Genomic DNA, 132,783 nt, shown 5'->3' with positions numbered 1-132,783 from the left:
TCGACTTTCCTTAGCCTCAGTCCCCTCATGCGTCAAATGAGATGGTAATAGTCTGCTGCACCTGGAGCGGTCCCGAGGAGGAAATGGGCTAAGCACTGCCGACTGGCTCATGGTAAGCCCTGAGTAAATGTTATTATTGTTATTATTTTTTAACCAGGACTCAGCACAAATAAGGGAAGAGGAGAGAATTCAGCATTAATTCTTGCTCAATACTCCCTTTGACCCATGTTTTCCCACAGGCGTTCTAGGGAACATTACCAGTTCCAAGGACATGGGATGTTAACAGGGACATTGAGGGACAAAAAATTAAAAGGAGGTTGGGTTTCCTTGTTATAATAAGTTACATTGAGCAGCTTCTCCTTTAGTACCTCTCAAAGCCTCTTGGATGAACTTTGCTTCTAAGACAGGTCCCTGCTAATGACTATTTCCCCAAATCCACTGACAGACACACCTGCTCCTCTAGAGCCTGGCCCGCGGCCAGGGTCCCACAAATGCTCTCTGAGAAATACTCCAGAGACCACACAGACTGGGCCTCTGTCCTGCCTCCTTGGCTGCGGTTCATCCCTGGTGGCAGAGGGTGGCTCCCAAGGGTGCTCGGTTAGCAACTCCAGCCAGGAGCAGGGGTACAGCCATCACCTGCCCCACCTGGGTGGCTGTCTACTTGCCCGCTTAGCCAGACGCAGTGATGGAAGGGGCGCAGGTTGCCCACCCCAGTGGGCTGAGCCTGCACCCTTGATGTAGGAGGTTTCCCGGCACAGGCTGGCCTGATATCTGGTGCTGGTCCGGGCTTGTCATGCTGCGCATACACCGGATGAGGATGCAGCACCGGAGTCTGGAGCTTGCACCTTCTTGTCCACAAGTGACTTGAGCAGATTCATTTTCACTCCTGTATCTCCCCCTGCAAGTCAGGGGAAAGCCCGGGCATCCCCTGCCTCATGGTGGGGAATGAAATGCGTGCTAGAAGGGACCCCAATAATGCGCTCTTCCATTTGGAAGAAGCAAGAACAACGGCTACAATCGTTCCTTGAAGTCTGTGTCAGTTGGAATTTGCCTGGAATATGGTGGCGCTGGCTGAGAGGGGGTGGTGGCTCCTACTGGCATGCTGGTGGGAGTCATCTGGAACTGACCCTAGAGCTTTCTGAGCCTTGCAAAACAGCCACAGGTGAAGACATGAGGCTGAATTGTGAGGCCCTAGAAATGGGCAAGACCACTGCTGAGGTTGGACCCAGACCCAGATCCGAGAGTTGCTGAGAAGCCAAGGGTACCAGCGTCTCTGGACAAGACACTGAGCTGAGCTCCAGAAGGTGTTCAGCAGATGCTGGTGTGCAGCTCAGGAAGGAGGAACCCACACAGCCCCGGGCAGACCTTTGTCCTGGTGTGACTGACCCATCGGCTCAGGAGGAGAGCAGGCAGGGCCTCCTCCTCACAAAGGCTGATCCCTCTGTGTCAGGGACACTCACCACACCCTCTTCCTATGCTGCTCTCAGGTGCCAGCACTTTCCAGTGTGACCCTTAATCCTCAGAACAATGCTGCCACGTGGGCGGTGGCTTCCTGTGAAGAAACCATGGGCAGAGAGATGGGCGAAGTTGGCGTAGTCACACGTTACACAGGGAGATTCGTCTGACCTGGGGCCTGGTCGGCCAAGGTGCTCAGCACCTCCAGGCCACGCCGGCCTCTGCAGAGATAGGGGCAAGTCCTGCAGGCTCCACTGTGCCCCCACCAAATTCCTGTATTGAAGTCCTAACCCCCAGCACCTCAGAAAGTGACTGGATTTGGAGTAGGGTCTTTAGAGAGGTGATTAAGTCAGCATGAGGTCACTAGAGTGGAACCCAATCCAACAGGACTGGTATCCTTGTGAGAAGAGATTTGAACACAGACTCACACAGCGGGAAGGTGAGTGAAGACACAGGGGGAAGATGGCCATCCACAGGCCAAGGAGAGAGGCCTGGAACAGATCCCTTCCTCACGGCCCTCAGAAGCAGCCGCCCCTGCTGACGCCTTAATCTCGGACTTCAGCTTCCAGAACCATGAGGCAGTGACGTCTGCTGCTTAAACCACAGCCTGTGGAGCTGTGTTGTGGCAGCCGAGCGGACTAACACAGCCAGACCCCATGCCACACAAGGGGATGGGGCCATGGTGCTCCAGGACATGTGGGGAGACTCAGATCCTTAGAGAGACAGAGGTTTGAACAGAAACATCACCAAACCAAGACAGGATGAGGACAACAAGTTTCTGAAGGAACTAGCCTTGCTCTGAAACCAAGATTGGGAAATATTGTCACCGTTGGCTGTGGCAGCCCTGTCCGACTGGTTCTGAGCAGGTGCTTCCAGGAGTGGGGCAACAGCAGGGCCCACATTGCCTGGTAAATGACTTCCCACCTTTCCAGGTGGGCATGACCGGAAGCGAGTGGGAGGTAATATGGCCCCTCTCTCACCATCTGTCATAAGCTGTCACAGACAGCCACCCAATGTCCTCTGCTTAGCTTGGCAGTGTGAAAGGAGCACTGGATGAGGAGTCTGAGAGGCTGGATTCTAGCTCAGTGGCCCAAGTGTGGAGTCCAACACCATCTGAGCTCCAGCTTTGACACCCATAACTGAGGAAAATCCCTGTTTCTCTTGACTTCACAGTTTCTCTGTCAAATAACATCATTTACTATTACTATATCACCAGCCAAAAGGATTGTAGGGGCTTGTAATAAAAACATAATCAATAAAATCATTCAAGCAAGCATAAAATAATGGACATTAAGGAAAGAAGGGAAGAGATGATTGTTTGTTATCCTTAACAATACAGACTAAGCCCCAAATTTAGCTCTGAGCATCCTGGCAGCCAAGAGAAAAAGGGAAACACTTTCAAAAGTAGATTAAAAAAATGTTTGAAGTTTAGAAGATACAGTACTTTTTTAAAGTTACACACTGTACAGAATTTAAAATGATAATTTTCTTTCAACGTGCACATTTCAAACATGAAGAACAGAATCCATGGCCAGGCTCTACACTCCGATTTCCTACATTTCTAGATGTTGTAGACTTCCTAGATTTGTGTAGCTTAAAATAGAGGAATTTATCACTGTTATCTCCACCCAGTCACAATCTCATGTTCTAGGCAAATCCAGTAAACTTTCCCCCTCCTCTCTTTATAAAAATAGCCTCTGTACTTTTTTCTAATTATAAAAGCACTGCTTGCTCCTAGTAGAATGTGTATAAAATACCAAAAAATAGAAATGAGAATTTAAATATCCACAGTCCTCCAACCCTCATCCCTTCCAGATAGATAACTGCCATCGACACTTCACTGGCTCCATTCCAGCATTTTCTCTGTCTTCTGAGTTTCCTGTTGTTTCTTGACCCACATAGTTGAGGTTGCCTCAACTTTAGAAGTTTTGGTTCCTGGTAAATCCTGTGTAGGAGCACCTAGAGTTACCAGATTTTCAACGTGACTCAGAGCTCATTTTCCTTAAGATAAAAATTGAGCAACAGGTTTCTGCCATCTTTGCTCTGCCCACCCACGTGAGCCTTGGGTCCACAGCTGTCTCTGCAACAGGAGCTCTGCACAGCTGGTCCAGAGCACCCACTTCCTCCAATTCCCACCCCCAAATGGGCTCTACTTTGTAGATAGTAAGAGCCCCTGGTGGAGTGAGAACCGTAGTTTTGACCCACTGTAACTTCCTTCACCCATTATTCCTACTGTCTTGGTGAAGATTTACCTGGAGACAGGGTGGGCTTTGAGAAAGGATGTCTCATTACCATGCCAAAAAAGCCTCCTGCACCTCTCAGAATTTCCTTGTCCTTTTCTATTTCACCCCGTGAAATTCCAGCAAAGGAGGTTCACACACATTAACGCGTGTCATTGAAAAATTCCATCCTAAGATAAATCTGCTCCATGGATCTTGTGTGGATTGTGTCACTGTTATTTTTCTACTCACACATATTAGCTGTGTCATGGGAAGGGTCGCCTTACTGAAGGGTGCAAGAGACGTTGTTTTAGAACTGAGTAGAGGAAAGAAATCCTCTGTGTGGCTCTGCAAGGAAAGTCCGTGTAGCCCTTTCGGGCTGCTGGGTCCCCAGGACACAATGATGTGGCCGGAGGTGCCTGAGGCTCTGCCTGCTTCACCAGTGCCAGTGTAGACCCCCTGCCTGTGGAGTCCAGGTTCTCAACCCCCTTCCCCCGACCTCCATTACTTGAGCGGGTCACCTTCCTTGAGTGTATGTGGGACAGAAGGGATTTGCTCTCCATTCCTCCTGAGTTGTCCACATGGCAGTTGCTCTTCCTGGGCCACCATACACCTCCTTGGGACTCCTGGAGTCAGAGGAAGCTTCTACTTTAGTGTGGCAGGCAGTGGGTGATAAGGTGCAGGTCGTGGGTCCCTTCTTTCCCCAGAGCCCCAACAGCAGCCTGCACCTGTGCCTCCCATGCACCTCTAGGGAGAGGCCGTGGCCATGATGGGTGGGAGGTCCTCAATCCCAACAAGGCACCCAGAAAGCTAGCCTGTCTGGTCCTGGGGGCCCGCTCTGAGGTACCCACGTTCCGACTATGTTCCTATGACTTCAACTCTCCTGTCCTCTGACAGAAAGTGAGTCCTTGCCAAAGCTCCATGCCCCTCACCATCACAGTGTCCAGCCAGGTCACAGCCGTCACGGCTATGCATGGAGCACGGATTCTCCCATCAACCCATGATGCTCTTGCCAAGTTTTCCAGGGCCTTGTCCTCAGTGCTTGCCTCACTTGACCAGCAGCAGTGTGGGAGCCAAAGCTTGCTCTGCCCTGAGCACCGTCCTCACTTGGCTGCCAGGAAGCGCACACCCCTCCTTCCTCCCTCACACCACAGCGGTTCCTCCTGTGCTGCTACCCAGCGTCTTATTTCCCGGGTCCCCTGGGTGCAACGTTCACTTCTTGTGGCTTGAATGATCTCATTCATATGCTGACCATACGACGATGCCCTTCATCTGTGTGATGACTATGATGACATCCATCATCTATGTGATGACTGTGATGACGTCCATTATCTATGTAATGTCCATGATGATGTCCATTGTCTATGTAATGACCATGATGATGTCCATTGTCTATGTAATGACCACGATGATGTCCATTGTCTATGTGTTGACTACATGATGATGATCATCATCAAGGTGATGACAGCATTGACGTCCTGAGTGACAGAGTGATGTCCATCATCTATGTGATGACATAGATCATCTATGTGACAACATCCATCATCTATATGCCAACTATATGACTACATTCACCATCTATGTGATGACCCCCCTCCATGTCTATGCTAACTGTATGTTGACATCCATCATCTAGGTGATGAATTTGAAATGTACATCTCTGGCACAGACCTCTTCAAACTCCGGACTGTTACGTCTCCCTGTCTACTTAATAACTCCACTTGGAAATGGATTCACATCTGAAATTCCACATGCACGAAAGCAAAGCACTCAACAAATGAAGTCCTTCTTGGCCCAGCTGATGTCACCATCATATAAAGATGAGGTATGTGGAAGAAAATTGGCTATACAATTGTATACAGTGGGACCAAGGTCACACAGCTAGGAGCTGGGGTTTGAAACTATGAGCTTGGCTTCAGAGTCTGCATGTGTAACCATCATGCTATTCTTCCAAATTCAAGCCATCCTAAATGCTCTTTGTTGCTTCCGTTCCTGGTTATAAATCACGAAACTGGTACATAGTGAGCGAGCCAGAAAGGAAATTCAAAACAAAGCCCAAGACACCACTTCTTCTGGAGCTTAGGATTCTCATATGTGCTTGACTCTGATCTATGCATTTCCTCTATTTTTTTATTATACAGAATTTCAAACATATAAAAAAGAAAGGCTGGGCATGGTGGCTCATGCTTGTAATCCCAGCACTTTGGGAGGCCGAGGCAGGCAGATCACTTGAGGTCAGGAGTTCGAGATCAGTCTGGGCAACATAACAAAACCTCATCTCTAAAAACACAAAAATTACCCAGGCATGGTGGTGTGCACCTGTAATCCCAGCTACTCAGGAGGCTGAGGCAGGAGAATCACTTGAACCCAAGAGGCGGAGGTTGCAGTGAGCCAAGATCGCACCACTGCACTCCAGCCTGGGAAACAGAGTGAGACTCCATCTCAAAAAATATATATATATGTATATACGTATAATATATATATGTGTGTAACTATATTATATATGTATATATATATATACATACACACACACACACACACATACAATGAAATAAATAAATAAAAATAAAAAAGAGACAAAACTGCCCAATGCCTCCCCATGAACCATCCAGCTTCAGCCATGATCAATGCTTGGCTAGTTCCTCTGCTGTGTGACTTGAAGCACATCCTAGACACCACCTCATTCCATCCCCTCATATTTCAAGGCATTTCTCTAAGAGATAAGGATACTCACTTGAGTTTAAAAATTCACAGTTATCCCCTGATGTCATCAAACCTCCAGTCAGTGTTATCTCCAATTGTCTTTTGATGCCATAGTAATTTTTTTCACAGTTTTCTCATCAGTACTCATATTTTGAGTAGGTATTTCTTTTAAGCCTTTTCTAACCTATAAATTTCCCCTCCACCTTTGAGTTCCCTGAAATGTATTTGTTGAAGAAAATGGGGTGTTTTTCCTTTGGGGTTTCCTGCTGGGTTTCCCAGATGGCATCCCTGGAGTCTGTCTCTCTCTCTCTCTTTTTTTTTTCTCGTAGACAGTCTCGCACTGTCCCCAGGCTGGAGTGCAGTGGTGCGATCTCAGCTCACTGAAACCTCTGCCTCCCGGGTTCAAGCGATTCTCCTCCCTCAGCCTCCCAAGTACCTGGGATTACAGGTGTGCGCCACAACACCTGGCTAATTTTTTGTATTTTTAGTAGAGATGGGGTTTCGCCATGTTGCCCAGGCTGGTCTTGAACTCCTGACCTCAAGTGATCCACCTGCCTCAGCCTCCCAAAGTACTGGGATTACAGATGTGAGCCACCACGCCTGGCCAGAGTCTGTCTCTTAACACTTTCCTCTCTCCTTTGTATTTCCTATAAATGGATCATTGGATCTAGAGGCTTCACCAAATTTAGATTTGGATTTTTTTGGTGAGATTACTGATAATATTGATAGATGGTGCTGTAATCTTCCATCTAAAGGCAGATATGTCCTGTGGGGCTGTTATGATGTTCGATTTCATTGATTACAGGCTACAAAATCGTGATGTCTGCCTTCACCTATTAACTGGAATACTCCTGGTAAGGAAAAATTCCCCTTATCTATACCATTTGGTCAGCCACCAGTACAGCCACCACAGCATGAATACGTAAGTGTTTTCTTTTAATTTCCAGTTTGCAAAACAATGAGTCAGTTCCCTGCATCTCCCACAGTGACGAGTTTGTTTTTCCCTTTCGTGCCAGAATGAACTTAATTGATTTAAACATATCTGATGCGTTGCACTGACTTATTTTTATTGATGTTTAAATGGTCTCGTCTTGGCCAGTGTGTGCTTCTCCAGGTTGCTACTGGGCCCTGTCGTCTTGACCCTCACAGTCTTTGAGAACATCTTTGCTATTGGATATGATGTTGTGGCTCATCTTATACATTTCCTGGCCCAAACATGGAATCAGCTCATTCTCCAAGGATTCCAGGGTTTTTTTTAAGTTAGAAATTTGCAAGCCACCCTCTGGACATGGCTGAGGGTTGGTCATGGATTTTAAGCTTTTACAGTGGAAGAGCTAGGAAATACACATCTATAAAGTACTTCTGCTGGGCACAGTGGCTCATGCCTGTAATGCCAGCACTTCGGGAGGCTGAGGTGGGCGGATCACCTGAGGTCAGGAGTTCAATCAAGACTAGCCTGGCCAACATGGTGAAACCCCATATCTACTAAAAATACAAAAATTAGCTGGGCATGGTGACAGGCACCTGTAATCCCAGCTACAAGGGAGGCTGAGGCAGGAGAATCGCTTGAACCCAGGAGGCGGAGGTTGCAGTGAGCCAAGATCACGCTACCGCACTCCAGCCTGGGTGAGTACAGAGTGAGACTCTGTCTCATAAACAAACAAACAAACAAACAAATAAATAAATAAAGTACTTCCGAGCCCAGGAGCTCCTAACCACACTTCTAACTCATATCCAAGATGGCAGCGGTTCCTCTTCCACCTTCTGTCTGTATCCCCTTTCTCTCATGCTGATATTCATGGCTTTCGGGACATCAGGAATGATAGAATATCACTAATGACCTATTGCTTCATTCCACGTTAGATATCTGACAACCTCAGAATAACAATACCAGCACCATCTCAGCAGGGTTTTAGGGCAACTAGTCCGTATGATACTATAATGGTGGATATGTGTCATTATACATTTGTTAAACTCAAGGGCTAGTCTGCATGTAAATGACGGACTCCTGCTGACAATGATGTGTTTATCGTGGTTGATGGAGTCCGACAATGTACGGCCAGTGCAGGTCGTTGACAGTGGGGGAAGGTGTTTTGGGGGTTGAGGAGTGGGAGAATGTGAGAATTCTCTGTACTTTCCCCTCAATTTTGCTGTGAACCCAAAACTCCTCTAAAAAACAGTCTATTAGGGCCCGGCGCTGTGGCTCATGCCCGTAATCCCAGCACTTTGGGAGGCTAAGGCAGGTAGATCACCTGAGGTCAGGAGTTTGAGACCAGCCTGGCCAACATGGAGAAACCCCGTTTCTATTAAAAATACAAAATTAGCTGGGCGTAGTGGCACATGCCTGTAATCCCAGCTACTCAGGAGGCTGAGGCAGGAGAATCGCTTGAACCTGGGGGGTGGAGGTTGTGGTGAGCCGAGATCGTGCCACTGCACTCTAGCCTGGGTAACAAAGAGCGAAACTCCATCTCAAAAAAACAAAAACAAGTTCTATTAATTTTTTATAAATTCATGACTCCAAAGCCAATTATGCAAGAAAACAGATGTAAAAATGTCTAGGCTGGGTGTGGTGGCTCACAGCTGTAATCTCAGCGCTTTGAGAGGCTCAGGCAGGAGGATTGCTTGAGCCCAGGAGTTTGAGACCAGCCTGGGCAACATGGCAAAACCCCCATCTCTCCAAAAACTACAAAAATTAGCCAAGTGAGGTGATGTGTGCCTGTAGTCCCAGTTACTCAGGAGGCTGAGGTGGGAGCATCAATTGAGCTGGGAGGCGGAGGCTACGGTAATCTGTGATTGTGCCACTGCACTCCAGCCTGGGCTACAGAGCAAGAGCCTGTCTCAAAAAAGAAAAAAAAAGTCTAACTTTTGTGCTTGTTTTCATTATTCTTCTCTACTCCTTATATAAAACAAATTTGAAAGATTTTGAATACTCCTTCCATTTATTTTCCATATCACACACACATTCATCTCCTCCATTCTTGGCTCAGTGGTGGCACACTGTCCCCACTTAGCACTCCGTCTGATGGACATTTCTCCACAGTAGTTGTACATGTCACTTTGCATCTGAAAACCTGTCTTTGTTACTGGAAGCACAGTAATTTACCCAACTGTTGAAACAATCTCGCTTTTCTTTCAGAGCAATGAAAACTAATGTCACATTTTCTTTTTTTTTTTTTTTTTTGAGACGGAGTCTCACTCTGTTGCCAGGCTGGAGTGCAGTGGCACGGTCTCGGCTCCCTGCAACCTCCACCTCCTGAGTTCAAGCGATTCTCCTGCTTCAGCCTCCCAAGTAGCTGGGATTACAGGCATGCACCACCACGCCCCGCTAATTTTTGTATTTTTAGTAGAGATGGGGTTTCACCATGTTGGCCAGGCTGGTCTTGAACTTCTGACCTCGTGATCCACCCGCCTTGGCCTCCCAAAGTGCTGGGATTATAGGCGTGAGCCACCGTGCCCTGCCTGAAAATGTCACATTTTCAAGGAAGCACGTACCAGTGTACGCAGTGGCCTTGTGCAAATTTACCCCTCTGGGTGCTCTCTGCAGCTTCCCATCTCCCAGGCAGCTCTCCTTCCCGGGCGGGGCCCACATGCCTATCTCTGGAATCAGTGTTCGGCCGTCCTGTCTCTGACTCTGATGTGCACTGAGTCATCGTGTAAAACCTCCACACACTTCCCAGGTCTGTCAGATCATGGAGCAAAGTCCCCTTGTAAAGGAAGGGACGATTCTGCTGAGGCAGAAGATGAATTGACCTCTTGCCTTTCGAGGAAGGCTCCGGAGCTGAGCTGGGCGGAGGACATTTGTTCTACCTGGTGGGCTCCCATCACGCAACACCTGAGCCAGAGACCCGGCATCCCCTCCCCATCCACTCTCTCAGTCAGGCCGCACTCCAGGGTCCCTTAGAAGGTGCAAATGCCACTGTACCCAGCCTTTGTGGAGGGGCTGCTACATGCGGCCGTTGTGAAGACAGGTTGATCTGGGATTTTATATTTTTAAGAGGACATTTAGAGCTCAGCTGTGGAGTCATCTTTTTCAGCCTTAGAGTGATGCGTGTTTTCCAACTAAGAGGATTTGATGTGGACTTTTGATCACAAAAAAACTGGATTTGGGAGAGTCTTTGAAAGTCTCCTAATCGGTGGTTCTCAACACCCCGCCCCCATGCCCCAGTCCACCAGGGGATGCAAACGAAAACGTCTGCGGACATTTTTGGTTGTCATGGTTGCGGGGGGGGGGTGCTACTGTAATCCCGTGGGTGGAGGGCTGGGATGCTGCTGAACATGTCACAGTGCACGGGACAGCCCCCACGACAGACAGAGATCATCCAGGACGGCCGTACAGCCACGGCGGAGAAGCCTCCATCTAAGCTCTTGTTGGTCAAGGGGTGACCTGCAGCCCAGCAGCCGTGAACAGACAAGTACTTGGGAGCTTGCGGGCAGAGGGTCCTCGTCCACACCCAGAGCCACCGAGCGCAAGTCTGCATTCCAACAAGCCCCAGGGGATTCCTCTGCACATTAGGGTGTGAGAATCACTGCTCCCTGTGACCCCAATGCCAAGAGGGGCCTGACAGCAAAAGTCAAGTGTCCCACTCGAACACAGGGCTCCAGAGAAGCTCTAACTAGCCAGCTCATTGAACACCTTCAAGATATTTATTGCAAGGAATGATTTGCCCTGATGAAGACACAGAGTCACTAGAGAATGTGTAGAGACAGAGGCCAGCAGCATTTTCTTTTTTAATCTCAAGAAGATTCCACAAACCTTTCAGTAGCAGGTGCCAGCGTTTTGAAGCCCCCTTACGGCTCTTGGTGGCAACACTTGCTGGCCAGTTACAGAGGGCATGACGTTGAAGCCCTCCACCCACTGCCCTCTGTGGTGTCCTGAGTACCTGACTAACCCGCCCAGGAACAGAGCTTCACCAGGATGGAGAAGAGGTCTCGTCCTCGCTCCGGTTCTCCTGGGGCCCAGCCCCATGCCCGGCAACCAGTCGAAGCTTGGCATCCATTGGACAGATGGACGTAGGAGAAGCAGGGACAGAGAAGGTCCTGGCCCCCAACCCCAGATGCCCTGAATGAGGAGGGAAATATTCTCCTTCACATGGGAAAATGGCCACCTGGCTCCCAAGCCGGCTGTGTGGGGGGCAGGCACGTCTGAAGGGGTCTAGCCTCTGTGTGGTCCTTTCCCACCTGCAGAAAACCAAGCCTGAGTGCTTTGCCTTCTCCATGTTTTTATTTTTATTTATTTATTTTTTTCTTGAGACGGAGTTTTGCTCTTGTCACCCAGGCTAGAGTACAGTGGCATGATCTCGGCTCACTGCAACCTCCGCCTCTCGGGCTCAAGCGATTCTCCTGCCTCAGCCTCCTGAGTAGCTGGGATTACAGACGTGTGCCACCCAGCTAATTTTGTATTTTTAGTAGAGACGGGGTTTCACCATGTTGGCCAGGATGGTCTTCAACTCCTGACCTCAAGTGGTCTGCCCACCTCAGCCTCCCAAAGTGCTGGGATTACAGGCATGAGCCACCGGGCCCGGCCCTCCATCCATTTTTTCAATATGGGATGCACACACATTCAAGGCAGGCCAGCCCCGCCATGAGACTCTCAGGTCGCAGAATCTGGCGCCCCAGAGGACGAAGCCCCCTAAATTGCGACCCCACGGTGGTTGCTCCCACACTCAGCGGGTGGCCACTCCCCGTAGGCTGCCCTCAGGCCTCAGAGTTGCTTGGGCATTTTTTGTCTGGAAGTCACCAGCTGGGGCCTGGACATGCCCCTGCACCCACGGTGGCACACCCCTCCCAGGATGGCGAGCTCCAGGACAGGCCAGCACAAGCGTGGACCTGACCCTGACCGCCCACCCGCCCTGCTGTCCTTCCGGGAGACTCCTTGGCAGAAGTCCAGGGCTGGTGGCCACTTCCCCTGGGAGCTGCGGGGCAGCTCAGTGCTGGCTCCCATGTTGACCACACACCCAACCTGTGGCCTGTTCCTCCTCAGCCCTTCTCAGCCTGGGCAGCCCTTGCCTGTCATCTGGTTCTTTCTCAGCCCTTCTCAGCCTGGGCAGCCCTTGCCTGTCATCTGGTTCTTCCTCAGCCCTTTTCAGCCTGGTCAGCCCTTGCCTGTCATCTGGTTCTTCCTCAGCCCTTCTCAGCCTGGGCAGCCGTTGCCTGTCATCTGGTTCTTCCTCAGCCCTTCTCAGTCTGGGCAGCCCTTGCCTGTCATCTGGTTCTTCCTCAGCCCCTCTCATCACCCTCACGGGAGGGGCAGGCTCAAGGGGCGAGGTCCTGGAAGGGTCAGGGCACTCTCAGTCCTCCAGACCAGTGCTCCCTGGTTCAGGACCAACAGCAGAAGCCCCATGGGATGTGAAAGAAATGACAAAGAAAGAAAGGAGAGACCTTTCCTAATGAACATGAGGCCTCCCATTTTTAAACTCACTGATTTTTGAACTCATTTCACATTGCTCCATAAATAATACCAGGCCAGCTCTCAGGGGGAAAGTGGATGGAGGGAAGAAATAAAACCATCCAGGAACAGAAAACAGAGACAAGAGCGGGGCTAAGCCAGAGACTCCTGTGATTCCAGACCTAGACGTCTGTTGCAGGAAAGGGACGTGGTGGGCTGTCAGTTGCCAGTGGAAAAAGAAATGCAGTTTTCAATAGATGAGGAAAACCTAAGTGGCCCTGAAACTAGGACAGGACGTGAGCATCTCCTTAGGGCCCTGGGAGAAGGGTGACCTCAACAGGCTTCCAGTAGACGTTATGGTCAAAGACAACCAAGGAGTGGCACCTCCAAGGGCAATTCCATCAAACAAGCCCACCAGGGGCGCTGCACCCCCGCCCGGCACTCACCCCTACAGGTCTGGTTCCTTCCAGGATGGACCCCAGTCCCCAGCCAAAGGGCCCAGCAGAACATGCCTGTCGCCTGCCTGCTCTCCAGCCTGGAGTCCCAGGCTCTGAATCTCTCAACTAAGGAGGACAGCTGCTCCTTAAACTCCGCATCTTCCCAAGGGTTGAGGCAGCCCTGCTTCACCTCATCCCTGTCAGACACAAAAGTATGGGCAAAACGTCCCTGAGCAGCTGGACAGCCAGGGAGGACACACACAGCCTCCGCAGCTGAGGGGCTGGCCTGGAGTTCTGGCTCTGCATATGTGGAGTGTAATGCCTTGGAGCCGTGAGCTTATCTCCCCCTAGGAAATGGAGGCTAGAAAGAGCATCTACTTATGAGTTTACTTTCCTGTGAAGAGTGAGATGATTTAGCCATTCAACAAGTATTTCTTGAGCTCCTGTGAAGAGCCCAGGAGCTCAAGCCCGCAGTGAGCCATGATCGTGCCACTGCACTACAGTCTGGGTGACAGAGCAAGACCCTGAGAGGTGAAGATAACCATGTGGTCTCTTGATTATTTTGAAAAAAGCAGATTCCATATTAACAACCTTAAACAATGTGCAACAATTTCAGCTACATTCTTAGCTTCCTCACCTCTTGATGCCCATCCCTTCTGGCCCCAGCCTCCACCCCAACCTCTTCCCTGTAGCTCTAGGGTGACTTGGACAGCTCCGGGGCCCTATGCTCCCCCTCCCAGCTGGGTTCTTACCCACCTGACCTTTGTGCTTGGAGGCCTCCTTCCCCGCTGGACGCCCTGCACCTGGCTGCTTGACATCTGGGACTCTGTTGAACGGTTATTCCTACTGGGCAGAACCTCCTGGCTTTTGGGCTGCACCATCCCAGCATGTGGCCCTGCGTCCAACTTTCTGTTTACTTGGTCTTGAATGAATAATAGATAACCCAGTAAAAACTCTGGCAAGAGTCTGGGCCTTCCTAAACAATGAATTTGTGACTTTGAAAGTAAGCTCATTTCACATTAAATCATTCTATTTGAGTGGCACATGATTGCCCAGGCAGCTGTGAAACATGCCGTCTTGTTAATGAGCAGGAGCTGACCGTGTTTTCAGTAACTGTTTTTATTATTATCAGACATTTGGAAAAGTATAATGCTATGCTCAAGGCCAGAGTCACCACTCCTAAATCCAATTCATTCCACCTGGCAGTCCTCCCTTCCCACCACCCTCTCTCAAAGCAAACAGGGAAACCAGGAGAAGGAAACGGCCTGGGTCATAGTGAAATGGAACCACCCACACTAGCACGGCCACTAGCGCGATTGCCTCGGGAATCACCCCAAGTCCTCCTGCCTCTTACGGTCACATATGCTGGCCACCCACTATGGACCATGTCCTGTCCTGCACTGTGGGGACCCCTCATGACAATACTATGTCATCAGCGTCTGTACCAGAGCAATGTACACTGCACCAGGAAGAGTCAGGCCAACTTAACAAAGACAGACACTTCAAAATAGGGGAGAGTGTTTTTGGCAGATGTTGCAGCCTGTGCATAGTTCTGAGATATAAAAAAACCCTGGTTATTTGGAGGGGGCGTCATGCTCAGAGTCTGAGATGACAAGAACAGGTGTTGGAAACCAAGCTGGCATTGTCAAGTGAAGTGTGTTACGTGCAACCTTCAGAGTTTGGGATTTATACCTGTGGCCAGGGAGAATTTCCTGAAGGTGTTGTCATGGCGGTGGGATGGGAAGAGAGGGAGATATGACCAGCTCTGAGTTCTGCAAAATAACTGGAGTAGCCAGCAGAGGTGGGGATGTGAAGAGGCTGAGGGCTAGACTCACCATGTAGGTAAGTCATTTCAGCTGCACCATTTCAAGAAGTTTTTTGGTTATAATCAACAGCCCAAAAGACATTATGGCCAGTCAACAAGTGAAACTCCTAGAACAGGGGCTTTGTTATTTCCAGATGAACTGATCCTTCTGTGTGCCCATTAGGGTTCTAGAGATTTCTCACTATGCAAAGTGAATGTCAGGTGAAGAAAAAGTTCTGCATTGTGTTGAAATTGAAACCTGAGGCCTAAGTTTTCCAGTTAAAATATTTTACATTTCTCAAATATGTCACCAAAAGGTCTTGGATCAGGCTGCCAAAATGCTACGCACGAGAAATGTAGCAAACCTGTAAGTGTTGGAACAGAAGTCTTCAATGACAAGCAAAATGGAATTGGAGGCTGTGGAATGCAGGGGATTCACTGGGTTCCTGAACCACATGATTCTGTCTTAAAAGTGAGAGGGTCCTAGTTCAATTATCGTAATTAACGGTGCCTACATTTGGAGATGTCTGATGGCCTCGAGAAAACTTCACGTTTCCAGTATTTCATTTGGAGTCCCGACTATCCCAAGGTCAGTTACTTATTCAAGATGCAACTGCCAAGGTCCTCTCTGCCTAGAAATGGCTGAAATCGATGTTTAGTAGTGCACATGGTTTTGGGATGGTTATCCTGAAGGCCTAGGCTCAAATTCCCTAAAACTCATCATACTATACATGAATAATGGATGAATTTTATTGTGTGTAGATTTCCCCTTAATAGAGCTAGAAGTGTGTGTTTGAGTGTCCTCGTTTGAGGAATCTCAATGGGTTGTCCTAATAGTTGTCCTCTGTCCCCTCACCTATAGGATGGAGATGAGAACTCCTGCCTCAGGCAGATTGTGTGACAGTGTCCATGAAACCACTTGTCGTGGCACCAGGCACAGGTGGACTCTCAACCAACCATGACCCAATGTTGGTGCAGAGACATTAGAAAGACATCTTTTTTAGCTTTGCACTGGGCTGGGGGAGAAACAAAAGAAGAAAGAAGGAAGACATCTCCTTCCCAGGAAATTTTCAAAGACAGGATCAGAGCACATTGATAAAGGTTGTTCCTCTGCCTATGAATCTAGCCTACTGTTTTCATCCTGAGTTTGGTGGGACATTTTATTGCCTGTTCTCCATCTTATAGTCTGAGAAACATGGGACATGTGAGATTGGTAGATATCAGTGCACAGATGCTTGTTTAATCTCTGCCAGCTCTGCTGTCAGTGCTTGCCACTGGAGCCCCGGATGCAGACATCATCTGACGGCCTCCTGGATCACGCACAGTTCCTATCACGGGGCTGAAACCAAAATAAGAGCTGGACACCTGGGGACTAACTGAACACAGCAAGAGTATTTCACAGAAGATGAACTCTATCTGGCGACACAGTTAACACAAGAAAACTTCATGGCAGGAGAAGCAGCTGGAAGTCTGCCTTCACAATGAGACCATACATTGCAGAGGCCGCAAGGATGCAGGTGTGGGCCACATGGCCCCTGCAGCTGGCGCTCTCTGTCTGCTGTGGTTTGACTCTTTGTCCCCACCCAAATCTCATCTCGAACTGTAATCCCCACATCTCAAGGGAGGGAGCTGGTGGGAGGTGATTGGATCATGGGGATGGTTTCTCCCATGCTGTTCTTGTCATATGAGTTCTCACAAGATCTGATGGTTTTATAAGTGGCAGTTTCCCCTGCTCTCTCTCTCTCTCGCCACCATGTGAAGAAGGTACTTGCTCCCCCTTCGCCTTCAGCCATGATTGTAAGTTTCCTGAGGCTCCCCAGCCATGTGGAACTGTAAGTCAATTGAACCTCTTTCCTTTATAAATTACCCAGTCTTGGGTATTTCTTTACAGCAGTGTTGCAAACGGACTAATACACCGTCTGCATTTCTCCAGGTGATTATGTCTTCTCTCTTCCTTTATTTATTTTCATTTATAAAACGTATGGCCACAGTCCTGCCTTTCTTGACATAATGAGGACCACATATTTTTTACACTTTGGCTTTAAAGCATTCCCCTGGAACTCTGATATTTTGAAGTTGGGAGTATAAACTGGTATAGACACTTAGGAAAGCTATTTGGCATTGTACACTAAACCTGATTGTCCACATATCTTACAACCCAGCAATCTGCAGAATACATGCGAGAGGAATATTGTACATATGTATGTCAAAAGACATGCACAAAAATGTTTGTGACGCTAATGGCCAAAAGCTAGAAACCAACCAAAAAGTCCATCTGTAGTAGAATAAGCAAGTAAAGTGTGGCATGGAACAGAATGGAACTCAAAATGGAATTCTGTCCCCCAATGGGATAAGCATGCTCTACGCACACACAACCATATGCACGAATCTCATAGCACCATGTTGGATGAAAGAAGCCAGGCGTAAAGACAGTATGTTCCATGTGATTTCAAGAAGTTCAGAAACCACCCAAACTCATCTTTTGTTACCCTTTGGGTGAGAGTAGTAACTGGGAGGGGGTACCAGGGGTGCCTCTGGGGCTCTGGGAATGTTCTAGTTTTTATTGAGGTGATGGTTGTGTGATGTGCTCCCTTGGGTGAAAATCCCTCATGCTATCTGCTTATGATTTGCTGAGAACCTCCAGTGCAACCTTTCTAAATCATAGATTTTATACGAAAAAGTTGAAAATTCAACTTTTATAGTACACAATTCAGTCATCTTTAGTATAGCTGCAAAGTTGCGCAACTCTCACCACTACCTAATTGCAAAATATTTTCAGCTCTCGAAAGAAAACTGTACCTAATAAGAGTTATTCCCCCTTCCCCATCCGGTAGGCCCTGACAGTCATTAATCTCCTTTCTGTCTCTATGGATTTGCCTATCCTGGACATTGAGATAAATGGGCCCATACAATGTGCAGCCTTTTGTATCTGACTTCATACACTCAGCAGAATGTTTTGAGGTTCATCCGTGTTGTAGTATGTATCAGTATTTTTGTTCCTTTTATGCTAAATCATATTCCATTTTATGAATATACCACATTTTCTTTATCCATTTATCAGCTGATAGACATTTGGGGTGTTCATTGTTTGTCTATTATAAATAATCCTGCAATGAACATTCGTGTACCCGTTTTTGTGTTTTCATTTCCGTACATAAGGCTGGCCATCCTCTAGGTCACAGACTGAATAGGTGGTCTGATTGTAAGTACAAGTTCCTAGGTGGGTTCCAGTACACTCATAATAGGTCTGGTACAATAGAGTTCTAGTTATACTGTTCCTTGACCATGTAGTATGTGTACAGTGGGGACACCCTTCTATGGGTGCTTCTTTTAGCAAGGTTAAAGGGGGTAACAACAGCAAAGCAATGTACAGCTATCCATACCTAGCAAGGACAGAAGAGGTCCTTACCCGGGGGAAGAGGTTGAGTACAGCGACAGAACAATAGAAAAACAATATTACGAGGAAATCTACTAGTCTTAAGATTTCTAACTACATTTACTTGCTTGATGAGCCCTCAAGCTTCGGCCGTGCGTAGACTAGTCAGCTTCTGCTGTGGGACTAGAGCAGGGCTTGTTGTCTCCTCAAGCTGCAGCCATGTGTAGACTGGTCAGCTTCCAGAGTGACCAGAGCAGGGCTGTTGTCTTCAGCAGCAGCTTGGTCTCGTCTCAGGATCAGCCAGGCTGGATGATCTGGGTCCTGCTGGCTGGTCTACTTGTCCTGAGCTGCCGGTTTCAGCCGACTGTGGTGGATCCAAGGCACAACACCTGCGACTTTAACAGCAGTGGGAGTGGACAAGATTACAGTATAGGGCCCATCCTATATGGGTCCTAGAGAAGTTGGATTCCACTCCTTAACCCAGACAAAGTCTCCAGGTTTAAAGGGATGTACTGGGTCTGTCAGACTTGTAGGCATTCTTTCATGTACCCAACTATGGACATTTTGCATGGCTATTCCTAAAGCCTGCATTCGCTTTCTTAAAGTCAATTCCTCTAGTGATTAAAAGTGACCACTTTCAATTTGACTTATGATTGGGGGTGGCTGACTGAACAAAATCTCGTAGGGCAAATACCTAGTTTGTTTGGCGGGGGTGCACCTGACTCGGAGGAGGACCACAGGCAAGACCTGATCCCATCTCAGGTGAGTTTCCTGGCAACACTTCTTCAGTAGCTGCTTGAGTGTCTGGTTCATGCGTTCCACCTTTCCTGAACTTTGCGGTCGATAAGCTGTATGTAACTTCCATTTTATTTTTAACAGTCTTGTTAAATCTTGCACTATTTCAGCTACAAATGCCGGCCCACTGTTGGATCCTAAAGTTAAAAGCAGTCCAAACCTGGGGATAATGTCTTTTAACAATAGTCATTTCTCATGCTTTTCTGTCCTGGTGGGGAAAGCCTTAACCCATCCTGAAAAGGTGCAGATAAGCACTAGCCTATACCGATAGCCCCTGGCACGGGGCAGTTCAGTAAAGTCTATAAGCAAGTTTTCACAAGGCACGGCTCCTACTTCCTGAATTCTTGGGGGCCGAGTGGGCCCCTGTCGCGGGTTGTTCTGAGCATAGGTTAAGCATTGTTCACAAACGGCTCGAGTGATGGCAGAGCCACAGCACATAGAAATGGCATTTCAGTAGCGTTTCTAGTGCTGTTTTTCCTACATGAGTTCCTTGATGAATTTGCTTCACAAACTTAGGAGCTAACATCTCTGGAATAGCTAATCTCCTATCAGAGAATTTCTACCACTTTCCTTTAATATATTTTCCAGCTTGCTGGGCAAACCAGGCTCTTTCATTTGGAGTAGAACTTGGGATCTCTTGGAGAGGAGGTTCTGGGAGGAGAGGCATAGCTAAGACTTCCTCGGCTTTCTCTTTAAAATGCAGCGTAATCATTGCTGCCCGTTTTGCCTCTCTGTCCGCCTTTCTGTTTCCTTTGGCTTCTGGCATTCTTGCCTTTTGGTGCCTTCTGTAGTGCATTACAGCTACTTTTTCTGGAGCCTCTACAGCCTCTAAGAGCTGTAGAATTTCTTCTTCGTACTTTATTTCTTTGCCTCCAGCTGTTAAAAGTCCTCTCTCTTTGTTTATAGCTCCATGTATGTGCAATGTAGTAAAAGCATATTTAGAATCAGTGTAAATATTAACCTTCTTGTCTTTTGCTAGCAACGGTGCTCTTGTCAGGGCTATTAATTCTGCCTTTTGAGCAGGTGTTCTAGTAGGCAGAGGCTGAGCCTCTACTGCTGAGTCTAATGTTACTACTGTGTACCTGGCATGTTCGAACCTCTTCTAGCACAAAACTGCTTCCATCTGTGAAGTACTCGACAGCTGGGTCTTTGAGGGGTCAGTCTGCAAGATCTTTCCAACTGGAGAATACCTCATCTACTGTTTCGACACAGTCATGGAGGGGAGCTCCCGGTTGGACAGGGAGCAGAGTAGCCGTGTTGAAGGTGTTCACTGTTTCTAAAATAATGTAAGTGTTTTCACACAGAAGCCCTTGGTACTGAGTCATTTTTGGGTTTGATAACCAATGATGCCCTCTTTGATCTGTCAAGGTTATAACTGAGTGTGGCTCCCAGATGGTTAGCTGCTGTCCCAGAGTAAATCTGTTAGCTTCTTGTGTTAACAAGATGGTAGCGGCTAACGCCTTAAGGCAAGGAGGCCATCCTAGTGCCACGGAGTCTAGTTGTTTAGATAAATATGCCACTGGGCAATGCCATAATCTTATAACTTGAGTCAGAACCTCCAAAGCCATTCCTTTTCGTTCACGAACTTATAGAAAGAAAGGCTTAGTTATATCTGGTAGTCCTAAGGCTGGGGCCTGAGTTAAAGCTTCCTTGATCTATTTGAATGCTATTTCCTGATTAGTTTTCCAAAGGAGGGGCTCTTTTTCTCCTCCTTTTGTGGCTTCATATAATGGCTTAGGCATCAGTGAAAAATTTGGAATCCATATGTGGCAGAATCCTGCTGCCCCTAAAAATTCTCTTATTTGATGTCGGGTGGTTGGGGTTGGAAGTGCACAAATGGCTTGCTTTCGCTCATCGCCAAGCCGGCGTTCCTCATGGCTCACTATGAAACCTAGATATGTAACCTCTTCATGGCAAATTTGGGCTTTCTTTTTAGACACTTGAAGGGGTGGCCTGCCCCTCCACACCTGTGGGTATTTCTAGTCAGGTGGGACGAGAGACTGAGAAAAGAAATAAGACACAGAGACAAAGTATAGAGAAACAACAGTGGGCCCAGGGGACCGGCACTCAGCACACCAAGGACGTGCACCGGCACCGGCCTCTGAGTTCCCTCAGTTTTTATTGATTATTATTTTCATTATTTCAGCAAAAAGGAATGTAGTAGGAGAGCAGGGTGGTAATAAGGAGAAGGTCAGCAAAAAACATGTGAGCAAAAGAATCTATATCATAATTAAGTTCAAGGGAAGGTACTATGACTGGACGTGCACGGAAGCCAGATTTATGTTTCTCTCCACCCAAACATCTCAGTGGAGTAAAGAATAACAAAGCAGCATTACTACAAACATGTCTCGCCTCCCACCATAGGGCGGTTTTTCTCCTATCTCAGAATTTAACAAAGGTACAATCGGGTTTTATACCAAGACATTCAGTTCCCAGGGGCAGGCAGGAGACAGTGGCCTTCCTCTATCTCAACTGCAAGAGGCTTTCCTCTATTACTAATCCACCTCAGCACAGACCCTTTACGGGTGTCGGACTGGGGGACACTCAGGTCTTTCTCATACCACGAGGCCATATTTCAGACTATCACATGGGGAGAAACCTTGGACAATACCCCGCTTTCAAGGGCAGAGGTCCCTGTGGCTTTCCGCAGTGCATTGTGCCCCTGGTTTATTGAGACTGGAGAATGGCGATGACCTTTACCAAGTATACTGCCTGTAAACATTTTGTTAACAAGGCACATCCTGAACAGCCCTAGATCCCTTAAACCTTGATTTCATACAACACATGTTTTTGTGAGCTCCAGGTTGGGTCAAAGTGGCTGGGGCAAAGCTACAAATTAACAACATCTCAGCAAAGCAATTGTTTAAAGTACAGCTCTTTTTCAAAATGGAGTCTCTTATGTCTTCCCTTTCTACATAGACACAGTAACATTCTGATCTCTTTTTTTTCCCTACAATACTTTGTAACCTGCTTTCCATAGGAGATGGAGGAGGTCTCGTGTTCCTTGGTAACAGTCCTCTCAGGTTGGGGCCACCAAAAGAAGGTCATCCACGTACCACAATAAGGCACCGTTAGTTATCATTTGGTGGGGTATAGGCCTTGAGATCTGAGGCCAATGCTTCCTTAAAGATTGTGGGAGAGTTTTTAAACCTTTTTGGGACCCTAGTCCAGGTGAGCTGTGTTAGCTTCTTTGTCCTATTGAAATGCAAAGATAGGCTGACTAACTGGTGCCAAGCAGATACAAAAGAAAGTGTCCTTTAAGTCTAAGACTGTCAACCAGGTAGCACTTGCTAGAATGAGTCCTATTAAAGTATATGGGTTGGGTACCACTGGATGGATGGTTACCATGGCCCTGTTCACGGCACGCAAGTCCTGCACTGGTCTATACTCATCAGACCCTGGTCCTGGCAGTGGCTTTCGTATTGGCAAAAGTGGAGTATTCCAGGGTGACTGGCATTGGACTAAAATCCTATGTTTATAGAGCCTCTCTAAGTGTTTACAGATGCCTCGTACAGCCTTTTGGGGAACTGGGTACTGACGAACCTGAACAGGAGTTGCTCCTGGTTTTAATTCTACTACAACTGGTGCATGATTGACAGCTAGCCCGGGTGGATTGTCTTCAGCCCACACTCTAGGAATTTCTCTAACTAACTGAAATAATAATTTATCTTCATCCTGCATACGAGGCTGCACTGGTGCCTGTAGTTTCTTTCTATAAAGTCTCCACTCCTCAGCCTGTGGGATGGTAAGGATTAACACCATGGCCTTCAGGTGAGTTAGATTTAAAGTCATATCTCCCTGCAGGCCAAAAGTAATCTGTGCTTGCAGTTTTTGAAGTAGGTCTCTCTCTAACAAGGGAACTGGACGATTTGGGAGGTACAGGAACTCATGCTGAACTTTTCATCCTCCTATAACACACCTCCTTGACTGGAAGAATGGCCTCTTTTCTGAGACTCCAGTAGCCCCTACAATAGTCGTATAGTTCTTGGATAGAGGCCCTATGAGTCGAGTTACTACTGAGTGTTCAGCCCCAGTATCTACCATAAAGTCCATCAATTGGCCTCCAACTTCTAATGTGACCATAGGTTCCTGGAGGCCCAGTGAGAAGGAGCTCAGTCTGTCCTAGTCTTCATATCCTTCAGCCCTTGCCAGCCCGATTAGATCAGTATCTGGTTCTCCTAGGGCGCAGCAGCCCCTGGTTGGTGACCTCTTTGTTTTGCGGCCTTGGCCATTTCCCTCATTGCCTTCTGGACATTCATCTTTCCAGTGTCTCTTCTTTTTACATTGTGCACATTGATCCTTCTCTAATCTTGGTCAGCTCTCAAATCCCTGTCTAACTTGACCTCTTCCACATCCATGTCCGCGTCTATGTCCTCTCACATTGCTAGTTTCTCTTTGTATGAGGGCTGCCGCTAACAGATCAGCCTTCTTTTTAAGCCTCCATTCTGCTTCCTTCTTTGCCTCCTGGTCACGGTTAACATACACCTTGGTGGCTACTTCTATAAGCTGGGTGGTGTTCATGCCTGCGAAAGCTTCAAGTTTCTGAAGCTTTTGCTTAGTATCACCCTAGGCCTGTCCTACAAATGATGTATTTACCATACGCTGATTTTCAGCAGCCTCAGGGTCAAATGGGTGAAAAGCTGGTATGCCTCACAGAGTCTTTCATGAAACTGGCTAGGGCTCTCATCACTTCCCTGAAGCACCTCTGAGATCTTTCTTATATTGATTGCCTTTTCTCTACCATCACTTAGCCCTTGCAGAAGTGCCTCTCGGTACCTCTGCAAACGCTGAAGCTGGGTTGCATCTTCCAGGTCCTAGTTGGGATCTTGGTCTGGGCATATGCCTGAGCATTCACTGCGTCTGCCGGTGCACGGGCTTCTAGCCAGTGGAGAGCTGCCTGTGTTACTCTCTGATGCTCCTCAGTGTTAAACAATGTGAGAAGAAGCTGCCTGCAGTCTGGCCAGGTTGGATTGTGTGTCAGAAAGATGGAGTGCATCAGATCTATAAGAGCTTGAGGCTTCTCCATATAGGAGGGAGTATAGTGTTTCCAGTTTAAGAGATCAGTGGTTGTAAAGGGCTGATAGATGAAAGTCGGTTGCCCGCCCCCTGGACTTGGCCTTGGTCATCATAATAAATGAGTCCTCGTGCCTCCCTGAGAGGCATTTGCATAGCTCGAGCACAGCCAGATCTGAGACGGCCTCCTTGACTATCTTAATTTCCTTCCCTGGCCTCTTGAGGCTCCGATCCTTCCCTTTGGGTTGAGACTTGGGGCGTGCTAGCTCCTGAATTTAGTTCCTTGGGGGCTGTTGGCCTTGGTAAAGGGGGGTAGGCTGGGACATATGGAGGAGGAATCTCTGCTCCCTCTCGTGGCTCCTATAAGACTGGCCTTTCTTGCTCCCTCTGGGACTTTCCCTTTAACTCTGTGTCTGCCAGAGAAGCTGCTCTTACTTTCATTTTTGGCTCAGTTCGGGCCACAAGTGTTTTGCAATAAGCTGCTAAACAGGGCTGGATCCATGCCGGTCTTGTCTGTGCTATATTAACCATGAGTCAATATAACGAAATTGATCTGGATGCCCAGGCTGTCCTCTGACCCCTGTCACCACCTTAAATACATGGCCAATTATTTCCCTGTCTATAATTCCTTCGGTTGACCATCCAACACCAAAGAAGGCCATTCTAATTCACAGAGAGTTCTCAACTTCTGGGCGGTTAGCTTAACTCTATAATCCCCTGCATAACCTTTCTTAAAGTTCTGTAACATGCACTCTAACGGGGTAGGTTTTGGTGACTGTCCTCCCATTTTCCTCCTCTTATGGCGCAGCTCACTCACTCTTCCTTTTGTTTCGGACTGACCAGACCATCTCCTATTATGGGAGTTTTCAGACGCTGCTTAGCTTTGGAGAGGTCTTTATTCCCACCACATTTCTGAGCTGTGGGGCAGCTCCTATTAGCTGTATGCGGTTTGCCACTAGTCCAGGTCGGCCCCACACTTTGCTTGGAGCACACTGTCCGTGCTAAGAGATCTATGACTCCCCACATCACTCCCCACATTGGTTCTTCCCAGAACAATCTCTTTCACACACACACACACCTCCCCACTCCCAGTTCCTCTGTCCCTAACTGTGGTGGTGAGCCACTCTCGCCATCTCCAGTTTTCTTTTCCTAACTGACTTAGCAAGCCACTCTTGCATCCTATGTTGGTTGGGGTGTGAGTTTCATCCGAAATGGTGAGCCACTCTTGCTGCCCCCAACCTCTCTGGGTCAGACTACTAGTTACACCATGGGAGGTGATCAGGCTCCCCTTCTGTCCTTATGGGACGGGTCCCGCCTTGGGCCCCAAAACCTTACCGCGGTCCAGTAGCACGCTGTTCCTAGTAATCATCTGGTAGCCCCTCTCAGGTTCCATTGCACTGCTGGGTGGGGATGCCTGGTCACAGAAGAGCTGATTTCCCCTCCAGGCTGAAGTTCTCCTGGCAGTGCCTGGTTTGTCACAGGTTTCCCTTGACCCAGGGCTTCAGCCCCACTGGCAAAGGAGACAGCAAACCTGCCATCTCCACTCCTGGCTGGCTCACCAAAATGTTGTGATAAACTGAGGACTAGAGAGACCGATATGGGAAAACAGGAGGATGTTTATTTTAAGGTACACACTGGCTCAGTGGATTCACATCTAAAAAGCTGAGCATTGAACAAAGACAGAGTTTAGCTTGAATAGGCTAGCATACAAGAGCAAAACAAAGACAGTACATTTTACATTGACAGGTCACATAATCTATAGCATAACTGCTAACATGGCATAACTTATGGCCTTACATACCTACTGGCCTTGCAGCTGTGTCAAAAAACCAACCAAACAAACAAACAGGAACTTTGCAAATCTTACTAAATACAAGCATTGGCAAACATAGTCATAACTAATAGTTCAGTACAGGAGATAAAGTAAAGGAATTTGTTGTTGTTCTTTTTTTTTTTTTTTTTTTTTTTTGAGTTGGAGTCTCGCCCTGTCACCCAGGCTGGAGTGCAGTGGTGCAATCTCGGCTCACTGCAAGCTCTGCCTCCTGGGTTCACACCATTCTCCTGCCTCAGCCTCCCGAGTAGCTGGGACTACAGGTGCCCGCCACCACGCCCAGCTAATTTTTTTGTATTTTTAGTAGAGATGGGTTTTCACCGTGTTAGCCAGGATGGTCTCGATCTCCTGACCTTGTGATCCGCCCGCATCGGCCTCCCAAAGTGCTGGGATTATAGCCATGAGCCACCGCACCCGGCCTTGTTGTTCTTCTCTTAACCTTGCTTTGGGGGTTTGTGGAGCTCATTTCTGCAGGCCGGGTCACCATGACCTGTCTATAGCCTTGCCTGCAGTAGAGGAAAACTTGTGTTTTTCACTTAACCCTTACTTTCCTTGGAGTGAATAAATGCAGTATTTATTTTTCTTTAAATTTCTGCCTCATTGACAGGGAGGTAGGAAAGTCAGGATCAGAGAGGAAGATGCGATGGCGAAAGAAGCAGAGAGCAAGGAAGATGTTGGAAAATTCTACGCTGCTGGCTTTGAAGATGGAGGAGAAGGCTACACAATCAGGCATGCCGGCGGCCTCTAGACACTGGAGAAGACTAGGCGATAGTTCTACCCCAGGGCCTCCGGAAAGGACGCAGATTGCCAACACCATGAGTTTAGCCCTGTAAGACCCTTCTGGACTTCTGCCTTCCAGAACTGTCAGCAAGTTGTGTTGTCTTAGCCACTAAGTTTGTGATGATTTATTCCAGTACCAGTAGAAAACGAACACCTTTTCTCAAAAAAAAAAAAAAAAAAACTCATGATTTTTGCCAGTTATTTAATATACATATGAGTGGTAGAACATTTGAAAGATGGCCAGGTCTAGTGGCTCATGCCTGTAATTGCAGCACTTTGGGAGGCCAAGGCAGGCAGATTGCCTAAGGTCAGGAGTTTGAGACCAGCCTGGCCAACATGGTGAAACCCCATCTCTACTAAAAATGCAAAAATTAGCCAGGTGTGGTGGTGCACATCTGTAATCCCAGCTACTTGGGAGACTGAGGCTGGAGAATCACTTGAACCCAGAAGGCGGAGGTTGTGGTGAGCTGAGGTGTTGCAGTGAGCTGAGATTGTGCCACTGCACTCCAGCTTGGGCAACAGAGTGAGACTCTGTCTCAAAAAATAAATACATAAATAAAAGAAAAAAGAAAATTTGAAAGGCAAATTAAGCAGTGTGTTATAGAAATACCTGAATTTTCTAAAATCTTTTTCAGCTGTGGCATTTGGAGAGATCATGTCTTTTGTAATTCTAGACGATAAACATAGAGTAATTGTGCATGAGTAATAAGGTGTCAAGATGTATATTTATTCATAATAACTGCCAACTCCATCACCTATAGTATTTTAAATGTATAGGACTTGACTAAAGCAGGTTGTCAGATATGTTCTGGTATTGTATAATTAAACCTGAAGTGAATAAATAGGACATTTGTGTCTATATTTCTTTTTGTATTTTTTCTTTTAGAGATGAGGTCTCACTCTGTCACCCAGGCTGGAGTGCAATGGCACAGTCACGGCTCACGGCAGCCTTGACCTCCACCATGCCCAGTAACTTTTTGTGTGTACTTTATGTAGAGACAAGGTCTCCTAAGTTGCCCAGCTGGTCTCAAACTTCTGGGCTCAAGTGATCCTCCTTCCTTGGCTTCCCAATGCTAAGATTACAGGCATGAGCCACCACGCCCGGCCATATTCTCTTCTTCCTTTTCATGTATGTTTGAAACTTTTCATAATAAAAAATAAATAAATAAAAAATAATGCTCCCCGATAATAATACCCATAGCATTATAGTGAGGAAGGAATTCAATGAGATTGATCACAGGATCTACATACAGCAAGTGTGTAATCAATATTGATCATTACTACTGACACTACAGGCAATCAAGATTGAGAACTAGATTGGCAAGGAAAGTCTGTTTTAATTTAGATTAGTTTGGTGCTCATGGTAATGTACTTATTTACTATGGATCACCTTGTCTTCTAGATGCTGTAAATAGGACATCACGGCTTGGAAGCCCCCAATCCCATGTTCCTGGGGCTATTCCCTTAATATTCTGAGGCCTTGGGGGTTCATGTGCCACAACATGTGAATTTTGTCCACCAGCTCTTGGTTCCCAGGTGCCTTTGAATGAATTTGAGTTGCTTACTGGTCTTCCTCCTTCTCCTACTTTCCAGGTAAACTTCACATGTTTATTCCCCTCCTACCTCCTCCCCACCATCTCATTCCATTTCCCAGACTCTCTCTCTTCTCACATAATGGCTATGGGATTCACTCTTATTGTTTATTCCTCAAGTCCCTTCCTTAACCATCAGCATCTCCATAGCAACTCTAATTGCTGTACATTTGACATCTACTCAATTTCTCTCTGAGATGGAATGAAAAGGTCTTTACAGCCAAGCAATCTGAGGAACAGAACTGGAGGAAATGACACTCTGTTACTCCAAAAAGTTTGCAAGCCACCTTTTCAAGGCCACATTCTTCCTGGAATAGATTACTAGTATACCTTTGTATCATTTAAATGTGTCAGTAAGAAAACAAGGACAGGCCTAGTTTTGAACAACCCTGACTGCTACCACCGAGTGCTGATCTCATTATCACAACATTTGCCTAAGGACAATTCTCGGAAGCCAAGCAACACTTCTGTGTCTCCAGGACCAGCCTGCCAATTCTGTACACTCCAATTCCAGACTTGGGTCCCTTTGGGGAGTATAGTGGGCTCATGGTGCCTGCCTGGAACCTGGGGCCTCTTTTGGAAAAAGGGTCTTTGCATATGGAAGCAAATTAAGGATATGGAGATGAACTCATCCTGGACTAGGGTGGGCCCCAGCTCCAATGACAAGTTCCCTTACAAGGGAGGAGAATGAGACAGGACACAGGGCAGAAGCCATGTAGAGACAGGGGCTGAGATGGAAGTGATGCTGCCACAAACCCCAGGTCATGTGGAGCCACCAGAAGCTGGAAGAGACAAGAAAGGGTCCCCCCAGAGCCTTTGGAGGGAGCATGCTGCTGATACCTTGATTTTGGATTTCTGACCTCCAGAACTGTGAAAGAACACACTTGTGTTTTCATAAGCCTCCAAGTCTGTGGCAGTTTGTTACGGCAGCCACAGGAAACGAATAGAATACATAGACTGTGGTGCCCATATGGAGGGTATAAAAACCGAGTCTACTACTGACGAAAAGAGTCAAACTCCGTAAAATATTTGAAGAGATTTATTATGAGCCAAATGTGAGTGACCAAGGCCCCTGACACAGCCCTTAGGAGATCCTGAGAACATGTGTCCCAGGTAATCCGGGTGTAGCTTGGTGTTACACATTTTAGAGACATGAGACATCAATCAAATACATTTAAGAGGTACATTGGTTCAGTCCAGAAAGGCAGGACAAACTTGAAGCAGTAGGGGGTGGGGGAAGGCGTGCTTTTGGATTATAGGTAGATTTAAAATTTTCTGGTTGACAATTGGCTGAATTTATCTAAAGAGCTGAGATCAATGGAAAGAAAATGTCTGGGTTGCAATAAGAGGTGATGGACACCAAAGTTTTATCATGCAGGTGAAGCCTCCAGGTAGCAGGCTTCAGAGAGAATATATTGTAAATGTTTTTTATTAGACTTAAGGTCTGCGTTGATGTTAGTGCCATGCCCAAGAGGTACAAGGAGGCACGTCCAATCCCCACTTCCCATCATGGCCTGGAGCAGTCTCTCAGGGTAAATTTTAAGAGTGCCCTGGCAGAGGAGGAAGTCCATTCAGATGGTTGGGGGGCCTTAGAAAGTTACTTTTGGTTTACACTATTACCCCCTACACAGCCTGCCAGGGAGCAGCCCAGCGAGACACAGGTCTCCAGGGATTGGCTGAGCTATTCAGGATCTGCAGAGCCTGTCTCTTTGACCCCCTTGGTTTTTGTTCTTCATTTAGGCTTCTCCATCTTGAGTACCTTGCCTCTTCTGGCCGTGCTGTAACGGATAAGAATGTGAGCTCTGTGGGCGCAGGCCTGTCTCTGTGCTGGCCACCCACTCTGCCCAATGCCATCACTAGCATGGTAGTTGGCACTGGGAGGTGATAAATAAATAATGCCTGAATGATTAAATAAGCACGTGGAAGAAACAGCATTTGTCTCGCAACTACTGAGAAGTTGCTGCACCCACTGCAGACGTTCTGATTCAGTAGCTCTGGGGCGGGGCCTGAGAATCTGCATTTCTCTCAATTGCATTTCCTAGGTGATGCTGATGCTGCTGGTCCAGGGATCACAGTTTAGGAACTGCTGGCCTAGACCAAGAGTGTGTTTACAGAAGTCCGGATTCCAGGGTTCATGAGCTCAGCCACAGAAATACCACCCTGCAGAGAAAACTTTGACCTAAACAAACCATCACAAGCTCCACCTTTCTACTCCCGGCATATCTCGCAGGGTAGCAACTGTGAGTGTGCTTCCAAACCTTCCAGAGAAAGTTTTCCTTTCCTTCAGCCGAGGCTGCATTTTTCTACCTAATGAGGTCCTGTGACTTGCAGCCCCCATTTCTGGAGGTAACATTGACCGCTACCTCGTGTGTATCAATGCTGCAACTAATTGAAGAGTTTCTTACTCTTCAGCGGCAGTGAAGAGAGCCGGGGAAGGGCAGGCTCAGTCACCTCCATGGAATAGCGGTCTCTGTTTCTCCCTAGGCACCACAGTCTTCCAGAAAGGCTGGCTGGGAGAATGCTAAGACTCAAGAGATAATAGAGTCAGGTGAGTGGATAAACCAAGTGTGTTGTAGACACACAACAGAATATTCCTCAACTTCAGAAGGAAGGAAGGCTGATGTACTTCATACCATGGATGAGCCTGGAGGGCATTACCCAAAGTGAAAGAAGCCAGACACAAAAGGACAAACACTGGAGATTTCTTCCCTGGACGACAGAGTTGTCAGATTTATGGAGACAGAAAGGAGAATGGTGGGTGTCAGGGCCTGGGGGCAAGGGTGGATGGGGAGTATTGCTTAATGGGTCCAGTGTTTCCATTTGGGAAGATGAAGAAGTTCTGGAGCTGGATGGTGGGAATGGTGGGACAACAATGAGAATGTACTTCATGCCACTGAACTGTGCACTTCAGATAGTTTTACATTGTATTTCAGCATGATTAAAACAAAAAGGCTGTGGAAACTCACCTTCATTCCCCTTTTTAATGTTCCTTTCTGCGTTTGCAAAACCTCCTGAGATCAGGCAAGAAAACAGAACAATAATCTGGAGACAATCACTGTGTTATTATTTTTGTTTTGTGATTCTTTTTTGTAAATTATACTTTAAGTTCTAGGGTACATGTGCAGAACGAGCAGGTTTGCTACATAGGTATACACGTGCCATGTTGGCCTGCTGCACCCATCAACTCATCATTTACATTAGGTATTTCTCCCAATGCTATCCCTCCCCCAGCCCCCCACCCCCTGACAGGCCCTGGTGTGTGATGTTGCTCGCCCTGTGTCCATGTGTTCTTATTGTTCAACTCCTACCCATGAGTGAGAACATGCAGTATTTGGTTTTCTGTCCCTGTGATAGTTTGCTGAGAATGATGGTTTCTAGCTTCATCCATGTCCCTGCAAAGCACATGAACTCATCCCTTTTTATGGCTGCATAGTATTCCATGGTGTATATGTGCCACAATTTCTTAATCCGATCTATCACTGATGGACATTTGAGTTGGTTTCCAAGACATTGCTATTGTGAATAGTGCCTCAGTAAACATATGTGTGCACGTGTCTTTATAGTAGCATGATTTATAATCCTTTGGGTGTATACCCAGTAATGGGATCACTGAGTCAAACGGTATTTCTAGTTCTAGATCCTTGAGGAATCGCCACACTGTCTTCCACAATGGTTGAACTAATTTCCACTCCCACCAACAGTGTAAAAGTGTTCCTATTCCTCCATATCCTCTCCAGCATTTGTTGTTTCCTGACTTTTTAATGATCGCCATTCTAACTGGCATGAGATGGTATCTGATTGTGGTTTTGATTTGCATTTCTCTGATGACCAGTGATGATGAGCATTTTTTCATGTGTCTGTTGGCTGCATAAATGTCTTCTTTTGAGAAGGGTCTGTTCATATCCTTTGCCCACTTTTTGATGGGGTTGTTTGATTTTTTTCTTGTAAATTTGTTTAAGTTCTTTGTAGATTCTAGATATTAGTCCTTTGTCAGATGGGTAGATTGCAAACATTTTCTCCCATTCTGTAGGTTGCCTGTTCACTCTGACGGTAGTTTCTTTTGCTGTGCAGAAGCTTTTTAGTTTAATTAGGTCCCATTTGTCTATTTTGGCTTTTGTTGCCATTGCTTTTGGTGTTTTAGACATGAAGTCCTTGCCCATGCCTATGTCCTGAATGGTATTGCCTAGGTTTTCTTCTAGGGTTTTTATGGTTTTAGGTCTTACATTTAAGTCTTTAATCCATCTTGAATTGATTTTTGTATAAGGTGTAAGGAAGGGATTCAGTTTCAGCTTTCTACATAGGGCTAGCCAGTTTTCCCAGCACCATTTATTAAATAGGGAATCCATTTCCCATGGCTTGTTTTTGTCAGGTTTGTCAAAGATCAGATAGTTGTAGATGTGTGGTGTTATTTCTGAGGCCTCTGTTCTGTTCCATTGGTCTATATATCTGTTTTGGTACCAGTGCCATGCTGTTTTGCTTACTGTAGCCTTGTAGTATAGTTTGAAGTCAGGTAGCATGATGCCTCCAGCTTTGTTCTTTTTGCTTAGGATTGTCTTGGCTATGGGGGCTCTTTTTTGGTTCCGTATGAACTTTAAAGTAGTTTTTTCCAATTCTGCAAAGAAAGTCATTGGTAGCTTGATGGGCATAGCATTGAATCTATAAATTACCTTGAGCAGTATGACCATTTTCACGATATTGATTCCTCCTATCCATGAGCATAGAATATTCTTCCATTTGGTTGTGTCCTCTTAAAGAAAGGATGATTCTTAAAGAAAGGAAATGTAGAATCCCCCAGAAATGCTTTCAAAGGTTGAATCTCAAAATAACGCCACACACACACTCTCTCACACACTCTCACACACACATCACACATACATTCTCACATGCAAACTATATACATATTCTCACACATGCTCACACTCAATCCTCATTCACACACACACACTCACACACAATCCTCACTCACACCCACACATTCTCACACACACACACACACACAGCTGACCACTGTCCCACCGTGTTTTGCCTCCCTACCCAGAAGCGTGCGTTCCTCCCACAGTGGTTTCCAAAGTGTGGTTCTGGGTCCAGCAGCATCAACCTCCCCTTAGACTTCTTAGAAATGCACATTCTGGGGCCCCAGCCCCGACCTCCTGAGTCAGCTGGCCTGGGGGTGGGGCCTGGGAATCTGCGTTTAGACTGGCTCTCCCCCGGCCTGCCACGCGCTCCCGTCGGGGCCCACCCTCACCTGGGCCGGGGCCGGTGTCCGCGCGCGACGGCTCGGGAGCACGGACCTCTGCTCCCCGCAGCACCGCCCCCCGGGTGGAGCCGGCGGCCCCGCCTCGCAGAGCTGGGGCTGCACCTGGGGCAACGGGGCCAGGCCTGGACGCCAGGTCGGAGGAGTAGCACCTGCCAGGAGCACGTCCCGCCGGCAGGTCGCAGGAGCCCTGGGAGCCGCCGCCATGGGTACGCTCGGCGGGTGCGGGGCCGGCCGGGCTAAAGACTCGGAGCTACGCGGGGCGGGGGCCGGCACCGAGGGCCGGGAGGCGCGAAGGGTACGCGGCGGCGGGAAGCGGGGCGACCCGAAGGCCCACGGGGGCCGGGAGGTTGCGGGGCGCCCGGGATCCCCTCCCTGGTGGTCACCGTGTGGCCGGGGCGCGGAAGCCAGAGGTGCCCAGAGGTGCCGACTCCGCCGAGGTTGCGATCCTGGCCCGCCCGTCCGTGGGGCACTGTAATCCTCGCGTTCCCACCCTGCGGGCCGGGAGTGCGCTTGGAGCGGGACGGGACCCAGCGGGTGACGGCAGGGGCGGCAGAAACACCGTCTAACTGGCGGAAGCCTTGTGGCTGCCTTTGCACTTGTCTTGCCTCTGGCTGGCGAGGTGACCCTGGAGTTCCGCAGGGAACCCTGGCCCAAGAGGAGATGGGGCCTCTCTTTGTGGCCCCCTCTTAACCCTCTGCACTGTCCCCTGGCTTAATTTGAGGCACCTTCTGTGCCTTACAGAAGGTGAGGAGCTGGCTCTTGATGGGGCTGGAGCGTCAGCAAAACAGCTAGGAGGCAACTTGACTCCTGCCCCGCTTCCGAATTAACCACCCTGCAACTAAGGCAGACCCAGAGAGAATGAACGGACGCAGAGCCAGAGCTGCTGGGAGCAGCCCAGCCCGCTGCTTTCTTAAAGATGAGGAAGCCCAGTCAGCTTCCCAAAGTTGTGCCATGGATGCCCCCGGCCAGCATTTTGCAGAAGATGTGGCCACGTTGTTGAGGGGGATCTGAGCCTGTAGACAGGAATGTCAGTCGGTGGCTGCCTCAGTGGTCCTGGTGGGGTGATGTGTGTCAGTGCCCAGCCCCAGGGTGCAGCCGTCCTCTGGCTCTCAGAATGCCTGCCGGACACAGCATGTGGCGGTTCCTAAGGAGAAGCAGTGAGTGGTTCACACTTTGGACTTCTAATTGTAGCCAATTGTGCCTGTTCCAGAAAGACCTGCAACTTCCCTCTCTGGCGGAGACTGTGGCTGAGCTCAGCTCTGCAGGCAGATTCCTGGGCTGCAGTTCTGGGTCCCGCCCTCAAACAAGTCCCACCTGTCACTCTATGCAACTTTGCTGGGAGGTGCTCTGAAATATTTCTGTTGATCATCAAATACCAAATACCTGAGCAGCATCCTTGTTGAGTTGGAATTTATGACCCGTGTTTAGCACGAGATCCAATCCCGAGAGTTGTTAGAGGCAGCTGCCTGGTTATTGGTGAAGGAATACAGAGTTAGATTTGAAGCCTCCTTTCCAAATGAATTGATGCGTTCTAGTCTGCAACTGGTCCTCTCTGTTTGCAACTGAGATTGACATAGCATGTGAATAGCAACAAAAAAGTTTATATGCAAAAACCGATTTGATTTTTACTGAAGTCCTAACTTTTCAATATCAAGGGTTAGTTAGTAAATGAAAAAAAATTGTTTAATGGTTGTTATGGGGAAAAAAAGTAGTAGTAACTTCTGTTAAGAACAGACCTTGGCCGGGCGCGGTGGCTCACGCTTGTAATCCCAGCACTTTGGGAGGCCAGGGCAGGTGGATCACCTGAGGTCAGGAGTTCGAGACCAGCCTGGCCAAGATGGTGAGACCCCCCCCCCACCCCCGTCTCTACTAAAAATATATAAAAACTAGCTGGGCATAGTGGCGGGTGCCTGTAATCCCAGCTACTCGGAAGGCTGAGGCAGGAGAATTGCTTGAACCCAGGAGACGAAGGTTGCAGTGAGCCAACATGGTGCTACCGCACTTCAGCCTCCGCGACAGAGTAAGACTCCATCTCAAAAAAAAAAAAAGAACAGATCTTTGGTACTTAGGTCATGCCAGAATTGCTTCAGATCCCTCAGTGACTGAGGGGACACTTGAAGCAGTTGGCGAACGAGGCAGGGGACAAAAAGGACGTGGTCCTTAGAGAAGCCTGTACCTCCTGCCTCTGACTTTGTCCCACTGTAATTGGAGCAAATTTTCACGGCAGGTGCTTTTTCATTCCTTGAGAATCCTGGAGCAGAAGTTCTGAATGAATAGGAAAGTGAGGGATTGGATGAGACTCAGAATCGAACCATTAAGGCATTTATTAGACTTAGTAACAGAGGCAAGGAGAATCCACAACAGTTAACAGAATAAATAGGAGTTGCTTTGGGGCTGGGCGCGGTGGCTCACACCTGTAATCCCAGAACTTTGGGAGGCCGAGGCGGGCGGATCATAAGTTCAAGAGATCAAGACCATCCTGGCCAACATGGTGAAACCCCGTCTTTACTAAAAATACAAAAATTAGCTGGGCATGGTGGCATGTGCCTGTTGTCCCAGCTACTAGGGAGGCTGAGGCAGGAGAATCACTTGAACCCGGGAGGCAGAGGTTGCAGTGAGCCAAGATCGTGCCATTGCACTCCAGCCTGGACGACAAGAGTGAAACTCCGTCTCAAAAAAAAAAAAAATGTTGCTTTGGGTGTGGCAATGCACAGCCAAACCTGGCTGAGTGTCTTGTTGGGCTCATGAACGGCACCTCCTTTGTTTTAAAGCAGTGGTCGACAGTCTCTTCTGGAAAGCCCCAGGTAGGAAATGCTTCAGGTCCTGGGGGCCGGGTGGTCTCTGTGGCAACTTCTCAACTCTGCAGTTCTAGAGCAGCCGTACACAATAAACAAATGGGCAGAGCAGTTTCTATAAAACTTCATTATGTACTGAGACATTTGAATTTTATGTAATTTTCATGTGCCACAAAATCTTAAAAAACTTTTTACAATCACTTAAAAATGTAAGCTTACATTCTTCTTAGCTTGTGAGCCACACAAAAATAGGCAGTGGGCCAGATGTAGCCCATGAGCCATAGTTTGGGGATCCTAGCCAAGGTATCTGTGTGGTTCTCAGAGCCTGGGGTGGAGAGATGTTCTTTTCCCAAGGGCTGTCAGGTTGAATTCAGTCTCTGAATAGCAGAAAACTTCTTATATGCTGGGAAGAAGCGTCAGTAAGAAAAAGCAGCCTCCGAAGCCTTCGTAGGATCATAGGGCTGGGGATGCTTTTGCTGAAGGTTTTGACTATTTGATCTCTTTCCTCCCACCCCACCTCACTCCCTTATCCAAAGCTTAGCAAGACTATGCTAAATGGACTCTGAAAATTAGGTACAAGGCTTCAGGTTCAATGCAGCAAGCACCTGCCTCTATCTGCCAAGACCTCCAGGTTGATTGGAGATACTCACTCACTTAAAGTAGGATACTTTATTCTCTTCCTGCCCCACCAGATCTCAGCCTCCTGGCTGGCCTTGTTTGTGATTCTGTTAGGTTTTTCCAAGTCAGCTGCCTGAGCTTAAAATGATGGATGGGCTGTGAAGGTCCCTCACACCTGGCGCGTCCCTCCACATTCTCTCCTCCTCCTGTCAACTCTTGAGTCAACCGAAGAACAATATTGAAGTACCAGGGCAGCTGGTGTCCCTGCTGCAAGCTATAGAGGTGGTCCCACACTGAAGGAGGCCTTTGGCATACGACCTTCGGGGGAACTCACCTCCTCCTAGCCAGCAGCAAGAAAAGAGAACTTCTAACATTGGGTTCTTTTGGGCTAATATTGCTCTAAGTCAGCGTTTTTCAAACTTGAACATGCATCAGGCTTATCTGAGTGAGGGCTTGTTCCAGCAGTGGGGCTCGCTGGGCCTCTTGCCTAGGGTCTCAGGTGCAGGGTAGAGCTCATGCACTGACATTTGACCACGTTCCCACGTGGTGTGATGCTGCTGCTCCCAGGCCCACGGTTTGAGAACCACGGCTCTAAAGATCCCCTGGGTTCTTTTTTTTGATCCCTGCCCATGTGAACATGTTGCCGCTGTGCCCTAAAAATTAGGCTGTGGGAAGGTCTAGTACAGTCTGGGCCCTGGCTTGTCCATGTGGGTACATGTCCATGATGATGAAGCATTGGGTAAATTAGCAGGTAGAACTTGAGAATTAGTCTGCCGGTGCCGTCTTAACGTAGGGATAGCTGGGCACTGCGGCTTATGCCTGTAATCTCAGCGTTTGGAGAGGCTGAGACAGGCGGATCATTTGAGCTCAGGAGTTTGAAATCAGTCTGGGCAACATGGCAAAACCCTGTGTCCACAAAAAAAAATACAAAAATATTAGCTGGGCGTGGCGGTGCGCACCTCTAGTCCCAGCTACTCGGGAGGCTGAGGCCAGAGGATCACTTGAGCCCAGGAGGTGGAGGTTGCAGTGAGCTAAGATTGCTCCACTGTGCTCCAGCCTGGGCAACAGAGAAACTGTGTCTGAAGCAACAACAAGACAAAAACAAAGAAGTAAAGAGAGTAGAAATGAATAGGAGTGAGAAATGAATGTGGTTCAGCTGGGCTGGCCAGGATGCACCTGAATTGCATATCTATGCAGGTATTTACTTACCATGTGAGGATAAAAATAATCCTGCCTGAAGAAATTATATCCTCAGGGGGCAGGAACATAAGCCCGTAAACAACACTCTTCCACTCCGAGTTAGAGTTGAGGAAAATGAGGTACTATGAGACCAGTGAAAGCAGCAACTAGGAGTGTTTGTCTAAGCAGGAGGGTTTGCCTACTTTAGGTTTGCCCAGTTTGGATGGAATGCTAAATGTTTGCATGGTCATTCACGTCTCTTACAAAATGTCCTGAGTAAGATTATTCCATTTTCGATTCCCTTGGGTTTTTTTGTTTGTTCGTTTGTCTTTTGAGATGGAGTCTTGCTCTGTCAACCAGGCTGGAGTGCAGTGGCACAATCTCGGCTCACAGCAACCTCTGCTTGCTGAGTTCAAGCAATTCTCCTCTCTCAGCCTCCAGAGTAGCTGGGACCACAGGTGCGCACCATCACGCCTGGCTAACTTTTGTATTTTTAGTAGAGACGGGGTTTCGCCACGTTGGCCAGGATGGTCTCAAACTCCTTACCTCAGGTGATCCGCCTGCCTTGGCCTCCCAAAGTGCTGGGATTACAGGCCTGAGCCACTGTGCCAGGCTGGGTTTTTTTGATTAATAATTTTTTTCTACTGCCCTTTGAGTTACTGAACCATTCCATGAAGAACAAACAGGGCTTACTCAATGGGCTAGTTGAGCTACCAGGAATCCTCCCTAGAAAATGGGACTGCCACTCTATTCCCCATGGTGGAGCTGCTGATGACTGGGGGCCTGGTGTAGAATTTTGGAGCTAAGACTGCCCAGCCAGCTGTGTTCCCATGGCGGAGGCAGAAGCTCTCAGACACAGTTGCGTCTTGATTCTATGCTTTGCAGGATGAGAAAGTGGGTAGGTGTCCCAGGTGAGCCGATAAGGAAATAAAAACAAGGGTCAGGCCTGAGGAACCTTTCCACATTCTTCCTTGAGGACAGTGAGAGAAAGAGCAGTATTCTCAGCTGAGCGAGCACGGCTGACTCATCATCCGGGGGTTGCAACACAAAGAACCAGGGAGTCACTCTTTTGTACCTTTGTCCCTTGGTTTCAGAAGTTGGAAGTCTATTGCGGAGGACACTGGACCCTGGGTTCACCTCATGGATGTGATACAAAGGAGGCTGTGTCAGCCGGGGTTGGGGGGGCACACCTCTGCTCTCGGCCCCTCTGGTTTTTGGGGTTTAGGATGAGGGCAGCTATGAGAACACAGTTAAAGCACAGGCTCGGCAGTTGGGAAGTGCCACAGCCACGGGGCCGAGGGACAGGGTCTTCCACAGAGGCTTAAGAAGGAGGAAGGTCTAGTTCCTCTCCTGGTTCCTAGACTGGAAACTGCTCAAAGCCCCTCACCGGGCTGCGGAAAGGGGTCTCTCATTGGAGAGAGGGTTTAGAGTCCTCCAGGTATGATGTGGGGATATGGAACAACAGGTCCATGTCCAGAGGGAATTTTGGTTCAGAGATCAGATTAACAAATAGAAAATTCACAAAATGTACTTCCATAAGAAGGCTCGTTAAAAGTTCTCAAACTAGGCATTTAGAACTTCTACAATCTGCCCCTAGTGACAAGATTTTATTACAAGCTCTATTAGGACATGGCAGATGTTTATACATTTGAGATGTTCTTGAGGAAATAAACCTTTTTCCTTTTTTTCCATTAAATCAAAACACCTTGCAGAGAAAAGGGAATGCTTATACACTGCTGGTGGGAGTGTAAATTAGTCTAACTATTGTGAAAAGCATTGTGACAACTCCTCCAAGAACTACCATTTGACCCAGCAGTCCCATTACGGGATATATACCCAAAAAAATATAAATCATTCTACCATAAAGACACATGCACACATATGTTCACTGAAGCACTATTCACAATAGCAAAGACATAGAAGCAACCTAGATACCTGTCAATGATAGACTAAAGAAAATGTGGTACATATACACCACGGAATACTATGCAGCAATAAAAAAACAACAAGATCATGTCCTTTATAGGAACATGGATGGAGCCGGAGGCCATTATCCTCAGCAAACTAACAGGAACAGAAAATCAAACACTGCATTTTCCCACTTATAAGCAGCAGCGAAATGATGAGAACACAAAGACACAGAGGGGAACAACACATACTGGGGCCTACTTGAGGGTAGAGGGTAGGAGGAGAGAGCTGTTTGGAAAAAACCAACTATTAGGTACTAGGCTTAGTACCTAGGTGGAAAAATAATCTGTGCATCAAAACCCTGAGTCACGAGTTACCTATATAACAAACCTGCACATGTACCCCTAAAATCGAAGTTAAAATGGTAAATAAATAGTTACAAGTTAAAAAAAAAACAAAAATAAATCAAGACACCTAAACTCACATGGTGTACTTGTTTGCTATGGTGTTTGTAACAAAAGCACCACAAACTGGGGAATTTGAAACAACAGAAAAGTCTTCTCGCACAGTCCTGGAGGCTGGGAGCCCAGAGTCAAGGGGTCAGCAGGGCCACACTCCCTCCGAAGGCTCTGGGGGTGAAGCCGATCCAGGCCTTTCTCTTGCTTCTGGTGTGGCTGGTGGTCTTTGGCATTCCTTGGCTTGTGGACACACCCCTGCCGTCTCTGCCAGCCCATTTGTCTCTGTGTCACTTTTCCTCTTCTTAGGAGCACTCTACTCACATTGGATGAGGGACCACCTTGTCCCAGTATGACCTGGTCTTCGCTAATTACATCTGTAATGATCCTATTTCCAAATAAGGTCAAGTTCTGAGATTGAGAAGGATGTGAATTTGTGGGGGGATGGGCAGGACACTATTCGACACCCCGACATGGTAACAGAAAGTATTCTCTCTGAACTATGTCCATGGCTTATAGATGACTTTAGGTAGAAAACATTTGTAGTGTAAAGATAACTCCACCACGGTCCTCAGCTTGGATGCTATGTCTGGTAACCAGTGTCTTCCCCCAGCAAGACAGATGGGTTTTCTGGTCATAGTTTCTGGTCAACTGTAAACGGTCCACTTAGTAAGAGAGTTGGTATGTAGAAAACAGGCCCCAAAGTGATCTAGGAGACACAGGCGATTTACCTCCAGTTCTAAAAATGACGTTCCCATTCTGTTGATGCGGTACTGTGGACCTGCAGATAAAGTTTCCAGGCAGTCTTCATGTGCAGTGTTTCACTTTTCTGGTTTTTGAAAAATATAGCTGTTTCTGCTATGCATGCTAATTCTAAAATTAGAAGACTGAAAAAAATAAGTCACCTGACATTTTTATGGAGAATTGTTAGATAATATCTAATGAAATTTAAAATACACATAATATTTTAACAGCATTCTATGTCTAGAACTTTCTTACAGATATTCTTATGATAGGAAAGAGCCATGTGCAACTCAAATATTAGGTTGGTGCAAAAGTAATTGCAGTTTTTGCCTTTTTTTTTTTTTTTTTTTTTTTTTTGAGATGGAGTCTTGCTCTGTCACCCAGGCTGGAGTGCAGTGGCGCGATCTCGGCTCACTGCAACCTCTGCCTCCCAGGTTCAAATGATTCTCCTGCCTCAGCCTCCCGAGTAGCTGGGATTACAGGCACATGCCACCACACCCGGCTAATTTTTGTATCTTGTGTAGAGACGGGGTTTCGCTACCTTGGCCAGGCTGATCTTGATTTCCTGACCTCATGATCTGCCCGCCTCGGCCTCCCAAAGTGCTGGGATTACAGGCGTGAGCCACCGCACCCGGCTTTGCCATTACTTTTAATCTATCATGTGGGCAGAAAACTTGCATTCTGTTTTATACCCTAACTTCATACTTAACCATGATTGTAAAGCATTTTTTTCTAGTCATGATTTACCATTTAAAAAAAAAAAAGTCTGTGTGTGTATAAGTTAGGGTCTTCAAACTCATTGCCTTGAAAAACAACCCTCCAAAAGACCAAGAGATTGGTTCTTTTTTTTTTTTTTTTTTTTTTGAGACAGAGTCTCGCTCTGTCACCTTGGCTGGAGTGCAGTGACACAATCACAGGTCACTGCAGCCTTGACCTCCCTGGCTTAAGCAGTCCTCCTGCCTGAGCCTCCCAAGTAGCTGGGACTACAGGCACGTGTCACTATGCCTGGCTAATTTTTGTTATTTTTTGTAGAGGTGGGGTCTTGCCACATTGCCCGGGCTTGTTTCCTTTTAATTTAGCGACATTTATGTATCTTTAGAGTCATTTTCTCCTGTGACAATATACAATATTATTAGGGCCACCGTTTCTGTTGCCTGCTGGGTGTGTGGAGCTGATGCTGTCCTGGAGGCTGGTATCTGCTTCCCTTTGTGTTCTCTCCTCTTTTCTCCTTCTAGAGTCTGCTCTGAGGAAGGGTCTCTCTTCTCTTTAACCTGAGCATATATTTGTTTATTTACCCTCGGCAGTCTGGCATTTAAAGAGAGTCTCACTCTTAGTTCTGAAGGAAAGGTGTTCTTCTAGACTAAAAATATCCAGGCGTAGATCAGGAAGCTAACTTGGAGAGCAAGGGTTGCTGTACGAACAGCCAGGAAAATCATCTCACCTGACTACCCGGCCTCTACCTGAGGCAGGACTTAGGACTGTCCTGAGATCTTTCCTGTTTTGCCAAACAGCTTTGCTGCATGTGAACCCTGGAGCACTCTGTGGCCTGGCTCACCTTTCCCTGAAGCTGAGAGCAGGTTGGAAATCAACTGTCTGTCAGCATGTCCAAAGGTGGCTGGATCCTGGGTCCCAGAGAGATCATTTCTTCCTGAAGGAGGACAGGAATGGCGTTCAAAGATTCATGCCTGTAGTTACAGGAACAAGATGCTGAAAGTTGTAGGTAATTTATAAAACCACGAGAGGTTGGTCATTTCAGGCCTCTTCAGCCTATGATTTTAGATAGTTGTGTGTGGAAACCTTTTTAAAAGCTAGGAGGATATCTGAACCTAAAGCAGTAAGTTGTGACTATTGTGGGCGAATTATTTATCCCCCAAAATGCATATGTTGAAGCCCAAAGCCCCAATACCTTGGAGCGTGACCTTATTTGGGAATAGAGTCGTTGCAGATGTAATTCACTATGATGACGTCATACCGGGGTAGGGTGGCCCCTAATTCAATATGAGCAGTGTCCTCACAAAAAGAGGAAATCTGGACTGGACATGGTGGCTCGTGCCCGTAATCTCAGCACTTTGGGAGGCCCAGGTGGGAGGATCACTTGAGACAAGAAGTTTGAGACCAGCCTGGGTAACATAGCAGACCTTGTCTCTACAAAAATTTTAAAACTTAGCCGACATGGCTGCACACGCCTGTGGTCCCAGCTGCCCAAGAGGCTCAGGCGGGAGGATCCCTTGAGCCCAGGAGTTCAAGGCTGCAGTGAGCTATGATCGTGCCACTGCACTGCAGCCTGGGCAACAGGGTGAGACCTTATCTCAAAAATAGCAACAGTAATAAAAATGAGTAAAAAGAGGAGATTTGGACATAGACTCATACACAGGGCAAGCGCCACGTGAGCATGGTGGCAGTGGTGGAGGTGATGTTCTTACAAGACGGGGAACACCAAAGCTGGGCCTCAAAGCACCAGGAGACAGGCCCAGGACAGATTCTCCCTTGCGTCCTCTGAAGGACCCAACCCTGCCGACCTCCATCTCAGACTTCCGGCCTCCAGAACTGTGAAAGGCCACATTTCCATGTTGTAAGCCACGCGGTTTGAGGCACTCTGTAAGACAGCCCTGGCAAACTCCTACACTGACCGGGAGCTGTCCCCAGGCTGGAGCCATGGACACCCAAGCTGAGGGAGGAACTGTCTTAAAGGAAGGTGAAGGCAGGCTGTCCAGCACACGCCAGATGGCGCAGGGCCTGATTTTGCACGGAAGAGGTACAGGCAAGGCAGCTCATGACCCATGTAGGCGGGAAAAGCAGCCCTGCAACAGCAGGGGCTGATGACAGGTAGGAGGTGGCTCATTGCCAAGGAGCCGGGGCCAGGCTGCGGCTGAGTGGTTTTGTGTTCCATGTCTCTCTTGTGAGGGTGCTGGGCAGAAAGCTCCCCCACCGCCTCACCAGAATCCTCCGGGGTCCTGAGGGAGGTGGAGCCCCTCACGGCCTTCCCATTCTCTTGTGTTCTGGGAGGACCACCAGGCGTCTGCTGAGACTCAGGTCAGCTGCAGTCAAGCCTTGGCCCAGTGGCCCACGTGCAAGGTCCGCAGGGCTAGGCTGCTGTCCACATGGCAACACACCCAGTCACTTGATAAACCCAGTCTCCCTTCAGCACCAGTTTCCCCACACGGTTTCTAAGTTAGTTTCCTGCTGTTAGGGGTTAGTGAGATTTCTTCATTCTTGGAGTCTGATACCTCATTTGCTTTGAGCAAATGGCATTCAAAAACCACACATCAGCATGTTCTGTGTTTATGGCCCTGTTTGTTTATGGATTAGAGGAACTGCAGCAGCTTCCTAGTGGGGAAGAAAGTAGCCGTGGAAAAGGAGGCCTTTTTTTTTTTTTTTTTTTTTTTGAGACGGAGTCTCCCTCTGTCACCCAGGCTGGAGTGCAGTAGTATGATCTCAGCTCACTGCAACCTCCACCTCCTGGGTTCAAGCAATTCTCGGGCCTCAGCCTCTTGAGTAGCTGGGATTACAGGCATGTGGCTACATTTTGTATATTTAGTAGAGACGGGCTCTCACCATGTTGGCCAGGCTGGTCTGAAATTCCTGGCCTCAAGTGATCCACCTGCCTCGCCCTCCCAAAGTACTGGGATTGCAGGAGTGTAGCTAATTTTTGTATGTTTAGTAGAGATGGGGTTTCACCATGCTGGCCAGGCTGGTCTCAAGCTCCTGGACTCAAGTGATCCCTCCGCCTTGGCCTCCCAAAATGCTGGGATTACAGGTGTGAGCCACCGTGCCTGCTCCTGAAAAGGAGGCTATTTCTATAAAGAGCAGTTGAGGATGGGCACAGCCTGGGTGCCGGCTATGCCTTCATGGCGGTCCCAGCAGGAGGACCCCTGGTATGGAATGCAGCCCATGCTCCAGTCACCAGCAGTGCAGCCATCAGGGACACTTTTTCTGATTGGATTGAGTGGCCCTCGCTCACTTGTCAGGCCAGGCCCCACTGGGCTGCATCCGGCCTAGAAGCCCACACTTTTCTAATCCACACCAGAATGCTGGGTGGACAAGCAGAGTCCCCGAGGGTGGGAAAGGCGGCAAAACATTCAAATCCAAGAAGAAAAAAAATCATCAAGCTGGGCAAGAAACAGCCTCAACAAGAGCCACTCCAGAAACAAGGGCTTTGGGTTATAGGCGCTGAATTTCTTCTAAAGCTAACCTGACTCTGATGCTAGAAGGGCCCATTTAAGGAAAGAAAAACACTTTTCATTGCTCGATCAAAGTTTATCCATTTTGGAAAAGACATCAAACCAACTGTGTGTCACCAGGCACCCACATCCTTCCTCTTTCCCACCACCCCACCCCTGTCCTCAAGGCAGTGACAGTGAAGCCTGGTGCAGGTCCCGCTGCTGCTTTTTGAAGTGGCACATGCTTTATTTTCTTTTTTTTTTTTCTTTTTTTTTCTTTTTTTTTTAATGTATTTTTTTCTTTCTTTCTTTTTTATTGATCATTCTTGGGTGTTTCTCGCAGAGGGGGATTTGGCAGGGTCACAGGACAATAGTGGAGGGAAGGTCAGCAGATAAACAAGTGAACAAAGTTCTCTGGTTTTCCTAGGCAGAGGACCCTGCGGCCTTCCGCAGTGTTTGTGTCCCTGGGTACTTGAGATTAAGGAGTGGTGATGACTCTTAACGAACATGCTGCCTTCAAGCATCTGTTTAACAAAGCACATCTTGCACCGCCCTTAATCCATTCAACCCTGAGTGGATATAGCACATGCTTCAGAGAGCACAGGGCTGGGGGCAAGGTCACAGATCAACAGGATCCCAAGGCAGAAGAATTTTTCTTAGTACAGAACAAAATGAAAAGTCTCCCATGTCTACCTCTTTCTACACAGACACAGCAACCATCCGATTTCTCAATCTTTTCCCCACCTTTCCCCCCTTTCTATTCCACAAAACCGCCATTTGTCTTCATGGCCCGTTCTCAATGAGCTGTTGAGTACACCTCCCAGATGGGGTGGTGGCCGGGCAGAGGAGCTCCTCACTTCCCAGTAGGGGCGGCCGGGCAGAAGCGCCCCTCACCTCCCGGACGGGGCGGCTGGCCGGGCGGGGGGCTGACCCCCCACCTCCCTCCCGGACAGGGCGGCTGGCCGGGCAGAGGGGCTCCTCACTTCCCAGTAGGGGCGGCCGGGCAGAGGCGCCCCTCACTTCCCCGACGGGGCGGCTGGCCCGGCGGGGGGCTGACCCCCCCACCTCCCTCCCGGAGGGGGCGGCTGGCCGGGCAGAGGGGCTCCTCACTTCCCGGTAGGGGCAGCCGGGCAGAGGCGCCCCTCACCTCCCGGACAGGGCGGCTGGCCGGGCGGGGGGCTGACCCCCCCACCTCCCTCCCGGACGGGGCGGCTGGCCGGGCGGGGGGCTGACCCCCCCACCTCCCTCCCGGACGGGGCGGCTGGCCGGGCGGGGGGCTGACCCCCCACCTCCCTCCCGGACGGGGCGGCTGGCCGGGCGGGGGGCTGACCCCCCCACCTCCCTCCCGGACGGGGCGGCTGGCCGGGCGGGGGGCTGACCCCCCACCTCCCTCCCGGACGGGGCGGCTGGCCGGGCGGGGGGCTGACCCCCCCACCTCCCTCCCGGACGGGGCGGCTGGCCGGGCAGAGGGGCTCCTCACTTCCCAGAAGGGGCGGCCGGGCAGAGGCGCCCCTCACCTCCCGGATGGGGTGGCTGGCCAGGCGGGGGGCTAACCCCCCCACCTCCCTCCCGGACGGGGCGGCTGGCCGGGCCGGGGGCTGACCCCCCCACCTCCCTCCCAGACAGAGCGGCTGGCCGGGCAGAGGGGCTCCTCACTTCCCAGTAGGGGCGGCCGGGCAGAGGCGCCCCCCCCCACCTCCTGGACAGGGTGGCTGGCCGGGCAGGGGGCTGATCCCCCCACCTCCCTCCCGGACGGGGCGGCTGGCCAGGCGGGGGGCTGATCCCCCCACCTCCCTCCCGGATGGGGCGGCTGGCCGGGCGGGGGGCTGACCCCCCCACCTCCCTCCCGGACGGGGTGGCTGGCCGGGCTGGGGGCTGACCCCCCCACCTCCCTCCCGGACGGGGCGGCTGGCCGGGCAGAGGGGCTCCTCACTTCCCAGTAGGGGCGGCCGGGCAGAGGCACCCCTCGCCTCCCGGATGGGGCGGCTGGCCAGGCGGGGGGCTGACCCCCCCACCTCCCTCCCGGACGAGGCGGCTGGCCGGGCAGAGGGGCTCCTCACTTCCCGGTAGGGGCGGCCGGGCAGAGGTGCCCCTCACCTCCCGGACGGGGCGGCTGGCCGGGCGGGGGGCTGACCCCCCCACCTCCCTCCCAGACGAGGAGGGAGGACGCTCCTCACTTCTCAGACGGGGTGGCTGCCGGGCGGAGGGGCTCCTCACTTCTCAGACGGGGCGGTTGCCAGGCAGAGGGTCTCCTCACTTCTCAGGGCGGCCGGGCAGAGACACTCCTCACATCCCGGACGGGGCGGCAGGACAGAGGTGCTCCCCACATCTCAGACGATGGGCGGCCGGGCAGAGACGCTCCTCACTTCCCAGATGTGATGGCGGCCGGGAAGAGGCGCTCCTCACTTCCTAGATGGGATGGCGGCCGGGCAGAGACGCTCCTCACTTTCCAGACTGGGCAGCCAGGCAGAGGGGCTCCTCACATCCCAGACGATGGGCAGTCAGGCGGAGACGCTCCTCACTTCCCAGATGTGATGGCGGCCGGGAAGAGGCGCTCCTCACTTCCTAGATGGGATGGCGGCCGGGCAGAGACACTCCTCACTTTCCAGACTGGGCAGCCAGGCAGAGGGGCTCCTCACATCCCAGACGATGGGCGGTCAGGCAGAGACGCTCCTCACTTCCCAGACGGGGTGGCTGCCAGGCAGAGGCTGCAATCTCGGCACTTAGGGAGGCCAAGGCAGGCGGCTGGGAGGTGGTTGTAGGGAGCCGAGATCACGCCACTGCACTCCAGCCTGGGCACCATTGAGCACTGAGTTAACGAGACTCCGTCTGCAATCCCGGCACCTCGGGAGGCCGAGGCTGGCGGATCACTCGCGGTTAGGAGCTGGAGACCAGCCCAGCCGACACATCGAAACCCCGTCTCCACCAAAAAAATACGAAAACCAGTCAGGCGTGGCGGCGCACGCCTGCAATCGCAGGCACTCGGCAGGCTGAGGCAGGAGAATCGGGCAGGGAGGTTGCAGTGAGCTGAGATGGCAGCAGTACCGTCCAGCTTCGGCTCGGCATCAGAGGGAGACCGTGGAAAGAGGGGAGGGGGGGGAGGGGAGAGGGGAGAGGGGAGAGGGAGCTCTATCTACCACACAGTCCTTCCTATTTTCTTAAAAAGAAGTGAGAGACAACCTATGCTACAGGAGGCTCTGTGACGTTTTTCTGAAGTACAACCCCTTGCTCTGCCAGGGCAGCTGTAAAGGGGCTAAAGAGCCCTGACAAAGGAGAGAGGATTTGGGAAGCTGAGGAGGCAGAGGGAGACCACATAGCACATGGAGTTCTGAAAGGGCCCAAGTGGAGACAGAAAACGAGTCATGTGGATGGACAGCTGGGGTGGAGGAGGATGGAGCTACAGTCAGACCCTGGGGGGCCTTGAATGCCGGGCCTAGGAGTAGGGCTTCACCTGCAGGAAGGAGAGAGCACGCAAGGTTTGGGAGCAAGGTTCTCCACTGGGGGAAGCTCAGGTTGCTGGTGTGGACGGTGGACAGTCCAGGTGGAGTGCGGAGCACAGCGGGTGACCCTGGACAGGGGCCGTGCCTAGCAAGCACCTCCCTGCCCCAGGCATGTTTCTGCATCAGCTCACTAGCATGGCTTCGGAGTGACAGGACCTTCACTCTCCCTAGCTCCTGCCTGGTGCACACTATAGCAACCTCCACCCAAAAAGCAGTTAGAAACACAATATAATGCTTGTCATGATGGCTTGTATTTGAGAAGACCACTTTGCTCTGGTCCACACCATCCTCATCCCCATGGTCTGACTTCCAGCGTGACATCATCAGGCACTTCTACTTTGGGTCAATGTAAGTGACCCTGGAGGGGGCTCTTATTCAATGGCTACCTCCTTACCTCTGCCAGGGGTCCCCCATGGTAAATTCTTGTCTGTATTTTAAGTCAGTCCATTCTAAATGTCCATCCATACTCAATTAAGAATCTGCCAAGTTGTCTTCCTGAGATGAAGTGAATAAAAAACCTTATTTTATTCATTGTAGATTCAATCTTATTAACTAACTTTCAGAGAAAGTGGTAGATTGTGTCAGTTTGTTCTTGCAGTAGTATAAAGAAATACATGAAACTGGGTAATTTATAAAGAAAGAAGGTTTAATTGGCTTATGGCTCTGCAGGCTGTACAGGAAGCATGGTGCTGGCATCTGCTCACTTCTGGGGAGGGCTCAATCATGTTGGAAGGTGAAGGGGGAGCAGGCATGTCACTTGGCTGGAGTAGGAGCAAGGAGTGAGCAGGGAGGTGCTACATACTTTTAAACAACCAGATCTCATGAGAACTCACTATTGTGAGGACAGTATCAAGGGAGAGGGTGCTAAACCATTCATGAGAAACTGTCCCCATGATCCAGTGTCCTCCCCCAGGTCCCACCTCCAACAATTGAGCATTATATTTCAATATGAGATTTGGGCAGGGACATGCATTCAAACTATATCATTCCCCCTGGCCTCCCCAAATTTCTTGTCCCTCTCACATTTCAAAATACAATCATGCCTTCCCAATAATCCCCCAAAGTCTTAACTCATTCCAGCGATAATGCAGAAGTCCAAGTCCAAAGTCTCATCTGAGGCAAGGCAAGTCCTTTCCACCTATGAGCCTGCACAATCAAAAACAAGTTACTCTAAGATACAATGGGAGTATAGGCATTGGGTAAACATTCCCATTCCAAAGGGAGAAATCATCCACAAGCAAGGGGCTACAGGCCCCACCCAGGTCCAAAATCCAGCAGGGCAGGCACTAAATCTTAAAGCTCCCAAATAGTTTCCTGTAATTCTATGTCCCACATCCAGGGCACATTGATCCAAGAAGTGGGGTGCCAGGGCTTTGGGCAGCTCTGCCCTTGTGGCTTTGCAGTGTTCAGCTCCAGAGGTTGCTCTCACATGTTGTTGAGTGCCTGTGGCTTTTACATGCTGAGAGTGCAAGATGTTGGTGGATCTACCATTCTAGGGTCTGGAGGATGATGGCCTTCTTCTCACAGCTCCACTAGGCAATGCCTCAATGGGGACTCTGTGTGGGGGCTCCAACCCCACCTTTCCCCTCCATACTGCCCTAGCAGAGGTTCTCTGTGAGTGCTCCACCCCTGCAGCAGGCTTCTGCCTGGACATCCAGGCTTTTCCATATATCCTCTGAAATCTATGCAGAGACTCCCAAGCCTCCCTCACTTTTGCAGTCTGTGCGCCTGCAGGCTTAACACCATGTGGAAGCCACCAAGTCTTATGGCTTGCACCCTCTGAAGCAGCAGCCTGGGCTGTATCTTGGGCCCTTTGAGCCAAGGCTGGAGCCTAAGTGGCTGGGATGTAAGAAGCAGTGTCCTGAGGCTGCATAGGGCTGTGGGGCCCTGGGCTGGCCCATGAAACCATTCTTCCCTTCTAGGCCTCCGGGCCCTGTGATGGGAGGAGATGCCAGGAAGGTCTCTGAAATTCCTTAGAGGCCTTTACCCCATTGTCTTGAGTGTTAGCACTTGACTCCTTCTTAGTTATGCAAATATCTCTGGCAAGTGGTTGCTCCACAGCCTGCTTGAATTCCTCTGCTGAAAAAGCATTTTTTTTCTCTGCCACATAGCCAGGCTATAAATTTTCCCAACTTTTACACTCTACTTCCCCTTTAAATATAAGTTCTAGCTTTAAGTCGTTTTATTTGCTCCCACCTATGAGCATAGGTTGTTAGAAGCAGCCAGGTCACACCTTGAATCCTTTGCTGCTTAGAAATTTCTTCTACCAGATATCCTAGGTCATTGCTCTTAAATTCAAACTTCCACAAATTCCTAGGGCATGGACACAATGCAACCAAGTTCTTTGCTAAGACATAACAAAAGTGACCTTTGCTCTAGTTCCCAATAAGTTCCTCATTTCCATCTGAGACCTCTTCAGCCTGACCTTCACAGTCCATGTCACTATTTGCATTTTGATCACAACCATTTAGACAGTTTCTAAGAAGTTCCAAACTTTCCCTCATCTTCCTGTCTTCTTCTGAGCCCTCCACATTCTTCTGACCTGTGCCCGTTCCAAAGCTCTTCTACATTTTCAGGTATCTTTATAGCAATGACCCATTCCTCAGTACCATTTTTCTGTGTTAGGCCATTCTTGTATTGCTATAAGGAAACACCTGGGTAATTTATAATGAAAAGAGAGATAATTGGCTCACGGTTCTGCAGGCTGTACAGGAAGCATGGCAGCATCCGATTCTGGTGAGGCCTCTGGAAGCTTCAAATCATGGCAGAAGGTGAAGAGGGAGCAGGCATGTCACATGGCAAAAGCAGGCGTGAGGGGAGGGGGAAGCTGCTACATATTTTATTTCCTTTTTTTATTATAATACTTTAAGTTCTAGTGTTCACATATTCACAATGTGCAGGTTTGTTACATATGTATACATGTGCCATGTTGGTTTGCTGCACCCATTAACCCGTCATTTACATTAGGTATTTCTCCTAATGCTATACCTCCCCAAACTCCCCACTCCATGACAGGCCCCAGTGTGTGATGTTCCCCACCCTGTGTCCAAGTGTTCTCATTGTTCAATTCCCACCTATGAGTGAGAACATGAGGTGTTTGGTTTTCTGTCCTTGCGACAGATGCTTCAGAATGATGGTTTCCAGCTTCATCCATGTCCCTGCAAAGCACATGAACTCATCCCTTTTCATGGCTGAATAGTATTCCATGGTGTATATATGCCACATTTTCTTAATCCAGTCTATCATTGATGGACATTTGGGTTGGTTCCAAGTCTTTGCTATTGTGAATAGTGCCACAATAAACATACATGTGCATGTGTCTTTATAGTAGCATGATTTATAATTCTTTGGGTATATACCCAGTAATGGGATGGCTGGGTCAAATGGTATTTCTAGTTCTAGATCCTTGAGGAATCGCCACACTGTCTTCCACAATGGTTGAACTAGTTTACACTCCCATCAACAGTGTAAAAGTGTTCCTATTTCTCCACATCCTCTCCAGCACCTGTGGTTTCCTGACTTTTTAATGATCGCCATTCTAACTGGTGTGAGGTGGTATCTCATTGTGGTTTTGATTTGCATTTCTCTGATGACCAGTGATGATGAGCGTTTTTTTATGTGTGTGTTGGCTGCATAAATGTCTTCTTTTGAGAAGTGTCTGTTCATATCCTTTGCCCACTTTTTGATGGGGTTGTTTGATTTTTTCTTATAAATTTATTTAAGTTCTTTGTATATTCTAGATATTAGCCCTTTGTCAGACGAGTAGATTGCAAACATTTTCTCCCATTCTGTAGGTTGCCTGTTCACTCCGATGGCAGTTTCTTTTGCCGTGCAGGAGCTCTTTAGTTTAATTAGATCCCATTTGTCTATTTTGGCTTGTTTTGTCATTGCTTTTGGTGTTTTACTCATGAAGTTCTTGCCCATGCCTATGTCCTGAATGGTATTGCCTAGGTTTTCTTCTGGAGCTTTTATGGTTTTAGGTCTAACATTTAAGTCTTTAATCCATCTTGAATTAATTTTTGTATAAGATGTAAGGAAAGGATCCAGTTTCAGCTTTCTACATATGGCTAGCCAGTTTTCCCAGCACCACTTATTAAATAGGGAATCCTTTCCCCTTTCTTGTTTTTGTCAGGTTTGTCAAAGATCAGATGATTGCAGATGTGTGGTGTTATTACTGAGGGCTCTGTTCTGTTCCATTGATCTATATATCTGTTTTGGTACCAGTACCATGCTGTTTTGGTTACTGTAGCCTTCTAGTATAGTTTGAAGTCAGGTAGCATGATGCCTCCAGCTTTGTTCTTTTTGCTTGGGATTGTCTTGGCAAAGAGGGCTCTTTTTTGGTTTCATATGAACTTTAAAGTAGTTTTTTTCCAATTCTGTGAAGAAAGTCATTGGTAGCTTGATGGGGATGGCATTGAATCTATAAATTACCTTGGGCAGTATGTCCATTTTCATGATATTAATTCTTCCTGTGCATGAGCATAGAATGTTCTTCCATTTGTGTGTGTCCTCCTTTATTTCATTGAGCAGTGGTTTGTGGTTCTCCTTAAAGAGGTCCTTTACATCCCTTGTAAGTTGGATTCCTAGGTATTTTATTCTCTTTGAAGCAATTGTGAATGGGAGTTCACTTATGATTTGGCTCTGTGTTTGTCTGTTATTGGTGTATAGGAATGCTTGTGATTTTTGCACATTGATTTTGTATCCTGAGACTTTGCTGAAATTGCTTATCAGCTTAAGGAGATTTTGGGCTGAGACGTTGGGTTTTTCTAAATTTACAGTCATGTCATCTGCAAACAGGGACAATTTGATTTCCTCTTTTCCTAATTGAATACCCTTTATTTCTTTCTCTTGCCTGATTGCCCTGGCCAGAACTTCCAACTCTAAGTTGAATAGGAGTGGTGAGAGAGGGCATCCCTGTCTTGTGCAAGTTTTCAAAGGGACTGCTTCCAGTTGTTGCCCATTCAGTATGATATTGGCTGTGGGTTTGTCATAAATAGCTCTTATTATTTTGAGATACGTCCCATCAATACCTAGTTTATTGAGAGTTTTTAGCATGAAGGCTGTTGAATTTCGTCAAAGTCTTTTCTTCATCTATTGAGATAGTCATGTGGTTTTTGTCTTTGGTTCTGTTTATGTGATGGATTACGTTTATTGATTTGCATATGTTGAACCAGCCTTGCAACCCAGGGATGAAGCCAACTTGATCATGGTGGATAAGCTTTTTGATGTGCTGCTGGATTCGGTTTGCCAGTATTTTATTTTATTGAGGATTTTTGCAGTGATGTTCATCAGGGATATTGGTCTAAAATTCTCTTTATTTGTTGTGTCTCTGCCAGACTTTGGTATCAGGATGATGCTGGCCTCATAAAATGAGTTATGGAGGATTCCCTCTTTTTCTATTGATTGGAATAGTTTCAGAAGGAATGGTACCAGCTCCTCTTTGTACCTTTAAATTCGGCTGTGAATCCGTCTGGTCCTGGACTTTTTTTGGTTTGTAGGCTATTAATTATTGCCTCAATTTCAGAGCCTGTTATTGGTCTATTCAGGGATTCATTGTCTTCCTGGTTTAGTCTTGGGAGGGTGTGTGTGTCCAGGAATTTATGCATTTCTTCTAGATTTTCTAGTTTATTTGCATAGAGGTGTTTATAGTATTCTCTGATGGTAGTTTGTATTTCTGTGGGATCAGTGGTGATAATACCCTTTATCATTTTTTATTGCGTCTATTTAATCTCCTGGTGTGCCGTTTGCTAAGACCGTTGGAAAAGTGCAGTATTAAGGCAGGAGTGTCCCACTTTTCCTGGTACAGTCTTCCCTTGGCTAGGAAAGGGAAATCCCCTGACCCGACCCCTTGTGCTTACCAGGTAAGGCGATGCTCCACTCTGCTTCAGCTTGCCCTCCGTGGCTGCACCCACTGTCCAACCAGTCCCAGTGAGATGAACCAGGTTCATCTCAGTTGGAAATGCAGAAATCAGCCATCTTCTGTGTTGACCACGCTGAGACCTGCAGACCAGAGCTGTTCCTATTTGGCCATCTTGGAAAGGGGAGCTATATCGATGATACATACTTTCAAATAACCAGATCTAAGGCTGGGTGCAGTGGCTCATGCCTATAATCCCAGCACTTTGGGAGGTCGAAGTGAGTGGATCACTTGAAGCCAGAGTTCAAGACCAGCCTGGCCAACATGGTGAAACCCCGTCTCTACTAAAAATACAAAAATTAGCCAGGCATGGTGGCACGCACCTGTAATCCCAGCTACTCAGGAGGCCGATGCAGGAGAATTGCTTGAACCCGGGAAGCGGAGGTTGCAGTGAGCTGAGATTGCACCACTGCTCTCCAGCCTGGGTAACAGCGTGAGACTCCATCTCAAAAAATAAAATAAAATAAAATAAAATGACCAGATCTCACAAGAACTCACTCACTGTGGTGAGGACAGTACCAAGAGGGATGGTGCTAAACCCCTGTGATTCAATCACCTCCCACCAGGCCCCACCTCCAGCTTTGGGGATTACATTTCAATATGAGATTTTGGTGGGGACATACATGCAAACTATATCGCAGATGAAGAAATGGAAGCCCAGAGGGTAAGCACCTTGATCAAGGCCACATGGCTAGGAGGAATATCTCTACACTGAGGTTCGATCTCCTGATTCCCAAAAGCCCATGTCTTTCCACTGGCTAGATGCAGGGGCAATATTGAGAAAATTCTCTCCTTAACTGAAAAACCACTTTTGCCATTAGCAAGGCCAAGCTGTGTTCTTGCAGGGACCATTGGCTTCCTGGGGCTTTTGTGGGACCAACTTTGTCTACTTTACTCCTTTACCCTTGGCTTAGGAAACCATTTTCAGAGGAAGCACCAGAGCTTAGATTCTGCCAAATCCAGTTTAAAAGCCAGGTGCCAGGTATGCACTTCTAAGCTCCAAGTAGAAAAATATAGTTTAGGAAAAAATTAATAAAGAGAGCATTTTACCAACAAATAAAATGTGGCAGGAATTTGAGTCTTAGTTATATGTAAGTAGTGATTATAAAGACCTGTATTTACAGAGTTTGGGGCAAACCTATGTGTATTAGTTTCTAATTACTGCTGTAACAAAAAAACCACAAGCTTAGTGGCTTCACACAGGTGTCTTCTTGTAGTTCTGGAGGTCAGAAGTCCAAAATGAATTTTACTGGGCTAAAATCAAGGTGTCGGCAGTGCTACATTGAAAGGCTCTTGGGGAGAACCCTACTTGCCTTTTCCAGCTTCTCCAGGCCACCACATTCCCTGACTTGGGGACCCCTCCCCCAACAATTGCAGTCACTCCCCTGCTTTTCACCTTTTCTGACTGACTTTAGGACTCTTGTGATTATATTGGGTCTGTCTGGATAATCTAAGATAAACTCTTTATCTCAAGGCCCCTAACTTAATCACATCTGCAAGACCCTTTTGCCATGGGAGGGAACGTATCCCTGAATCCCAGAGATTACGACATGGACATCTCTAGGGGACCACCATTCTGACCACCACACCTTGAAATTTCAGAAACACGTCCTCAAAGCAGTATGTGAAACTTACAGTATTCCTTCAGTTTCACTCTTGGTAATGATAGGAAACAGTTATCTCTCTGCCTGAAAGGGAGGCCTTCTCTCTTAGACCTCAGCAAAATGCCTCGTTCCTTCCAACTTCCGAAGTCCAACTCCTAGAGATGCACTCTTGGCAGCCTTCAGTTGCTGAGGGAGTTATTAATTTTTAGGTAATAAGACTTCAAAGTTAGAGTTTCCATCCTGAAATGGTTCAAAATATGGAGCATGCTTTATATAAATAGTAGGAAATATTCATATGGATGGGAGATTTTATTGAGTCGTGCGGAAGAGGGGAGTCTCTTGTTTTCTCCTGTGTTCCCTGTCCCCCCCAACCCCCAAGTCAGTAATCATATAAATATATAATATACACTTATTTCATCAAATTATTTAGCAAAAAGAAAGCAAAACCACTTCTGGGCCTAGAATAGCAAGAAGAGCCTGTGTTTATTCAGTGATTGCAATGTGTTGGGTGCTAAGGAACAGTCCTATGGGAAGTCCAGATTCTAAGCTGGGTTTGGCTCTGATCATAGTTGAACACAAGGGACCCCAGAGTAATACTAGAAACATTAGGCTACTCAAATATGCCTCTGAGGTTTACTAGCAGGGAACCAACGTAAACATGATTGCACCAAAGTAAACAGAATCTTGTGAGAGTTGATACTTGAGTTCGGTCTGAAGTCTCGATGTAAACACCACTTCTGCATTTGAGCTTTCTAAGATAGCAATCCTGTTGACACAGGTACATTAAGATAAGAAATGCTGACTGCAGTGTTACACCCAGTAGATAGCTCTGGATTCTATCAAAGAGTTTAGCAACCTCTGCCCTGTAATAATAAAAGCAGTTCTTGGAATACACACTTTCAGAAAACAAAATGCCTTCTTGGTGATGGCTGGGTACTGAGTCTCAGATTTACACTTCAAGGGATTGCCTTTCCCATAATTTAGTTCGGTGTATAATGACTGTTAAGACCTAAGCTTTCTGAATGACCTCTTTTCTGTAACTGTAGTGTGTTTGAAGTAGAGAAAAACTTTACCACTATTAAGCAAATAAGTACTAAATATTGAGCAAAGACAAAAGGACGACTCTGGAAAGATGAAGTCTTTCCCTGCAAATAAAAATCCGGGGAACACAGGAAAGGAAGGTTTGTGATGAAGCCCTGGGAACACAGGGAAGGAAGGTTTGTGATGAAGCCCCGGGCTCTGTCTGCTGGATTTGGGTGATTTGGGTTTTCAGAGCTCGCTCCTGCTTCCCTGAAGAGGGCCAAGGATAACACGGACCTTTGTGTGACTTCACCTCTCTCGTTGGCTTTGGGAGGCAATGGTAAGGCCATATTACCCAAAGTCTAAGTAGGCGAAGCATAACGTGCTGTTGCCGTGTCCTCAAGAACGCACAGCACTACAGCAATGACGCTTTGCACCTTCAGGCTGGTTTGCACCGAGCTTGCAAAACACACGCTTGCCCGACCAGCCCTTCCTATTCGCCAGACACTGGCGCTTTCCCTGCCTGGTGTGAAAGACAGCCCAAGTCCACAGCAGGTGCGCTGCCTCACCACGGACCTCCCAGGACAGAGGCCATGCTCAGCACAGGAGGGCTTGGTCACAGAAAGATGCCGCTGTGGACGGGCACAACAAATGGTAGTGTGGCACCTGGGCCTGCAGCAGCCTCCCTGTTGCCCCCTGGCCTGCAAGATGAGGGGAAGGAACCGCTACTGAAGCCTGGAAGGAAAGAGTTGTGTGGGAAGGGCTGACGTCAGAGAAGCCGTGACTGTCACTTGAAGTGACAGTCTGAGGTGACCTTGCAGGGAGGGCACCAGAAAAACAAATACCCCAACGTTTCTTCCCTCCCTCTGATCTTCCCAGGGCTCCCTGTTGGCCAAAGGACCTGGGAGCCAGGTCGAGACCCGGGACATGGATGAGCTCCTTGCAGGTCAGCCTGGGGGCTGAAGAAGAAGGACGGTCCTGGAAGGACCCACGGGACCCACCATGCAGAGCTGGATCTGAGCACTGTGCTCTGTGACTGATAAACGGGGCCTTAGGAAACGTGTCCCACAAATACTGAATTTCCGCTCTGTGGGAAGCGGTGAGGAGGCGCTGAGGACCCTGAGGCAGTCGCGTCTCCCCCGTAACGATGCACTGAGGGCTGTGGGGTTCGCAGGACTCTTCCAGCAACCCCGCAGGGCGGAGGTCATCCTCATTTGGTTGTTCGGCTGGCCCGAAACAGATGGGCTCACCCGCCATGCAGCTGGCAGGTCCCAGCATGAGACTCGGCCGCGGGGCTGACTCCATGGCCCTCGCTCTTGGTGTATTGCCCTGGAGGCAGCCCCATCCCACGACAGGTCTCACTCGGCAGGAAACCAGGTTATTCGTGTGGAGGAATCTCTGTCCAGAACTCTAATAGGCAGGAAGAGTTGGGAACTGGGGCCCTGTGAAACCAGTACAGTGTATTTCCCCCTTAGGACAAGGACTAAAAAGAGCATCTAAAATGCCCCTTCCCCTCCCCTTCCCCTCCCCTTCCCCTCCCTTCCTTTTTTTCTTTTTTGAGACGGAGTCTCGCTCTGTTGCCCAGGCTGGAGTGCAGTGGTGCGATCTTGGCTCATTGCAACCTCCACCTCCCAGGTTCTAGCAATTCTCCTGCCTCAGCCTCCCAAGTAACTGGGATTACAGGCGTGTGCCACCATGCCCAGCTAATTTTTGTGTTTTTAGTAGAGATGGGGGTTCACCATGTTGGCGAGGCTGGTCTTGAACTCCTGACCTGAAGTGATCCACCTACCTCAGCCTCCCAAAGTGCTGGGATTACAGGTGTGAGCCACCGCGCCCAGCCTCTATTTTGAAATATACAATAAATTTTTGTTAACTGTAGTCACCGTGTTGTGCTACCAAACACCAGCTCTTATTCCTTCTACAGAACTGTGTTTTTGTATCCACTAACCTTGCTTCATTTTCCCACCTTCACCTACCCTTCCCATCCTCTGGTAACCACCATCCTACCCACTACTACCTCCATGAGATCAATTTTTTAGCTCCTATATATGAGTGAGAATATGTGATATCTATCTTCCTGTGCCTGGCTTATTTCACTTAACCTGATGTCCTCCAGTTTCATCTGTATTGCTGCAAATGACAAGATCCAATGACAACTTTCATAGAAATAGAAAAAAAATCCTAAAATTCATATACAACAACAAAAGGCCTCAAAAAGCCAAAGTCATCCTGAGCAAAAAGAATAGGGCTGGAGGTACCACCTGATGTCAAAATATACTACAAAGCTGTAGTAACCAAATCAGCATGGAAACAGACACATAGACCAATGGAACAGAAAAGAGAACCCAGGAATAAATGCATCCATTTATAGCCAACTCATTTTTGACAAAGCTGCCAAGAACAAACACTGGGAAAAGAACAGTCTAAAGAATAATTTTCCAGTGTAGTGATTCCCAAAGCACACTGCCTGGACCAGTGGCAGCACCCACACCTGGGAGCCTGTTAGAAATGCAAGCTCAAGTATCCATCTCAGGCCTACAGAATCAACAACTCCAGGAATGGGGCCCAGCTATCTGTTCTTGCAAGCCCTCTGGTGATTCTGAGGCACACTCCAGTGTGAGACCCACTGCTATGGGGTCACCAATTCCTAGATTCCTAATGGAGGTGGAGCATGTTCAGGGAGCCCTGGCAACAAAGAACTCTAATATAAGGAAATCGGGGTGAGTGAGGGGGAAGGGGATGGATGTCCTGTGGGAAACAGGGTAGTATGTGATAGACATGGATGAACACAGGGCAATGTGTTTGTGTAGGAGCAGAGTGAGGAGCTGTAAAGACTGGAGACAAGGGCACAGCTCAGCTCTTGCCAAAATTCCGGGGAGACAGAAGAGCAGGTGCTGACGGGATGGGGATGAGGCGCTCCTAGGATGCACATGGGAGAGTCCACTGGACTTGATGTGCACCGGCTCCCTTATATTCTCAGGCTGTTTCTTCCTGCTCTTCTCATTCATTCTTGTGACATAACCCCCTACCAGTGGTAGGTATTGTACAGGACGTTGAAAGTGGGGATGTTGGTGTGATGGATGGCACATGATTCTTCCGCTTGCAGAACCTGGTCCAGAAGGGAAGCAAAAATATAAACTGCCCATCATTACAGTATGGTGATGTAGGCACATCAGAGATGATTTGGGAAGGGAATATCGGTGGCAAGACTTAAATCATGGGGTGAGCCTGGCAGGCAGGGCCCAAGCCATAGGAGGTGGTGGTTGAGTGTACACAGTGTGTCAGGCTCTCAGAAGCATTTTATATTACAGAAATTTCATCCCCACCAAAACACTTGTCAGATATTGAAGAACATGCTAGAATGTGTGGATTTTATCCCGATGGGCAGCCTTTGAAGTGTTTCAGAAGGAAATGGTTTAGACCTGATTCTCTGAGCTGCTGCTTCTCAATTTTGACTGCATACGAGAATTGCCTGAGGAGCTTCTTAAAAGAAAATACAGATGCCAGGCCCCACCTCAGATAAGAAGCATGAGTCTGGGGCCGGGATCCCAGGGAGGGCTGGAGCTGTTTGGTGAATGGCCCCTCTGACCACCCTAAAAAGTCAGAGGCTCTGAGTTTAGACACAGCAAAAACTATTGTAATGGCATGACTTTAATATTGGGATTCTGTTTTTCTTTTAGGAATGTCCAAATCACACGTGAGTACCCTTTTTCCTTCTCTCCATATCTTCATCTTGTAAATTTTATCATCTGTTTTACCCCTAAGGGTTCATTCACCTAACAGATCTGTACATCTGGAACCAGTGAGGGTATGATCCCGGATTTCCATGTGAGATGTCCTCTCCTGAGGAAATGCTGTGGATAATCCTCCTCAGACTAACAATACCACTGGATGCTTTATTTCATTGCTGTCTCTATGTGGAAGGATTAGTGTAGGGAATAAAATGATTAAATGCTAGTTTCCTGCTCTAGACAGTCACTGGTAAGTTACCGAATCTGCGTTGGCTGCCTTTCATGCCACTGGTGCTCCTTTGTGGCTATGGACCAGTGGGGGGTGTATTTCAATCCTGTGCTTGTTTCTTTTTTGTCAGAGTTTCTTTGGTTATCCCCTGAGCATCTTCTTCATCGTGGTCAATGAGTTTTGCGAAAGATTTTCCTACTATGGAATGCGAGGTAACTGTATTGGCCGTTTCTCACCATTCGGGGAAGAGCGGGAGTGGCCATAACCAGTCCTAACCTTGTTTCCCCCTCCTCTTCCACCTGCCCTCTGCAAAAGCAATCCTGATTCTGTACTTCACAAATTTCATCAGCTGGGATGATAACCTGTCCACCGCCATCTACCATACGTTTGTGGCTCTGTGCTACCTGACGCCAATTCTCGGAGCTCTTATCGCCGACTCGTGGCTGGGAAAGTTTAAGTGAGTGGCTGGAAATTTCTTGTTCACAAACAAGCCAAAAAGTAAATGTAGGTTTTGTAGTTGGGAATGGTGGAATCTGGGAATGATGAATCAAAGAACAGAAACTCTTAGGAGAGGCCAGGTGTGGTATGGTTCACACCTGTAATCCCAGCACTTTGAGAGGCTGAGGCAGGAGTTTGAAACCAGCCTGGGCAACATAGTGAGACCCATCTCTACCAAAAATAAAGAAATTAGCAAGGCATAGTGGCATACACCTGTGGCCCCAGCTATTTGGGAGGCTGAGGTGGGAGGATCCGCTTGAGCCCCAGAGGTCAAGGCTGCAGTGAGCTGTGATCACATCACTGCACCCCAGCCTGGATGACAGAACAAGACCCTGTCTCAAAAACAAATTAAAAACAGAAACAAACCCTTAGGAGAGCATTTACAGCTCTGTTTCTGCTCAATATCCTGTCCCTAGAGCCTGAAACAGTGCCTGACATTTAGTGACTGCAAGCAGCATCTATAGGTTTTTGTTTTTCCCTAATGCAAACAAATGTAGCATCTTTGTCACATCTTGACACAGTAGCAGGGATACTGTCTATTATTAGTGATGTGTGAGGCATGGAGTTAAGGTCTGGGGATATGAAGAAACTCTCTAAAATACCCCCTTGGCTGCTGAGGGGCTCACGCTGCTTGAGGTCACATGGTGTGAGGTCACTAAGGAGAGAAGTCACCCAGCCCTCCAGGAAGGGCTCCACGAGCACACCCAGTGGGATGTTGTCAGGAAAGTTTTCCTGGGACTTAATGAAGAAGGAAGTAGAGGCTCTTCCAGGCCAAAGGAATGACATGGGCTGTCTTAGTCCGCTTGTGTTGCTATAAAGGAATACCTGAGGCTGGGGAATTTATAAAGGAGAAAGGTATATTTGGTTGATGATTCTGCTGGCTGGAAGACCAAGCATCTGATGAAAGTCTCAGGCTGCTTCCATTCATGGAGGAAGGTGAAGGAGAGCTGGCATGTGCAGAGATCACATAGCCAGAGGGGAAGTGAGAGAGAGAGAGGAGGGAAGTGTCAGGCTCTTTTCAACAACTAGCTCTTGCAGGAACTCACTCATGACCATGAGGACAGCACCAAGCCATTCATGAGGGATCTGCCCCAGTGTCCCACACACCTCCCACCAGGCCCCACTTCCAACACTGGGATCACATTTCAGCTTGAGGTTTGCAGGAGACAGATAACCAAACTGTAGCATGGACAGAAGAAAGAAGAATCACTACCTCTAAAGAATTCTACAAAAATTACCAAAGGTCTACTTCCTGGCCAAATATCATTACCAATCAGAATATAAGTAATTCTTACTGTTTAAAAATATAGGCTGGGTGCGGTGGCTGACACCTGTAATCCCAGCACTTTGGGAGGCCAAGGCGGGTGGATCACAAGGTCAGGAGATCAAGACCATCCTGGCTAATGTGGTGAAACCCCGTCTCTACTAAAAAATATAAAAAATTAGCCGGGCATGGTGGTGGGCCCCTGTAGTCCTAGCTACTCGGGAGGCCAAGGCAGGAGAATGGCATGAACCCAGGAGGCAGATCTTTCCTCTCTCCTGGCCCTCTGGCCAAAATTTTGTTAATTTTTTTTTTAAGAGACAGGATCTCGCTCTGTCAGCCAGTCTGGAGTGCAGTAGTGCAATCCTGGCTCACTGCAGCTTCAACCTCCTGGACTCAAGTGATCCTCCCACCTCAGCCTCCTGAGCAGCTGGGACCACAGGCATGCACCACCACACCTGGCTAATTTTTTATTTTTTTGTTGAGATGGGGTCTTGCTATGTTGCCCAGGCTGGTGTCGAACTCCTGAGCTCAAGCAGTCCTCCTGCTTTGGCCTCCCAAAGTGCTGGGATTACAGGCATGAGCCACCATGCCTAGCTCAAAACTTTGTTCTATTCTTTTTGCCCATGTGACTTCCTGAGAGTTAACAGTGTTACTCAAGTTCAAGAAATAAGTGTATTCAGGATTGGGCTCTTGAAAGCTTTCAAGGAGGGGGTCTTTTGTGGTGGAGTCAGAAGTGGACGGCTATTGTGCAATTAACTCGGATTCTCTTAATCTTTGGAAACACAGGACCATTGTGTCGCTCTCCATTGTCTACACGATTGGACAAGCAGTCATCTCAGTAAGCTCCATTAATGATCTCACAGACCACAACCATGATGGCACCCCCGACAGCCTTCCTGTGCACGTGTGAGTTGGTGCTCACTGCTGCCCCCATCACCCTCCCACCTTGTGCTCATTTGATGCCTTAAGTCTTCGTCTTTTTCCTTGAACTTCACTGAGAGCATAAGGAGGTTTTTCCTCCCCCTTGGGCAGCATGGAGAAGGCTGTCAAATAGATTGAGCTGGGTCTTCAGGATGTCACCACCCTAACAGTTGTCTAGAGGCATTGCTCACTCTGAGGCTCAGCTGTCATGGGCCGTCGTATCCCATGTGAGGTACAGTCAGTGCGCAGGGGATTCATGTTGGTCTTGACCTACCCTGGAGGGATATAAAGTCCCACAAACCTTGATCCTTCACACCGCCAGGTGTCCTCAGGACTCCAGGACCTTTGGTTTTCTGTCGTGTACCACACTTCTGCCTATTTTTCAATAATCCCGTTTCATAAATGTTTGTTCCAGCCGTTTGTGCTGGGCTCTGGATGGCAGGTGTTATTGATAAATGCTTATGTGCTGGATTAGTCTTGCTTCACTGCAGTCTGGCCTAGTAGACTAGTTGTAGAGATTTATTTAGTTTCCTGTTTTTGTGCTTCAGTTCCTTGATCTATAAGTAAACTATCTAATGAGCTGGGAGAGAAGAATAGAAACTCAAATTAGTATCGGCAATCCCCGCACTGCTGGCTTATCAGTTGATCAGACTGCTGTCCAGACTGGATCTCTTGATGCAACACTCTTGGTGCCCAGAGGGAACTGTGTCGGTGGAGGGAGTGGCTGTGAGCCCTCCCACAGAGCAGCTCTGTGGCCTTGGGAAGGTGCTCTTCTCTGCGCCTCAGTTTTCTAATCTGTAATATCAGTTAAGAACATGGACTTTGGAGCCAGATTCTGGTTGTGCCCTTTCCTAGTTGTGTGAGCTTGAGCAAGTTTCTTAACCTCTGTGCCTCAGTTTCCTTGGTTGTAATAGTACCTACTTCGTGTAGGACTGTTGTGGGTTAATCCAAGTAAAGCACCTAGAACACTGCCTGACAAGTGATCAGTGCTCAAGAAATCTTAGCTTTTCATTTTTCATTTCATGGAGTTCGTATCGGAGCACACCTAAAATTCTCACAAGAGTAAATTGTATATAATATTCAGTTGGCTGTGTTTTTGTTGTCTTTTAAAATGCTTAGATTGACAACATTAAATGCAAGTTGTATTAAGAAGCAGACAAGATTAAAGGGGTGATTTGGCCAGCCAATTCAGGAAGATTGGTTCAGGAAGCATGATTTTTAAAGAATTCTTTACCTGTGCAATATTTTCCTTGACTTTATCTGTCTCATAAAATTTTTTAAGTGTTTAAAAGCAACATTAGCAACCAAGAAGATATGGGATACATGCCTATAAAACCAGAAATTTGTAGTACCTACCTGTAAATTTAATAAAACTACAAAGTGAGGGTCAATAAATGCTATGAATTTTTTTTTCAACTCAGGAGTTAAAATACTTAGCAATAACCTAGAAAATACAAGAGTAAATTAAATAACCCTTAATCCCACCATCTAGACATGACAATAGATCTTTTAGTCTATTTCCTTCCAGTTTTCTGTACCTTGTAAACAAACTGAGATCATACTACCTAACCTGATATTCTGCTTTGCAATGAAATCATGTTTTCCAATGTTACTTAATGACTATTATGAGTCGGTTATGACTGTACCAGACACAATGCTTATATTTGTTCAATAACATTTCATTTATCCTCTCTTTTACTGGAAACAATAAAGCTACAAAAGAACCCCAAACCTAAGGCTTTGCTCAGCTCGCGAGCTACTGTTTTATGTTTTCCGGATGGTAAATTATTAGATGGGGGCAGGAGTTTGAAGGCCCATGAGTTCAAGTTTGCATTTGACTATCACGCTGCATTCCTGTGAGCTGGCTTCTCGTGAGATTGTCTTCTTCTCTATGTGTGTCACTATGCCAGGCCCACTGAGGGAAACTGGGGAAAAGAGAGGGCTTCTACTTGCTAGGATCTGCCGTGTTGGCCCTAACACCCTGTCTTTCCCAGGGTGCTGTCCATGATCGGCCTGGCCCTGATAGCTCTCGGGACTGGAGGAATCAAACCCTGCGTGTCTGCGTTTGGTGGAGATCAGTTTGAAGAGGGCCAGGTAAGAGTAGGGGCCTCCCCAGAGCCCACATGAATGAACTACACATCCAGGAGTCAGAGGCCATGGGCACAAAGTCTGTTCTCCATCGGATTCTTTTTAAGTACATTAGAAAGTAAGATACCAACCAAAACTAAGTTAGTAGTAAAATGAGATCATCAGCTCCCTCTGCTCAGTTGATTGATAGCCAAAGTCATCTTACTTTCTCCTTTTCATTGCAGGAGAAACAAAGAAACAGATTTTTTTCCATCTTTTACTTGGCTATTAATGCTGGAAGTTTGCTTTCCACGATCATCACACCCATGCTCAGAGGTAAGAGATACCTGAAAGGAACTTCTGTTGGTCTTTTTTTAGTAAGGCTAAGGCCGTGTCTTCTTCGTTTTGTTCTGTTCTTCCCTTCTGCCCTGTTTTCTAGCTGTCAGCTACATGCTGGGATGCACGTTGGAATCTGGAGTAAGTGCTTCCTTCCCTGTGAGTTTCACCTCCTATTCGTCTTATTTAAATCCCTTATCCCAGTGACCACTGGAGAGTCTAAGCCATCCTTAGCATGGGCATCCATCTTCCTAAACTGTTATTCATGCAAAGTCGTGCTCATGGTAAGAGGTAAGAGGCAAGAGAGGTGCCTTGGAAGCCAAGCTGGTGGCCGTAGCTGCCATTTTAGCCTTCAAGCTTTGCTCCCCAGTGATATTTCTATGACTTAGGAAGAGTTTACTGGGCAAAATTGTATTGATTTTTTGTTTGTTTTGTTTTGTTTTTAGAAGGAGTCTTGCTCTGTCACCCACACTGGAGCGCAGTGGCGTGATCTTGGCTCACTGCAACCTCCACCTCCTGGGTTCAAGCAATTCTCCTGCCTCAGCCTCCTGAGTAGGTGGGACGACAGGCGCCTGCCACCATGCCCGGATAATTTTTTTTGTATTTTTAGTAGAGATGGGATTTCACCATGTTAGCCAGGATGGTCTCGATCTCCTGCCCTCGTGATCTGCCTGCCTTGGCCTCCCAAAGTGCTGGGATTACAGGTGTGAGCCACCACGCCTGGCTAAGGCAAAGTTTTTTTCTTTGCTTTCCCATCATCTCAAGTATTTCCAAAAGAACTGCTCAGATAAAGAGAATGGGACAGTGTCAGTAACTATCAGAGGTCTGTGCTTGCTAATGCTCCATTGAGAGTTTGTGAATTTCCCACGTGGAAGGGAATATGTGGTGTTACTGGTGACAAACTAACAAGACCATCCTGTCCACATTTGAATCAGATTAGATTATGAAATAAAGATTTCAGGGGGATTTATGTATTCCTCCGCAGCATAGTGGTTTGAAGATGACAGACAATTAAACCCCATTCCAACTTGTTTTATTTTTTGTTTTTTTCCAACTTGTTTTGTATAAAAATGTAACAGCTTTTATTTGTGTGTCCTGTTCGCTCACCTCTCCCACCTCTATGTTCTACTAGAGGGTGCATGTTTAAATTATAGAATCTGTTAAAGGATAATTTTTTAAAAGGAAATTCATGACTCTCTTACAAATATAAAGTGAATATGTGACAAAAATTTTATGTAACTTGTTAATTAGTTGATAATGAATCAGTTCAAATAAAGATTTGACTAACAAATTTCTATTCTTTATAGGGGGAAAATTATTTTTTGCCATGAACAGGAAACATTTGCATGAGTGTCACTTCTGCTAGTTAACTTCTCTCTCTCCCGAATTGTGAGATAGCTGAACCAAAGCAAAACCCTGATAGCATCAGATCATGCCTGGAGGCGCCAGCATTCTATAGAAAGGATTTCCAGGAATCTCTATGACTGCTTACAAAGGCTTACTTGTAAAATAATTTCTATTTATTTATTATAAATATATATATAAATCCTGGGATTTCAAAGCTAAAATAGCTGTTGGTCAGAGGTTGCCAAACAGTGGCCCATGGGCCGAATCCAGAAATCTGGGCAAGACCATTCATTGATGTATTGTCTACAGTTGATTTCCCCTGCAAAGGTGGGGTTAAGTAGTTGACAGAGACCAATGGTTCACAAAGCCTGAAATATTTACTGCTGGGCCCTTCACAGAAAAGTGTGCCAACCCCTGCCCTAGGTCATCGAATTGCTACCTGATTGGCATGAATTCAGGAACAGATAATATTGATTTTCCAGTGTACTTTTGATTTACTGAGTCCCATATAATCAAGTTAGTGTATCCAGGTCATCTTTATCTCCCCCGTAAAGAAAATCCACAGAACCAAGAGGGGGCCACTGATTTTGGCCAAGCCGGGAACACCCATCTATTTAGGGGCTGAGATTAGAACTGGTTTCCATCTCCTGCTCCTCCTGCTTCACTGCTGCTTTACTTAGCTGGCAATTATGTCAGTGAGGCAAATGGATGTGTCTAGAACAGTACGTGAAAGCAATATGCAATTATCAGTGAGAGATCTTTACAAATGGGAACTATATGCTCATTACCAATGCCATAACAATTTTAATCTTGTCATTTCTCCCCAGTTCAACAATGTGGAATTCACAGTAAACAAGCTTGTTACCCACTGGCCTTTGGGGTTCCTGCTGCTCTCATGGCTGTAGCCCTGAGTAAGTGGAAATCAGTTGAATTAATAGAAGCCTAGGACCAGGTCAGGCCCTACGTGAATGATTGTGACTAATTTTTTAAAGTGCATGTAACAAGTGGCAACAAAAAGTAGTGAGAATAATTGGCATCAGATGTTAAACATGCTCTAAGTATTCAAAGAAAGTAGGATTGGCACATCAATTCCGAGGGAATAGAATCAGAAAAAGAATTACAGGAAAAGGAACCAACTGAGTTGGTCATTGAAAGGTGTAATACTATTTAGGCAGATTAAGATGAAGGTGAGAGAGGCCCAGCATGGTCACTCATGCCCATAATCCCAGCACTTTGGGAGGCCAAGGCAGGGGGATCCGTTGAGTTTAAGACCAACCTGGAGTTCAAGACCAGCCTAGGCAACAGAGAGAGACCCTACCTCTAAAACAAACAAACAAAAAGACAGAGTCTTGCTCTTGTCACCCAGGCTGGAGTGCAGTGGTGTGATTTCAGCTCACTGCAACCTCCGCCTCCTGGGTTCAAGCGATTCTCCTGGCTCTGCCTCCCAAGTAGTTGAGATTACAGGCACCGGCCACCACATATTTTTTATTGTTAGTAGTAACAGGGTTTCACCATGCTGGCCAGGCTGGTCTCGAACACCTGACCTCAGGTGATCCACCCACCTCAGCCTCCCAAAGTGCTGGGATTACAGGCATGAGACACAACACCTAGCTGGTTTTTTTGTTGTTGTTTTTGTTTGTTTGTTTTGCTTGTTTTTTTAATTAGCTGGGTGCTGTGGCTTATACCTGTAGTCCCAGCTACTCTGGAAGCTTAAGTGGAAGGATTGCTTGAGCCTGGGAGGTCGAGGCTGCAGTGAGCCATGATTGCACCACAACACTGCAACCTGGATGACAGAGCAAGACCCTGTCTCAAAAAAAAAAAAAAAGATGAAGGTGATAGAATCTGCTGGATTAGCTGAACCCAAGGCTAAAAGCTTTTGTTGTTGTCAACATGTACGTATCTATAATTTGCTTGAAGAAATGGCAACCTGGTTCAGTTGCCATTGAAACACTCCAATGAACGTCTACATTTCCATAATTGATTAGGTTGGTGCCAAAGTAATTGCAGCTCTTGCCATTAAAAGTAATGGCAAAAACCGCAATAACTTTTGCACCAAACTAGTATCACCTCCCCCCGCCCCCCATATGTTTCTACTAGAATTCTTTCCCACTGGACAGAACATATATGTCTATTCGAGGCATTCATTGGCACATTAGTTCTTGGCATTGGCTTTTAGGAAAGGTGGCGTTTTCTACATGGGATGCTTGGATGTGAAAAGTGGCCAAGAACGGTGCAAAAAGAAAACAGCCCAGCGGCCACCTCAACTCTTCAGAGCCCCTTCTCCCACTCAAATGAGGTTGTCATCAGCTTTGCTCAGCTGACAGTCACGTCTCTCTCTCCAATTTTTGTTTTCAGATCTTAGTAGTGCATGGAATAGGACCATTTTCAATCTCTTTTGCTCACAGTGTAGCAATTTAGCTTTCCCCTTTCATTTAGGTGAGAGCTCAGTATTCTCCTCTTTTTAATGTCTCTTTTCTTCCATGGTTCTTCCCATACTGCCACCGTCCCCTAGCAGGCTCATTGATACCTCCTCCTCTCTAATTCTTGGCAGGAGACAGAGAGCATTTCCAAAAGTCTTGCTTTACACCAGACACTGTATTAAGCACGTTAGGTACATTGTTATCTCATCTGTACAAGTCATTCCTCTATCAAAGATTATGCTTTTTCTTCTGGAGGAATTGAGAACAGGCCAAATTCGATGTGTCAACACTGCCTCTAGAAATTCCTATGCTTGAATTAGGTTTCAGTTAATCAGAAGCTTAAAGATTAAATATTAGTGGTAAAAGAAAACAGACTCAATCTCTTGGACATCTTTACCATCCATGTCTGCATTCAGAAATGTTGACATTGGGCAAGAATATAAGTAAACATCTCTTTTATCAGCTATAAAGAGCATCTATAGTATAGGCACATACTTGGAGCTAGCACCTGTCAAAAATCTCAGACCCTCTTAATTGAGAAAAATAAGTAGAATTCAAGCTATCGGTGTTTTTAAATTATTGAACTGTGGTATTGGATAATCAGAAATCCTAGTATATGGACTATGTTTTCAGATCTACTTGCAACAATGCTTTAAATTTTTAAAAATTTTTTAATAAGATGATAGAGATAGGATCTCATTATGTTGCCCAGGCTGCTCTTGAACTACTGGTCTCAAGTGATCCTCCTGCCTTGGCCTCCCAAAATGCTGGGATTACAGACATGAGCTGCCACACTCAGCCCCAGAATGGTTTTTTTCTAAGTTATTTTCACAACATGACTTGCCAAAAAGGTCCGTGGAAGAATGACCTCATTGAAAAGGTGCTTCTAACTTTTGTAAAACTGTAGCTGCAGATGCAATTAATTTTAACTGCTTCTGTACAGTGACCACAGAAAAAATTTCTGCCACATATGATTAAGATTAATTCTTTTTTCCTGAATATTAAAAAGAGAAAGAAAAAGGTTTCTCTTCCCATTGCATTCAGAAGATTACAGCTCCATTTATTTTTATTTTTATTATTTTGATATGGAGTTTCACTCTGTCACCGAGACTGGAGTGCAGTGACACGATCTCATTTCACTGCAGCCTCCACCTCCTGGGTTCAAGCAATTCTCCTGCCTCAGCCTCCCGAGTAGCTGGGATTACAGGTGCCCATCACCACACCCAGCTAATTTTTGTGTTTTTAGTAGAGACGGGTTTTCACCATGTTGGTCAGGCTGGTCTCAAACTCCTGACCTCAAGTGATCCGCCCACCTCGGCCTCTCAAAGTACTGGGATTGCAGGCTTGAGCCACCGCGCCTGGCCCCATTTATTGTCTTAGTAGAATAGTACATTAATGTGTTATATGAAAGTACTGATTCCTTTTGTCTCCCTTTAAATAGAGATAGAACTTGTGCTTAAATAGCTGTGTGAGTGTACGTGAGCTACCTTAAGCTATGGGAAGTAGATGATATTAGGCTTACAGGTTGCATATTAGAACACAAACCTAACGTTACTCAGAGGTTTTTGTGGATTGTGAGAGTTAAAAGCACTTTCTAAACTGTGAGGTTGGAAGGTAAACCCATTCCATAAGTAATCCCATTATCCCAAAACAAAGTTATAACTCAAATAAAGGCGCATCTCTCTAGGCCACAGGGCGCTCGGTCACATGCTTTGCTGACATGTCTTCTTCTGCCCTATCTAGTTGTGTTTGTCCTTGGCAGTGGGATGTACAAGAAGTTCAAGCCACAGGGCAACATCATGGGTAAAGTGGCCAAGTGCATCGGTGTAAGTATCTCAGCTGCTCTTTCTCAAGGCTATTTAACCACCTCAGAACCTTCTACTTTCTTTAAATTAAAATTTAAGCTTTGACTTTCCTTTAAATATATTTTTAGTGTTCTTAACTGTTTCAGTAGCTTCTTCTAAATGGAAAAAGACACAAACAGAACTTAATAAGGGAAGAATAGAAATGGCTCTTGAGCTTATAAAATAAGATCAATGGTCAAAGAAAAGCAAATCAAAGTGACTCTTCATCTGTCAAAATGGCAGAACAGTGCTTGAGGTTTGTCAGGGAGCAGTGAATCAAAAATGGGGAGGCTCAATTTGGCAATGTGTAGCAAGAGTCTCAGGTGTTCAGTTGCTTCAAGTCAGTCATGCTGCTTTCAAGAATTAAGAGTAAGAAAATAGGCTAGGCACTGTGGCTCATGCCCGTAGTCCCAGCACTTTGGGAGGCCTAGGCGGGCGGATCACTTGATCAGGAGTTCGAGGCCAGCCTGGCCAACATGGCAAAACCCTGTCTATACTAAAAATACAAAAATTAGCCAGGCATGGTGGCGGGTGCCTGTAATCCCAGCTACTCGGGAGGGTGAGGCAGGAGAATTGCTTGAACCTGGGAGGCAGAGGTTGCAGTGAGCCGAGATTGTGCCGTTGCACTCCAGCCTGGGCGACAGAGGGAGACTCCGTCTCAAAACAAAACTAGAGTAAGAAAAAAATATTTAAAAAGTGAACACAGACTCATGTACAAAGATTATCATTGTAATACTTATAATAGCAAAAATGTAAGCCCACACATTGCTGCAAATAGGAAGACCGTGCTGAACTTACAGTTCATCTCTGGCGTAGCACGCAGCCGGGAGCAGTCTTGTTTTTAAGGAATATGTAGTAATAGGAATGTGCACAATATGGTTTCTTCCATAAGTACCTCCATAGTATATGCATATACACATACATTTATGGGTGGGAAATAAATGTTGAGAGTAGAATCCTTAGATAAGGGAATCAAATGATTTTTTTCCTTATACACTCCCCATTTTTTTAGTGAACATACTGTATATGTTGTATAACTGGAGGTAAATGTGTCATTTATTTAAAAAAATCACATGTGTGAATCTTGTGGATGAAAAGGCAGCCTTAAGATAGTTTTAGATCACTTACTTTATCTTACCTAGCCTTATTGCATTAGATTATTGTATTATATTTCATTTCTTTTTTTTTTTTTTTTTTTTTTTGAGATGGAGTCTTGCTCTGTCGCCCAGGCTGGAGGGCAGTGGTGCACTCAGCTCACTGCAACCTCTGCCTCCCAGTTCAAGCGATTCTCCTGCCTCGGCCTACCAAGTAGCTGGGACTATAGGCACACACCACCACACCTGGCTAAGTTTTCCATTTCTGTAGAGACAGGGTTTGCCATGTTGGCCAGGCTGGTCTCAAACCCCTGACCTCAGGTGATCTGCCCGCCTCAGCCTCCCAAAGTGCTGGGATTATTGTATTATATTTCAATTGTATTGTACTATTAGATTGTTGTATTGTGTTGTATTTCACTTTCTGAAATAAATGTGCCCTCTCCCTGTCAAAAAAATCCCTTCAAGGGCAGCTATACTCTTTTCTTCTCACATTAGACCTGTTCCCACCAAAAAGCTTTTTCCAAGCAAAGAGGGGACCTTGCCAATTACCAGTCCAAGTCCTTCCTTAACAAGTCATTGACAACTTAGTTCAAACTCCAGAAGAACAACTTCAAGCTATTTAGGGTCATGAGAACTATATTGCGAAGTATCCTAAAGTCAGCCTGTAGCTTTGACTTACTTTTCTTTTTTTTTTTTTCCTTTTTGAGACAGAGTCTCACTCTGACACCCAGGCTAGAGTGTAGTAGCACGATCTCGGCTCGCTGCAACCTCCATCTCCCAGATTCAAGCAATTCTCCTGCCTCCGCCTCAGCCTCCCAAATAGCAGAGACTATAGACGTACACTACCATGCCCAGCTAATTTTTGTATTTTTAGTAGAGACGGGGTTTTGCTATGTTGGCTAGGATGGTCTTGAACTCCTGGTCTCAAGTGATCCGCCCACCTCAGCCTCCCGAAGTGCTGGGATTACAGGTGTGAGCCACTGCGCCTGGCCAACTTACTGCCTTTCGATCGTGCTCATGCCTCCAGCCTCCACCAGCCTCACCTCTTGCTGTGTCATTGCAAATGCACTTTGCTCTTCCCAAAGGCCTTTTTCCTAAACAACACTAACAAGGAATCTTAGTGGCCCCTAATTTTATGATGGGTGGGCCATCGTATTTTTCTGACCTGTGTTATTATATCTTAAAATATGTTTCCCTATAGCCTTAATTTTTTAATAAATGTATTTCTCTGTAGTGTGTTCTTACTCTTAAAAACTAATAGTTCAGTTATTGGAAGGATTTTAAGTATGTTTGAAACAACTTAGTGTGTAAATCTGGTTTTTCAAACACAAACTTTATAAAACCTAAATACAGATCAAGTATTTCTAATAAAAATCTAGCATCCAAATTGAGATATGCTGGCCAGGCATGGTGGCTCATGCCACTCCAGCACTTTGGGAGGCTGAGGCGAGTGGATCGCCTGAGCTCAGGAATTTGAGACCAGCCTGGACAAAATGGCAAAACCCTGTCTCCATTAAAAAAAAAATTAAAACATTAGCCAGGCATGGTGGTACATACCCGTGATCCCAGCTACTTGGGAGGCCGAGCTGAGAGGATCATTTGAGTCTGGGAGGTCAAGGCTCCAGTAAGCCAAGACAGTGCCACTGTATTTCAGCCTAGGCGACAGAGCAAGACCTTGTCTCAAAAACAAACAAACAAATAAACTGAGATTATGTCATAAGTGTAAAATATTCTCTGGATTTTCAAGACAATATGGAAGAAGAAGGTAAAAATTCTTATTAATTTTTAAATATTGATTACCTATTAAAATCTTAGTGGAGTTTATCATGTTATATAAATGTATGTACAATGAATTTCACCTGTTTCACTTTTTAAGCTGGCTACTAGAAAACTTAAATTGCAAACACGTGTTGTATTTCTATTGGGCGTGCTTCTCTAGAGGATCTGGAGAGTAAAGTGGACACAGCTTAATTCTGTTCACCCCAACTCAAATGCTCTCAGTTGGAAAGAGACTATTAATAGAAATAAGTGCTCATATACTAGTAGATACAATTGTATATTTTGTTTTTCTCACACGTATATTTTTCTACTAAAGGTAGTTTAATTGAAATGTGCTTCCCTGACAAAGTTGTTGGTCCTGTTTTGAAATTTGATTTTTCTTCCTTCCTTCAGTTTGCCATCAAAAATAGATTTAGGCATCGGAGTAAGGCATTTCCCAAGAGGGAGCACTGGCTGGACTGGGCTAAAGAGAAATACGATGTAAGTAACGGTCATTGCTACAATGACCCTGATTCCCGCAGGAAGTGAACACTCAAAAATCTCAATTCAGACTAAGGTTACATGGACAAAATGATCAGTGATACCTTCCTAAACTTTACAGCATATTAAATAAAACTATGCATGAGTGCATTTTTTTAATTGAAAGAACTTGATAAATAGATCTGGAAATAATATTACCTTTTCATAGTTTTTCATTTGGTATAATCTGGCATTAATTATATGTAATTGGGATCACATAACCTTAGTTTGAATATAGGAGAGTCAAGAGGTGGTGACGGCGGTGGTGGGATTTACATTTAGTAAATTCACGTAATTTACCTCCTAAATAGATGTTTTCACTCATATTTTAAATAGTTTAGATATTTTCGATTTTCTAAAGAAAACTGCGGCAGTATGTTTTGGATTAATCACCTCCCAGCTTGCCTCTAGATGCAAATATCTGTGTCTCCACTGAAATCAGCAGCACCTGTAAGCCGTGAGTGGCACAGGACACAGGGTGTGGCTGATTTGTCCCTTCCCCACTCCAACTACAGGAGCGGCTCATCTCCCAAATTAAGATGGTTACGAGGGTGATGTTCCTGTATATTCCACTCCCAATGTTCTGGGCCTTGTTTGACCAGCAGGTAATGTGAAACTCTGCTTGCGCTCCTCTTCACGGAGCCAACGTACATCCTGCACTGCCAGGTACCAAGGCTCACTTTGTATTTCACATCTAAAAAGGTCTCCTCCAGTTTCTTATTTATATTTCACTTGTTTAATTGTTAGATCACATTGAGTTTATTGTAAAAAACAAAACAAAACAAAACAAAAAGCAATTCTAGGTAGTTCTATCCACATTTCTGTTGCTAACAATGAAGACAATTACATGAGGTCCAGTCAAGTAGCCTTGGGAAAGATTTCATCCAGCACTCTTCCAATCAAAACTGAGAGTCAAGAGTTTGTTTTCCTACCAATACAGCGTGGTAACAAGATACATTGCCTTTTATGGAGCCCATACATAAATGGAGAGGGACTTGATCTCTTCCACTGTAAGATGGAATGCTTGGGCTGGAAGTACCATCCTGGGGTGAAAAATGACTCCTCTCCAAGCAGGGACCTACAACCTGGCAGGTGACCTGTTGTCTCTTTCTACCACAGCCCTAAGACACATACCCAGGAATTTTTCACAATTGTGTTAGGCAACTCAGTGCATGGGGCTCAGTAACCAAAGCAATTGGAAAGTGTTTGTTTTTAAAGATCAATCCTGGTTTACAGAATGAAAAAATAGCTATTGTTTCTCTTAGGAAATGGAGCTAAAAAAAATATATGAACACATGTGGTTTGAGCAGGGAGGATGATGATAGGGATAAGCCATTGCTTGGGAGAAATGTGAGTGTACACATTCATCTCCTCATTTTAAGTAGGAGATTGAGATGTGTCAGACAGACCCGGGAGGCAGCGCTGCATGCGGACAGGAGCCGGTCACTGGAAACACACTCCTCACCTGGTAGCTGTGAGACTTGAGTCACTGTAATAACCCTTAACAATTTCCAAAGGGTGCTAATCACCCTCCGCAAGGCTGTGAGGGTCCAGTGTGAGAATATCCATAAGGTACTCAGTGACTGGCCTGTATGAAGAACTCAAACAGGGGTAGAGTTCTTTTTTTTTTTTTTTTTTTGAGACAAGACTCTCACTCTGTCGCCCAAGCTGGAGTACAGTGCCACTATCTTGGCTCACTGCAACCTCCACTTCCCAAGTTCAAGCGATTCTCCTGCCTCTGCCTCCTGAGCAGCTGAGATGACAGGCACCTGCCACCACATCTGGCTAATTTTTAGTAGAGATGGGGTTTTGCTGTGTTGACCAGGCTGGTCTCCAACTCCTAACCTCAGGTGATCCACGTGCCTCGGCCCCCCAAAGCGCTGGGATTATAGGTGTGAGCCACTGCACCTGGCCAATTTCCTGACTTTCTGTGATGTCTTTCTAGTGGAGTTGATGGATTCATACAGAAGCATTTACATGTTTAGTCTTCCACAGACATAATCATATTTACCTGTACAGTCCTGGGCCCTCTTTCACTGTGAAATAGGTTGACTGTAAAGGGGCTGCCCAGGTATAAATCCACCACTCTCTTGATGGAGATCTAGGTGCAGCCAGCCTAGACTGTCAAAATGACTGTTAACAATAATATTTTTGAATCTTGGATGGCAGTGAATATGGACCATCTGCAACATACACAGCTGCTTTTACCTTGCAGACAATGCCATGCTTTCCAACGAGCCTCAGAAATGCATTTTTGTATTTCCTAGGGATAGCTTCATCTCAGGGTACTGCTTTGTGCAGCTTCAGGAGGGGTTGGAGCACTCCATATTGTGTTCACTCGTACACTAGAAATGCAACTGGTTTCTTTTGACCTAGTATTATAATAGAGCTGGGAGATTAACTTGATGTTTAAAACAACTTTAAATCCCATAACATGTCAGACCTCATTCCTGATTTGGAAAAGACTCACCATTGACTTGTAAAATTTAAAAAACCCACATCCCCAAATAATACAGCAAGTGTATTCATTTTTAAGGGCTCCAGGTGGACACTGCAGGCAACAACTATGTCCGGGAAAATCGTAAGTTTGACTCCTTTGTTTTAGTTTCTTTGTCCCCTTTCTTCTTCCCTTTCATGACATTTTTCACTGAGATTGTTTTCCTCTCTTTTTAGGGAGCTCTTGAAATTCAGCCCGATCAGATGCAGGTAGAAGACATGTAAGTTGCTTTCAGGGATCAGAGTCGTCTTTGAGACAAGCTTAACATTTCTCCTCCACTTCCTCTGCAGACCGTGAACGCCATCCTGATCGTGATCATGGTCCCGATCTTCGATGCTGTGCTGTACCCTCTCATTGCAAAATGTGGCTTCAATTTCACGTAGGTGATGGGTGGGTTGGGTTGGTTGAGGCTCCCTTGGTCCCAGGGCTTTACAGATGGGCTGCGCTCAGCCTGCAGCCCTTCCCGCAACCTCGCCTAGAGGATAGGGTTTTGAAGAATGAAGAAAACAAATGTTCGTGTGCTGTTTCTGAAAATGTTCTTTAAAATAAAAATGCTATGATTGACAGCCTGAAAAGGCCTTTAATCAAGGCTTTCTTCTCTACGCAGATGATAGGAATGGTCATTGTAATCTGGAGTATCACCTGAACCATAGTTTCTAGAAATTAATGTAAATATACAGGCCAGGCACAGTGGCTCACGCCTGTAATTCCAGAACTTTGGGAGGCCAAGGCAGGCAGACCGTTTGAGGTCAGGAGTTTGAGACCATCCTGGCCAACATGGCAAATCCCCATCTCTACTAAAAATACGAAAAATAAGCTGGGTGTGGTGGCACTCACCTGTAATCCCAGCTACTCTGGAGGCTGAGGCATGAGAATTGCTTGAAGCTAGGAGGCAGAGGTTGCAGTGAGCTGAGATTGTGCCACTGCACTCCAGCCGGGGTGACAGAAAGAGACTCTGTCTCAAAAAAAAAAAAAAAAAGTAAATATGCAAACAAGAAGCTATATTCCACTTATCCTCCTTGAATCCTCATGAATCCATGACCAAGACGGGGAGAGGTGCTTTCAAGCCCATGTTTTTGGAAGGAATTTAGTTTTGTTGGGGGGATGGTGGGGGTGGGGGTTTAGCTTAGCTCATCTGTGTGAAACTGGTTGAGAGTCACTCTTCTCTTGTGCCATCAGCTCCTTGAAGAAGATGACAGTTGGCATGTTCCTGGCCTCCATGGCCTTTGTGGTGGCTGCCATCGTGCAGGTGGAAATCGATGTGAGTTGTCCCCTGGTTCTCCCATGTCCTTTCCTGGTGGATTTAGGTGGAGCGTTCAGAATCTTCTTTCTTCAGCATGAAGGGGATTAGGGGAGGCCAAGGTCTTTCTCTGTAAACTGAGCCCTGGAGCTGTGGGCAGTGGGAGGCACCATGGGTGTGAGGGTAAAGTGGGTGGGCTTCAGCAGGGGAAAAAGGCTTACATAAGTAGCTTGCATTTATAATACAGTTTTTATAATGGAAAAGAAGTTTACAGAATGTGTTCCTTCACAATCTGAACTCCAAGGGGATCTGGTTAAAAGAAGTTCATCACTTACAAACAAGCATCACTTCAAATGTGTGTAAATGGTCTTTTTGATGTGAGAATGTATTTTGAATTCTAGTGTTTCTAAAAAGGATTGGTTTCTAAGTTAATCCACACATCTATTGGACTCGCAGTGGGCTAAACTAGACTCCTAATGCTGGTAGTCTGAGATCAGCTCCTAGAAACAGGGCTATGTGGTGGGTAAGAGTCTCTTCCCTCTCCCCACCATTCCCCACCACTTCCTCCCTCTCTTTGCCTCTCTCTCTCTGTCTTTCTCTCGTTCCTTCCCTCCCCCCCCTTTTAATATCTTTGTTTATATTTTTAAGTGAAAGCAAGTTTATTAAGAAAGTAGAGGAATAAAGACTGGCTACTCCACAGGCAGAGCAGCTCTTTTAATATCTTTAAATTTTAAAAAAACTAATTGCAGTAAATATATATATATAACATAACATTTACCGTATTCTTTTTTTTTTAAATTTTTTAAAACAGGGTCTCACTCTGTCGCCTAGGCTGCTGGAGTGCAGTGGTGCGATCACGCTCACTGCAGCCACACCTCCTGGGCTCAAGCAATCCTCCCACCGCAGCCTCCTGAGTAGCTGGGACTGTAGGCATGCACCACCACACTCGACTAATTTATTAAAATTTTTTTGTAGAGCCAGGGTCCCCCTGTGTTGCTCAGGCTGGTAATCAATCCTCCCACCTCAGCCTCCCAAAGTCCTGGCATTACAGGCATGAGCCCCCATGCCCGGTCACATGTTAACCATTTTTAAGTGTACAGTTCAGTAGCGTTAAGTACCTTTCCATTGTCGTGCAGTCAACCTTCAGAACTCTTCATCTTACAAAACTGAAATTCTGTACCCATTAAACAACTCCCATTTTCCCTTTCCCTAGCCCCATCAACCCCCATTCTACTTTCTGAGTCTATGAATCTGACTACTCTAGCACTTCCTATGAGTGGCATTATATGGTATTTGTCCTTTTGTGACTGGCTAATTTCACTTAGTATATTGTCTTCAAGGTTCCTCCTGTTGTAGACTGTGTCAGAATTTCCTTCCTTTGTAAACTGAATACTAAACCCATTGTGTGTATACACCACATTGTTCATCCATTCACCCCCGACAGACACTTGGGTTACCTGCACCTTTTGGCTATTGCAAACAGTGCCACCATGAACATGGCTGTACTCACGCTCCTCTTGGACATAGCTAGCTTTGTGGAAGGTGAATTGTGGGCTAAGGTGGACATGGATTGCTTCAGTGACACTGGGTTTTGAAAGAGGGCATTGTAGAAAAAAGACAAAAACTCTGAACAAAGGTATGGAGGCAGGAGAGCATCAGGCATTTGTGAGATGTGTACACTGCTGCGTCTAGGGCTGGGGACTGGGCTTCCAGACTTACAGTAGAACACTGGAGTCGGGTGACGGTAGATCTCAGGTGTCATGACAAGAAGGATATTTGTTTAGGTTATAGTGACTCAGAGCCGTCAGATATTTGGCTTCGTATCTTGGCAGCCCTTGGCCTGGAAGTGGCTAGATAAGATAAGAGCAGCATCTTTCTGACTCGTTCACGTATTAGTCCATTCTCACGCTGCTGATAAAGACATACCCAAGACTGGGTAATTTACAACGAAAAAGAGATTTAATGGACTCACAGTTCCACATGGCTGGGGAAGCGTCACAGTCATGGCAGAAGGTGAAAGGCACATCTTGCATGGCTGCAGGCAAAAAGAGAAAGACAGCCAAGCGAAAGGGGTTTTCCCTTATAAAACCATCAGATCTTGTGAGTCTTACTCACTACCACAAGAACAGTACGGGGGAAGCCACCCCCACGATTCAGTTATCTCCCACTGATTCCCTCCCACAACACCCAGGAATTATGGGATCTACAATTCAAGATGAGATTTGGGTGGGGACCCAGCCAAACCATATCACTTCAGTATTCCGTGCAAAAGTCATTTCTGTGGGTGCCACGAGGTCTGTGATTGGCAGCTTAGTGGGAGACACCTGGCGTGTTTCAGCCAGCACAGCTTTTCCCAGCTGGAGGAAAGCACCCCCTTGTCAGGGTTAAGATGACTTTCCATGTTGTATTGAAGACCTCACTGCCAATTTTCTTTTATTTTGCTCAGAAAACTCTTCCAGTCTTTCCCAAAGGAAACGAAGTCCAAATTAAAGTTTTGAATATAGGAAACAATACCATGAATATATCTCTTCCTGGAGAGATGGTGACACTTGGCCCAATGTCTCAAGTAAGTAGAAGGAAATTGCTGCCTTCTTTTTCATCTTCTGACCCTGTTATAATAGGATTTAGAGAAGCTGTTTTTCTTGGTCCTTGTATAAATGCCAAGGCCAGCCCAGAAGTGAACTAAGGATCTTGATCTCATGTTGGCTATATTCTAAACCAGTGTGCTCCACACTATGTTGTTTGTTGTGTATGCAGATTGCCCAGGGAGCTGGTTAAAATGCAGATTTTTTTTTTTTTTAGATGGAGTCTTGCTCTGTCACCCAGGCTGGAGTGCAGTGGTAAAATCTTGGCTAACTGCAGCCTCTGCCTCCACAAACGTTCAAGCATTTCTTCTGCCTTAGCCTCCTGAGTAGCTGGGATTACAGGTGTGTGCCACCACACCCAGCTAATTTTTGTATTTTTAGTAGAGACAGGGTTTTGCCATGTTGGCCAGGCTGGTCTTGAACTCCTGACCTCAGGTGATTTGCCCACCTCAGCCTCCCAAAGTGTTGGGATTACAGGTGTGAGCCACCATACCCAGCCAAAATGCAGATTTTTAATCAGCAGGCCTGAAATGCTGCATTTAACTAGCTCTCAGGAATGCTGCTGCTGCTGGAGCCTGGAACCACCAGATCAAGGATCTAAACTGGGGGAGATTTTGATGCTAGGGGACATTTAGCCATCTCTGGAGACATTTTTTGTTGTAGCAACTGGGAGTATGCTGCTGGCATCTCATGTAGAAGCCAGGGATGCTGACATACAGCTCTCCATAACAAAGATTACGTGACCCAAATGTTCACAGTGCCAAGGATGGAAAACCCTGCTCTAGATCACCCTTGTTCTGGATTCGTGGTACTCAACCTCCAGCCCATGTCAGAATCACCCAGAGAGCTTTGAAATTTTTGATACCTGGGTCCCAGCCCCAGAGATCTCTTTTTTTTTTTTTTTTTTTTTTTTTCTTTTTCCTTAAATACAGAGCCTCACTCTGTCGCCCAGGCTGGAGTGCAGTGGCGCTATCTTGGCTCACTGGAACCTCTGCCTCCTGGGTTTAAGCGATTCTCATGCCTTAGCCACCTAAATAGCTGGGATTACAGGCATGAACCACCACACCCAACTAATTTTTGTATTTTTAATAGAGCCAGGATTTTGCCGTGTTGGCCAGGCTGGTCTCAAACTCCTGTCCTCAAGAGATTGGCCTGCCTCAGCCTCCCGAAGTGCTGGGATTACAGGCATGAGCCACCGCGCCCAGCCCTAGCCCCAGAGATGTTGAGATTTAGCCAGTCTCGTTCCTGTTTAGCCATGGTTGAGCACCACAACCTTAGACCTTGCCAAACTAATAATCTTGAAGGTAAAAACAAAAAGCCCGATTACTAATGCTTGGAACAGCCCAGTATTGATTTTTACCAGGGCTGTTGCTTTTGCCCTGGTGCTGTTCTTTGCCTAACAGTAGAAATTATTCTCGTAGTATTTATTTTTGATAAAAGCAAAATAAAAGTAAGATGCTTGGTGAAAAGTATGGTTCCTGTGGTGGTACCAAAAACTTCATGACGGTGTCTGTAAGGGTGGGTGGGAAGCTGAGGCAAATAAAGGCCAACTCCGCACAGGCATTTTTTTGGTATCTATGAACATGAACCTGGAAATGCAGAATATCAGATAACTGCTCTTCCAGCGTTCAGTTGCATAGTGCCGAGACTCTGTGATATTAACTATGCCTCTTTCCCTCCCTCTATAGACAAATGCATTTATGACTTTTGATGTAAACAAACTGACAAGTATAAACATTTCTTCTCCTGGATCACCAGTCACTGCCGTAACTGACGACTTCAAGCAGGGCCAACGCCACACGCTTCTAGTGTGGGCCCCCAATCACTACCAGGTGGTAAGTGTGTGAACACCTACAGCTGACTCTTTGCTATTTGTGATACTGGAGGCCAAAATTTTTATGGTGTGACTTTGTTTTACTCCCATATAGTGTTGTATTAGATCATCCTCAATTTCTTCCTTCTTCTGGAACACAAGACTTCAAGAACACCTGTCAGACTTCCAATAAAAGTATGACTGGTGGATAGTAAAAGTTAATATTAATTGAAATTTCTAAAAAGACAACTTCTGGACATTGTATGGGGTCTGTGCACAGATGTGCGTGCGTGTGTGTACAGAAGTCACACTGAGTACATATGTGAATTCTCAGGGACTTTTTCAGATAGTTTAAAATATATAATTAATTGCACTGAATTTAAAAATTTGCACTAAATAGTCAGAAAATTAGAGCAGTCTCTGAAAAAGTATAATAAGCCTACCAGGTAAAAGCAATAAAATACTATGCATACAAAATATTTGATGAGAAAATACAGAGATCTAAATATGTCATTCGCACATAAAAAGCTGTGAAACCTAGCCTGGACAACGCAGTGAGACCCCTGTCTCTACAAAAATTTTAAAAATTAGCTGAGTGTGGTGGTGCATGCCTGTCGTCCCAGCTACTTGGGTGGCTGGGGTGCGAAGATTGCTTGAGCCCAGGAGGTAGAGGCTGCAGTGAGCCATGTTCATGCCAATGTGCTCCAGCCTGGGTGACAGAACAAGACCCTGTCTCAAAAAAAAAAAAAAAAAAGCAGCAGCAGCAGCTACAAAGGTATAGTTGAGCTAAATGAAAGAGTTGTACAGTTGTGGGCATTCTGTAAAGTGCATTTAAGTGAGCTTCTACGGAACTGCAATATGGAATTAAGACTCTTGGTCATTTGCTTAATTAGGGAGCTGCTGAGTGGCTTGTTCTAAAGTTTTGGACAGTAGTGTTCTGTGGAAGCACCGGCAACCAATGATCAAGAATTGTAGAGGCTCATGTTAGCTTTAAAGAAAATCAAGGCTGAAGAAATGGAGACCTTCTTCTTTCTTCTTCCTTCCTTCCTTTTCTCTCTTCTCTTTTCTTCTCTTTTCTCCTTCCTTTCCTTCCTTCCCTCCCTCCCTCCCTCCCTCCCTTCCTTCCTTCTGTCCGTCCATCCATTCTTTCATTCTTTCTCTTTCTTCCTTTCACTTTCAACAGGATCTCACTATGCTGCCTGGCTGATCTCAAACTCTTGGCCCCAAGAGATCCTTCCAAAGCTCTGGGATTTCAGGCATGAACCACCATGCCTGGCCCAGAAACCCTCTTTTTCTTTTCTTTTTTTTTTTTTTTTTGAGACAGGATCTCCCCCTGTTGCCCCATCTGGAGTGCAGTGGCATGGTCACAGCTCACTGCAGCCTCGACCTCCCAGACCCAAGAATAATTTTCAACAAATGATTCTCCCTCCCACCTCAGCTTCCTGAGCAGCTAGAACTACAAGTGTGCATCACCACACCTGGCTAATTTCTAATAGAGACAAGGTCTCACTGTGTCTCCCAGGCTGGTCTCAAACTCCTAAGCTCAAGTGATCCTCCTGCCTTAGCCTCCCAAAGTGCTGGGATTACAGGCGTGAGCTACTGTGCCCCGCCTCCAGAGCCCTTCTAATGTAACCATGTCCTTAGGTCCTAGGATAAGTGTCAATACCACCTTCTCAAAGACTGAAATATTCATCTGAACTCATTCTAATGAATATTATTTTGAAAATATTTTTACATTACTGTTTTCTCTCTCAGGTAAAGGATGGTCTTAACCAGAAGCCAGAAAAAGGGGAAAATGGAATCAGGTATGTATATTTCTTTAAAATTTAAGTTTTATCAGCTTCTTATGAAAGTAATGCATACCCATAGTAAAGTCCAAATGTAACAAGGATATAAAATGAGATTATAGGGTTTGTCCCAGCAATGTAAGGCTGGCTCAATATTCCCCAAAAAAATCAATCCATATAACCCATCATCTTAGTAAACTAGAGAGGAAATTGTACGTCATCTTATCAATTGATTAAAAAAAGCATTTGATAAAATTCAGCATCCATTCATGACAAAAACTCTCAACAAACTGGGAATAGAAGGGAACTTCCTTACCCTGAAAAAGGACATCTACAAAAGCTTGAGCTGATATTATGCTTCATGGCGAAAGTCTAAAAGCTCTCCACTAAGATCAGGAACAAGGTAAGATTTTTCCACCCTCCGCACTTCTATTAAACATCCTCTGGTTGCAAGAGCAAAGACACAAGAAAAAGAAGTAAAAGCATCTAGATTAGAAAGGAAGAAATAAAAATATTTCCAATTGGCCGGGTGTGGTGGCTCACACCTGTAATCCCAGCACTTTGGGAGACTGAGGCAGGTGGATCTCTTGAGCCCAGGAGTTCAAGACCAGCCTGGACAACATGGTGAAACCCTGTCTCTAATAAAATTTTTTTAAAAAAATAGCCAGATGTGGTGGCACATGCCTGTAATCCCAGCTACTCGGGAGGCTGAGGCAGGAGAATTGCTTGAACCTGGTAGACGGAGGTTGCAGTGAGCTGAGATCGTGCTGCTGCACTCCAGCCTAGCTGACAGAGCAAGACTCTGTCTCAAAAAAAAAAAAAAAAAAAAAATTAGCTGAGTATGGTGGTGTGTGCCTGTAATCCCAGCCACTCAGGAGGCTGAGGTGGGAGGATCACCTGAGCTTAGGGAGGTTGAGGCTGCAGTGAGCCATGATCCTGCCACTGAACTCCAGCCTGGGTGACAGAATGAGACCTTGTCTCAAAATAAATAAATAAATATATATATATATATATATATATATATATATATATAAATTTCTACTTTATAGATGACAATTGTTTATATAGAAAGTCCCCAGGACTGTACCAAAAGAAGCTCACAGAATCAATAAGTGAATTTAGAAAAGTCACAGGACACAGGACAAAAACAAAATCCATCACCGTTCAATGTACTAGCAATGAAGAGTTGGAATCTGAAATTTTACAACTATTTCATGTATACTATCTCCCCTCACAGAATATGAAATACTTAGATATAAATCTAACAAAACGTGCAGGATTTGAGTGGTGAAAACTACAAAATTGCTTATGAAAGAAATCAGTGAAAAGCTAAATAAATGGAGAGACAGCTGTATTCATTGATCAGAAGATTTAATATAGTAAAGATGTCATTTTTCCCCAAGCTGACCTGTAGGTTTATTGCCATTCCTATCAAAATCATAGCATTATTTTTATTTGTATAAAAAAGCTGCTTCTAAAATGTATATGGAAAGGCAAAGGAACTAGAATAGCTCAAATAATTTTGAAAAAGAATTAAGTTGGAAGAGTCTTACTACCACTAGTTTTCAAACTTACTATAAAGTTACAGCAATCAAGACAAAATGGTATTGGCAAAGAAATAGACCCATAGATGAATGAATAATCCAGACCCAACCAACTGATTTTTGTCAAAAGTGCAAAGACAGTTCAATGGATTAAGGGAAGTATTTTCAACAATCAGTGTTGAAACATTTGAACATTCATATGTAATAAATGAACTTGACCTAAACCTCAGATCTTATACACAATTCATACATAAAAATTATATTAAATTCTTACACATCTTATATGAAAACTCAAAATTGATTATAGATCTACAAGTAAAATGTAAAACTATAAAATTTATACAAGAAACATAAACTCTTGTGACTTTGGGTTCTTAGATATGACATCAAAAACACAATCTATAGAAGAAAACCTTGATAGAGTTCACCAAAACTAAAAATGTTTGTTCTGTCGATGTCACCCTTTTTTTTTGAGACAGGGTCTTGCTCTATTGCCCAGGCTAGAATGCAGTGGTGCAGTCACAGCTCACTGCAGCCTCATCCTCCTGGGCTCAAGTGATCCTTCTGCCTCAGCCTCCCAAGTAGCTGGGACTACAGGCATGTACCACCACACCCAGCTAATTTTCACTTTTGGTAGAGATGGGGTCTCACTATGTTGCCCATGCTGGTCTCAAACTCCTGAGCTGAAGCAATCTTCCCACCCCAGACTCCCGAATTGCTGGGATTACAGGCATGAGCCACTGTGCGGGCCTACACTAAGATTTGAATACAAATTTGAATACATGTACCCAGCCAATATCACTCTGAAGAGAATAAAAAGATTCACTATAAACTGGGAGAAAATATTTAGAAATCATGTATTTGACAAAGAACTTGTATCCAAAATATGTAAAGTACTCTAAAAGCTCAATGTAAATAGAATTATACAGTGTGCAACTTTTTGAGGCTGGCTTCTTTCACAGCAAATCTGTATAATCTTAATTTAAATTTAATTTTATATAACCCAATTAAAAACGCAAAAGATTTGAACAGCTATGTCACCAAAGGAGATATACACACATGACAAATCAGCACATGAACAGTAGCATTGGTCTTATTAAGGGAAATATAAATGAAGACCACAATGAGTTACAACACACCTATCAGGTGGCTGTAATAATTGTTTTAACCTAGACAATACCAAGTGTTGGTGAGGATATGGGGCACCTGGAACTCCCCTGCATCGCTGGTTGGAGGACAAGATGCTGTAGCCTCTCTGAAAAACAGTTTGGCAGTTTCTTATACAGGTAAACACTCACCATGTGACCCAGCCATCCCACTCCTAGATATTTACCCTAGAGAACTGGAAACTTGTGTTCACATAAAAGCCCACACATGAATGTTTATAGAAGCTCTGGTTATAATCACTGAAGATGGGAAATCACTCAGATGTCCCTCAATGGAGGATGCATAAACACCCACCACTCAGCAAAAAAGGGAACAAACTTGATACAATGATGTGAATGCATTTCAAATGCATTGTGCTGTGGAAGAAGCCAGCCTCAAAAAATTACACACTTTTATTTCTTAAACATTGAGGGCGTGGGGAGGGGCTGGTCCCACCCTGGGCTGGAGTTCCTTTTCTCACACCTGTGATTGGAGATGTGGAGAAGGGGAACAGAGGGACAGCTCACTGGTTCCTTCTGCCGTAGCTCTGTGGTTAAAAATGGAAATTGTTCTCTTGCCCAGTCCCACTCCCCCAAAAGAGTGGCATTGACAGAATAATTGTATAATTCCATTTACATGACATTCGCAGAAAGTCAAAAACTCCAGGGACACGGAACACATTAGTGATTGGCGTGGGTTAGGAGTGGAGGAAAGGTTTGACTATGGGGTAGCACAATTTTGGGGTCTACGTATTCTAATCGTGACAGTATTTATAAATCAAGATAATGTTAAAATTTATATAGCACTGTGTACCCCAAAAGCCAATTTACTATAAATAAATCTTTAATAAGAATAAACTGGGGGGAATGAGAGTAGGTATCCTGTTCACCTCAACGTTCAACCCCAGTCTCCAGTCCCCTGTAGCTACAACTTTGATAATTCCTGATTTTAGCTTTTACTAGTTAGCAATAAAACACAAAGTAATAGTATATTTTGTATACTATTAATATACAAAAGTATACAAAAATATATTAAGTACATTTTGGGACAATGTCTATTAACTTACGAATGTAGGCTGGGCATGGTGGCTCATGCCTGTAATCCCAGCACTTTGGGAGGCTGAGGTAGGTGGATCACCTGAGGTCAGGAGTTCAAGACCAGCCTGGTCAACATGGTGAAACCCTGTCTCTACTAAAAATACAAAAATTAGGCATGGTGCATGTGCCTGTAATCCCAGCTACTCGGGAGGCCAAGGCAGAAGAAATGCTTGAACATTTGTGGAGGCGGAGGCTGCAGTGAGCCAAGATTTTGCCATTGCACTCCAGCCTAGACAACAGTGAGACCCTGTCTCAAAAAAAGCAAAACAAAACCAAAAAACAACTTACTAATACAAATGGTGGTGAAATGGACTTTTACTTTTCATCTCACCTCCTGTTTGCTTCATATTGTTAATATTTATTGATTTATGTTTCTGTTTTCCCTGTGCTAGGCTGAGTCTAAATAATAGATCCATAAACAGGATTTACAATATGACCCTATAAATATTATTTACAACATAATAAAGTGTGATCAGTCTGCAAGAGAAAATGTTACTTTATATCCTTGAAAATGTATCCCTCAACTGAAAATGTCTTGACTATCCAGGTGCGTTGGACTCTCCTATTACATTGATGAATTGTTCAGCGGTGCCCATCTTGATTTCTTTCATTTCACCAAGGCTTTCTTGCACAGCTTCTATTTTTTTTCCCCATAACCCAGTTGGCCTCTTGTTAACAAAAACATAAGCCTTTACCCAGTCTCCAAGGTTACCAGCTTCCTAATTATACTATTATTCTGGGAATCCACTTTTCCTCCTGAAAATCCAACTCTTCAGCACATTCTTTGAGCTAGCGGGAGCACGGGCTCCGTCGTCCTGCTGAACCACTACCCTGATAGAATTTTTCACTGTGTGCCAGGTTAATGCCTTTCTTTCTTGGATTTTATGTCATCTTTCTCAGCCTTCTTTCTACTTTTGTGGCAGCGTATGGCCAAATATCTTGTCAAGAGAAAACGAGGTCAATTCCAAGTTGTTGCTTGCCTGAAATTGCCTTTTCATATTCTCACACTTGGATCATTGGCTAGACACCATTTTCTTCCATAACTTTGGAGGCTTAACTAAAAGATTAAAAAAAAAAAAAAAAAAAGCATCGGCCAGTCTTTGTGGTTGATTTCCATTTCTGTTCATCAAGCTTTCAGTGTCTTCTTTCTCTTTGGTGTTGCCAAATTTCTCTGCAGTGTAACTAAACATGGCTATAATTATATTCATCTTGCCAGCAAGAGGGTCTTCCATTTTTTTTTTGTTGCTTCGTTCTTTTTCTTTGTTTCCTTCTCCATGAGGTCAGTAGGGCTGCCATGACAAAATAGTACAGGCTGAGTAGCTTATGTACATAGAAATTTATTTTCTCAGGCCAGGAGCAATGGCTCACACCTGTAATCGCAGCACTTTGGGAAGGCGAGGCAGGCAGATCATGAGGTCAGGAGTTCAAGATCAGCCTGGCCAACATGGTGAAACTCCGTCTCCACTAAAAATACAAAAATTAGCCGGGCATGGTGGTGCGTGCCTGTAATCCCAACTACTGGGGAGACTGAGGCAGGAGCATCACTTGAACCCAAGAGGCAGAGGTTGCAGTGAGCCAAGATCGTGGCACTGCACTCCAGCCTGGGTGACAGAGCAAGACTCCCTCTCAAAAAGAAAAAAAAAGAAAAGAAATTAATTTTCTCACAGCTCCAGAGGCTGGAAGTGTAAGATCAGGATGCCAGAAGGGCTGGTTTCTCCTGAGGCCTGTCTCCTCGGCCTGTAAATGCCACCTTCCCTCTAGGTCCTCACATGGCCCTTTCTCTGTGTGTGGCTGTGTCCTAATCATCTCTTCATATGAGAACACTTGTCACGTTGGATTAAGACCCATCCTAATCACCTTTAAAGAGGAAACCCTTTAAAAATCTCTCCAAATACAGTCCCTCTCTGAGGTACTGGGGATTAGAGTTCCAGCCTGTGAATTTTAGAGCGACACCATTCAGCCCCTCACCCCTTCTCCCACCTCTCTGGGATCATTCCTGTCCCCCACACGTGCTCATACACAGCTGCCATGGCTGATCTGGAAGGAAACACACTGACAGTGGTCACCTGGTCCTGTCCTGGTCTTTGTATTTGATTCTGAGCTGGAAGCACCTCTGGAGTTTCCCTTTCGCCTCAGAATGTGGTTTCGGTTGCTTTACTTTCTTCAGGAATGTTTCCTAACCTTGGAAACTTTGAGCAATTGAGATTGGGGGATCCTTTCTTGTTTTGGTGTTGTTAAAGCTCCTTTTTTTGTCGTTGGGTTTGTTGTTGTTGTTGTTGTTGTTGTTTTGTTTTGAGAGGGAATCTCACTCTGTCATCCAGGCTGGAGTGCACTGGTGCCATCTTGGCTCACTGCAGCCTCCGCCCCCTGGGTTCAAGCAATTATCCTGCCTCAGCCTTCCGAGTAGCTGGGATTACAGGCACATGCCACCATGCCCAGCTAATTTTCATATTTTTAGTAGAGACGGGGTTTCACCATATTGGCCAGGCTGGTCTCGAACTCCTGACCTCAAGTGATCCGCCCACCTCAGCCTCCCAAAGTGCTGGGATTACAGTTGTGAGCCACCGTGCCCAGTCCCAAAGCTCCATTTAAAAAAATTGTCTTCAAAGAGATCTTAGAAAAGAAGACAGACCCACGAGATTAGCAACACTTGACTACCCCACCCATGTGGTAAAAGATGAACTGGAAGCTTTTTTCCTTTTAATTTTAATTGGTAACATCAAATCTTCAATGGATCAAAGGTTTTATTATTTCAGTGAGGCCCTAGGGACAAAACATAAAAAAGGAGAAGTTCTAGAAAACTGGTGTCAGAAAATAACAGAGAAATAGAACAACGGAGAATCTCAGGAAGTCAGACTTCTGAGCAATATGTGAATTAAAGGAAGAGTAGATACTATTTTAAGCAAAATGGAATCCTTTGACTATGTGGTATCAGTAAGCTGCAAGACTTAAGTGATTAACTTCAGGAGAACCTTTTGAATAAAGTGGCAATGCATCAGCCAAAAATGGGGCCTGGGCAGGGCTCGGTGGCTCAAGCCTGTAATCCCAGCATTTTGGGAGGCTGAGGTGGGCAGATCACCTGGGGTCAGGAGTTTGAGACCAGCCTGGCCAACATGGTGAAACCCCATCTCTACTAAAAAATACAAGAACATTAGCTGGGCATGGTGTGTGCCTGTAATCCCAACTACTTGGGATTACAAGGCTGAGGCAAAAGAATCACTTGAACTCGGGGCGCGGAGGTTGCAGTGAGCCAAGATTGCACCATTGCACTCCAGCCTGGGCGACAGAGTGGGACTTCTGTCTTAAACAAACAAACAAACAAAATTGGGTCTGGCATAGAGCTGCATGCTTCTGGTCCTAGCTACTCAGAAGGCTGAGGCGGGAGCATTACTTGAGCTCAGGAGTTCGAAGCCAGCCTGGACAAAATAGTGAGACCCTGTATCTAAAAAATAAAAAATAACTGGTTGAGAGTTTGACAGTGATCTTTCTCATGCACTTTTTAAATGTTATACATTCTTCCGTATGTATATGTCTATAAACAACACGTTGTTAAGCACATTTTTACACTAAATAGGAAAGTGACTGTCCTGCATGCATGTCATTCTGCAATGTTATAAATAATGTTAGAAAATATGTTATTTTAGTATTTAGCCATATTGATATATGCATCTCTTTTTTTTTTTTTTTTTTTTGAGACGGAGTCTCGCTCTGTCACCCCAGCTGGAGTGCAGTGGTGTGATCTTGGCTCGCTGCACCTCCCAGGTTCAAGAGGTTCCCCTGCCTCAGCCTCCTGAGTAGCTGGGACTACAGGTGCATGCCACCACACCCAGCTAATCTTTTTTTGTATTTTAGTAGACACAGGGTTTCACCATGTTGGCCCAGATGGTCTCAATCTCCTGATCTCGTGATCCACCCGCCTCAGCTTCCCAAAGTACTGGGATTACAGGCATGAGCCACCACGCCCAGCCAATGCATCTTTTATCCATTCACTTAACCACTGTATAGTATTCCATTACATGGATATACTGCAATTTATTTATTCATTCCTTCTAGTCAAAGACATTTAGATGATTCTGATTTTGCCAAACAATGCCAAAATTCACATTCTTACCTGTTTCTTTGTCCACATGTATGAAGTTTCTCTAGGGCAGTGATTTCTTTAAAACTTTTTGTCACATGTAATGAAAATATTTTGAGCATGCACCCACTATGTATGAGTATGGTATCCTTTATAAATTATATATATAAACTGCATCAAATTAATGTGCTTCATAAATAATGCAAAAAACAAATATAAAGGGGATGAGAAAAGTTTTTTTAAACCAATATTTTACAAATATTTTTATTCATTAGTGGTACAGAAATCATTAGTGTAGATAATGTGGTTGAAATATACTTCATTCATTTCTAAAAATCTCAATGTAAGATTTGAAAACAGCTATGCAAAGGTCTGGCTTTAAGTTCAGTTCATTTCAATGCTTGTTTTTCATGACTGTCGTACTGAAAAAGATACTTCAGTATCGGTGGGGCATAATTGACCATAATTTGATGTTTTAAAAAGATTTCATCTATATATTGTGAAGCTTTCAACCATGGGTGCTAGGACCACTGGATATCCACATGCAAAAGACTGAAGTTGATCCTCTCCACAGAAATTAACTCAATGGATCAAAGACTTAAATCCTGAAAGATTTAGGGGGTAAGCAATTGGTGAGGGAGGCCACCTGGGGAGATATGTGGCCTTCTATCATTGTGGAAGCTGGCTTACTGTGAGACTGTGACACAGGGTTGTAAAATTACAGCTATCTGAGAACAAAGGGAAGCCAGTATTGTGTGACTCTGTTCCCAAGCTTCGCTTTCCCTTTGGCATAGTGATTTTGGGGTCCTGAGGTTCTACTTCCTTTCACATAACCAAAACAATGAAATTTATAGAAGAAAACCAAAACCACAAGTGACAAAAAAAGGAAAAAGAATTTGGGCTTCATAAAAATTGAAAACTTTTGTGCTGCAAATGGTGTCATCAAGAATTGAAAGGACAACCCACAGAATGAGAGAAAATATTTACAAATCATATATCTGATAAGGGACTTATATCCAGAATACATAAAGAACTCTCACAACGCAGTACTAAAAAGACAACCCAATTTTTAAAATGGGCACAGTATTTAAATAGATATTTCTTCAAAGAAGATATCCAGTCAATAAGCATATGAATATATGCTCAAAGTTGTTAGTTTTTAGGGAAATTTAAGTTAAAACCACAATGAGATACCACTGCCTACCTTCTAGGTTCTGATCAAAAAGATAGGCAATAGGCCAGTCGCGGTGGCTCACGCCTGTAATCCCAGCACTTTGGGAGGCCAATGTGAGCAGGTCACCTGAGGCCAGGAATTTGAGACCAGCCTAGCCAACATGGTGAAACCCCATCTCTACTAAAAATACAAAAATTAACTGGGCATGGTGGCAGGTGCCTGTAATCCCAGCTACTTGGGAGGCTGAGGCAGGAGAATCGCTTGAACCCGGGAGGCGGAGGTTGCAGTGAGGTGAGACTTTGCCATGGCTCTCCAGCCTGGGCAACAAGATTGAAACTCCATCTCAAAAAAAAAAAAAAAAAAAAAAAAACGTAGACAATAACAAGTGTTGTTAAGGATGTGGGTAAACTGGACCCCTTGGCTGGGCATGGTGGCTCATGCCCATAATCCCAGCACTTTGAGAGGTCAAGGTGGGCTGAGTGCTTGAACCCAGGATTTCAAGACCAGCCTGAGCAATATGGCAAAACCCTGTCCCTACAAAAAAATACAAAAATTAGCCAGGCATGGTGGTGTGTCCCAGCTACTCGGGAAGCTGAGGTGGGAGGATCACCTGAGCCCCGGGAGGTCGAGGCTGCAATAAGCCATGTTGGTGCCACTGCACTGCAGCCTGGGTGACAAAGTGAGACTCCGTCTTCAAACAAACAAATAAATAAATAAAAATTAGTACCCTTATTCATTGCTGGTGGTAAATCTAAAATGGTACAGCCACTTTGAAAAACAGTTCTTTGAAATGTTAAACATAGAGTTTTACTACAAAACTCAGCAGTTTCACTCCTGGGTATATAACCATGTTGACCAAAATTAAGAGTGTTGAGGCAGAAATAATTTGATTTATTGGAAGCCAAATGTGAGGATCAACCTGGAAAGAGACATCAGCAAAGTAGGGCATGTCCCAGAGTCTACTGCAAGTTGGAAGACTCTTATAAGAAAGTTTAGGAAGACCGGGTTTAGTGGCTCATGGCTGTAATCCCAGCACTTTGGGAGGTGGAGGCAGGAGAATTACTTGAGGCCAGGAGTTCAAGACCAACCTGGGCAATAAAGCAAAACTCCCTCTCTGCAAATATAAGAATTTAAAAATCAGCCAGGCATGGTGATGCACTCCTGCAGTCCTAGCTACTTAGGAGGCTGAGGTGAGAGGATTGTTTGAGCCCAGGAGTTCAAGGCTGCAGTGAGCCATGATTGCACCACTGCACTCCAGCCTGGGTGACAGAGTGAGGCCTTGTCTTAAAAAAAAAAAAAAAAAAGTTTAGGAGAAGAGAGGGGGACTCCTCATATTAGAGCTTTCCATTTTCTTTTTTTTTTTTTTTTTTTGAGATGGAGTTTCGCTCTTGTTGCCTAGGCTGGAGTACAATGGTGCCATCTCGGCTCACCGCAACCTCCACCTCCCGGGTTCAAGCGATTCTCCTGCCTCAGCCTCCCGAGTAGCTGAGATTATAGGCATGCACCACCATGTCCAGCTAATTTTGTATTTTTAGTAGAGACGGGATTCCTCCATGTTGGTCAGGCTGGTCTCAAACTTCCGACCTCAGATGATCTGCCCACCTCGGCCTCCCAAAGTGCTGGGATTACAAGCGTGAGCCACCGTGCCCCGCCCAAGCTTTCCATTTTCATTGGAGGTTATAATACAGAGGTTATGATCACTGGCTACAGATGACAACATATTGGCTAAAATGTTTTACCACAAGAAAGTCAGCAAAACATCATGATTCAGAAGCAAATCTGCATCCTTTTCAGTGTTAGTGGGCTATGTATTAATCACATATCAACACAATAAGATTGGAGGGAGTCACTCTTTACTCACAGACAGGATATAAGCCATGCATTGTGAGACCTTCCTCAGGTGGTTGATTTGGAAGCCTGCCAAATGTGATATGTGAGGTGTCACCCAGAAGAGATGAAAACATGTCCACACAAAAATTTGTGCATGCATGTTCATTGCAGCATTATTCACAATAGAGAAAACGTACAAATAAATCCAATGCCCATCAGCTGATAAAAGGTGGTATATCCATATGATGGAATGTTAGTCATAAAAAAAGAATGAAGTGGCCGGGCGTGATGGCTCATGCCTGTAATCCCAACACTTTTTGGGAGGCCGAGGTGGGCAGATCATGAGGTCAGGAGATTGAGACCATGCTGGCTAACACATCCCCTCTCTACTAAAAATACAAAAAATTAGCCAGGTGCAGTGGCGGGGGCCTGTAGTCCCAGCTATTTGGGAGGCTGAGACAGGAGAATCGCTTGAACCCGGGAGGCAGAGGTTGCAGTGAGCCGAGATCGCACCACTGCACTCCAGCCTGGGCGACAGAGTGAGAATCCATCTCAAAAAAAAACTAAAAAAGGAATGGAGTACGGATACATGCCACGATATGAACGAATGTGAAAGACAATATGCTAAGAGGGATGAAGCTGGTCACAGAGACCTGCATAGAATGATTCCATTGACATCAAGTGGCAGGCAGAGCCATGGAGACAGAAAGCAGATGAGTGGCTGCCAGGGGGCCGGGGAGGAAAGAATGGGAGTATTTAGACATGTTTAGACGTGCAAATCCTTACCATTGTGTCACAGTTGCCTCCAGTATTCAGTGCAGCCAACGTTGCACAGGTTTGTAGCCTCGGAGCCAAAGGCCACACCCATGCAGCCTGGGTGTGTGGTGGGTGGCACCGTCTAGGTGTGGGTAAGTGCCTGCTGTGAGGTTCCCATCACCACTGAATCGCCTCCTGACGCATTTCCCAGACCCCATCCCCATCATTAAGTGACTCGGACTGTGTTTTCATTTCTTGTTGCACCAGCCCTAAGACATAGGCCAGGCAGCTCAGAATCCTCTAGCCTTAGGGATGGTTTCATTCAGAGTCTGATGGCTGATAAGTTATAAAGCCAGGCCTCAGGCCCAACGTTCTGCTTCCTTGGCTCATACTCTGCCCACATGCTCTCTTTTGTGTGGATGATCTTCATCTTTGATAAAAGCAGCTCTTACAGTCTAGAGCAGTGGGAATTCTAGCTAAGGCCCGTGTGGATCTGTCTCAGGTTCCATTTTCTATATTAATCAGCTATCAAATGACACCAAGTAGAAGGCCTCGGGACTTCAGGACCTGAGTTTAATTCATAGACATTTTCTCCCAGCACCTAAAATTTGATCAGTATTATTTGTTGCCACAAAACTGATGAAACTTGGCCCCACATTTTAGGCATGGAAAGGTTAAATTGTTCTTTACACTGCTGAGGTGTACACTAGTAAGACTTATTGTTCTCTACACTGGATAATCTGCTCTAGGCCTTCACTCGTGTGTTTGGTGGGAAAAGTCAACTGGTCTTATTTTGAGCAACACCGTCCTGGTCACTAGGGTTGTATGAGAGTTTTAGGGTCGTCTATAGCCTGGAACAGCTATGAAAGGGGTCTGTAATCAGCCATCCGTGCTGTTCACCATCTGTATGGTCCTATGAAGGCAAACAATTCACCTGCTTCCATATGAAGCGTAGCCTCACGGGACTTTGTAGAGATAGGAAGCCTTGGACCTGGAAGTCGGTCTTATTGGGTATCCATTCAAAGCTGTATTCCAGCGGGATGCTGACCACTGTCACTCCAGGACCACACAGGCCTCCACCCTCTGAAGGGGATTCCTTAAAGCTGTCTCTCAGCCTGGTATAATGACTCATACCCATAATCCCACTGCTTTGGGAGGCTGTGGAGGGAGGATCTCTTGAGGCCAGGAGTTTGAGACCAGCCTGGGCAACACAGCCAGACCCTTGTCTCTACAAAAATAAAAATAAAAATTAGCCAGGCATTGCGGCACACACCTGTAGTCCCAGCTACTCAGGAAGCTAAGGTGGGAGGATCACTTGAGGCCCACAGTTCGAGGCTGCATTGAACTATGATTGGATCACTGCACTCTAGCCTGGGCAACAAGCAAGACCTCATCTCTAAAAAAGACAAAAAACCGTCTCTTGTTACTGGGCTGGCCCACTTCTTCCTCTCCAGTCCCAGGTGCCCTTCCCCACCTGAGGCTCCTAGAGGTAGGAAGTAGGTGGGCTTTCCTCCTCAACTCCCTAAAGAAGGGGGTGTCGTTTAGGAACTGGGGTCTATCTTTTAGGAACTGGGCAGCATCTGGTTTTGGTCTTTCACTACTCGAGCGCTAAAGTTTCTGGCCGGGCGCAGTGGCTCCCACCTGCAATCCCAGCACTTTGGGAGGCCGAGGTGGGCAGATCATCTGAGGTCATGAGTTCAAGACCAGCCTGGCCAACATGGCGAAACCCCATCTCTACTAAAAATACAAAAATGAGCTGGGTGCGGTGGTGCATGCCTGTAGTCCCAACTACTCGGGAGGCTGAGGCAGGAAAATCGCTTGAACCTGGGAGGCAGAGGTTGCAGTGAGCCGAGATTGCACCACTGCACTCCAGCCTGGGTGACAGAGCGAGACTCCATCTCTAAATAAATAAATAAAGTTTCTGAAACAAGGAACACAAAGGCACGGCTACCTTCTTGAAGGGAAGAGGCTCAGTATCTGCTTCAGTCCCTGCTTAATATTCCTAACGTATTGAACTAGGTTAGATTTACAAAGTACTTAGAGCGGTAACCAGCACATATAAACACTGTTAAATACATTATTTTAGGTGTGTTCTCATGAGTGGGTGAGCAGGGATAAAACCAGAGTTTTTCACTTTTTGTCTTTATTCTCTAGAAATATTCTGAAAACATCTTAAACTCCTTCAAAATAAGGGAGTATTGCCCAATTTCAGGTGCATGTACTGTGACCTAGAATATATTATTCTCTAGTTCAGTTACAAGACAGATGGTTTTCTCTTTCAGATTTGTAAATACTTTTAATGAGCTCATCACCATCACAATGAGTGGGAAAGTTTATGCAAATATCAGCAGCTACAGTGCCAGCACATACCAGTTTTTTCCTTCTGGCATGTAAGTACCTAGACTGAATGCTTCACTCAAAGGTTCAAGAATTTTTCTTTAAAAAATGCATTGAAACTTTTAATGCCAAGAATGTTAACCAATATTATTCTTTCTTTTGATAGAAAAGGCTTCACAATAAGCTCAACAGAGATTCCGCCACAATGTCAACCTAATTTCAATACTTTCTACCTTGAATTTGGTAGTGCTTATACCTATATAGTCCAAAGGAAGGTTAGTAACTCATTTCATTGTATCAGAAGATCTGCTCATACTCGATTGATATGAAGACTCACAAACACTTAGAACATAATATGATGTAACTAGAGTGATATTAGGGTCTGTATTTTAAATGGGCTTAGAATTGATTTGCTTGGCTAATTCTTTAACTTATTGATGACTTAATCATTAGAATCTAAACAGACTGACTTCCCCTGGATAATAATTTATGTTAACCAACATCTGATGCCTCCTTCTAGACTATTAACACGGACTTAAGGAACTCATAGTTCAAAGAGAGGGCAGTGTTTTAAAATGACTTCCAACCTACTCTCTTATCTAAAAGAAAAATCCTCCTGAATGTGTCTTCAAATCCCATTGCAAGTGTAAAATGCAGTGTTGCCTTATGTTTAAAATGTGTACGTACTTGACAAATCATATGATGTAACCCTGAAGGTCAAACTCAATTTACCTGTTCGAACAATTTTTATTTTAGAAGCTATCTCAACTTCTTCTGCTTTTCCTTACTGCTGCAGAATGACAGCTGCCCCGAAGTGAAGGCGTTTGAAGATATTTCAGCCAACACAGTTAACATGGCTCTGCAAATCCCGCAGTATTGTCTTCTCACCTGTGGCGAAGTGGTCTTCTCTGTCACGGGATTGGAATTCTCATATTCTCAGGTTTCTTGTTTGTTGTATTTACCACCCATCTGCAATACCCCTGCCTGCAGAAAATGCTGACGGGACTTAATTTAAATCTGGGATAACTATGTTTTTAAAAAGTCTAGAAAGCATTATGGCATCTTCCCTACAGCAAGGTCTCTGAGGTCACCAAGTGTTGTCCTTAGTGAATAAGAATTATTACTGTCTTGAACTTTGCAAGAGCACGTGTTCACATGTGTCCATAGCCCCACAGTCATACCCTAGACATTTAGCGCCCAGTATTTATTACTGACTGCTACCAGAGTGATGAAGGTCAGCAGATTCTCCTTTCTGAAACAACCAAATGTAACCAACCATTCATAAAACAGCTCAATTACAGGTCTATGTCCTCATGATAGGTTTGGTTGAGGTCTCTTTATAGCTCCCAGTAAACATAACAAATAAGGTCTAGCTTTAAAAATTAAAAAAAATTTAAAAAACACATTAGCTGAGCATGGTAGAGCACGCTTGTGGTCCCAGCTACTTGGGAGGCTGAGGCAGGAGGATTGCTTAAACCCAGGAGTCCGAGGCAGCAGTGAGCTGTGATCACACCACTGCACTCCAGCATGCGCAACAGAGCAAGACACCATCTCAAAAAAAAAAAAAAAGAAAAAGAAAAAGTTTAAAAGAATTATTGCTTTTAAGTGTATTAGACTAATGAGCTAGGTTTTATTGATACCCAAATTAGAGCTTAATTATTGAACTGTGTTGTCAGAGCTATAGTTATAGGCATTATAGCCCACAATGCCTAGTACCATCAATTTTTATAGTAAAGAGGCCAAGATGAGTCAGAAAATCACTTTCTGTGATAACCTCACAGTCTAATAAAGGAGATAACTGTAATACAGGTGACAGGTGTTTGAAGAGATTTTGGAGATGTGGCAGGAAAGCCACAGAAGGGCAAGCTTGCAGCCCAGGGCAGCCTGCATTTGAGGGGAAGACTATGCCAGGCTGGGTGGCTTTGCTTGGAAGCTCTCCTGTAGAAATAGGATCAGCTCCTCTGTAGATGTGTCCATTTAACTAAGGGGACAGCTTTGCAAGGATGTGGAGCGTGAAACACAGGAATTCTTGTCTACTCGTCTGTGCATGTTTGGGTGTCTTGTTACTTAAGTGATGATCCTTTTTACATTGAGGCCACCTGACTTTTCGTGTGCATTGTTAGGGTGGTCTGCTTCATGAAATGCCCATCGGTGAGCTGTGTTCTCCTGCTCGGAGGGTGAAACCTGGAGCAGGACTCACTTTGCTTTGCTTCCTCAGGCTCCTTCCAACATGAAGTCGGTGCTTCAGGCAGGATGGCTGCTGACCGTGGCTATTGGCAACATCATTGTGCTCATCGTGGCAGGGGCAGGCCAATTCAGCAAACAGGTATGGCGTGGGAGAGGAGATTGCACATACCTCTGTCTTTCCTGTTCATGGTCATCATGGTGGCCCTCCCTAGCCATCTGTGTGCTCTGTGTGGTCATCTAGGCTAATAGCTGGATTACACTGCCAGACCAGCCAGGGCTGTTCCCAAATAGCCTTATGGCAAAGTGTCTGCTGTTTCTTCTTCTTCTTCTTTTTTTTTTTTTTTGAGACAGAGTCTCACTCTATTGCCCAGCTGGAGTGCAGTGGCGCAATCTTGGCTCACTGCAACCTCCGCCTCTCGGGTTCAAGTGATTCTTCTGCCTCAGCCTCCAGAGTAGCTGGGCCTACAGGCACCCACCACCACACCCGGCTAATGTTTGTATTTTTAGTAGAGACAGTGTTTCACCATGTTGGCCAGGATGGTCTCGATCTCTTGACCTCGCTATCTGCCCACCTTGGCCCCCCAAAGTGCTGGGAGGTGTGAGCCACTGCACCTGGCCTGATGATTCTTCTTATTCCCACTTGTTGTTAACGCAGCTGGAAATTGACAACCAAAATAGCTGGAATTGGTTAACTTGAAGTTGCCCTTATGTGTTTTACTATCAAGGGAAACATCTCTCCTAGCTTCAGTGAATGCAGCTTAGCAGCTGCAAAGCAGACACATGTTATCCTGAAACTTTCATGACACCTGAAGTTAAAGCCATCCTAGAGTTGGTTATAAATTTTCCAGCTAAAATTAAATGAGGGCTCTACTGATACTTACACTCTTTCCTTCTGCACTGTAGCATGTCTGCCTCATAAGGGAGCTGTTATCCCATCCGTTTCATGACTTCCTGCACCAGGTCCCAGCAGCAGATGTGCTAATGCTGTGTGCTTATGAGCTCCAGGTGTTTCCAAGGAGGAACGTGGGGCTCTTAACTTGCTGGAGTTCAGCATATTCATTTTTCCCTTGTGGGGACTGCTTGCTGTTCTCTTGGTCCCCATCCTTCCGGGTCCAGCCACATGTCTTAAGGCTTGAGTATTTCAGAAATTTTCTCTCATCTTCCCAAAGTCTGTTGTTTCTGTACCTTAGTGCTGTTCAAAACATGTTGTCTATATTAGCATCTGTCTATCTTGGGCATTCAAGAAAAGCTGGCCTTACTGTATCTGTATTGGTTGCTTACCAATTTTCCATAATTTAATTTCAAAGCACTCTCCATCTGCATGTAGCAAGAACATGTACGCACCATATATTCATCAGTATGACCTGTTTTATTTTTGTTCTTTTTCCTGCTCCAACTCTGATTTCTTCAAAGTGGGCCGAGTACATTCTATTTGCCGCGTTGCTTCTGGTCGTCTGTGTAATTTTTGCCATCATGGCTCGGTTCTATACTTACATCAACCCAGCGGAGATCGAAGCTCAATTTGATGAGGATGAAAAGAAAAACAGACTGGAAAAGAGTAACCCATATTTCATGTCAGGGGCCAATTCACAGACACAGATGTGAAGGTCAGGAGGCAAGTGGAGGATGGACTGGGCCCGCAGATGCCCTGACCTCTGCCCCCAGGTAGCAGGACACTCCATTGGATGGCCCCTGGTGAGGAAGACTTCAGAATTGGGAACTAAACCATGAATGCTATTTTCTTTTTTCTTTTTCTTTTCTTTTCTTTTTTTTTTTTGAGACAGAGTTTTGCTCTTGTTGTCCAGGCTGGAGTGCAATGGCACGATCTCAGCTCACTGCAACCTCCGCCTCCCAGGTTCAAGTGATTCTCCTGCCTCAGCCTCCCAAGTGGCTGGGATTAGCGGCATGCACCACCACGCCCAGCTATTTTTGTATTTTTAGTAGAGATGGGGTTTCACCATGTTGGCCAGGATGGTCTCGATCTCTTGACCTGGTGATCTGCCCACCTCGGCCTGCCAAAGTGCTGGGATTATAGGCTTGAGCTACCGCGCCCGGCCGTGAACGCTATTTTCTAAGCAGCCAGCAATGAATCTAAAACTCTGGAAGAAGTCTTCTGTTTGAAAGGCTTATTTAAGCCACACGTACACACACTGTCTTAGAGCACTGTGAGCCCACCCCACATTTGTCATCTTCCCTATCACACAAATGATGTTATTTTGGACTAGCTTAATTTTGAAATGGTAACAAAGTTTCCTATTCCATACTGTTCATTTCTAATACTCTTACGAAAACTATTCTAAAGGAGGCAGGAGCCAAGGCCAAAAGTGAACGTACAGGTTTGAAATGGCTGTGATAAGGACCAGCTGGTATTAACTGATAACTTTACCTTTGGGTTTTTGTTATTTTGTTTTTCTAGTCCCTACCTGTGTTTAAATTATGGATAACTCGAAAGACAGCTCAGGTGAAGGCCAGTAATGATTTTTTTGAAGTTTCAATGGTGTGAAATAAATTTCTGTTCTTAAGCATAAGTGTTCATGTATCTCTGGGTAGGGTAAGAAATCTTTAACATCCTATCTGATTATAAAAGCAGCACCTGCTCATTAAAATTTCTTCCTGATCCTGTTTTCCCCAGGGATGATTGATTGATTGATTGATACATAGGCAGACAAACAGATAAAGAAAGGTAGACAGGCAGATAGATAGATGATAGATAGACAGATAGATAGATAGATAGATAGACAAACAGATAAAGGTAGGTAGGTAGATAGATGATCGATAGACAGACAGACAGACAAACAGATAAAGGTAGGTAGGTAGATAGAAGATAGATAGATAGGCCGGGCACAGTGGCTCACGCCTGTAATCCCAGCACTTTGGGAGGTAGAGGCAGGTGGATCACGAGGTCAGGAGATCAAGACCATCCTGGCTAACACGGTGAAACCCCATCTCTACTAAAAATATAAAAAATTAGCTGGGTGTGGTGGCAGACGCCTGTAGTCCCAGCTACTGGGGAGGCTGAGGCAGGAGAATGGCGTGAACCTGGGAGGCGGAGCTTGCAGTGAGCTGGAATCACGCCACTGCACTCCAGCCTGGGTGACAGAGCAAGACTCCATCTCAAAAAAAAAAAAAAAGAAGAAGATAGATAGATCGATAGATGATGGATAGATACAGGTAGGTAGGTAGATAGATGATAGCTAGATAGATAAATGTAGGTAGGTAGGTAGGCAGGTAGATGATAGATAGATTAGATAGATAGATAGGAGAGACTTATATTACTAGGACCGTCCTATGTGCACATTTGTGTACCATCTCCTAGTGTTTTTCTCGATACTCACAAACATTTTCTGCTGGCGTAAAAATTCTTCTAAAACATTGTAAACACCTAATGCCTAATTTATCCTAGAGATGTTTATCATTTAGCCATCCCAGGTATCAGGTCCAGAATGAGTCTACCTTGGCACTCCTACACAAACAAGCCACAGTTCTTAGACAAACTAGTGCACAACTCTGATGATTGAAACTGGTTCCTGCATTAGAAGGAAGAGTTCGCATTTGGCCTCTAAAATGCTTATATACAAGCTCGCCATTACACCATAGGGGCTGCATTGAAGGGGAGACTCAAAGTCCAGAGTGAGAAACATAATGTGATTATCAAATCTTAACACTTTTTCTAGCCTTGGGATCGAGTCCTAATTCCTTAACTAGGGGCCATGAGGCTCTTTTTCCCTCTGGACACACTTCCTTTCTCTCCATGCACTCTGATCCTGCCAGCATGGAGCTGCTGCTCCTTCCTGGAACACATCACATTCTCATTCCCAAGTCAAAAGCCAAGAAAAAGAATACCCCAAGATACTTCATTCCCACCACCCCCAACCCCTCCACCTGGCTAAGCCCTCTTCATTTTCATGCCATGTCCTCCAAGAGTTTTCCTGTCCTCCCTCCCTCCCAAGCTAGGCTGTGGCCCTGCTCTGAGCTCCCATAACACAGCTTCACATTTTCAAGTTGCACAGACCTCAGTGGATCATCACTATCTAGCTTTTCCTAGACCAAAAGCTCTTCTGTATATCTTGTTCACTGTTCAGTCTCCAGAACATAATAATCCTCTATTTGTTTTTTAATTTTTAATTTTTTTTTTTAGAGACAAGTTTTCACTCTGTTATCCAGGCTGGAGTGCAGTGGCACGATCATAACTCACTGCAACCTTGAACTCCTAGGTTCAAGGGATCCTCCCACCTCAACTTCCCAAGTAGCTAGGACTACAGGCTTGTGCCACCACACCCAGCTAAGCTTTTAATTTTTTTTGTAAAGGCAGGGTCTCACTGGCTGGTCTCGAACTCCTGGGCTTAAGACTTCCAAAGTGCTGGGATTACAGGCATAAGCCACAGCACCCAGCCCTAGTGCTCCACTCTTATAGTTGCAGTATAAGTTTGGGCAGGTTTTGATCTTTTTAATCATTTCCTCTCCTGTGAAATAAAGAGAATACCAGGCAGACAATGTGAGGCCTTAAAAATCCTTTGTTTGGCTGGATTACAGGCTCAGGCCTGTAATCCCAGCACTTTGGGAGGCCAAGGCGGGTGGATCACTTGAGGTCAGGAATTTGAGACCAGCCTGGCCAACATGGTGAAACCCCATCTCTACTAAAAATACAAAAATTAGCCAGGCATGTGGCACATACCTGTAATCCCAGCTACTCGGGAGGCTGAGGCAGCAGAATCACTTGAACCCGGGAGGCGGAGGTTGCAGTGAGCCGAGATCGCATCACTGCACTCCAGCCTGGGCAACAGAGTGAGACCCCGTCTCAAGAAAAATAAAAATAAAAATAAAAAAATAAATCCTTTGTTTAAGGGTGCCTGGCACACAACAGGCATTCATATATTTGAATGAAGGTCGTTGTCATGCCCCTCAACCAAGTCTGATATTAACACATAGTGTTCTTTGCGTGTGAGTAACTAACATGTAGTGTGCTCTGCATATGGGTGGAAATGATGCCTACAGGCTCTTCTTCAACCTTTGATGGACATGCAGAGAGCACAGAGGGGAGCTTGGGCATTTTGCCCATCAGGGTTGACTTTTCAGAGTAATCCTCCCTCTGGCTCTCATTTCACCACTTCCAAGCATAATCAAGATGGACAGAGGCCAACATGGGTGCCCTCTTTGCAAGACCTCATGCAATTGCAAATGTCATGGATGGGGGTGGTGGAGGGGAATGCAGAGGCCACATCAGTAACCTCTGCTCTTCTGTACTTTCCCTGCAACTCATTTTTTTTTCGTGTTTTGTGCCTTTCTCTAAATTCCATGATGACCAATGTATAACCAAAATAGTACACTGACTTGATCATTGTCTGACTATTAAAATACAATTCAGCATGGGTTGGGAGGAGCTAAAGAAGCCCCTGGGATGGAAATGCTTTAATTGGACATAGCAGGACTTCGTTTCTTACTCCTAAAAGCCAGCATACCTTGAGAAGTGTTTACAATGCATATATGAATATTTTTCATGTTGCACTATTCTTGTTGTTTCCATGTGTTCCATAATTTTTTTTTTTTTTTGAGACAGAGTCTCACTCTGTTGCCCAGGCTAGAGGGCAGTGGCACGATCTTGGCTCACTGCAACCTCCACCTCCTGGCTTCAAGCGATTCTGCTGCCTCAGCCTCCTGAGTAGCTGGGATTATAGGTGTGTGCCACCACGCCTGACTAATTTTTGTATTTTTAGTAGAGATGGGGTTTCACCATGTTAGCCAGGCTGGTCTCAAACTCCTGACCTCAAGTGATCTGCCTGCCTCAGCCTTCCAAAGTGCTAGGATTACAGGTTTGAGCCACCATGCCCAGCCAATTATGTTTTTCGTTTTGTGAATGTTCTTTCTTTTTTTCAGGGCACTAAAATATTTATTTTGATATCTCTTTTAGATGTTATAAAATTACTTTAGTTAATGTATGTCCAGGTTTGATTTTTGTTGACTATTTTAGACATTGATTTTTGTCATGCATTCTGGAATATTTTTGGTAGTTTTTTTTTTTTTTTTTTTTAAAGACCAGGTCTAGCTCTATCATGCAGGCTGGAGTGCAGTGGCACCATCTTGGCTCACTGCAACCTCTGCTTCCTGGGCTCAAGCTATCCTCCCGCCTCAGCCCTGCAAGTAGCTGGGACTATAGGTGCAAACCACCATGCCCTGCCAATTTTTGTAGAGACAGAGTTTCACCATGTTGCCCCAGATGGTCTCGAGCTGCTTAGCTCAAGCAATCCACCTGCCTTGGCCTCTCAAAGTGCTGGAATTATAGGCGTGAGCCACCGAGTCTGGCCTGGTAACTTCTTTGTTTTTTTGAGTCGGAGTTTCGCTCTTGTTGCCCAGGCTGGAGTGCAATGGCATGATCTCGGCTCACTGCAACCTCCGCCTCCCAGGTTCAAGCGATTCTCCAGCATCAGCCTCCCAAGTAGCTGGAATTACAGTCACCTACCACCATGCCTGGCTAATTTTGGTATTTTTAGTAGAGATGGGGGTTTCACTATGTTGGCCAGGCTGGTCTCAAACTCCTGACTTAGGTGGTCTGCCTGCCTCGGGTGATCTGCCTGCCTCGACCTCCCAAAGTGCTGGGATTACAGGTGTGAGTCACTGTGCCTGGCCACCTCGTTTCTAAATGGCCACCTCACTTTCTAACAAAAGTGGTGAGTATTTACTGAACACTGAGTATGTGCAGACAGCATGCCAAGCACTCTATTGAATGAAATTTACAAACATGCAATCCTTGCCACAGCCTTGTAATGTAGATTACCGTTACCCATTCCCATTCCACAGAGGAGAAAATAGGCACAGTGAAACCAAGTACCCTGCCCCAGGCCATCCCAGTCCTGCTCCAGAGCCCAGCTGCCAGTCATTGCACAGAGCCACCTCTCACTGCCAATGTTCAATGGGCAGTATGGATTAATTCTGTTTTTATCCTTATAACAAAACTAAGGAAGGTTTTGTTATTCCTATTTTGGATACAAGGAAACTGGAGAACGTGAAATTTAAGTAACTGGTCCAAGGCCATATATCTGGCTGCTTGCTGAGCCAGGATTTGAACCCAGGCATGTCTGGGCAAAGAGAAAGCCCTGTTAACCACGACACTATGCCGTCTTTGTTCATATAACAGAAAGCAAACTTGTGATGGCTGAGGCCATGTAAAGGGGGCAAGGGAAGGCAAAGTGGGCACTGAAGGGCTTTGGAGAGTGAACTGTCCGCTTGAAGGGAAGGATGAACCCCCAGGCCTGGCCTCGGTGGTTAAGAGGGGCTTAAGTGTGTAGAAAGGAGAGGCTGAAAAACCCTGCTCTCAAACGGCTAAACAGAAAAGATTCAGCACATTTATCCTCTTAGTGGAGTCTCAGCACATTTATCCTCTTAGTGGAGTCAGGGCCTCCTATAAGGATGTTGGAACCCCCTCCCCCACGGGCCCAGTTTGTGAGTGCCCTATTGCCTATGGGTGTCCCTGTGGGTGACCCCTCCAACAAGACAGTGGTGATTAGCTCTGAAACTCACCACGCAGTAGGCCAGCATCTCACCTGGAGGGGCAGCCGGCTTAGGGGCAGAGTGAGTAAAAGCCACAGAAAAAGGAGTGGCCAGAAACAGCGAAGGAGAGGAAAGGCGAGCATGGAAGTCCATGGGCCTACAGCACAGGGCAGCAAGAAGGGCAGCCTCCTCCATTTATTTATTTTAAAATTATGGCAAAATACAGACCAGGTGTGGTGGCTCACGCCTGTAATCCCAGCACTTTGGGAGGCTGAGGCGGGCAGATCACCTGAGGTCAGGAGTTCGAGACCAGCCTGCCCAACGTGGTGAAACCCCGTCTCTACTAAAAATACAAAAAATGAGCCAAGCCTGGTGGTGGGCGCCTGTAATCCCAGCTACTCAGGAGGCTGAGGCAGGAGAATCGCTTGAACCCGAGAGACGAAGGTTGTAGTGAGCCAGGATTGTGTCACTGTGCTGCAGCCTGGGCAACAAAGTGAGAATGTCTCAAAAAATAAAATTATGACAAAATACAGATAAGGTAACATTACCATTTGAACCAGTTTTTAAGTCTGCAGTTGAGTGGCATGAAGAACATCCTCATTGCTGGAGGACCATGGCCACCATCCGTCTCCAGAACTTTTTCATCATGGCCATCATCCATCTCCAGAACTTTTTTCATTTTGCAAAACGGGAACTCTGTCCGCATTCCACACTAACTCCCCACTCCCCCTCACCCCAGAGGCCACCAGAGTGTGAGAAACGAAAAAGCCATTCTCCTTCCACTTGCCTGTGTCCTGTGATGTTGAGGGCTCCTGGGCTTTCTCAAGAGGGTCCTGTGTGTCCGGGTTTCTGTCTCCAGCCCTGATCTGAGGCAGTGAGCAGGGAGTGAGCCTGGGTCTCCAGGACTCTCGGGTCTATCAGCAAGGATACAGCCACCTCCAGGTCCATCAGCAAGGACACAGCCACCTCCAGGTCCATCAGCAAGGACACAGCCACCTCCAGCAGCTGCTGTGAGAGGAGTGTGGCTTTTCATCTCGCCTCCTGCTAACGTCTGGTGATTCAGAACCACTGGGGTTTTCATTTGATGTAATGTCTGGTTTGTTCTAATGAGGCTCCTAGACGCCGTAGATATGTTTAAGACTCAAAAGCCACGGGAAGCGAATCTGGTGGGGTGCTGTTCTGGCGCGCCTGGAACAAAAAGCCATGCATTTCTAAGGGCTGAATGTTCTGGAGGCCAGCGTGGGGCCCTGTATTATTCATAGTCCGCTTTTGTGTTATTATAAAGGAATACTTGAGACTGAGTAATTTATAAAGAAAAGAGTTTTATTTGGCTCACCATTCAGCAGGCTGTACAGGCATGGCACCAACCTCTGCTTGGCTTCTAGCGAGGCCCCTGGAAGCTTACAACCACGGCGGAAGGCAGAGCCGAAGCAGGCCCATCACATGGCGACAGTGGGAATGAGAGAGAGTGGGGGGATCCCAGACTTTTAAACAACCCGGTCTCATGTGAACTAATGGAGCAACAACTCACTCATCACCAAGGGGATGGCACAAAATCATTCAGGAGGGACCCACCCCCATGACCCAAACACCTCCCACTGGGCCCCACCTCCAGCACTGGGGATCACAGTTAACCTGAGATTTCGAGGGGACACACATCCAAACCATGTCAGGCTCTAAGAGCTTTGTACCTTCTGGCAGTCAGAGGATTGACTAAGCAGCCCTTTGTGCTTGGGGGCCATCCTACTCCTAGCACTGAGTCAAGGAAAGCATTTCCCAGCTGGACACGGTAGCCCATGCCTGTAATCCCAGCGCTTTGGGAGGCCGAGGTGGGCTGATCACCCGAGGCCAGGAGTTCAAGACCAGCCTGGCCAACATGGCGAAACCCCATCTCTACTAAAAATACAAAAATTAGCCAGGCATGGTGGCAGGCACCTGTAATCCCAGATACTCAGGAGGCTGGGGCAAGAGAATCACTTGAACCCAGGAGGTGGAGGTTACAGTGAGCCAAGATCGCCCCACTGCCCTCCAGGCTGGGCAACAAGAGTGAAAACTCCATCTCATTTAAAAAAAAAAAAAAAAAAAAAAAAGCATTTCCCTTCACAGTTTCCATTTCGTAGGTTTCTCCTACAAAGTTCCCTGTCCCCATCACCACAGGGAAGAGAGGGGAGGCCCAGACCACCTGTCCCAGGGCCCGGTTGACACACATGTCCCTGCTTTGCAGTGGCTGGTAGATGGAACCGAGATCCTGTCCGCCAGCTGGTGCCTTGGGGCAGAGACGGCCTTGCCATCCATGCTGCTCAGCCTGTTTTCATCTTCAGGAAGGTTGAACTTCAGTAAGTCCGGAGTCTGACTCAGGTCCTTGATTTGATTTACAAACCTGGAAAGGATCTGGAATAAGTCCCACCCAGCTACTAACAGGCACAACTAGTCGTTAGTTGCTAAGGACCTACAGCAGGAGCGAGAGAGTGTGCGTGCGTGCATGCGTGGGTGCTTGTGTGTGTGTGCCCATCTTCCCTAACGAGTGTACAGAAAGATGAAACAGATGAGCCCACTAGGGAGGTCCAGGAAGGCACCAAGTCAGTAGCAGAGGGCGGTGGCTCCCAAACCACAGCAGTGACCAACACGGGACATGGAGGTAAATCGGAGTGTGCAGGCTTTCTGTGGTGTGGCCTGGGAGGTGCCTCTGGCAAGTGGAGATGGGCAAATTGCTTGCAGGTGGGAGGGGTCGGGCAGCAGGCAGGTGCTGGCAAGAAGCGGACACAGGGAGAGACCCTGCAGCCTGGGTGAACGCGTGCTTTCGGGAGGGTGGGGCTGCAGCGAGACTGCAGGGCGAGGGTGGAAACACATCATGCTCCTGGTTCTTCCCTTCCTTGAGCTGTGAGCTTGGGCAGGCCGCTGGAGGCGTCAACGTCATCATTTGTAAAATAAAGACAGTGCCCGCTTCCCAGGGTTGGGGTAAGGCCCTTGTGGTGCCAAGAAAGGCCCCTGGGTGAGCCCTTGCCCTGTGCTAGTTGTTCTACCCATGCTTACCGAGCATGCATCAAGGGCAGACACATGCCAGGCACGTGGGATACCTCCCAGAACAAAAAGAAGCCAGACCCCTGCCTCTGTGCACACTCGCATTCTCGCAGCAGCCGATGAACCATAAGCAACAAATGGGCTGAATAAGGAAATTATGGAAAATGATGTGGTATAGTAGGAGGTGTTGGGTGCCATGGATCTAAAAAAAAAAATAGAGCAGAGGGACAGAGGTTGTGACTGAAAAGGATGGGCAGAAGGCGCTTCCTGGGATGGTGGCATGTGAGCAGCCACTTCAACAAGGTGAGGGCAGAGAGTGCCTGGCAGAGGGGCAGCAGTGCAAAGGCCGGAGGCGGGGCATGCCTGGTGTCTTTGAGAGGCCAGCACACAGGATCAGGGGGAGTGAGGGAGAGCCAGAGAGCCCAGCACACAGGATCAGGGGGAGTGAGGGAGAGCCAGAGCCCAGCACACAGGATCAGGGGAGTGAGGGGAGCGAGAGGCCGGCACACAGGATGTGGGGAGGGGGAAGGAGGGAGAGCGAGAGGTCAGCACACAGGATCAGGGGAGTGAGGGGAGTGAGTTGCTGAGGGCGGAGAGAAAGGGTGTGTCTTTCATGTTGGGCAGGCCAGGGTGAAAGCCTGGGCTTTTGAGATGTCTCCAGAGGGTTTTGGGCCTAGAAATCACGTGACTGCTGTGTGGCAGGACCCCTCTAGCTACTGTCTTAAGAATAAACTGATCTGGGCGTGGTGGCGCATCCGTGGTCCCAGCCACTTGGGTACTTGGGAGGCTGAGGCAGGTGGATTACTTGGAGCCTAGAAGTTGGAGACCAGCCTGGGAAACATAGGGAGACCCCATCTCTACAAAAATTTTAAACATTAGCCAGGTATGGTGGCACACATCTGTGATCCCAGCTCCTCAGGAAGCTGAGGTAGGAGGATTCCTTGAGCCAAGGTGTTCGGAGCAGTGGTGAGCCACGATCGCACCACTGCACTCCAGCCTGGGCAATATAGGCAGACCCCATCTTGAAAAAACAACAAAAAAAATTATTAAAGAATAAACTGAAAGAGGCCAAGTGTCCATGCAGGTTCCCAAGTGACCTTCCAGGAGGGTGGCTCTGACTAGGTAGGTGGCAGTGTGGTGGTGAGAAGTGGTGGGATTCTGGATATACTTTGGAGGTTGATGGAGCCAACAGGATTCTCTGACAGATGAAATGTGGGAGACAAGAGAAAGATATTTGCTACTTTCAGCATGGCCTGTTCTAAGGGCTTTGAGCATTTTATTCATTTAATACCCTGAGCAGCCCTTGGAGGTAAGCATATCAGCATCCTCATGCCACAGATGAGGAAACTGAGGCACACTGTGGTTCAATAACTTGCTCGAGATCCTACAACTCTGTAAGTGACAGAGACAAACCCAAGCTTGATGATGGCTTTCCTGTGCCTCTGTTCTCTCGAATTCTGAGAGTGCCTGCACCTTGGGAGGAAGCAGAGAGTCAACGTTTGTTTCCAACAGAAAGAGAGGTGACTGCAGTAGTCTGTGATTAGAAACAGAAACCACAGTTGGGAAGTAGGAAATCCAAGTTCCCATCTGCCTTCCTGGTTAACTAGTCTAGGTATAGACTTCCAGTCTGTAATCATATCAAGGTGGAATTGCTAAGAAGAGCATGTTTTCTGTCTCTCCCTCTCTCTCTCCCCACCGCCCCTCAGCTCACCTTTATAATTCTGTTATTTGCCTGATGTGTTTCTTCAGAAAGAACTTGAGGACACTTCCAATCCCCTTCACACCCTCACCGTCATAGGAGCAGGGAAGGCCTTGGAGACAGGCAGCCCCATCTGCGGCACAAGGACCTGCGCTGCCTCTCAGGGAATAGCACAGAACGGTGGTGAGAACGGAGGTCGCAGAGTCCAAGATTTGGATTTAAGTCCCTAAGTAGGGAGCTCTTAGGACCTGTGTGATAATGGGCAAGTTCTTAGAATTCTGAGCCTCAGTCCTCTCATCTGAAATATGGGGATAATGGTAGTGTCAATGTCAGACAGGTGTTGCCAGAATTTGCCTTAAGGGGACGGAACAACTGCCCTCGTTGGTCCAGGACTGAGAGGATTCTCAGGACAGTCCTTGGCCAAACAGGATGAGTTGGTCACTTTAATTTAATAAGACAATCTATGTAAAGTGCTTGGACTTGGCTCATTGAAGTGCTCTTAGATGCTCCAATGATGGTATCTCTTCAACAACATTTATTTAGTAAGCACCTACTATGTGTTCAATGCTGCGTGATACACTGGGGATAAAAAATAGATAAAGCCCTGCCCTCAAGGAGTTTGCAGGTGTTCACGGAATGCTCAGAGCAAATCCGTGGGGTCCAACCATGGCAGGGTTAATAGTGGGGCTGTGTCTAAATGGGAGGACAAAGGTCAGGCACTTCTCTCAGCTGTCCCCAGCAGAAGCCACCAAACAGAGCAGTGACCTCAGTGGCTTCCTGTTTCGAAAACATGGGCGTCTGAGAAGCCGGATGGCCCCAGGGTGTGGTCAAATGACCACGGGTGCTTTGCCAAATAGCTCTGGGCAAGCCCAGCTCCTGGAGCTTTTCTTTAGACTGAGTGAGGTCCAGGCAAACTGTTTGCAAGTTCCCCAGATTGGCCACAAGGTGGCAGGAAAGCACACTTGTAGGAAAACATGGCAACAAAAGGCTTTTCTCAATGTCAGAAATTAGGAATTTTTTTGTGCGTACACATCAGAAGGCCTGTCCGAAACTGAGTATTTGTATTTCTAGAAGTTTCAATCTTGGGACTGGCCATAGCGGACTTGCAGTCTGTCTGGACTCAGGTAGGGATTCCAGCAGGGATCGCAATTCCTCCAGATGGCACCAGACATCTTGTGGAAGCAATGGGCTTTACCTGAATTAGGAGAAATTCAGGAAAGAAATTCACATTGACAAAGCACTTCCTACATGCCAGGGTTTGCATTATTTTACATATGTCCTCATCCATTCATTCATTCAACAAATATTTAGTAAGCATTACTATTTTCTAGGCACGGATGTAGGCCAGATAAACTGACAGAGAGTCTAACGTCAGGTGTGGATAAGTGTCATAAAGCAGAAACAAAGAGAGTAGGGAGGCAGAGAGTAATGAAGGCTGATATTTTAGTCAACTCTGATGAGTATTCTATTAATTTCAGTATTTGAAGAACCTTTTGAAGGACTCCAACCTGGAGGCCCATTGTACAGCAGAATTCAGAGAAATCCTTCTAAAACTATGTTGGGTATTGACCATTTTTGGTTTGGGTTAAAAAACAAAAAACAAAACAAAAAACTATGTTGGGGTCCCCTTCATCTCTCCACTTTGTCACCTCCTGTACCCCATATCATCCTCTTTCTTGACTTAGAAAGAAAGAAGACCCTTTTTTTGGTGGGGTACTTTTCTGTAGTGACTTCCTGAGAAAGGTAATAGGGGAGGTAAACTTTTTCTAGGGTCTTGCAGGTCTGAAAATGTTTGCATTCTCCCTTCTCTTTTGCTTGACATTTGACTGCGTATAGAATTCCAGCTGGAGACCACTTTTCCTGGTAATTTTTTTTAAAGAGATGGGCCCTCACTATGTTGCCCAGGCTGGCATGCAGTGGCTATGCCCAATCACGATCCCACTATTGATCAGCATAGGAGTTTTGACCTGCTCCAATTCCAATCTGGGCCAATTCACCCTTTCCTAGGCAATCTGGTGGTCCCCCACCCCCAGGAGGTCACTATATTGATGCTGAACTTTGTGTGGACACCCGATTGGCATAGCACACTACAGCCCAGAACTCCTGAGCTCAAGCGATCCTCCCCCGTCAGCCTCCAGAATAGCTGGGACTACAGGCATACGCCACCATGCCCAGTGTTCCCTGGCAATTTTGAAAGTATCACTCCACGGTTTCAGCTTTCAATGCTTCAGCTATTGAAAAGCCCAAGGCATTCTGATTGTTATGGATCTTGTGTGTAAGAATGTTTTTCTCTCCAGAAGCTTGTAGAATCATCTGTTGGGTTCTAGAAATTTGAAATTTCATGATATATCTGGCATGGGCCCATTTTTAACCATTGTGCTGATGCTCCAGTGGCCCTTTCAAACTGGAAACTCACGTCCTTTGATTGTGGGACATTTTTATGAATTTTTCATTTTTAATTTTCTCCCTTCCACTTCCTCTGTTCTCTCTGGACTCCTGTTATTTAGAGGTTAGTCCTCCTTGACCAGCTCTCTAATTTTCTTATCCTTTCTCTCCTGCTTCTTTTTCTCACTTTTTTTTCTTTTTAGACAGTCTAACTCTATCGTCCAGGCTGGAGTACAGTTGCATGATCTCGGCTCACTGCAAGCTCCACCTCCCAGGTTCAAGCCATTCTCCTGCCTCAGCCTCCCGAGTAGCTGGGATTACAGGTGCTTGCCAATGCACCCAGCTAATTTTTTGTATTTTTAGTAGAGACAGGGTTTCACCATGTTGGCCAAGCTGGTCTCGAACTCCTGACCTTAAGAGATCCACCTGCCTTGGCCTCCCAAAGTGCTGGGATTACAGGTGTGTGCCACCGCGCCCAGCCTCTACTTTGAGATTGCTTCAGCTATGCTCTAAGCTCTCTCGTGTATTTTTTACTTCCTTCATCGAGTCTTCAATCCACAGGGCTTTTTAATTACCTGAATTGTTATTGATTATAGTCTCCAGCTTGTACTTCTTGATTACAGTGTCTTCTCTTAGAAGTTTCAGACAGTTGACATACGGATTTTGAAGTGTTTTTACCCTACGTAATCTCTGTTTTCCCCAAGTTGCCTTTTTTTCTGATGTGCTTGTTTTTTGGTATGTTTTTCAAATAGCAGATCTCATTCGATGTCTTATGACCCTTGGCCGTCTGCTCTATGTTTAAGAGTAGGGGGAGACAAAGGAATATAAATCATTCTATTATAAGGATACCTGCACACATATGTTCATCGCAGCACTATTCACAATAGCAAAGACAGGGAATCAACCCAAATGCCCATGAATGATACACTGGATAAAGAAAATGTGGTCCATATTGTGAACCCAGAACATCTGAGACAGGCCTCAATTAATTTAGAAAGTTTATTTTGCCAAGGTTGAGGACGCGCCTGTGACGCAGCCTCAGGAGGTCCTGATAACATGCACCCAAGACGGTCAAGGCACAGCTTGGTTTTATACATTTAGGGAGACATGAGGCATCAATGAATATAGGTAAGAAGTACATTGGTTCCATCTGGAAAGGCGGGACAACTTGAGGCAAAGGCAGGAAGACTCGAAGCAGGGAGGGAGCGTCCAGGTCACAGATAAGTGAGGGCATTTTCTTTGGACTAGGGCGCCGTGTCTTAAATCCCACCGGCTTCTCCATGAGACCGACGTAGGCTTTGCCTGAGTTTCGCTCCTGCCTCTGGACAAGGTTACTGTGCTCAGTGGTTTGCCCTTAACAACTCAGGCGTCCCCTTACACTTTTAGATTTAGGCCTTAAAAATTAGCATGTAATTATGGAAATCACTCAGTCACTTGATTATGACCTCAAAGGCAGGGCTCTTAGTATCCAAATGAAATATTGGGAATTGAAAAATATATCTTAGAATGAAGCAAATTGCCAAATTCCAGTAAAACTCTGAAGACTGCAGTGCCTTCTATCGGTTTTAATCTATGAACCAAACATTTCCAAGGATGGATGACCCAGATTCAGCATAATAGTTCTGCCAGGGAACACAGCCATCAATTACTACCCCTCTCTGAATAAGCAGGGCTCTCATTCTCATTACATTGTAAAAATGATTAAGTAGTGGCCTCCGTGAGAAATGTAAAATGTTTTTCAATTGAAAGATAAATTTGAGGGAAATGATTTTATTTATAGATGATAATAACCATATTATGCAAATTAATGAATTTGTGTTCAACAGGAGTCCAATAAATCATATTTCCATATTGCAAGAATTATTCTGACTTTCCTCACCGTACAGATTTGCACATATTACAATGGTTAGAACTGGGACTTTTAGGACCAAATGAGATGAAAGATCACTATTACAACAAAGAACCAGTTATAAGAATAACAGTTGCTGCCATTTATCCAGCCCTCTTCACGCCTGACCCATATGCCTTCATGCACGTGCTCTCCCCAGTAGCCCTACAGGATTGCCTCTGTTATTGCCTCACTTTTCAGACGGAGCCCAGGTTCTGCTAAATGACAGGCCACATTTTGGCCATTATGCTCTTCATCCTAAGGTTTCACTTATTTAAAACAAAATCCAAGATTTGATTCTTAGAAGGGCTATAATTCAGTTGTAATTAATAAGGACCCAGATTACAAAGTCGAGCATGAGACTGGAAAAGAAGAATATTCGACAACGAAGACAGATTTTCCCTCAATCAACTTGTAAAGTTAACACACTCCATATAAAAATACTAGAAGCTTTTCTTTCTTCAATTGATTGATTTCATTTTGGAACTAGATAATTCTAAGTTTACAGGGACAAGTAGACATGGAAAAATATCAGGAAAACTAAAAAGAAGAGCGTCGAGGAGAGACGACTGTATGAGGCATCAAGGATGTGGAGAGTGTGATGTTTTGTCCTCTCTCAAGCTAACAAGTTACCCTGCACAGTTTCATGATGCCAGTAGAAGACATGAGATTCCTGGGGAAAGCCACGTGTCCGCATTATCAACGTTTTCTTGTGTGGGTTTCCCAACCCCTGATTCCCATAAGGTGACATAGAGTGGGCCAGGGGACACCGGCATGTACTGTGGATTACACTAAGGGAAGGAGCTCTGAGCCTAGGAAAGCCAAATCTTTTACGGTGGGCATAGGCGTGCCTGTCCTTCACTTCAGGGAGCCATCATCTCTATCTTTCAAGGCTGTTTGCCATCTAAATATCCTCACAAAGACAGTCTGGACCAAAGGCATCTTCAGCTCACAAGATGTGGAAAACTGCAAGAGACCCAAAGACAATTGTCTACATCCTCTTTACTTAAAACAGGAAATACAGGTGTATGAAAAGACAAGTAAGCAAATGGAATGGAAGATAAAGATCCAAATGAACCCCAATCATATGGGAATTTAGAATTCGATAAAGCTGTCATATCAAATTGGTGGGAGAAAACATGGACTTTTCAACAAACGACGATAGGAAAGTAGGAATAGTTAACCTGGAGCAAAATGAAGTTAGATCCACAGGTCACACTGCACTCAGAATAAGTTCCAAATGAAGCAAAGATTTAAATATTTAAAAAATGAAATACTTTGGAATTATATACGTCAAAGTAATAATTGCGTATACCATACCACTGGGAAACAGTGAAAGTTTGACAGGGGTAATGCTTAGTTTTATGTGTCAACTTGGCTGGGTTAAATATTTGGTGAAACACCAGAATGTGGCTGTGAAGGTCTTTTTTAGATGAGCTAAACATTTAAATCAGTAGACTTTGAGCAAAGTAGATTATCCTTCCTAATGGGGGAGGGGGGCCATCCAATCAGCAGAAGGCCTGAAGAGAAAGACTAAGGTCCGCTGAGGAAAAAGGAAATCCTACCTTCAGACTGTCTTCAGACACAAGCTGCAACATCTCCTCTTCCCTGGGCCACCAACCTGCCAGCTCTGCAAATCTTGGACTCGACAGCTTCCACAGTTGCAGGAGCCACTTAAACTAAATCAGTCTCTGTCTCTGTGCACGCGCACACACACACACACACACACGGACACACACACGCACACATGCACACATCCTATTGGTTCTGTTTCTCTGGAGAACCTTGACTAATACAATGGGGCACAGGATGTATCTCAAAGCCTATCCCTACAATTAATTTATTAATTGCAATGGGAAAAAAGGGAACTTTGTAGTGGAGAGACCAGGAGGGTACTGTCTTACCTGAGTGATCAGCAGTAATGGGACACGCTGACATCACATGCCTCCTAATGCATTGCACTGAGAAGGATCCAACATCATTTATGTAGAAACCCTGCCACAAATGAACAACCTGATTCTAATCAAGAAAGCTGATCATAATCACTAGGAAACAAAGATAAAATGGGGAAATAATCTACAAAGCACATGGCCTGTACCCCTACAAAATGCCAATGTCGTGAAAGACAAATATATATATATATATAATTGGAGACCAAAACCAAAAGGCTGAGGAACTGGTCTTGATAAAGGAAAGGAAAGACACGTGACAACCAAATACAAGTCACAATCCTGGGCTAGATCCTGGATCAGAAAGAAATGTTCTAAAGGACATTACTGGACAGTTGGTTAGATAATAGAAGAGTGTTGTTTTTTGTTTTTTTGTTTTGAGACAGAGTCTCGCTTTGTCACCCAGGCCGGAGTGCAACGGTGCGATCTCGGCTCACTGCAACCTCCACTTCCCGAGTTCAAGCAGTTCTCCTGCCTCAGCCTCCCAAGTAGTTGGGATTACAGGCATGCGCCACCACGCCGGGCTAATTTTTGTATTTTTAGTAGGGACAGCGTTTCATCATGTTGTCCAGGCTGGCCTCGAACTCCTGACCTTGTGATCCACCCGCCTCAGCCTCCCAAAGTGCTGGGATTATAGGCGTGAGCCACTGCGCCTGGGCTAGTAGAAGAGTGTAATTATTCAATCTCCTGACTCTGACTAATTGTACTCTAGTTAGGTAACAGAATGCCTTTGTTCTTATGAGATACTATACTATGAGAGAGAGAGAAAGAGAAAGAAAGAATGAGAGCAAGAAAGCAAACATGTAACAATGGCTAGAATTGGTGTATTCAGGTAAAGATTGTATGAAATTTGTTGAATTCATTGTTCTATGTTTTAGTAGAACAGGCTGGAGTGCAGTGGCACGATCTCGGCTCCCTGCAGCCTCCGCCTCTGGGTTCAAGCAATCCTCCCTGCCTCAGCCTCCTGAGTAGCTGGGATTACAGGTGTCCACCACCATGTCTGGCTAATTTTTGTATTTTTTAGTAGAGATGAGGTTTCGCCATGTTGACCAGGCTGATCTTGAACTCCTGACCTCAGGGGATCGCCTGGCTCGGCCTCCCAAAATGCTGGGATTACAGGCGTGAGCCACTGCGCCCAGCCTCATTGTTCTAGTCTTGTAATTTTTCTGATGCCTGAGATTTTCTTCAGGGTAAAAATTTTGAATAAAAAATGAAAACGTCATCGTAAATTGTTAAATCAAATATTAACGGCATGCTTTGGAAAGGCAGACGTAAAAGGATTTCCAATTCATTTAATTCTATGGCAAATATTTCTGAGCATCTCTTCCAGGCATATAATCAAGATGAAGTAAGATACTGTAGCAGTGAGCTTGCCCTCTCCCCATTACCTGCTCTGGCATCTCATGGGGTCCTCAGTCCCATTAAATGATGTCATCAGTGTCAGTTCCAAACCAGGTGTTATCTGGCTTGCTACAAGAGCTATTTTTTAAAATGCCTGTACCTATGATGTATGTTTCTTCCTTTATCTGTTTATTCCAAAGATTTCTTGAATTCCAGTGTGTTTTGCCTTAACAGTCTGACCAAGCCTGCTTCTACACTTAATCAATATGGCAGCTGTGCCCTTGCCACAGGGTTTTCAGAGAAAGCCAATACAGGAGCAGAACCTTCTCAATCTAGAGAGTGGGGCTCAGCCAGCCAACAGCCACAGGAAGGGGCCATGCAGTGAGACCAAGGCTTAGACTCTGAGAGATGGAAAGTTCTTTCAGAGAACCTGACAATGGACAGTAGGGGCAGAGCCATGAGCGCAAAGCTTCAAAGGTAGACTCAGGGCATGAGACGAGATCCCAGTGCTAGAGGGACCAAGGCCTCTGGACCAAAGAACTCAGACCAGGAGCAGGACAAGAGGAGGTCCAGGTGCTAAAATGCTAGTACCAACCAGGGCCCTGGGCTCAAAAGAGAAATGCAGCTGTCCCTACCTTTAGAAGAAAAGGAGATTAGTGGAGGGTAAGCTGTAAGACTAATGTCACAAGCTTTTGAGCTCACAACTTCTCCAGCTACTTTGTTTACCCCTTGACCTTTGCCCTCATTGTTCTTCATTGTCCCCACCCCAACCCCTCCACAGACCAGTCATGGAGAGTGAGGTAGAGTCAGCCTGAAGGTCTTTGTGACCACAGGTGCATCAAATGTTTATTTTGGCCAAATGGGAATGGTTGAGTGTTAAATTCAATATTCAGCTGATGCTGAAGCCAAAAATAATCATCAAAGACTAAACCTCTGGGCTACAAAAATAAATCTGAAATTTCATCAAAAATTATTTATTATTTCAATGTTATCAAAAATTTAAGAAGTCAGTTTTTAAATTTTGACGTTTCAACACAAAAGCAATTTCTTTTGTGGCCACAAAACCACATTTTTGTGAGATTTGTCACTCACTTTCCAATAAAGTCAGTGGGGGAGCAAGATTTCTGGGGGATTACCTTTGCCAGGGCAGGCATTGGGGTTGATCATGTTTACCAAGTTATTAAGCTTCCTTTCTTCTCCAAGTGGCAAGCAACAAAGGCAAAGATGTATTTGTTCTTTAACTCCTGAGCTTACAGATTTGATCAATGGCAAAAATACAAGCTCATCAAAGCAATCCCATAAACTAAGACCTGTGCATTGCTTAAAGAATGTGTTTTCTGGGTGTTTTCATTACACATTAATCTGGAATATTTATTCATATCTGCAAGCAAGTATTCAGGTATAATAATAAACCTGAAGAGCATTCATCACTACATTGATTAGACTTAATGGTAACCTAGGTACATGAGGTCAGGATGTCCAAAAAACCAATGAAGTTTGCTGTCAGACACTCTAAAGGCAATCCTAACCACAAAGCTGAATTACAGACTTTGGCCAAATGCACAGGCTAAATGAAACTTCCTTGCGTCCTTATCTGCTACCAGATGCTTTTCAAGGTTTTCAAAGGTTTCCCGGTCTTTCCACTGAACAGTTTTCAGGAATATGAGAGATACAGAATTCAGACCACATGGCAAATGACTCCCAAGGGTCCCTGGTCACTGCCAGGAACACAAGCATCCCTGGGGATGCATGGCTCAAACCCCACAGCTTGCCAGATTTGTTCAATCTGTTGGGGCATACAGAGGCAGAATCTATCCTAAATCCATACCATCTAGAGTAGTGTCCAATGCAGAGTTGGCCATCAATACATTTTTGTTAAAAGGAATCAACAAGTGAATGAATGTATGGTCGGTAGAATGTGGCAATGTTGATATTTTGTTTAAGAGAAGACCAGCAGTTATCCACCTTGAAAACATCAGGCAATGACCTGTCTGGAGGCAGAGAATTTGAATTTGATTTATTTGCCATTTTTTTTTGACATTTGATTGTTTTGTTAGAAACCCACCGAATAGATGCCTGAGGCTTTGAGGGAATGTTTTAGAAACAGTAGAACACCCACTCCACTCAGAGCTCCAGAAGCCATAGGGAGGACAGGGGCTGCAGTTCCAGAAAGGACTAGATTGGGAAAAGATGACTTGGAAGGAAGACAAAAGAACATCCACGTGTAGCAGCCGCGACTCCCTGGCAGGTTCCTCCTCTGCCTAGGTGTCAGTGCCTGAGCCACCCCGTGGAGCAGGCTTCTTTAGTCGCAGTTGAACATCTCTGACTCACCACCTGACATGGGTTGTGCTCATATTTTCTATTATAGAAACCGTATCTGGTGAGTCAGGACCAGAGAGAAACGTGAGACTTGTGGAGGTGTCAGAGGCGTTCGAACCACAGCGACTCCATCTTGAGTGAGGGCTGGAAAATGAGGCTGGGGCTTGCTGGGCTGCTTTCCCAGAGAGTCAGGCATTCTGAGCCTCTAGAAGTTTACGGTTAAGGGAACAGATTGATAATACTTACTAGACAGACCCAGACTTGGGAATGTCCAGATATCCAATATCTGGAAAACAAAGGCATTCCTAATTTTGTTTTAAAGTTAATAATATTGATTCTTACAAAATATAGTAATTAAATAAAATTAATCCTTTATCACGAACCCTTGTAGAAGAGCACATCTTCCCATCATCTTTTTTTAGTCATATATATACACACACACATATGTATACATATATACACACACATATATACATATGTGTGTGTATATATACATACAATGTGTGTATATATACACATACAATGTGTGTATATATACACATACAATGTGTGTATATATATACATACAATGTGTATATATACATACAATGTGCATATACATACATACAACGTATATATACACATACAATGTATATATACACACAATGTATATATACACATACAATGTATATATACACACAATGTATATATACACACAATGTATATATACACATATATACAATGTATATATACACACAATGTATATATACACATATATACAATGTATATATACACACAATGTATATATACACATATATACAATGTATATATACACACAATGTATATATACACATATATACAATGTATATATACACAATGTATATATACACATATATACATTGTATATATACACATATATACAATGTATATATACACATATATATACAATGTATATATACACATATATATACACAACATATATATACATGCTTGTACCTAGGGCAGACGCGCTCTTCTTACTTTCGGGAATGCCCTACTCTGTCTATGGAGTAGCCTGTTCTTTCACCACTTTACTTTCTTATTTATTTAATTATTTATTTATTTTGAGATGGAGTCTTGCTCTGTCGCCAGGCTGGAGTGCAGTGGCACGATTTTTGCTGTGCACTGCAGACTCACCCATCATTCTTCCTTGCGCGAGATAAAAGAACCCTCTCTTGGGGTCTGGATCGGGACCCCTTTTCTGTAACAGAGGGTGGGCGTTTAGGCTCTGTGGGGAGAAGGAAAGGTGATGTAAGCCCTCACAGGTCCCCACCTTGGCCAGAGAATTGTTCCCTAGCATGAATGGGGACCCCCACCCCAGGTCTCGCGCTGGGCTGCAGGGAGCATTTGAAGGGGGAAACTGCCCCACTCCTGCTAGTTTTCGTGGGTGACATCAGTGCCAGGCTTGATCACTGACAGGTTCCGGGGTCAGCCCTCTGAACCAGTCCCTGATTCCTGAAATCAGGCAAATACAAATTAAAAACAAGAGGGGTAATTCTCCCAGCTGAAAAGAAAGGGATGCCCCACCTTTCCCTTTTCTTCCAGAAGTTATTTCTCCATCCTTTTCAAATGTATGTGAATCTTTTTTCTTTTTTCTTTTTTTTTTTTGAAATGGGATCTTGCTCTGTCACCCAAGCTGGAGTGCAGTGGCATGATCTTGGCTCACTGCAACCTCTGCCTCCTGGGTTCAAGCGATTCTTCTGCCTCCGCCTCCCAAGTAGCTGGGATTACAGGCACGTGCCACCATACCCAGCTAATTTTTGTATTTTTGGTAGAGACAGGGTTTCACCATGTTAGCCAGGCTGGTCTTGAACTTCTAACCTCAAGTGATCCGCCTGCCCCTCGGCCTCCCAAAGTGCTGGGAGTACAGGCGTGAGCCACCGTGCCTGGCCTATGTGAATCTTTTTAATGGTTAAATAAGCCAGTCTTACAACTCAGAAATGTTTCCTCGAGGACCCAGGGGGAGCACCCTCTTTGCAATGAAATCATCCAGGACAGGAGCGTCCCTCCTGTCTCCCACTTTCCTGGGAGGAGAAGAACCTAGAGCATCACCTGACTCCACATTGTAAAACCTGCCTAATGTCAGAGCCATGACACCTTTAGCTGTCACCTGCGATGCTCATCTTGTTCTGGTTTAGATGCTTATTCAATGATAACAGTATCTTCTTCCTCTCTACCTTTCAGGAGAGGTTTTCTGGGCTGGGAGTGGATTTTTAAAAACTTTAATTCTATTTTGCCAACACTTTGTGCAGCACCAGGCACGCAGACTTCATGTCAGGGCCGAGGCCAGAGATGCAAATCTTCTCTGTTAATCAGACAAAGGGGGTCCAGACCCCACGCTCTGGCTTCTTCTCCAGATTCCAAGCCACCGATTTTTCACTCACAGACTTTGTGTTGTGGGCAGAACATGCTCTATCAGCATCAAAATATTGAGCCCAAATCTACAGGAACAGAGTTCCCTAAGTTACCCACGAAGGGCTGTTGCCATCCACGTGCTTTGATTGGGTCTCCAGGCTGAGAGGCCAGGTGGGTGGCGAGGTTCCTATGAATTGCACCACTCTGGGTGGCTTCAGATCTCCTGGCTCACTGTCCTCTCACTCCAGCAAGCCAGCTAAATTAAAGCGTCCCTCCCATTGTGCAGGACACCAATCACCTGGGCATCTTTCCCTGAGACACACAGCCCAGAGCTATCATGAGCGAGCTGTGTTAGCTTCAACCAGCATCTTCTTCAGAGAGGCCGATCACCTGGGCACATTCACATGCCTGCTTGTTTGCAATGCCCACCAAGACCTCACACTCTGAGAACAGAGCGTTGGAGACAGAAGATGAGGACGGAGGAGAGGTGGAGAAGGAAAAAGTGTGCTGGAGCTGGGCACGTAGGTGAGGGCAGCCTGGGGAGAGGCCCTCTCCGGCCTTTATGGGCCAAGCGTTGTGAGAGGGCTGGGGAGGGCAGCAAGGACACCAGCACGCAGGGCCAGCGCCCGCCAAGGAAAGTGAGAGAGGGCCGTGCTCTGTCTACACCCACCTGGTGTTCCTTCCCTTTCCAGAGGTGAGACCATTAGATGGGCGTGCCAGCTGCCTTTAGCAGGGCCTTTGGGATTGGGGAATAAGAAGCCCTTCTCCCCAGCCCACTCCCCATTCGTGGTCCACAGTCTCTGTTATCGTTCTTCCTTTTTTTTTTTTTTTTTGACAGAGTTTTGCTCTCGTCACCCAGGCTAGAGTGCAGTGGCACAATCTCTGCTCATTGCAACCTCCGCCTCCCAGGTTCAAGTGATTCTCCTACCCCAGCCTCCTGAGTAGCTGGGACTACAGGCACCTGCCACCATGCCCGGCTAATTTTTTGTAATTTTTAGTAGAGATGGGGTTTCACCGTGTTAGCCAAGATGGTCACGATCTCATGACCTCGTGATCCACCCTCCTCAGCCTCCCAAAATGTTGGGATTACAGGTGTGAGCCACCACGCCCAGCCCTGTTATCCTTCTTTAGGACCCCTGTGCAGTAAGATGAAGGTGAGAGGCTGAATATACAGATGGCTCGTGGCCAGATCATACATGAAAATAGAACTCTGACCCCAAAGCTGAAGCAGCCAGCCCAGGACGTGGCCTGATATCTATGAATCAGACCAGTGGGAACCAGGCCACCACATCCAGCCACCAGCGCAGGAAGCCAAACAGTAACCCCTCCAATAGTGGGCCCCAAATGGCCAGGACTCGATTAGTAACTGGCCACTTCCCTGATGTTTGTGCCCATTTCTAGCTTAGGACCAGCCAGCTTGCCCCCGACCAATCACGTGGCGCCCCACTGCTATTCAGCTGCCCCCAGCTTCCCCAGGCAACAGCCTCCAACAGGGCACACCTGAAGCCATCCCTCATGTCAGCGGTAAAGCTCCCCCATTCCCATGCCTGTCTTTGAGTCTCTGCCAAATGCCAGTGATGGTGGCCAGCTCCCTTGCTATGGCAAGCTCTGGATAAATTACTTTTCCTTGTGCTCCTTTGAGTGGTCTTTGTTGATTCCTTCCGATGCAAGAACCAGCCTCTCTTGCCTAGGAAGAGAGAAGACCCTTCCAGGGTCAAGGCTGGGTGAGAGCAATGTCCTCCCTGCTGCCGAGGTAAATCCGTGTGCCAAGGGTGGCATGGAGCCCTCTCACCTCTAGAACCCTCCACTGCCCGCCCAACCCTCCTGCCACCTCTTCCTGGCCCCTCCTTCCAGCCTGCTCTTCCCAGAGCCAATAATGAGACAGAGGCCTGAGGTGGTTTTCCGACGTTCGGGAGGCACTGCCCAACGTGAACGCTCCAGGCCTTCGGGCATCAGCCTTGTGGGCATCTGGTTGGAGTTTCACAGGAAGTGACCCTCGGGAAATCAAATTAAAGTCTCCAGCAGAACTCACCATGGTGGAGCAGCAGGCAGCATGGCTGGGGCAGTAAGGAGACACTAGGGACCCCACAGAATTAGTAGCACCCTTGGCAACCCCTGGACGGATCAGATGACTGGTAGTAGCAATGATTAGGTACAAAACACGAAGCCTCTCCTCCATGCCAACCACCACCTGTAGGCAAAGACTGAATTGGGGCCCCAGTAGAAACAGTGGGCCCGGCTCACGCCTATAATCCCAACACTTTGTGAGGCTGAGGCAGGAGGATCGTTTGAGCCCAAGGGTTCAAGACCAGCCTGGCAACATGGTGAGACCCTGTCTCTACTAAAAATACAAAAAATTAGCAGGTTATGTTGGTACATGCCTGTAGTCCCAGTTACCCAGGAGGCTGAGGTGGGAGGATCACCTGGGTCCCAGAGGTCGAGGTTGCAATGAGCCAAGATCCTGCCACTATGCTCCAGTCTGGGTGACAGAGCCAGATCCTATCTCAAGAAAAAACAAACAAACAAAGGCAACAGTGAATCAGACCTCAGCGTAGAGTTCTCTATGCCTTCTCAGCTCTTCCTTCAAGGAACGGAGTAACTTTAATATTCAGAGATGTCCCTTGCTTTTGTCCTTGAAGAGAAGCGAGTTGAAAATATTTTTTTATTATGATGAGTCAGTGTACAGTTTTTTCCTTATAAAAAATAACTCCTAGATGAGGTCAAATTCTTTTCTCATTTGAAGCCGTGTGCCCTCATTTGATGCGGAAGTGTTGGAGAGAGCTAGGGAAAGGCTAAACACTGAAGTCTTAGAGAAAATTCTCCTATCTCACCAAAATGGTTTATCCCGTATTTTGAGAAGGTGTAAATTCAGTCATGTGGGATGTTCTAGGGCAGGGGTCCCCAGCGCCCGGGCTGCGGATTGGTACAGGTTGGTGGCCTGTTAGGAGCCGGGCCGCACGGCAGGAGGTGAGTGGTGGGCCAGTGAGCGTTCCTGCCTGAGCTCCACCTCCTGTCAGATCAGCCACCGCACTAGATTCTCATAGGTGCTCGGACCCTGTTATGAACTGCGCCTGCGAGGGATCTAGGTTGAGCGCTCCTTATGAGAATCTAATGCCTGATGATCTGAGGTGGAACAGTTTCATCCCAAAACCATCCCCCCCATGGAAAAATTGTCTTCCACGAAACCAGTCCCTGGTGCCAAAAAGGCTGGGGACTGCTGTTCTAGGGTTGTAAAAAAACAACCAGGCCCCAAATGTCCGTACCATCAGAGACTGGATTAGACACCGAATGTCCTTGCCAACGCCAGTATTCTTTGTTTTTGTTTGTTTGTTTTTGTTTTTGTTTTTGTTTTTGTTTTTGTTTTTGTTTTAAGACAGAGTCTCACTCTGTCACCCAGGCTGGAGTGCAGTGGTGCAATCTAGGCTTACTGCAACCTCCACCTCCCGGGTTCAAGTGATTCTCATGCCTCGGTGTCCTGAGTAGCTGGGACTACAGGCACCCACCACCACACCTGGCTAATTTTTGTATTTTGTTTTTTTTAGTAGAGACGGGGTTTCACCATGTTGGCCAGGCTGGTCTCGAACTCCTGAACTTAGTTAACCCGCCCGCCTCATCCTCCCAAAGTGCTGGGATTACAGGCATGAGCCACCACGCCTGAAACCTTGTTTGTTTTTGTGTTTGTTGTTATTGTTCACAAAAATTTTGTAGGCCTGACAGAATTAAGGGACTGGGATGAAGAGAAAGGAATCACGTGCCAACACGGGGGTTGAGATGTGATCTGGTCGTTAAAACCTGGCTGACAATGGACAAAGAGCCACTCCCTTGCATGGTGACGACAGTCATGTGGGCTTGGTCCAAGAAAGTTCTCAAAACAACGCCCGTGTGAATACTTAACCCAATGAACACACTGAATTTCACTTTCTGGATCTTTTTTGAATTAGGAAAAATGCTCTCAAAAATCTCTCTGAGGAGTACTGCAGAGAGTATTTGCAAACTCCCTCTGTGTTCCAAAGCCCTTTCAATATAATTCCGAGGCCCTCTCAGCCGTTCTCAGGTTCGTGGGCAGCCTCACATTTGCGCATTTCATTTTCTCTTCCATTTGTGCGCTTACTCACCTTACGACTTCCTATGCATTCCTGAGCCTTATTTTAGCCAACACAGTTTTCAGTGCAATTAAAATTCCATTAAGAAGAAAACACACTGAAGACAGAACTAAAACATGCTTGTCAATGGAGAATGCTAACCATTCAGATCCTGATGTCCTTTTCATCCCAGGCTCCAAGCAAAAGAAGTGAACCTCCTTTGACCTGGATACCAGCGAATTTCAGAGCACATGTGTTAGCCTAATGATGTTAAGATGCTCCGATAAAAATAATTTACCGGTTGAAGAACAGCAAGTTGAAAATGTTTTTTATTGTGATGAGTCAGAGTAGTTTTTTTTCCTAACAAAAAATAACTCCTAGACAAAAAATAACTCCTATTCTCATTTAAAGCAGTGTGCCCTCATTTGATCTGGAAATGTCCAAGCGAGCCTGAATGATTAATGAAGAGCTTGGGGGAAGCACAGGACTCTTCGAGGGCTTCACTGCTTCCTGCAGGGAAAGCAGTTACCTGTCCCAACCCCAGCCTTGCATCTCACTTGCTCTTTTTTTTTTTTTTTTTTTTTTTTTTGAGACAGAGTCTCACTCTGTCATCCAGGCTGGAGTGCAGTGGCGCAATCTCGGCTCACTGCAACCTCCGCCTCTCGGGTTCAAGCGATTCTTCTGGCTCAGCCTCCTGAGTAGCTGGGACTACAGCTGCTTGCCACCATGCCCAGCTAATTTTTTGTTTTTTGTTTTTGTTTTTGTTTTTGTTTTTGAGATTGAGTTTCACTCTTGTCACCCAGGCTAGAGTGCAATGACGCAATCTCGGCTCACTGCAACCTCCACCTCCGGGGTTCAAGCGATTCTCCTGCCTCAGCCTTCCAAGCACCTGGAATTACAGGCGCCCGCCACAACCCATTGCTAATTTTTGTATTTTTAGTAGAGACGGGGTTTCACCATGTTGGCCAGGCTGGTCTTGAACTTCTGACCTTAGGTGATCCACCCGCCTCAGCCTCACGAAGTGCTGGGATTACAGGCATAAGCCACTGTGCCCAGCCTAATTTTTGTATTTTTAGTAAAGATGGGGTTTCACCATATTGGCCAGCTGGTCTCAAACTCCTGACCTAGTGATCCACCCGCCTCGATCTCCCAAAGTGCTGGGATTACAGGTGTGAGCCACCGAGCCCAGCCCTCACTTGCTCTTAACCATACTGCAGAAGAATACAATGCGATTTCCAAATGAATGAAGTTGACACTTAAGAGAACCAGCAGATTCACAGCAATGGCTGGCTTAGACCAGCCTGGGGGCTCACTATCTAAACGTGCAAAAACCATTGACATCAGATATTTTTTACCAAAGCAGTTTCTCAAGGTCAATTACCTGCCTCAGTTAGCATCATACAAAAACTTATTTTTAAGTTTCCTGTGGCAAAAAGCATATGCCTATCACACTGATATTTCCACATGGCTTGGCCAGAGTTGCTTCCTAGGGCTCTGGGCTCCTCTGCCCCAGGCCCAATCAGAATGCATCTATGGTCTTTCACCTCTGCCTTTGGCTTTAGCTATTACCCTATGAGCTCAGGATCCCACACCCCTTTTCACCACCTTTGCACACAGAATTTCAGGTCCTTCTCTGCCTGAGGATTCATCATGGCAGTGATTCCCATTTGGCATCACCATCCCACATTTTGCTGCCTCTGAACCTTGTCTGCTGTGAAGACTTTCTTGGCATTCAAGGCTTGCATTTATCCCTGGACTTTGATGTTCAATCCTAGCGTGTACGACTTCTGTAACTAAGCCAACATGGCGGCAAATGCCTGTAGTCCCAGATACTTGGGAGGCTGAAGCTGGAGCATGGCTCGAGGTCAGGAGTTCAAGACTAGCCTGGGCAACATAGACAGACTCCCGCCTCTTCAAAAAAAAAAAAAAAAAAAAAAAGCCGGCACAGGGGCCCACGCTTGTAATCCCAGCACTTCGGGAGGCTGAGGCGGGTGGATCACTAGGTCAGAAGTTCAAGACCAGCCTGGCCAACACAGTGAAACCCCATCTCTACTAAAAACACAAAAGTTAACTGGACCTGGTGGCGGATGCCTGTAATTCCAGCTACTCGGGAGGCTGAGGCAGGAGAATCACTTGAAAGGTGGAGGTTGCAGTGAGCCGAGATCACACCACTGCACTCCAGCCTGGGCAACAGAGCTAGACTCCAACTCAAAAAAAAAAAAAACACCCAAGACTCCTACCTCTTTAAAACAACAACAACAACAGACTCTGTACTCTAGACTTCCCTGTGCAGCCTCAAGTGTGAGTTCCTACACTCCTGGTCGTGGATCTGCCCAAACTTCCTCCTCCTACTTCTCCCCGTGGTCTTCTATCCTCCAACGTGAACAAAGAGTTCATGGACCAGGTCAGGCCTAGAGGCCTCAAAGTCACTGTTAGAATCCCCAAGAGGCAGCCTCACAAGACTCAGGTGATGATGCCAGCTCTCTCTCTAGTCTAGTGGTTTTCAAAGTGTGGTCCCTGGACCAGCAGCATCAGCAGCCTCTGAGAACAACTTAGAAATGCGCCTTCTCAGGC

At 46.1% G+C, this 132,783-nt stretch overlaps 1 protein-coding gene across 1 annotated transcript; it reads left to right on the top strand.

Moving 5' to 3' along the window:
* Positions 1-33,723: 33,723 nt before the first annotated feature.
* SLC15A1 (solute carrier family 15 member 1) lies at positions 33,724-104,195 on the top strand. Its single transcript, XM_522705.8, has 23 exons — positions 33,724-33,853; positions 61,228-61,244; positions 61,638-61,719; positions 61,823-61,964; positions 64,056-64,175; positions 66,185-66,284; positions 66,503-66,593; positions 68,768-68,851; positions 72,104-72,186; positions 75,471-75,557; positions 76,112-76,201; positions 78,133-78,177; positions 78,270-78,302; positions 78,384-78,472; positions 79,273-79,354; positions 81,780-81,899; positions 83,607-83,753; positions 85,487-85,536; positions 99,426-99,533; positions 99,647-99,755; positions 100,277-100,420; positions 101,699-101,806; positions 103,081-104,195. The coding sequence occupies exons 1-23, from the start codon at positions 33,850-33,852 to the stop codon at positions 103,270-103,272; spliced, it is 2,127 nt and encodes a 708-aa protein (XP_522705.5). The 5' UTR covers positions 33,724-33,849; the 3' UTR covers positions 103,273-104,195.
* The last annotated feature ends 28,588 nt before the right edge of the window (positions 104,196-132,783 follow it).

The sequence above is a fragment of the Pan troglodytes genome, chromosome 14 (genome assembly GCF_028858775.2).
Source record: "Pan troglodytes isolate AG18354 chromosome 14, NHGRI_mPanTro3-v2.0_pri, whole genome shotgun sequence".
NCBI classification, from domain to species: domain Eukaryota; kingdom Metazoa; phylum Chordata; class Mammalia; order Primates; family Hominidae; genus Pan; species Pan troglodytes.
Note: the sequence above shows the minus strand (reverse complement) of the source record. Positions and strands in the feature narration are given on the sequence as shown.

Bases quoted from the DNA above. Each gene is read 5' to 3' on its own strand.
- SLC15A1 (XM_522705.8), top strand. The intron at 99,534-99,646 runs GTAAGTACCTAG...TTCTTTTGATAG, and splicing joins CAGTTTTTTCCTTCTGGCAT to AAAAGGCTTCACAATAAGCT. The intron at 99,756-100,276 runs GTTAGTAACTCA...TTACTGCTGCAG, and splicing joins CCTATATAGTCCAAAGGAAG to AATGACAGCTGCCCCGAAGT.